At 32.4% G+C, this 113,651-nt stretch overlaps 3 protein-coding genes across 6 annotated transcripts; 2 read left to right on the top strand and 1 right to left on the bottom strand.

Annotated features, from left to right (window-relative positions):
* Positions 1-4,726: 4,726 nt before the first annotated feature.
* On the top strand, positions 4,727-23,829 carry LOC111061302 (phosphate carrier protein, mitochondrial). Of its 2 annotated transcripts, none has more exons than XM_022348996.2 (7): positions 4,727-5,378; positions 11,056-11,216; positions 14,205-14,279; positions 17,828-17,989; positions 20,225-20,403; positions 21,768-21,955; positions 23,287-23,829. In XM_022348996.2, the coding sequence occupies exons 1-7, from the start codon at positions 5,240-5,242 to the stop codon at positions 23,451-23,453; spliced, it is 1,071 nt and encodes a 356-aa protein (XP_022204688.1). In that variant the 5' UTR covers positions 4,727-5,239; the 3' UTR covers positions 23,454-23,829. The 2 variants fall into 2 exon arrangements, with proteins under 2 accessions (XP_022204688.1, XP_039298385.1); XM_039442451.1 differs by lacking the exon at positions 4,727-5,378 and adding an exon at positions 7,436-7,676.
* A 2,239-nt stretch (positions 23,830-26,068) lies between these two features.
* On the bottom strand, positions 26,069-85,136 carry LOC111061313 (leucine-zipper-like transcriptional regulator 1). Of its 3 annotated transcripts, XM_039442450.1 has the most exons (16): positions 84,901-85,136; positions 75,046-75,228; positions 72,629-72,800; positions 70,112-70,248; positions 69,070-69,196; positions 67,852-68,015; positions 65,259-65,571; positions 60,865-61,065; positions 60,075-60,216; positions 56,019-56,080; positions 54,234-54,525; positions 52,157-52,335; positions 49,553-49,702; positions 48,574-48,708; positions 28,913-28,994; positions 26,069-28,077 (listed from the first exon to the last, which is right to left on the bottom strand). In XM_039442450.1, coding segments are annotated over exons 2-16 (2,304 nt in total). In that variant the 5' UTR covers positions 75,192-75,228; positions 84,901-85,136; the 3' UTR covers positions 26,069-28,075. The 3 variants fall into 3 exon arrangements, with proteins under 3 accessions (XP_039298384.1, XP_039298383.1, XP_022204699.1); XM_039442449.1 differs by lacking the exon at positions 26,069-28,077 and having other exon boundaries at positions 28,878-28,994; XM_022349007.2 differs by lacking the exons at positions 26,069-28,077; positions 28,913-28,994 and adding an exon at positions 44,117-45,050.
* A 977-nt stretch (positions 85,137-86,113) lies between these two features.
* Positions 86,114-95,427, top strand: LOC111061334. Its single transcript, XM_022349028.2, has 3 exons — positions 86,114-88,254; positions 89,549-89,677; positions 93,940-95,427. The coding sequence occupies exons 1-3, from the start codon at positions 86,641-86,643 to the stop codon at positions 94,207-94,209; spliced, it is 2,013 nt and encodes a 670-aa protein (XP_022204720.2). The 5' UTR covers positions 86,114-86,640; the 3' UTR covers positions 94,210-95,427.
* The last annotated feature ends 18,224 nt before the right edge of the window (positions 95,428-113,651 follow it).

Raw genomic sequence — 113,651 nt, 5'->3', positions numbered from 1 at the left:
AATGTGCATTAATGTTGAAATATGTTGCGAGAAGATTTTTTCAAGGGTATTTGTTATTTCTTGATAATTATTAAGAGTAGCCCTAACCAAAAAGGTAACTACATTGATAATTTGAAATCATATTTGTTGATACTGCTTGTAGAATTATATTATATAAGAGCTAATTCCTAAAACTATCATTAAACAAGTTTGTTTTGCACTTTGAATTCCATGATAAACTATAATATATTTTGAGACTCTAAATATAAAGAAAATAAAAATCTCAGTACCCTTTTTTAAAATATTTTATCACAACATGTTTCGGTCATTCATGCCAAGTGATATCACTTGAAAATGGCATAAATGACCGAAACATGTTGTGATAAAATATTTTAAAAAAGGGTACTGAGATTTTTATTTTCTTTATATTTATATTACAAGTAGCCCTATACAGGAAAGAGATAAATTTTGAGACTCCTCTATTCATTACCCATTCTATTCAGATGTAGATTTGTGTTGCGCCTGAATGCATTGTAAAGTTGTACACTGTCATAGATTGATAATACCTAATCATATTCTTTTAACTATTTCAGTTGAAAGAATATTTTATACCTTAAGAAGTGTGCCTGTTTGAATGTAGCATAGAAAAAATTCAAAACCCCATTTTTCTATCATCATACTCAATTGCATCAAATACAATCAAAGTTTTAGTAATTTGACAAATTTTATTTTTTATTTCGACGTTTTTAAAAGATAGTCTCCACATTTAGAAACATTTTATGGATAAGATGAATGTTGTTATTGAATATAGGTTAATATTGCTATAAAAACTTGACTATTAAAGTTAGTGGATTAATGTTATTGAATCAGCAAAATTATGCATAGTTGTAGAGTTTTCTTTTTCATTTTGAAAAATAATAAATTATTATCTGATTTGATAATGTATATTTGGTAAATGTATTTTCTGATTTAATCAAATATATGTTCTCAGCAAAGTAATTTCCTTATATGAGTTGCTACCGCAACAAAGAGCATTACAAAATTGAACTATAGCCTACATATTAATATTGAAGTATATAGAACTATTTTCTTTGGAACCTGGCTCCCATGTGGAATGATTGCTATGTGCTGCCGGCATCATACTTTCAATTTACAGTAATAATTTGCGCAAACAAAATTATGTAACTGCAGAATCATTCCTCGATGGCTCGAGATTAACATCACATTATCAATTAATCTTTCATCAGTCACAAAAAATATACGTATAAGGGTATCGTTCTGTCAAATATATCAAAACTTGTCTAAAATAGAAGAAGATCTAGTCAAATGAATATTTTTCCTTCTTTCAATAATATATTCTATGCATTACAGTATATTTCATACATTGTGTATTTATTTCATTACTGGGTGACCTAGCTGTGTGGTATGAAGCGTCGCGAATTCAGTATGATATTGCGGCACCTGGTCGTGGGTTTGAATCCCGTCAAGAGTTTGGTTGATTACAATCACTTCCCATTCCATTACGCACGAACGAGCAGAAGCTATGAGGCCATCATGCAGCAAAATTGAATTGGATTCGTGCTATTTGATAGTATATAATGGAACTTTCTATAATCATTTTTTTATTCCAGGTGAGCCTAGATGTTTCCTAAATAGCCAGAAATACTTTTGTTATCGTATCGACTTCCAATATTATTTAATAATTTTAATTAATCTTTCAAGACATGACCATCTTGTCTTGTTCCTTGATCATTGCTTCAAAACCTTGACAAATTTTCATTCATCTCTTGACCATTGACTATCGAGTTGCTATAAAAATTTAACTTTGTAATAATGTTATTCTGGGATATTCCCTGGATTAATTGATAATAATTCCTGTTGCATATCGAAATTCTATAGAAATACAAATTATTTTATTGGCATAGGAAATAATATAGGAAATTGTTACAATTTATGGTTATGGTATATGTGAAAACGTCTTTAGCGGTTGAAAACTAACTTCACATTCTTATAAATCTTTAAATTGAATACATATTCAAACATTGAGACGGACAAGCGGGGAACTGGGCCGCCTATCTACGATCGCTGCTTTATGTCATATTTGAGTGTTTTTCCTTCCCAATTCCCAATTTTATGTTCTCTTTCTCCCCTTTCCTGTTGCCCAAATACTCAAATTTGGTATGGTGATGGCAGGATAGAGTTATTTGATGTGAGTGTTTTTGGTTTCTTGTGTTTGTCAGTCTCTGGTCCGGTTCCACAACAGTCGGTTAAATTTTAACCGTGATTAATTCCACGAGAACCAATCAGAGAAGCCATCTTTTCAAAAACGCCTTCTCTGATTGGTTCTCGTGAAATTAATCGGCTGTTAAATTAAAATTTAACCGGCTGTTGTGCAACCGGCTCTCTATGTTGAAAACAAGGTAAGATTCAAACTTAGTAGAAGAAATTACAGTCTACTATACACCAGAAAAAACAAATACAATATCTAGTTTGAAAAAATTACCAAAAGTATCAAAATTAGTTTTGCAATATACTTTGAATAATTATTGTATTTCAATTAATAGAATCAAAGCGATTTGCAGTGGCAAATTTTATCTTATCAATTTTTCACAAAAAAAAACGTTTTTAAATTTGTACTCCATATTGGATACATATATTAGTGGAAATTTATTAGAGTAATTGCGTTCGACCTGATAACCTCTTAATTTTAATCTTCCCAAGTATGAAATTGTGTTAATTAATATTAATTACAGACGACAGTGTTGCAATAGTTAATCACTAAATGATACTCCGTCCATTGTTAATGAGTGATATAATCGGCTATGCTCCTTATGCACTTATTATCAAGTAAGATAATGAAATTCTAATATCAATGTCCAAATAGCCTTTAATTGGAATGCTTGAAAGGAAAGATAACTCCAATCAAGTTCATTTTTCAGCTTTGGCAAGAATCTAGAATTTGCACAATAATAAGATGACTCACGTTATGACTCATCTTATTAACTAGATGGGAATCTAGATTAAGATGATCTTAATAATAAGATGGGAACTTTTACCAGGAACTCCTACCCAGGATGTTGGAAGTTCCAGTAAGGTTTCTATAGAAACTGCTATGTAGATAATTGCCCTCTTGGCGAAAAGTCACAATGTGTGCTACTGAATAATCCTTAAGTATATCATGTACAATAAAATTTTTATTCGGTCAGACCTTTTTTTCAGGGGCTGAAGGTACGATTTGTTAAATTTAAATTAAAAAGATTGGTGATCCGGTTAATGCTGGCGGTTCAAAGTGTCGCAACCGCAACTTAAATCCAGAAATAATCCCAAATATTCTCGAAATAAAATATTATTTCTCCAATAAAGTAGATTCATTAACTCACTATAATCAATTAACGTATTGAATTTGCATGATATTGCACCTTGATTTTCTTGTTAATTATGTAATTAATTTATCTGAAATATATAATCATGAAACAAATTCTAACAAAGTAAACACACTGAAGTTTTTTCAAATCAATCAGTACCCGATTCATACTGTAAAATTAGTTAACATCTTTCTGCTGTCGTTTTTATGTAGGTACCTAACCATATCAGTTCAAATTTTTATTGTATTAGTTTTTAGAAAATAAATAGTCATTTAAGCTGCTTTTATGAAAAAATAATAGTAGATTCGTGGTGTAGCCTAAAAGAATGACACCGATGTGAAAATAAGCTTATTGATTTTTTAATACTTGTATCCATATTTCATAAAGCGGATGCGAATTTCTTTTGCGTTTCTTTGATTGAAGGCGTTTATGTTTAAATTCAAACATTGTTTTTGTTTAAAAAGAAATAAAAATCTCAGTACCCTTTTTTAAATTATTTTATCACAACATGTTTCAACATTCATGCCATTTTCAAATGATATGAAGTAAATGATAAGATATCATATCACTTGAAAATGGCATGAATGTTGAAACATGTTGTGATAAAATAATTCAAAAAATGGTACCTAATGAGATTTTTATTTCTATTCATATTACAAAAGTAGCCCTAAACAGAAAAGACACAATTGTTTTTGTAATTTTATTAATTAATAATAATTGTTTCAGTATTTAAGCCACTGACAGACTCAGTTAATCACTGTACAATCGACCTCACTAATTGTGATGTGTCGAATACAGTCCGTGTTATTAAAACTACTGTGCTGTTCAGACTCGCAAATTGGGCTGTAATTTAACTGAATTTTTTTCAGTTTCCTCTCGATGCTTCATCGCGGATAAACTTTAATATCATACAAGCAAGTACCTGAAGGACGAGGTTCTACTGTATTAGAATTTAAACGACATATATTCAAAGTTAATATATTTATTCAAAATAGAGATGTTTATTATTTTATACGTACGCTATTGTTTTCATAAATACGCCTTCTATAGATAATCTCCAGCAAATTTATCATTATTCTTTCAGTTCCCAATAAAATAATTGTTCTATACTAAGCTCGATGTGTAATCTAATTGTTTCCAATAAAGATTAATGGAAGGCATAATTCATTCCACACAGGATCCATAATTCATTCCACACAGTAAAAAACGAGTACTGGGAAAGATACTTTATTATTGTTCATTATGTTTCTAATTTGTGTTTCATTACTGAAACACATAAATAATTCATTTTTTTCAATTCTCAATTATTCAGAGTTTGAAATCAATTTTTCAATGTTTCTAAAATCTCACTATATGGTTGAAATTAAAGTTGAACAGTTAACGCTCATGGCCGAAAATATGTGTTAATTTTCATTCATATGTTTTACATGTACCGTATCATTAAGATTTGTATTACTTTCTATATTGTATATCACTTTCTATTACTGCAACTATATTATGTTCGAGGTTTTATTGAGTGAAGAAGGAGTGTATAGGTTTTTTCTATCCTTATTACACTAAAGATGACATCATAGATTAAACAAATAGCCTAGTGACAGTTTATCCCTTCTAGTTAATAAATGTACGGGTAGTTATAGTAATTATATCTATATATAAAATGTACTGTTTATTAGTGATTTCGAAAGAGAAGTGAGAGAAAATTCAGTGGGAAGAAGGGATATTCTAGTTGTATAGCAGAGAAACTATTTTTGGCAATCCTGAATAAGTCATTTGTCGGTTAGAGATCATCCTCTTTCTCCTCAACCTGACTCAACACCACACCATTCACCTTTAAATAGTTCAACTTTTCAAATTTTCCGGCAAAACATCAATTAGTGTAGGATAATTTCATAAAAATGTTCAAATCTGTTGTAGAATGTTGCAAAAACAATCCGTTTGCCAGTCCTTTTCAAACGGCCAAGTGCGAAGGCCGCAAAGAGCCTATTTTTGGTAGAACCATTGGGGCAGCAGCTACTCCCACTATTGTACCTGGAGGTAAGTTGAATTTTATATTTCTTGTGAGAATTATCCATCAATAAGAAACTAAACCTACCAATAACAATAATATTTGAGATATTTCTCAATCTGCATTCTTCTAATACCTGCTCTTGATTGCAATTCGATCATCCATTCATCATATTTGTATTTTTTGTTAAAAACATAATTATTTGAAGAAGTTTATAAAAATGTCAGTTGAAAACCTAGCTTATAATTATAACATTATTTGTATTCGTGATATTGTCAGTAGCTGAATAATCCTCAATACTAATTATTCCCCTTTTCATTTCATTCAAGCTCCTTAGAATAATATCACACGTTCTTGTATCCTATATTCGTTGAACTGGTTGCAAGTCCTTACTGTTCCCGTTTTTGTGAAAGTCTTGAAAATAAAATTTCAATAAAAAAAACAGTTTTTATTTTGTAAACATTTGTGCTATCTCTTATAAATCACCTGTTCACGAGTTTAGTATTGATAGAATTCTTGTAGACTATTATATTTTTATATAATTTTATTTCACCGCACAGTAGAGGAATTATTGTCTGAATCGTTAGTCACTGCAAGTATAGGTATCAGAGAGAATAGTGTTATTCAGAATTAACCTTTCAAATTACATATTTTTCATTGATAAAAGGTTCATCAAGTCTTTCATCTTTTTGTCTCAAGATTTAATGAAATTTTCTATCAATAAATAATAAAATTCATCCACTTCTATTTTGAAGAATTTTTTGTCATGCGTTCATCTAACGTACTTCTACACACACAAAATAATATGTCATTGAACTATATGAATGTGAGTTTTGAGTTTGAAGAGCACTGAAGGAAGGTCATCCACTGTTGAACAATATCATCTTCTTCTTATGATTGATGAATTCACAATTCTTCTAAGTTTATTTGAAAGATTAGTTTTCTTATAAGATGTCTGCTTCGATCAGATGAAACACCATTAATACTCTTCCCGGAGTACTTGAATATTTTCTGCATTGTGGATTGACTTAAAGATATTGAATTTTCCGTTAAATAAATTAGTTCTCATTGTGGAATTTGAAGGCCACCGAAATTCGATCAATTAATATTTTAATCAAAAATCAATCATCAATCTTTACAATAATTCAAACTTTCTTCGATCATTTGTGTTTCTTTACACTACCTATGTACTCATTCCCTTTAACGTTGTCATATGTTCAGATCTACCAAAAAAATAAAATGAATGACCCTGCCACTTGCTTAAGTCTTTTGTAAAAGTTTGAAGCGTATGGTTTATCTTTCATGATCTAAGCATAGGAATTGAAGATAAACAATTAGTACCTACTGGTCTTTTCTAGGGAGCATAAAAGAGGTTGTATCTTCCTTTCAGCTATTCAACATATTTTTCTCGTTTATTTTGCTGAATATAGTTTGTATTAATGCAATTTTAAAACAATTTGAAATTTTGACGTGCACTTTTGAACAGTAGTGCGAAACTACTACTGAAACAAATGAAATATATTTATGCGATTTGCTATTCATAAAACTAATAATTTTTAATCTACTCTAATTAAAAAGGATTTCCAATAAAGTTTTGTCATATCAAGTTTGCTCAAAACGTATTTTTTTCATACAATTCGGTCAAAAAATTACTTTAGTTATTTCATTCATAAATTCATTAGCCTATATTGCATTATTATCCAATTCGCGTGCATTCATATCTATGTTTTCAATTCAATAATTTTGCAATAATAGTTGAAAAAGAAAAACTGTATATTCACAAAAGAATTGCTTCAGTTATTTCATTCATAAATTCATTGCATTGCATTATTATCCAATTCGCGTGCACTCATATCTACGGTTTCAAGTTGAAAATTTGCAATAATAGTCGAAAAAGCAAAACTGTATATCCACAAAGGTTAAGCTTTTTCAGCCTCAAAAAATAATCTTTTTCCAATTATTATCAATGTCTGCGTATGCAACAACTCTGCATATTGCTAGATTTTGAGTTTATTTTATGTGAAACACATGACAATCATGTAATGAAGGTTATTAAATTACTCCTCGGACACTTTGTGAGTACACATGATTGAAGATTATTTTTTATTAGAATTAATTTTCATTACTATTTCATTCATTCTAATTCCAAGATTTTTAATTCTCTAACATCTTCTAACATTTAAATTTTCAATCAGTATAGCACAGATCTTCAACTAGTGTCAATAACACGTGAAGTACAGTGTATTGCAAAACCTGAAACATATTCTAGACCAACTCAATTTTCATTACTTTCCTATTGCAGAATTAATTCCAATGTAAATTTGAAGGTATTGTGTTTGAAGATAATTTTGTTTAATGCATCAAATTGATTATTTTTATAGGTTAATTTTTCCTTGTTTTATTTCACATTTAATTCCCAATCCAATGTAATATCTGTTAATACAATTTGATAATGAACTTTATATTGAGAATTTGAAATTCAGAAACCTTTTTAGCCTACTCCCTAGAGTGCTACTTTGAATTTTAAGGTGATCCAGTCCCGAATGAATAGCTGATTGTTCTAGCAGTTCCTTTGTTTTGGGCCGAAAATATTCCATATTTGCAATTTTCAATAACAGGAGATATTATTATTAAGAACTTGTAAACATTTTAGAATTGTTCAACCAGTCAAATGATAATTTGAGATATTCTCAGCTTCCAAGTAAGACAGTGCGGAATGAATAATATAATTGCTTCAACTGATGTTTTGCTTCCACATTACTCAAATTGAAGGTGTGAAGTTTTTTCCGGGAATCATCTGGAATCAGTGGTCATTAAATATTATTTATTAGGAAGCATATTACATGCATTTCATCATTGAACTACTTGTATACGATCAAGTTATTACTAGATCAAGCTATTACTTATTTTGTCTGTGATTCGATACACCTGCTAACATGTAGATACTAAATATCGACTCAATAATCATTTATTCTTGTAATATTCCATGAATCAAAAAAACTCTCATGTATCATGAAATGAATTTTTGAGTTTTTTTTCAATCTCACATTGAATCAATCGATCCTATTTCGATTGCAGTAGTCTGGAGCTCCAAACAATATTCAGCTTTCAGATTCCCGAACTAGATCACTGTGCACATTCAGTAGAGACAGCTTGTGGATATTCTATTATTAGAGTCTCTCCACGCCTGTGAAACTCGAATAATTTTTCTGCCGTATGTTTTTTGCTCTTTGGAAAGTACTTGGATAGGCTATTAGCTCTTGAGCTCTTCATAAAACTCACAAATAATACTCTTAATTGATATTGATACATCCATTAAAACATTTGTAATAATTGGAATAAATAAATAAATGTTCATTTCCAAAAAAAAACTAAAACTACTACATCAATTACAGAGAATATTAGATAAATCACAATTACATTACGGTATAATGTGTCCCCTACATGCTTAGTGTTTTCTGTGGAAATTGACCTACTCCAATATTTAAACAAAATATTGTATTAATAATTCTTTTTTTTTTGCAATTCATATTTCATTTTGGATTATTGAATGATTTGAAATTAATTGTTCTGGAGGTTATAGCTCACCATCTTCTGTAGTTCAAACATACTAGAAGATTGATCGTGTTTTCGATCATCCCATGTGAATCTATTCTCTTATAATTTCCAAATATTAGCTAGATGAGAATCATTAACTTAGAATAAATAATAGCATTATTTGTTCTCAGTCACGGCTAACAATCAGTTCTAAATCTATCTATGCTATCAGTTTTAAATCTATGTTTGCTATTAATGTACTTTGATAATCCTACCCTATGATTTGCTGGTTATTTATCTACTGTGAGAGATGGTTTTCAAATTAATAACTAGCATTTACAATTATATTACCTCATTATAATTACTATATATGCCTAATACTATTTAATGATATAGACTACATTTTTGAAGCCTTAAAATGTTTCCAACTCCATTTCAAAACATTACCAAAATATACTTAGTTTGTAATTCAACCCCAAACTTCATCACATCACATCAATCAAAGATTTATAGGTATAGATAATTGAGGGTTTTTTCAACTCGTTCCACTATCAAAATTATTTGATGGATAGGGGGCAAATGAACAAATTTTTTCAACGCGACTTAAGAGAGAGAGCTAATTTTAGTACAGTCAAGGTTGTTAGTAACTTGTCAAGTGGAAGCTAGCCAAAAAACTAGCCAGGTTTGTATTCATTTAAGCTCACAGGTTCAAAAAGATTGTTTATTTCGATTACTTTCGAACCCAATGAATTACAATAATTATTTAATTGTGTAACTTTCAATGTCTGCACTTGACCTTGGGCTTGGTTATAATCTCATGTGATATGTTGAAAAAGTCAAGTTCGACCTTTTTGAAGATCAAGTTCTTCAGAATACAGAATACCATGTCTAATTATTATATATTGCTTGCTATAAAAACATTATATTAATTTTTCTCTTTATATTTAATTATTATATTACATTCCATGAGACTTTTTTAAAGCTTCATTATCAACTTCATAAATATACAAATATGTCTAGAAGTTTAAAAATGAAATATTGAAACTTGGGTGGATGATCATATTCCAAGATTTTGAGGACTAATAAATAGCCTATTGGCTATTATTAGACATATGATTCAAATTATAACTCTATTGTTTACTCATAGTCTATAGTTACCTATTATAGTGACGTTGATTTAGTAGATTTTGTTGGAAAATTACTCATACTCTACAGTTTCCTATTATAGTGACCTTAGGACGTGGATTTTGTTGGAAAATATGTTCTTTGAGCGATTTATGTAGCCTTTCATGTAAACTTCAGGTCGCTAACTTGGAAGATCAGGAGTAGAATAAATTTGGCTGAATTATTTTATCTAAATAATCCAATATATGAAATGAAGTGGCCAGATTAAAACACTCATTCACTCAGAATGCAATGATGATGATTATTCAGTTGCCATTACTAAAACCCTATATTGATACTAACTTTAAATAAATTATATGCAAAAATATTTATACACTTTTTCCTATGTTTTTCACACGACATGCAGTCAAATCGTGTGAAAAACATAGAAAAAGTGTGTCAATACATCGCAGCTCGGAATGGATCAAGAAACCATCACCTTTTAATATTTATTTATGAAAACAGAGAAGCAAATAGGTTTTCTCCCAATAATTTATTTCTGGCGAAATGCTATTATTTTTTTGACGCAATTCGATTAGAAAATGTGTCTACTGCTACAACTATTCTTATGAATAGAAACACTTGAGAAAAATCAAACTTTAATGATACACATATTCAAGATTTTTACGTATAATTTTGTTGATGTTTCATTCATACTTTGATGCTTTTTTTCTATATTTTGATATGATACACAATATTTCAGAAGGATGAAAGTAGAAAATGTTGAGGTTGACAACATCATTTGTGAATTAAGAGTATTCAAATGACTACTCGTACAAATATTTGTATGACTATATAATATGCTGACTGCCTTGTTTACATTTTTTGTATTGTTGACTGTAAAAAAATTTAATTAGAAAATATTCATCAAATTCATTAGAAAATATTCCAAGAATGAGTAAAATGTTGTCTTTTCTTGTGAGTAGGCCTACTATTATTGATTGTATAGAGATATACTCATTAATGAATACATTTTTAATAGGTTATTGAATCTTTATTTTGCAGACAGCTGTGCATTTGGATCTCAAAAATACTTTGCACTATGCGGTCTTGGAGGAATTCTGTCCTGTGGAATCACTCATACAATGGTGGTTCCATTGGATCTGGTGAAATGCAGAATTCAAGTCAACCCTGACAAATACAAATCTGTTGTGAATGGCTTCAAGGTACCATTAAAATAATTGAATTCTATTCAATAGTTATCTTATATAATTGCCATAAAGAGCTACTCTTGTACCAACTACAGTAACAATTTTATTATGCCTGAATTCATGTCTCAGTTTTAATGTAACAGAAAAGATATTAGTTGTGATTTTCACAGTATCGTAAGTGTAAATCGCTGGGAAATAAAAACAGGACACATTAAAAACAGCCAAATTCCAATTATTTGTTTTGATTTTTCAACATATATAGCCATTATTTAAAGGCTATTATGCTCTTACATCTAGAAGATAATTATTGAATTGTGATCTAATATCACAAATCGAATAGGAGAAAAGACCATAAATGCAAAGATAGATAGATATGTTGTGGTATGTTTTCTATTATGTTCTTAAAAGTAACCAAGCTTTAATTTGAACTTTCAATATCTTCCAAGTAGCCTCATCCAATCGTATGTTTAATTGATAAATTTAATAAAAATCAATGTTCCTGGATGTAGACATAAATAATAATATGACCATTGCTTCAAAAAAGTGAACTTCTCAAAGTCGTTTATACACCGTATAAGCTTATTGCTTCCTTTAATTGGCTATTATTTAGAAGATTTTTAATGAATCTATTTCTTTTGAATCGAAATTTCTATTTCTTCAAATCTAGCTGCACACAGGTATTCTCTGCAGGTAAATTGAATCTGCTTCAATAGATTGTTGTCATTGCATAATATATTACCATAATTATGTTCTAGGATTCAAAACTAGTTCTATAATTTAATTATGTAAAAGTTTGTATAAAAGGGATCATTGAATGCCTAGAAATAATCAACTTAATTTAATAGATTTTGTACATTGAATTGAAAAACAAACCAGCATTTCAACTCATCACGACTACTGTTTCAACTGACATTTCTTTTCCCTGTACATTACTAATTAGGTCATTAATACTTCTTTAAACTTGGTTTATTTATAAAAATGATTCAAGACTTAATTATTTGTGTAATGATGTCAAGTTCAAATAAACAACCTCATAAAACATTCATCTTTATCATTTTAAATAGCCTGAAAGGTCAAAGATAAAAAATAAATCTGCATTTCTTATCTTATTGGAATATGTTATTTTTATAAGCATACAATAATAAAGAATATCTAGAATGCACGCCAAACCGATATACTTAATAAACTTAATTTTCTCCTGTGTCACGTTTCTGGTTCACTGCTCTTGCATCACAATAATTGATGAAATTATTATTTTCACGTTCATTGTAATCATTTTTCCTATTTTTATAAGTGAATAGATTATATAAAAATGAAAAAATATTACTCTTTAATGTTTTCCGATTATCTCAATTCAATTGTCTTATAACGAAGTATGATTCATTGATTGTGCAACTAAATGACCTAAATGATAAACTGTGCTGTTTGTGATTGATTGATTAGCTGCCTTTATTAAAAATTTAGGAGGACGAAGTTAGGGTGCAGCCGGCGCTCTCTTACACTTGATCCTAAGAACGTATCACATTCTTCATAGCATAATTATGAATATTTCATGATGAGATATCATGAAAAGTTTTCTTAAATAGAAATGTCGATTAAATATATGAATATGCAGATCAAAGATAATTATCCAGATTATTATGAAGTTATATATAGGTTTATAAACAATTTAATATTATTCATCTAATGTATAAGAGTATTTATTTTTTTGAAATACTTATGAGAGCACAAGGATAATATCCCATAATAATTATTGCTCTCTTAACACATAATTCAACGCCATTCATCGAAAAATCAATCAAGGCATGGCAAATTGATAAGGTTTGAAGACTCTTAGGTCACCCGTTTTAATTAGAATTATCACATGAAGTATCAAGTCTGTGTTTTCCTAGATTAAGATCAGTTTTCCTCTCATTTGCGTGCAAGTAAAAATGTACAATGTAATAAAGTACAAAATGTACTATTATCTGAAAAATAAGCCAATATAAATGCAGTAAAATTTTAATTAAGTGAATTCAATAGCTGCGAACTGTGAAAATATTATCAATGTTATCTTGTAATCAATTCATTTCAACTATCAAAAATAACAATACCATAAATTCTCTTTTTGCTCAAAATCCGAACTCTAAACAAGACTAGAGAGATTAGAGTGTGTGGAATAAAACAGAGTAATAATTGCAGTTGGAGTAGCACTTATAAATTTAAAAAAAAAAAGTTATTTATTGAACATAATGATGCAGAATTTAATGTCGGCGTTACTCTTGTTGAAGATTGATAATTTTCAAAAGTCTTTTATTTATTGAAAAGAATATTATTAACACAGTTGTATTTGCTTAATTTATTGTGGTTAATGCCCAAATAAGCTTTTCACTTGTACATGGGTAATTGAATGAGATGTTGATGAGACAAACGTTCATGTCTACCGGCGGGATTCAAACCGCGACCAGGCAAAGCTAGGAGACTGAAGGGTAAAAAGCCTTACTCGACAGGGCTGACCTGGGCGATTTAATTTATTTCTATCACATATAATTTATTAATTTACTTCCTATATCACTAAATTTGATTATTTTAAAGAAAATGTTGCCCACTTAATTGGCATGTGCCCGGTTCTCGGCGAGTACAGGCAACGGTACTTTGGCAGGACGCTTCTCTCATGACCACCAATGAAAAATCTTCTGAATGGCGAGAATTATTGGCAGTGTGTTGATGCATTTTGCTCTGATGCATGGAGATATAGACACTATCTAATAGCTCAATTCAACCACTATAAGTAATATTTGTCCCTTGAACTCAATTGGCCTGTCTCTTGATGATCTAAAATTATCAAAGTACATACAGGTACATACCTGTATGGAACATTGTAAATAAAAATAAAAATTCTCAACTCACCCTGATAGTCATTGATCAAGGGTTGAATAATTTCATGGATTGAATTTATAATTTGTAATGTATGTTTCTTAATTAATAAATAAAAGCTATTCTATTCTAAAATTTAATTTCCAGGTCACTCTTGCTGAAGATGGAATGAAGGGCTTAGCAAAGGGATGGGCTCCTACATTTTTCGGCTACTCTCTGCAGGTATTATTAAATTAAATTATTCTTCTATTTCTGAATTATCGGATAAATCTCTTGATCTAGCCTACATTGAGACATGACTGTTAAATATGATAGTGATATTGATGACTGGGGATGGAACATTATAATACTATCACTTATAATGTACGTAACTCACCCTAGTGTGGTACTAATTTAATAATAAAGGACTACCGCGTCACATGGTTACTCTTTATGATTACCTTGTTTATAGGTTATTCAGTTTGTATTCAACTATATAATAAATGGACGTAAATTGAGCATACAATACTCATTATTTTAGAACATAACATTGGCGACGAGGATGGGATGAAATATTGAAACTAACGGCTTGTGATTCGATACTAGAATGAACTTTCGTCCATAGCAGTACGGAAAAAACTTTTGGGTCCCTAGTAAATACCTGTTGCTTCTTTGTCAATTTGGCTATATTTTTGTTCGCAATTAGTTAAAAGGTAAATTAGTTTAGGTTTTCAAAAAGGTGAAGAGTTATCTAAATATTTGAAAAACAATTGAAAAAGTTTCTATAGTACAAAAGAGTGCCTTTCAGATAAAAAATAACACGAGAAAATATTTACAAAATATTGAATCCTTCAAGGAAAAGGATGACATGGAAAATCTTTAAAGTACCATCTCAGACTCTTCCTGGTTTAAAACTCAGCAAACTCAAACTTACTATAAACTTTTTATCTATAAAATAGAATTATAGAACCATTTTTTTGAAATTAATAAAATAATAGATTAAAAATACAAATTATAAACACTAGTTTCAGTGATCCACACCATCTTCAGGTTTTAAAAAATAAATTTAAAATAAACGTTTTACTAATAGTTTTGCTATTTTAAATATCATCTTTAGGTAAATTATTTTAGCAGCTGCCCCTACTCTACATCTGATTTATTTGAGATTTTTCAGTTTCAAATTTTTTAGCATACTATATTTACTTATTATATGTAACACATTTACTCCACGTATAACATTATTCATAAATCAATATGACATAAATATGATCCATAGCATAATTATGAACAGACGCTATAAGCTGTACGTACATTTTGTACGATTTGCTCATAACTGATTTTGAAAGTATGGAATTGGAAGAAACTGAATCATGTTTATTCGAACACTTATGCTTACCTGATTCATACAATGGAATTTGGGTTCAAGTTGGATCTCCGTAGACAAAACATATTTTTCCTGTTTCTCACGTTATTTATAATAAATAATAATACATATTATTTCTCACAAATTACAATACAACTTCAAAGAAAACATTATACAATACTATACTGTAATGTTGAACAAAAGAGAACAATATACAATGAAGTTGAAACAAAAAATATCATGATATACCCGATGGAATCCTATGAGGATTTACCATCAAGAAATAATTGAAAACTATAAATATTTTAAAGGAGAAATGTAAAAGGTATGCACTAAAACTGAGCTGTTTTAAAACTTAACGTCATATAAATATTATATCTGAATTAGTACTGTTGAAATACGGATGTCAATGTAGGGAAAAAATATAATAAACTAGGGTAATACTTTTTCACTCTTGGAATATGGAGAACAGAAACTAGTAGTGCTTGGAAAAAAAATCATTGGTCGCATAGCATTAGTTCTTATTTTGATCATTACACTAGAGTCGCCAGCCCGGCCACCAATTCTGGTGTCTCACTGCATGGTGGTCTAATGTAATAAGAGCCAACATTTTCAAGAAGATGTGTGATTTCTAATACCAATACATCAAGATGTAAACACACCTATAAAAACTAATGGTTTTTCATTGGTTCTGTTTCTGAGAGCGTTTAGGATTCATTACCATCCGAAACTGCTGTCTCTCGTTTTTGTCCTAAGGTTTCAATAAAGTACGGTATTGTTATTTTCTCGATGATGTTATTTCATCGCTTGAACAACTATGGGTTATCAATTTAATGGTTCTTTGTCCAAAGCTATTTTCAATTAATTTCAATTAGAATAAAAAACAATAATTAGAAACATGTTGTGATAAAATAATTCAAAAGGGTACTGAGATTTGTATTTCTATTTATATTACAAGTAGCCCTAAAGAAAAAAGACAATTTCAATTAATTCACAGCGGTTCTTTGTTCCAGTCATCAACTTCTGTTTGTTTTTTGTAATTTTAATTCAATAATAATTATTATCCATTACACAGTGATTTAAAATTAATTTCCTTATTCCAAACAATTACATTTATTTTCAAAGATGGTACACTCAAACCAATTTCACATCAAATTACTCAAATAAGAATTAAGTATATGATGAGGTGAAGAGTATTATAAGTGTCATGTGCCCTTCTTTCGAGGCTCGGTCGACATCTACATAAAAGCAGGGTCCATACACCATTCTGGTTTATGAAAATGCACAAAATACGTTCACATAGACGAATTTCGTTCATGCTTCACTGTATTATCAGGGTACTCGGTTCTTCATATACGAATGTTATGTTGATTGACTTTCTTGCTTACATGAAATGTTATTAGCCTCATAAATGTGAACGTTTTTTTGTGCATTTTTACAAAGCATGGTGTATGGACCATACTTTTTGTAGATGATGTTCCAGATAAAAACAATATTAAAACTTTTAGTACCCTTTTATTAAAAACTTTAAAATATTATATATAATACTATAACGAATAGGTTCGACCATAGGTCATTTTCAAGTCGTTAAAATATTTTAAAGTTTTTAATAAAAGTGTAGGCTACTAATTTTTTTTATATTGTTTTTATTTTAATCAAGTAGCCCATACAAGCGAAGTGATTTTATGATGTTCCAGACTCAAAAGGAGGGCACATAGAATATTTATAATGCATCGTCTTAATGCTTCTGTGAGTAATTTGATGCGGAATTGAATTGGTTTGTGTGCACCGTTTCTTTTAATAAATATAATTGTTTGAAATTGGGATATTCGTTTTAAATCAACCTGTATAGTTCGAATTTACGAGGAAGTATCATAAACTCTGCAGTTGCTGTAGCTTATGAGTTTGACATACTACGAAGTTGTATACAATAAGATAAGCTAAGATATATTTATTGATAATTGTTACAAGGCTGTTGCCTATGGTAACATTTACAAAAATTGACAATAAAAAAATTTAATTAAACTTAAGAGATACATAATTATTTAACAGCTCTGCATCAGTATTAATCAATTACAAATATCAATGAAAATAATATACTATATATTAAGCCATCAACATTATACTAGATCAAATTATCAATACTGGAGGAAAGAAAAGTAATTGTTATTTGCATCCATGTGGAATGAACTTATCATGAAAGTATACCATGAAATATTAAACTTGATAATACAATACAGAGTATAATGGAGCTATTTATATCACATACTCGAGGAAAATATTACATTTTTCTTTCTCATTCTCATTATATATTTAGTAGTTGAATATATAATATATTTTCCAGAATAGATCAATTATATTTGTCAGTTTCATGTAACAATTTCAATTGCAATTCTTACTGTATGATTCTATTCCTGTCTTTCCGCAGGGTCTTTGCAAATTTGGCCTGTATGAAGTCTTCAAGGTATACTATTCCGATATGATTGGCGAAGAAAATTCCTATGTATACAGAACATGGCTATATCTTGCTGCCTCTGCTTCTGCTGAATTCTTCGCTGATATTGCTCTGAGTCCCATGGAGTCAGCCAAGGTATTACAGCGTCAGCATTTCAATAAATATATCAACTTTTAAAAATCAAGTCTATTCCACTCACTAAAATACAATTTGACAATGGAAGTCGAAGTTAAATATAAGTGATGGGACCACTGATACAAAATATAATTTGCTCGTCAGTATGATTTAAATTAGATTGTAATTACAGTATTGATAAGTAATGGTACATAATCTACTGAAGAGAAAAAATACATGCATCTCATCCACGAAGGCTTAAGCCTGTGTGTGGAGAGGAGTCTGTTCTTTATTTAGAAAATATATTTTTTAGTTTGAGAAGGATAAGAGTAATTCTTGAATGATAATGAACTTAATCATTATTGAAAATCACTTAGAGGATGATACACCTCGAGAGCATTGATGTAACCCAATGGAGAACCTGTCACTGGAAAAGTATAAGTTATAAACAATTTATTATTATACTTTAAGTGTTAACACATTATATAACCTTATTTAGCGAGCAAAAAAAAAATCAAATGTACAAAAAAAGAACAATAAAGGAGAAATAATTGGATAGATAAATACTGTAATATAATTAGGTAACTACAACTTTTTAATAACAATTTTGAATATATTAGTTTTGGCTCACTATATATTGAATGACTAAGGCAATATTGTAGTAATGGTATATTTCACACTAAGTGCAGATTGCGAGATCTCTAATTATTGGTAATCAGAATGACTGATCAGGATTAGACTGATCTATATTGAGATTCACATTATAAGATCAGTGGGAATGATAGGATAGCAGAATTCCCAGCAAGTTTCATATTTTCTTTTCACAGCCTTTTGTAGCAGATATGATTCAAGTCATCGCAGCTCATATAATATTTATTGTTGATTCTTGTTAATTATATTTCATTCGTCAAGAAAATCTATTTTTATGATGTAATAATACATTTAAATTGTTGAGATCAATTATTTTGATAGTTCATTCTATTTATAAATAATCTACAAACAATATTATTTGGCGACGGTGTAGAGGTAGAAAAGGAATGAATAAGAGCTATCTGCTTCGTCCTATATCATACAAGGATATCTAACCACTTTCAATCAGCTTCTTATTACGTAAATCTCGTCAATACAAGTTTATAAGAAAGGTGATCAGAATACTTCTCAGTTATTTATTCGAAGGCTTAAACCATCTGATCATGAACTGACATCACTGTAGCCAGTGAGCTTGAATTTTCTGTTTTCCCTCTCCCTTTCAGTTTTCACTTATTCTCCCTTGTCAACTTAATTTGTGGAAATCATTAATTACTGAATCACATCTATTTAGTTATTCACAGAGTAATTTTCTTATTCACTCATACTCATAATTAATAGATCAAATAAGAAATTTGCAACCATCATTAATGATTTAACAATCAGTTTTGAATATAATTATACATTACAGATCTAGGTGTCATGACATCATCAGCTATGTTATTGAACAAACACTATAACTATCACTCAACATTATAACATTAAATTGTAACAAGCTTCGTAGACGTTTCTATTTTTCGTAATTGTACTACTTGGATTTCCAATTATTGATATATAGGTATTCTATAAAAAGGAAAATTAGAGAACCCCTTCAATCTTTCAACACTTTTTATAGCTAAGAACCCAATTCTAATGAAAATTTACATTATCAGTAGGATAGGAATTACTGTTATACACATCAAACAACGATCAGCCATAACTTCCAACCAATGTTATTAAATAATGATAACATTCCAAGTCATTTTATGATGGTACTACCTTGAAATGGGCTCAACTATTATTATTCTCTATAATTACCATCATATTGGACCAAGTGTTCGAGTAAAAGACTTCGGCCTGGTTTTTAGGACACTTATTAAACCCATACACTTATAGATTCAATGGAGATTTAATGATCCATTGGATTTAATAATTGTCGTAGAAATCGGGCCTATGAAAAGAATAGAATGATTTTTTTGTTGATGTGGCAGAGTAATATGAGCACGAACTACAAATTACAACCATAATATAAAATTTTAATGAGGAAGGTTTGAAGGTTTAAGAAGAACAGGTTGCTATTGCTGGCTCAATAATGTAGACTCTTATAGTTTGTTGTTGTTGTTATTGGTGACAATTTATGAGTCATTTATACACTCGAATATTAAAAATATAATATGATCCATTTAGAAAAAACTGTTCAATTTCTGTTGTATGTGATTTCTTTACATTTTATTCTGAACTGAATCGCAGGTCAGAATTCAAACACAGCCAGGATTTGTAGGAACCCTGAGAGAGGCTTTGCCAGTAATTTACAAGGCTGAAGGAATGAATGGCTTCTATAAGAGTTTAGTGCCATTGTGGATGCGACAGATCCCATACACAATGATGAAGTTTGCCTGCTTTGAAAAGACAATTGAACTTCTGTACAGGTAATTAAATTTGAAATAAATGACATTACAGTTTACCTTACTGTATTAAAGTGAATATGACACGGTGGTAGATATTTTTCATTCATATTGGATTAAAATATTAACCTTGTGTTGAAATATCAATTCAATTTCGGCTTTACCACATTTTCAGATATCTCTGGGTAACTTGAGTTCACAAGATATTGATAATGGGAGGTCTAAAGTATAGCACCCAAAACTAGTTCCTTCATACATCTATTTAGTGTGTTATTTGTATCAAGTATCTTCATCCGAGACTGGTATGTTTATAGACAAATAAATAAATAAAAAAACTGAAACATCTTGTCAATGAAGATCTGGAATAGTGAAAGACATAAGTGGAACTGATTTAATAAGTAATTATTATTAAACGTAACTTATTTTTATTAGTAATTATTTATTAATCAGCATTTGAACAAATGCAATTTCTCATTCATTTCTATCTGATTTAATAAGATTTATTCCTGATGACATACATGATACATGAAAGGCAAGGGAGGAAGCAAGCTCAAATGAAGAATGCAGGCGAGCGAAGCGATTCTGCTGTTATCAATAAATAACAGGGGACGGAGCCCCCTGGCTGGACGGATAAGGCAAGCGAAGCAAGCCTGCCGGACTAGTTTATTATAAAATAAAACATAAATAGATTAATAAGTTATGTTTCTTATTAGATAAATGATGCACACATGAAAGGTGTATTTGATACTGACATCTGAATATTTCACCTGTTCCACCAATCCATCATAAAAAATGAAAACATTCAGGTTCAAATGAAAAATTATCTGTCAATTTATAAAATACACGAATGGATAAGATTTATTTTTTTAGACAGGTTTGGTATTGACACAACACTAGTTTACAAATAATTGAGAACATTGTCTTATCTTAATTTCTAATTTAAACTTTACCAGCTCCAAAATTTTGTTACATTTTTATGGTGTGATTGAAAATATATACTGTACTATTCTATTCTAACTAGGAAAAGACACAGTTTTGGCTTGATACTATTGTTTTTCTCCCAGTCATTGCAATGATTTGTGAGTTATTACATGGATAGAAGAAATATCAATTGCATTGTTATCAATAAATTGCACATTTATGTTTGTATTCAGAATTTTAGTAATGGATTAAAAACATAAAATGGTCTCGGTATTATTCTATTTTAATTATAAGTGGATGAACTCCGAATTTTAGTAATGGATTAAGAACATTTAATGTTCTGTATTATTCTATTATAAATGGATGAACTCTTGGTTTATGATGTGTTACTCCTCTCAATCATTGCAATTATTCGTGAACTATCATATTTCTCATTGGAATCATTAATGTATGAACTTATTGCACAGGTATGTAGTTCCAAAGCCAAGAGACCAATGCACGAAAGGTGAACAGTTGGTTGTGACATTTGCTGCCGGTTACATTGCTGGTGTATTCTGTGCCATTGTGTCTCATCCTGCCGACACTGTTGTTTCCAAATTGAACCAGGAGAAGGGAGCTTCAGCCGCTGATGTCGCTAGGAAACTTGGATTTATGGGTCAGTGCTTTCCACTACACTTACTACTTTTCTTGGCACCATGTTCAACAAATTAGATGCATTATTATTAATATTGAGGTCTTCTACCATAATGTATGAAACAAATACCACTTTCAAACCTATCTTATTATGGTAAAATGTATGAAACAAATAAGATAGGTTTTACAGTGATTGACAATATTAATTTATTACATTCACTCTTCGTTCTACTTTCAGTATGAGTGTATGATATCGTATTTTTTTCGAGCTCTAACTGACTCATGACTCATTCAAGTGACATACATAGTGCCGGTTGCACAACAGCTGGTTAAATTTTAACCGTGATTAATTCCACGAGAACCAATCAGAGAAGCTGTCTTTTCAAAAACGCCTTCTCTGATTGGTTCTGGTGAAATTAATCACACTTAAAATTTAACCGGCTGTTGTGCAACCAGGCCTTAGTGTTTTATTGATGCTTAAGGGTTTGACTTTCATTCGAGTTATTTGAAATTGTAATCACCTTTTTGAGCTCTGACCGATTTCCAACCCATTGAGTTGAGTCTGTGGGGATCAGATATGTATTATTATGAATCAATTGAATTAAGTAGTGAATCAAAATTTCCAGGAATTTTGAATCGAGAAAATTCCCAGTGAATTTAAGGGAGATATTCCCAAATTTTCGCGAGTTTTTTCTTTGAAAAATGATTATCTAAATAAAAAATAAGGTTTGTTTTATATAATTCCACACCTTATGCATAAATAGTTTATAGAATCGATTAAGTTATTTTTATATGCATAACTAAACTGTAACAAGTTCAAAGAATTTATCAATTTCAAGTCTATAGAATAATAATTTCATGATAGGTGTAAGGAGAAATATGAGCACTCATTCCCAATAATTTTATTGTATAGCTTAGAACAATCATTATGAAACTTTCATTTCTTATGAGTTATAACTCAACATGAAATAAAATTTTATATTAATTCAAATTATGATTCAATCATATTACACTGGTATTTTAAACTACCCTACACAGTACAATTTTGGTACACATTTCTAAATTTAATCAGACTTGAAATATCACTTTCATAATATTTTTTATGTCTGAGGAGAATCTCTGTACGACATGTTGCCTGCTTCAATTTTACCATCACATGATTTCTTGTTATAATTGAGAAAGCGGTTGCTGGCTGACAGCTTCGGAAATGCTGACAAAAAATCGACCAAATGTTCGGTACTTCTAATGTTCGGTATTTCTATAAACTGTGGAATTCCACCAATAATTTAATCACATCCACCTCTAATCGCAAGATGTGAATATTAATTATTGTCAATTTGCTGTGTTTGATAGGAATGTGGAAGGGACTTGTGCCCAGGATTGTGATGATTGGTACACTGACTGCCGCACAATGGTTCATCTACGACGCTGTCAAGGTTTGGCTTGCACTTCCCCGTCCCCCACCACCAGAAATGCCAGAATCGCTCAAGAAGAAACTGCAAGCTCAAGGGAAACTATAAGCATTCAACATTAGAAATAGTCTAGTCAATAACTTTAGAACTGTTCTCTGAATCCGAGGCGATTAAGTATTAATCCGATTTTCGCCGACATAAATCAAAAAATGTATAATTTTACCCGAGAATCTTCCCATTTGAGATGCAGTATAAATGAACTGCAAATAAATCTTTTCATGATTTTAACAACCAATATCATCCACTCCGACCCTCTTACAATCTAGTGATATATTGTAAGTTGTATTGGCTTTAAAATTATCACGATCGATATGCTAGTAATGTTCGCAAAAATATTGTACAATCGTTGAAAATTATACAATAAATTCTGTAAAAAGTATTGTAATTATTTATGATGTAATAAAAAATTTAATAATGTTCTAAATTCTGATTTTATAAAATATCTCCTGACGAATATCTTAGATGACAATAAACAAAAAATTTGAATTTTTAAATTATTATAAAACACAATTATCAGAGATGTTGTGATTTCCACACTCCTTGTTCAATTTTATTATTCAACAAGAACAACATCACCAAATGGGAAATTTGAATTTCCCGCTCTTTACAAGTTATTTTGGATAGCGATTTTAGTAAATTTCAACAATATAGCGATTACGCTATACCATTACCATTCAAATTGTGACAAGGCAGCAGAATGTTATTGTTAATAATGGACAAATATTCTATATGCTAGTGTCGGAAGTTTCTAAAAATACTGCAGCTATCTCTCCGACTCCCTATTCCAAAATCCTGTTCTGATATTCAAATAGCTTGTGACGCTATCTATACAAGACAGCTTGCTCTGTGCATATTGAAATTACTTAAATAGCGGGATAGCAGAATATAATTAAAACATTTCTATGTTTGTATCTGAGGGCGCTTAGATTGCATCAACCTCTTCAAGTGTTCTGCTACCCTATTCTAAAATTTATTGAACAGCTCTTATGAGATAGAGAGTGAGAGAGCTTGCTTGTTTTTGTGATGCTATTCAAAAAACTAATGTATGTTATTAAAACAACCAAAATGATACCAGGGTAGCAGAATACCAATTATACCAGGGTAGCAGAATACCAGTAGTTCTGTGAACGCGCAGCTATAAACCACAGCCTCCTCTTATACTGTCCATCAGAGTAAATCCTGTCTGTATGACGGTGTCAGCGAGATATCGGTGTGAAAACGGCTAATGGCTGTTGGGGCTGGTGTATAAAAAAATGCTAACATCAAAATCTCCCTCAAGACTTACTGGCAACAGGTCAGCCCGAGTTAAAAGTAGAGAAATGTCGAGAGAAAATACTATGTTATTTTAGTTATTAATTGTATGCGTGCAAAGTGCATAAAAATTGCATGCAGTGACGCATGAAATTAAAAGTCCACATGACAGCTGACTTATTACGAAGTTACATTGCGATAGCTGATTAATTTATGATGAATAATTCCAAAGTCTGGCTTTTTAAGGTAATATTGGCGTTCGAAGGTGACTCCTTTTCCTTTTGTATTATCCTTAAAATGCAAAATTTTAAAAAAACCTAATATATACGTCGACGCGAAATTCAAAAAGGAACATACCTGTCAAATTTCATGAAAATCTATTGCCGTGTTTCGCTGTAAATGCGGAACATAAATAATATAAGCATAAATATTAACAAATAAAGAGAAATGCAGAACCGTCGACTTCAATCTCACTTCGCTCGGTCAATAATAGAAGAGGTTTTTGTGATTCTATTCAGAAATAGCATCACGAAAAGGGCTTAAAATACTCGTGAAGAGTTGCCCTGAAAAAATAAATAAAAATAAAAAATAGAAAACTGAAAAATGCATGTTATTAAAACGACCAAAATGAATTATACCAGGGTAGCAGAATATAATAGAAGAGGTTGTCTATTCTGGTGTCTGAGGCCACTGAGGGTGTAGCCTATCTATATGTACGAGAGTGCATCTACACAAAGTAGAAGGAATTTCTTTCATTCTCTGTGGCATCTATCTGTACGCTATACTGAGAGCGCTATGTGGTAGGAAATACACATAATTGACGCATCTTTACTTATGAACTAATGAACTGACTCACTTGCAATTTTACTATAGCATCTGGATTTACCAAGGATGGCTGCAGGCCTATTTCCATTCTTATTAATCAATCGATTTTAATTTGATAATTAAAACAAATTTGTTCAATACTCACATTGAAGTTCAATTTGAGATTCAATGTTTACGCAACGGTAAAAGCTTAACCAAACAGAGCATTCTCCAAGTGATTCCGTTGCGTAGTTGCTGGTGATTCATGAATGAACGCGCGATTCATGAATGAAAGGTTGCGGATTCAAGACCAATTATACTCTTTTTTTTTAATTTTCAACTCTGATAAAGATTATCCACGTAGGCCTAATTTCAACAGAATAAAAATATTATTTTTCCATTTTTTATGTTTCCTGAAAATAAGGAGATTCCATTTTACAACGCAAAATTTTCCCCAGTGCAAAGCACGGGTTACCCACTATTAAGTTATGAAATTCCACATCAATCCAGCTCGAGTTTTGTCAAAATAATTAACAATTTGAATGAAATTCATTACTCAAAAAGTTGATGGAAGGTTCAACAATAAATAAATCATTAACAGTATTACATTTTTTTTTTCAATTTCAGAATCTAACATCAAGGAAATACGTTCTAGGTAAGCTGAAACAAATATAATTTCAAGGAAAATAGTTTATAGAAATACTAATACAGTAAATTATATTATAGCAAACAAAAAGTATCAGTTATATTATTTATTAAATAATACTTATATAAAAATGCGTATGATGGTTGAATAGAATACTTGCATCTTATACTATACTTACTTATACTAAGGCGTTCCTTGGAATTATTATTTTATTTTATTGTAATCCTGAGAATCGCTATTTGGAGTGAGAGCTCCGTGAAGCAAAAAACCAATACTGCAATATTTTTAATTAAAATTTGTGCTTTAAATGTAAATATATTGTAATGATACATAAATAAATCTGCTCTGAATTTTTTTCTAATTCTGAAACATTCAAGTAGACATCTGTATCTGAACACTCAGTCTGTACATTGAAGTGAATGGGCCTTATCTACAGTATCTTTTTATACTTGAATAAAACACTCTAATCAGTGTTCATATAAAAAAAAATCATCAAATCCAACAGTGTAAACTTGTGCACTTCAATTATATTCCTTTAATATCAGTGAATTTATGAAAGTAGTATACAATCAAAATGAGAAAACTGTACATTTCTATTTCAAATCTCTTTTGTACCATAATCCGCCAATAATCAGTCTTCATAGGAAGTATAGTACCAATTCTAAAACGGTAAATTCTCAAAACTTTTGACTGAACTAGATTTCACTAGACAGTGATGTAAACTAGATGCAAGTGTAAAACATTATGGATAATACTAGGAAAACTAATACCAAGGTGTAATCAACTTCTGTATTACACATATGAGAAATATTAAGATATTACTTGAAATGAAGACCTAATAATATACTACGACAATGATTTTTAATACAGCTTGTAATTTTTGGTTGAATCAGTCTTTCACGGAATAGGTACATTTAATTTATCAATCCACCGTGTTCTGATAACTCACAATTTCAGATCAATTAATAAATTTGGAGCTCTTTGGAATAAACTGGCCTTATATATAAACTTTTATTTCTAATGTAACTTTCAATATTTCCATCAATTCTTTCATTTATTTATACAATTACAGATCATACAGATCAATTACTAGGAGAGATCAGTATGCTTAGCCCAAAACTGCTCTTCTCCAAAAAATTATAAATATTTCCAAAAGATAGGTAATAAATTCACTTTTAATGAATTCAACCCTACGTTCGTCGTCATCAAAAATCATGTCATTGGTCAACACTGGACGGTGAATCATCTTCTTTCAATCAATATTTTTACTTTTCAACATGTACTTTTGCATGGAAAGTTATTTCTCAAGGAAATCCTACATAATTTATATGACATCAGTGGTATTTCGCTTTCAAACAAATTATCTCTACATTTTATTTAGAAATAGATTGTTTATAAGAGGATGGAGATAGTTGAATTTAATGTGGAAGAATATACTCCCAGCATGATTCCAAAAATGTTAAGGCGAGAAGTTAAAATAACAATCGAGCATATCTTAGCAACAGGTAACATTAATGAAAGCATAAAAACGTGATAAATCTCGAAAAATAAGTGTGTTACTAAAACGGTCATGTTACAGTACACTGTTACCTGATATTAGTGACGCAGCTTATTTGCTGAAAACGTGCTTTCCTCAACATAAACCGCGGCAAACCTTATAACTGACAGCTATATGAAGTTTTAGGACAATAGGGATGATTTTTAAATAACTAGAGCATAAAGGTACTAAGGGTGAACCGTCGACCAACGTAGGGTCAAGTCCAATTTTCTGTCCAAAAACGAAGAAACTTGAAATTTTGGATTTATAAGGATTTAACACTTAATAAGAATTTAATATTAAACTTGATAATTACTGTAAATTTGAAATTTATGATCAGTTCAAGTCTTCTCAGAGATAGTTTTCCTAAATAAGTTCTTCATGTCGTAGAATTATCATCGTGAATTTTCTTTCCAAGTCAAAATACTTCAGTCCTGCAACAAAAAAGTACATTTCTATATAAATAAAATTGCAAGAATTAAATCGTCTTATCAGATACTTTTTTATAAAATATACAGATTGCTCTGAAAAAAGGTTCCCATAAGTCAGGGCGTGATTCCTCACATCAAAAGATGAAAAAAGTTATAATTAACATAGGTCCGAAAATGCTTGGTTACCGCCGAGTTATACAGAGTGAAAGATTTTGTCTGAATTTCGGTTCCCTTGCTGAAAGTCCTATACTGGTATATGTTAGCTGTTAATTAAGACGAACAATTACAATTTAGCATACTTTATGTAAAATGAACTGAGAAATTGAATAAAACCGTTTCCAGATCTGTAGCTATAGTAATTTTCAAGATATGTGACGAAATACACAAAATACCAAGCATTTTCGGACCTATGTTAATTAGTACTTTTTTTCTTATTTTGATGAGAGGAATCACACCCTGACTTATGGGCACCTTTTTTCAAAACACCCTGTATATTGTGTCGTAAATTAATAATATTCCAGTAGTATATCACTGCATACTCTACGTTCTAAAAAACTGTCTTCAGAGAAATGAAAATTTATTTTTCCAGTAATCATCCTATTTGATGAATGGTTTGGCACTCTGTAATCGGAATGGTCAGAGTCCAATAACGAATAATAGAAAATGAACCTATAATCCAGAAAGAACTTTCTAACTGTAGTTTAGTCAGAGACAAGTGAAAGGCTGCACAAGAAAAGATCGAATTTGAAATAAAAAGATAAGGATTAAAAAGTATCATGAGAAGTAGACTGTATTTTTGTCTAAGAAAACTGTTAGTTCTATTTCAAGAATAGCTTACAATATTTCAGGTTTATCCTGTCTTCTCTGGAATTTTGAAGCATTTTTTCCTGCCGCTTCCGCTTTCGGTGTACACATAGACACTGCAACAAAAAATATAATAGTTTATCAACATTTAAAAATATAAAATTTTATTAATGTAGGACTGATCTGAGTCTAATATCTCTTGGAAAATAAATATTACGTCTGAATTTACAATAATATTGAAAATGTATCTTCAGATGATAATCAAATAAAAAAATTGAGTAAATTTTAATTATTTGAAATCCTCCAGCAATGGTGAAGTGGCAAATTTTCCAGTATGGGAATGTATATATTAATAATATAAATTCAAAATTCTAGTTGATACCTTTTTTTGACTTGATATATTGTGTGTAAATAGAACAGGTTTTTGAGAAAATTTTCAGATCAACTGACCAGAATCAAATAATTCGGAACTAAGTAGATAAAATGAATAATTAATTATTAATCAATAAATAATTCATGAATGCTATGATGAATAACTTGAAAAATATTATATCATGAGTGATTCACATATTTTATATCATGAGTCATCCATTATGATGGCCCAGTCTTTCAACTGAATGAAGTTTAAAATTCCGTCTGATTTCGAGATGAATATTAATCATATCCAACCGCCCTGGTTTGTGTCATTATATACTTTATAAATGACATGCATGATTCATGAATCAAGTACTACTTTATTATACTTGTACTTGTATTTTATTGTACTTTTTGTATAATACCGGGTGTTTAAAAAAAAGACTCAAATTTAAACAGTTATATTTATTTAAAAAACGTTGCTCACAAACCGATTTTACATCAAATTACTCACAAAAGTATCAAGTTTATGATATGTATTATAAGTGTTTTATATATGCCCTCCTTTTGAGGCTCGGACGACATCAAGATGGTAGCCAAATTCATCCCAGACTGTTCGCAAGATGTCTTCTCGGACTGAAGCTACCAGTTATCGTGGTTTTTAGCTCCTCAACATCAAGTACTAAGGGAGGAACAACGTTAAATATCTTGTTTATGTTCCTCCCTTAGCACTTGATAATGAGGATCTAGAAACCAGGATAACTGATGCAGTAGCTACAGACCGAGAAGACATCTTGCGAACAGTCTGGGATGAATTTGGCTACCGTCTAGATGTCGTCCGAGCCTCAAAAGGAGGGCACATAGAACACTTATATTACATCATCATGAACTCGATACTTCTGTGAATCTGATGTAAGATTGGTATGTGTGCACCATTTTTTTTTTAAATAAATATAACTGTTTGAAATTGGGTCATTCTATACTTGGGTCAGGGCTACTTGATTTTTCAATTACAGAACATTCAATTATTCATGAACTTTTGAAGTTTTCCACATACGGAATTAAGAATCTTTAATTTAAGCATAACATAAAGAATAATATATTATGCAATCTGTTGTTTTTTCCGTCGAAATAAATAAATTGAATTCAATAGAGATTGCAATTAATAATAAAAGAATGAATTATAGGAGTAAATATTATGGATGATTTGAGAATAGTGTTATTTGAGAAAATTGAGGCTACAAGAGGATTACAGTGTTGAATATTTGTTTGCATAGATGATACCTTGACAGATAAAATATGAAGGTGAAGATGACTGCAGCCAATGAGAATAGGGTACCAAGTTTCCAACGTTGGTCAGTTCCGGTATGATTGAGGTTGAGTGTTTGTTGAGGAGGAAAGTTGCAACGTGTGAGGAGCTGATCGTTAGCATCTTTGAATTCATCCAACATCAAGAAGCTGCTACTAGGGGGGTTGCGGCTTTGACATCTGCGGCGAAGCTTCCCGATCCAAAACACTATGTTCCAGAAGCATCTCAGTACGGTCTGCAAAACTCGGCTGAACATTGCAAAGCGCTTAGTTGGTCCTCTCTCAGACGCCTTTCTCTCAAAATCGTTACCAATGTTGATAGCGACAGTTCCGCGGGGCTCATTTTGAGTGAGGACATCTTCGGAATAATCTTCAATGAAGCATACAGTCGTATCATCATCATCTCTTGGGAGGCTACCAGATCTGATTATCTGAGCAAATTCGAAAGTATCACACACATGAAGCGTTTCCACTATTGTGACGGTGTCTTCATCCGTCTCAGATTTCTCTTCAATTTCATCGGAATTCTCTGCCTCTTCTGAATTCTCGGTTGCCATTCCCTCCTCAACTTTCATTGACTTGCCGTCAACATCTTTCTTCGCAATCGGAGTCTCATCATATTTTTGCAATCCCTCTCCTTCGTTATTCATCTCGTCGGTTTCATCCAAACAGTCACCGTCCATCTCTTTTTCTGATTTAATATCTGGTTCCATCATTCCTTGCTCCTGGGTTTCAGCGCCTTCCTCCCATTTCGCGAAAAGACGGAACATTTCCATCAATGAATCTTCTACACTACCGTTGTTCATCATTTTGAACACTGATGAACACACCAAAATAATTATGACAAAATCCAAAATGAAGAATATCCTATACCCAAAATTTGTGATAAAGATTCCTATTTATCACAAACTCGTAGCCTATTTTGACGAATGTCACTAAAATCTTGATATTTATCACAAAATGAAGTAATGTATTTTACCAGAATCACAAGTTATTGTCAAATCTTCAGTAATATTTTGTGAAAAAATATAACTGGAAACTCACTGTGAGCAGGAAAACAAGAGATCGGTGTAGTGGTAAATATTCCAATTGAATGAAAAGATTTTAAACGGTCACAACCAAAGAGAAATAATTATTGGAGTGTAAATATTCTTTTCATAGATTTAAAATTTAGATTTTAAGATTTAAGATTTAAGATTTTAAACTGTCACAACCAAAGAGAAATAATTAATGAAAAAATAATTATTGGAGTGTAAATATCCTTTTCATAAAATCACTTCACTAATATGGGCTATTAATAAAAACAATATAAAACTTGTAGTACTCTTTTATTAAAAAGGACCAAAGTAGGTCTAAAATAATCGTTAAAATATTTTAATTTTTTTTAAAATGTTTTAATCAAAAGGGTACTACAAGTTTTATATTGTTTTTATTAATATTCTTTTCAATAGTTGAAAGAAATTGAGTATAATATATATATATATATATATATATATAGGTTATTTATAGTACTTTGCTCCAATAAATAGGCCTCAGTTGTTAGGACAATTTAAAATCTTTACTTTCAAAATATTACTATAACTTGCCGAAATCACTAGGAACCTCACACTAAGTACCGCGCCAACACACAAACATTCAGCTGAAAGAGTAGACCAGCAAAGACACAATGAAATAATTATTGCTCAACTGTCACTCAATGAATTCTAAAAAAAGGCGAAAATGAACTTCTAGAGCACACAATGACTCACTACAAGTAAGAGGTGCCCTACGCACTATAATATCTTGAACTGATAGAATTTCAAAGAATGAACTAATACCACTGCACACAATGACTGAACACCGCCGACTGAGCCTTATATTATACTTTAAGGTCAACAAAAGTAAAAAAGAGATACACATCTAAAAAATTAAAGACACAGGTGAACTACCGTGTATATGAACTGATAGAGCTTCCAAAAATGAACTACAAGTGCACACAATGAACGAAGACCGCTGACTGAGCTTATTTATCAAGTATTTTATGGCAGTTTGAAAAGAAGTAAGCAATGGTGCCAAATATATAAATTGAAAATTTAAGCGGTGGTACCAATCTATCAAATAAAAAATTAAAATAGTGGTAGCCTATTAATTGATCAAATATTGAAAATTCGAATATTAAAATGTCAATTGGAATTTTCGTTTAATAATAATTAATCGTTAAGTTAACATTAATTTCATTTTTTTCTATTAATAACAGCATTAATTTTTAATGGGAAATCATGAGTCGAAGCTTATGATAATGTTACCATTGGACTCCAGTTATCGGTTGATGACTCACAAAGTCACAATCTTACACCGAATGTAGACAAAATTAATTACATTCTCACCCAACAATAGTGAAAACCTCTCAATAAATTGGAATTGAAAATGCATGATAACTCAATTAGTAACTCAATCAATTATTGATCTTGTAAAATAATTGAAAAGTTCAATCAATTGAATATTAAACCAAACCAAAACTTGCAATGGAATTCACACAATACTCCATCTCTGTCAAAATTAATGTACCTGACTCAAAAGGTTTACAAAATCAATAAAATTAGACATCCTGGTATTATTAGAAATATTTATTTCGCTTATAAACACTCTCTATTTGTTATAATACCGTTATTGAGGCATGAAGGGACAATGCGCAAGACACACTTCAACAAAATATTTTTATTCTACAAAAACACATTATCAAAGAAGCAATGGGAAGGCCATGAATGTATACGAGTATCATATACTATTATTTTAAAAAAAATCGACCTACCAACATTAAGGCGATGATACGTGACAAATGCAATTTTATACATTAATAACATTAATGTTATATATACATTACAAACATTAATATTTACAACCCATTTATTTCACCATATATATGTTAGTAAAGCTATTTTGTATTTTGTTTTCGGCAAAATAAATTCATTCATTCTTTCAAAAAAGTATATTATACATCATAATATAAACGTACAAATGTGTTTAATACTCCACTAACCTTAACACTTTCAAACACCAACTGCTTTTCTACTGCCACAAATTGATAAATGGATTTGAGTTCTGAATGTATTTCACTCCTGTTTGCAGACAAGATTTTTCTTAAGCAAACAGTATTGTATTCAATGATCTGTAATATCATTGGTATAATGGAATTTGTCATGTAAGTGATATCATTGAATAAAACTTGATTTGATTACAAGAAAATTACAAATAGTTTAATATATGAGGTGAAAAACAGGGTATACTCGAAGTTTGAAATTTCCGAGTAATTGCTAAAATTTCTACTTGTTTTTAACTCCTCGCTCCACATATTTTTATCATTTGTAATCCGTTTTCTTGTCATAGATATTTCTTAATTCTATTGTACTCGTATTTATAATATGATATGAACGCCCTTATAGAGTTCAAGATTAAGGTTTTTCTGGAAGGGCCTATGTCATTATTTTAAAGTATTTTATTGGTATGTAGTATAGTATTATTATATCATATATATTTTTTAATACGACAATAAATAATGGCAATACAGGTAGGCTAATGAATGCATGCCTTTTTCATAATACTGAATACTTTTCCTCAAACTACTGTTTTTAATCTCGGTAGACGGCAGAAAATGATTTAAGATGTGAGATATGATTTTGTACTCCACCTACTCTCTACTCCTGATTGGCCGACCGTTTGACAATAAATTATTCCAAACTCTGTCAAAGGTAGCAGAAATTTCTGGGTGGTAAATTTCAATATAGGAGGGATGTCGATTAATTTTTTTGAATTTATTAAGAGACATCACTACAGTTTTCCTTTGGAAAAAGAAGAAAAACTTGCACTTTAAAGTTAATACTCATGTAATACATATTCATATACAGTATTATCTTCTCAAAATGTATGTATTCAGTGCTATTTATTTTTTATTTATAAAATAACATCTCTAAAAATGTTATTATTTTCACATAGATCGAATTACAGTACAATTTATAAAACAGTATTATTATATTGTAATCATTTATAGATCGTAGACAATAATTCCAATATGAGACCAAGTTACCGTATTTTCAAAGATAGAACTGTGTTCAATTATATTGGGGTTTTTGCATTTGGCGAATGAATTAAAATTGGAATTTGAGAAAATCATGCTGTACGAAATTTTGACAACAAGCGAGATGTTGGAGTAATTTGTATTTTGCCTCCTACTACTTGTAGTAGTGCCTTATGTATCTACCATTATTGTAGTAGTAGTAGTATAACTATAGTGAGGTCCACGTTATAATGTCAGTGCTTGATTAGCAATGGTATTGCTATAATTGTCTATCATTCAAGGATCATTATTTAGTTGTTATACTTCTGAATGATTGCTAAGTTACTTATTTGACTTTATGTTATGTATCTCATATTTATATTTGTCTTGTTATTTTTGTTTATCTTGTTACTATTGTATTCTTTTGAAATTGGTGTATACTGTTGGAAATGTAATAAATAAATAATAAATAAATTATAAATAAATTCACAAAGCAGATAGCTCTACCTCTTTCTTGCTTTGCTCTGTTGCCAGATCGTCTTTTAACAATGAAGAATGAATAATTATAATTGACAAAATACTTCATCCTAATTATGAAATTATTGAAGAATATAATTTATTGCTTAATAAAATATAATTTATTATTTTAAACAGGAATGAATAGTTAATATTTTACATCAATAAACCTGTATCAGCTACCGTCAATAGAAGGCATTGACAAGACAGAGGTTCGGCAACGTTTTTCTCCCATCTTTCTCCACTGCCATTGTTAGATATTGAATAAATAATACTCTTCATATCAACCAACCATCTTTATTCTAACACATTCAAGACTAGACTGTTATTAACGTTCTGGTAACTAATGTATTGAAATCATATGATATAAATATCATCTGTAACATCTCCCTCTTTAAGACTTCATATTAGTCATATATTATCCTATATTCCCCTTTTTATTTTTCGTATATGAATCGTGTTTCTTCGCTGAACACCGCCATTATTGTTTCTAACCAGGAATGAACGTGGTTGTGGTAATTTCTCAATTATTCTTCCTTTTTCTTTACAGTCTCGGTAGCAGTCAAATAAATTGTTACTTCTTCTTTGAAGTTGGCAAAATTATTTGCAATATCCCCATGTATAACTAGCATACCTGGTTTGTTGAATACCATTTTCAATATTGAGTTATCACTTCTCACTTGAACACTTAATAATTCAATTATTCTTGTTTTATCTTATTTTCGACTGCGCCATGTTAGATATTGAATAAATAATACTCTTCATATCACCCAACCATCTTTATTTTAATATACATTCAAGACTAAACTGTTATTAACGTTCTGGTAACTAATGTATTGAAATCATATGATAATAATAAATATCATCTGTAACAGCCATTATAACGTGGACCTCACTATACTGTTATAGTAGTATCATTATTGTATTGGGTGTATCTGAATAAACTGCCTTTTTCCAGCATAACGTCTCGGCTACATTCTTTATACGAGATCAATTCAATAGGATGAGGGTTAAGCTCGCACTAGCCTACATTAAGCCGCCAGTGAGTCACCAGAGACCAACCATTGGTGGCCTGATGAAAAGCACGCTGGAGCACCTATTGAACACCAGGGTATTGGTGTTTACCGGGCTGTAGACACTACTCGAGTGAGACACCACCGACCAGCCGGGTCGCCGGTGCTGCGGTGACCTACTGGTTACTGAGATAGTGGCTTAAGTAGGCTTTGGTATCCTAATGGAGCCTATGGTGTGATCACATTGAATGCGTATAGTTCCAAGTCAGATCATGCATGAGCAGAGAAACAAAATCTGGAAAGTGCGATTGAAACACGTTGTGACGCAACCAGTAAGTGCATGGATTCAGTGTTCCTATTGCACTTTCTAGATTTTGTATCTCATCTGCGCGCTTGGTCATGCATAACGAAGCGTGCACTTTCACATGTACACATTCAATGTGACCACACCCTTACCCTTAGCTTGCAACTCAGAACATTTTTGTGTCATGCAGTTTAGTTATAGGTCACAGTTAGTTAGCTATATTACAGTCAGAAAATATCAATTTTCTTCCACTGGCTGCTGAGATCAAGGATGCCTGGAAGCAGGAGAAAGTTTCAACGGTCCCTGTCATTATCTCCACTGCTGGATTGATCAGACAAAAGGTTTTAGCAAATCTGTTGCCTTGGTGAGTGCGAAATATGGAATCCAGGAGGCAGTTGTACTCAGCACTGTATCAATGATTGGATCCTTTTTGAATATTACAGATTAAAGATAAACCAAAGTCTTGCCAATGGCCGACTTTGGTAGCAATAAAAAATACTCACTTTGTAAGTGATGAAATTAGTAAATAATAATTTTTCTCATATTGTATATGGTTTCTAGTATATAGTCTCTAGTATTCAGTATATTTAGTTTCTCATAACATTTTTTCCTTTACTAATATAAAATAGTTTTTTCCTTGTTTCTTTCTCTCAATTTTCGATTTCTTTGTAAAGTGATTATTGTATTTTTTTGATTGAGGAGCAATTTTTGGGATTTTCCCGTATTGTTGTAAATAAATAAATAATAATTGGATAAGGAGATGAAATGAAACATTAATTGCACGAATAATAAGCGTTTATTTAAAATTTAGAATGTTTTGTGTCCATTACCATACATCAGTATCTATAAACTAATATTTGCAAGTACACCATCAATGAATACCTACTTTTTAGAATATACGTTTCAAGAGTTATTACTATGATAATTATATTACTACAACAAAACTTGAAATTGGTATCTCATGAGACAATTAAGTTAGAAATTACAAGCCCTTGTTACACTAGGTCATCACTCTTGTCTGTTTATATGCCTCGATTTCAGTGAAGCACATTTTCGAACCGCCAGAGTATTTTTTGCTAACATTGGAGAATCATTACAGGAGACTTGGTGACAACCCCAGAGAAACTAGAGCATCTTAAATTATAATATAACTAAAACAATGAGAACTGATGAAGGAATGCATGAGTCAATGATAGTGATTGGGATTGTGAAGTATTATACACGTTTGGGTACATGATGATTGAATGGATAAGGGTAACAGGTAATCATTATAAGAAAAATACTCAGCATGATTGAAAGGTTTTGTGAAATCCTCAAGTACATTATAATAGTTTGCCAGAGAGGATTTGGCTATGCTTATAGTAATACATACACTTATAGTATTATTGACATTTAAGGGTATATCGATGAATAATAAAGTCCAGAAATATGTTCTTAAAGTAGGTCTATAATCCATTTATTTTTCTTCAATGATATTCACAGTAATAAACTGATAGGGATTGAAAGGTGAGCTCTGATAGGAATGTGTTTTTCTGAATACAGCAGCAGCATCAAGAGCAGCTCAATTTCCATACAGATATTATTAGCCTTTTCAATAAGGTTTTTTTTAATGTGAGCTTTTTTGCTAGGTGATGCCCACATGAGCTTTTGCTTGTGTATGGGTTATGAACGAGATGGATGATTAAACAACCATGCCCTTAGCGGGATTCGAACCCACTTCTAGCCTCAAGAAGTACTTGGGAGGATAAAGGATATATTGCCATAATCGAGACTCTAATGATGATAATGTTATGGACTAGATAACAAAATAACATAAATGCAAACATGATTAACAGAAGTATCAAAATGTAGGATCAATTCGCATCATAGAGAACACTTAAAACTACATCATTTTAGTAAGCGTATTTGGTGATATATAATATTTATATACAAAGATACTGAACATTCAAAAATGTTTACTAACTACTTTTCATAGCCTGACCTGGTTATGATGATTTTAAAACCTCCGAAATTCAACAATTGCAAAGTTTACAATCAAATTGATAAGAAAGTAACTTGGTTTCAACAGGGTCGGATTTGGGTTCTCTCCTTCAGTTATCATAACCTATTTTTGATTCTAATTAAATAGAGAGAAAAAACAGTTAATTTTCACAAATAGTAATAATATACTATTACAAAACGCATTTTATCCACTTAATTTTTAGTAATTGATCATATTAATAATTAGCCAAATTGGTGCTGGATAGCAATTTAAAATTATATTAATAAACAAAAATAGAATCTCATGTTTACGGATTTTATCAGCCCTGTGTACCTGTAAGTTCAACAATCCGACCCTGAATCTCAACAAATAATGTTTGAAATTAATGTCATAATAGTTAGAATCTCATTCAATATACAAGTTTTCAATAATTCAACAATATCATTAAAATACATTACTAAAGTTTGTAAATTTTCCTCCATGATAAAAAACTACATACTCACAAACTAATGAGAGTACATTTTTAGTACAAATAAACATTCTTGAAAAAACACAGTTTTATTTTGTATATCATCAATTCTCATTCAACAAATTTTATGAAATAAACATTCACTTCCGAACACGTCGACAGAACTAAAATCATATATAAAATATTCATAGAAAGCATCCAGTTGTATAAAAAGTTCGTCTTTTCAAAAACATTATTCATGCTCAATCTTGAAAATATGTACTCAATTGAATTATCCATCAATAAATAATACTGTAGTATGAATACTAATGATAATAATGAAGATATTTGAAATAATAATAAGAAAGCACAAATTATAAAATATATAAATTTGTTACCTTCAAAGTTTTAATAAACATAATTTAAATGTCGAGGAGTATCTCAAACTGTCAAAACTTTAAAGGACTTGCCAAACATGTCAGTGGTGATATTAATTGTGAATTCATGTCAAGTGACTATTTCTTCAATAAATTTTTAAAATACTATGAGCAAGCATGAATTGTGTAGAGCCAGCTATCATGTAAAAAATATACCATTTCTGTACTGAAACATTGTGGCTAAATTGTTCTTTTTTGTAATCCATACAACTAAGAGTACTGCAGTGATAACTCATATAACAACGATTCAAATTTGCTATACAGTACTGTAATTTGAACAGATATGTTCGTTCATTCAATCTGCTCGTCTCTTCTTGGAACCTTCTTCAAATTACTGTGTCCTAATGAAAATAATTATAATATGAATATGAAGAGCATCGCCTTCACTACAACTCAGAGATAAAATAATTATATTCATTTTTGGCACTTTGAGGTACTTCCTCAACAAAACATAGTCATTTGTTGAGAAAAAATTGAATGTAATATTAGACTAAAATTGAGAAGTTTGTGACCTACCCTTAAAGATGACAACTCTTGTTAACAAAATGTAGAGTATCTCTTTGGCCACATTTTAATAGTAACGCACTAAATTTTCAGCCATTTTGTACGTGTAACCAGGGGTTACAAAAAGTAATGAATGGTAAACCATCTGAGTAAATTGAAATTGACTGATTTGTAAAGTGTTGGGGAATTTGCCCGATGAATTCTTCAATTATCGATCCAGCTAGATGTTAGTGTGTAAAAATGAGAAGACTGTTCAAAATCTTACTGAACATCCAATTCATTAACATAAATAATACTAGTTCAAGATGGCTGGAATTTAAAAGAGTAATTATAGAAATATGACTAAAAAGATACTCCAAATGTGGTTAACAAGATCTCTCATCTTCATGTTTTGGTTGGAAACTTTTAATCTGCCCTCGTAGAGCAAAAAAATTAAATAATTAACTTCATTTTACGCAGTATGAAAAAACAATAAAAATAAATTCTTTTTATTTTATATATGTACTAAATTATTGAACAGAAAGCAGATTCTTCTTTGAAATAAGAAAAGAAAATCTATAAAAAGTTTAAAATTTATCAACAAATATGTTGGATACTTCAGCTGAGACAAAGTATTACACAGAAATTATAAATTCACTAGGAACTAATTTATTCACAGAGCCATGTTTTCATATTAGATAATAAGCGTACATATTTAAATCTAACCATGGGTATTTAAAACTACTGTATTTTAAAACATAAATCTCGAAATGCGTCAAGTTTTCACAATACCATGATTCAACTGAAATAGTACAAAATTCAGTTTTCAAATATAACAGTAAGAGCATAATCATTTTTCAAGCAAATTTTAAAATGTAAATAATTTATATGAATACAATAAATAAAAAAAAACTGAAATTGTAGAAGTTCGATTCAAACCAAAGGTTTATAATTATTATATATTTAATTATGGAAACTCGATAGAAATAACACGTTCAACATGTAATAACAAATGAGGAAAGAAAATTTTTGAATCAAACTTTTCCAATTTTTCAACTGAGTTCAAGATATTGAACTTTAAAACGTTTAAATTGATGAAATTGTAATAGATTGACAAAATAGATTGAATACAGTACAACGGCAGGTCCAAAAGTGAACAAGAATCTCGAGCTTGAAGTAATCTTGGCTTAAAACAATATGGACCAGAAGACTGATCCAACTAGCCTATAAGCGTAATTCTTTCTATTGCTCTGACAACTGGTCTTCCAATCCAAACTGCTACAGGCTCACGCACGTTTGGACGGGCCTTATCGTTGTTCAACAATTGAAAATTGATTATTGCATCAGTTTGTGATAAAATTTCCCCGGAAAGGTAAGACTTACAATCTAAATTTTCAAGCGTAAACGTGTACTTAGTCTCCTCAAACAGAACTTCAAATCTCAGATGAGTCGATTTATTAAGCGTTTCATTGTCATATACATAGTTAATTTATTACTATTATTTGTTGTTTTATTTGAGTATTAAAGATCTGGAATACCAGGTCAGTCTTACCATTACGAATACCTTTTGCTTAAAATACACAGCCAATTTTTCTTAATTGGTGTAACTCTGGAGCCAATTAAAACATTTACGATATCGATTAATAGTCACTACTTATAATTCTTAGTTTAACACAGGAGCACTACAGTCTAAATCTACGATCTAGGGTTATATTTCAAATAATGCACAATTCTAGAAGAAGTAACACATGAGCTAGAAAAGCAATATTATAGCGTAGAAGGAACTGTTGCATGAATATTGTTCCATATTATCCATTTGTGCTATTCGCAATTTGTTGTTTTTGCTAGCTTATTAGTGTTAAATCTAGAATTATCCATTATTATCATTTCAGCCAGGGTATATACAAAAGCTTGGAAGATTTTAAATGATAGCAATCATAAAAAAACAATGCAATAGATGAAGAGAATAATTGAAAGCATGAAATTATAACTCGAAAGTTATTTGTTATAGTTAAGATAATTAACTGGCGTTTAGCGTAAAACAAGTATCAATCTGAGAAATTATTTCTTGATCCTTCAAAAATGTGGTGTCCAAAACTGCAATTGATTGCAAGAAATCTGAAATTGCCATGGTTGGATAAAATGAAAATGGTATTGGTTGAGAAATTATGCTGTTATTTTACGAACAAGCATTAAAATAGAAAAATCAACCAATATGAAAACTTAGTACAATATAACTTGATAGAATATGAAAAGTGGAACAAGAATAGTTACGATCTATCTAATAGCAATATCATCTGATTTCGTAGAATGACAAAATTATTATAGCCGAATTGAAATAATATTATTATAAATATTTAAATTCGAATACCTTATATATGCATGATCATGAGCTTAGTTAAAATAGTGTAAACGACTATAACAAATTAGCATTTGGTATAATGAACATTAAAATTGATGCCAGGATTGTAAGAAAATTCAAAGATTAAAAAGGTTACAAAGTGACTTGCGGTTCCAAAAAGAATTCTGCCTCCGATGTCTGGCTTTTTGTATCGTGTGTAATAGCTTCTTCCTCTAAGCACTTCAACATTATCAATGTTGCTATTTTCTCAAGAAATCAGTATTTAACATAATATTATATTGCTAGCTACTTCATGTCAATATGTGTTATTTAAATAACTCAATTATCATTGTGATACATGCTTTCTAGTTATTGCAGAACAGTGGGAATTCAAAGATCATCTACCAAAGCTGAATTTCATTAAAAATCTCATACCTATGAAATTAATTTTTGAAGGACCAAGAAACACATAATAAAAAATCAATTATCTAAACAAGTTCATAGTAATACAGTAGAAAAATAAATTCTAATCCTCAAGCTAATGACTAATAAAATAATTAATACTACCTATACGTTAAGAATTAAATAATTATTGGCACTAATTATCACAATGCAGCTCAAAAGTTATAAAAAATATGAGGCACGTTTTCAAGAAGGATGTTTTTTTGAAAAATAAATGCATAATCACTTCAACATGATACAGCTCTTATAAAACTTGTGCAGTTTGATCCAATAGTGCTATTTGCATAATAATGAGTATAATTTGTTGGTATGTATAAACTTGGTGATGAATCCACATCATTTTATACTTACTCTAATACTAATTCATTGAGTGCCTACATCAAATAAGCAGATAATACATAACATAGTCTCCAATCAGTTCAAATTTGCAATACATCTCTGGGGCAGGTATCGTGGAATTTTGTAATCCCACAATAGCTGACACAATGCACGATATTCATGATATACGAGCACATCTTACAGTCAGTTGGTCCTGAAGTAAGGATCTTCAATTTTTTTTTAAGAAAAAGGCCCCAGGAGTGGGTTTATCATTAGAAAATAAACTAAATCATGTAAAATTGTCAATTAGTGGTTTTGAACTGGGAATTATTATAAATTCATAACTTAATCATTAGTCTATAAATAAATAAATAAATGGTTTACCAAGATGATTGAAAGTATGAATTGAGTAATATATAAAATAGGTAACTAAAATATAAAGAAAAATATTATCATTAGTTTAACGTGGATGATTACCACATACTTATAGTGTAAATTTTCATAAATGAATAATATGATGATAAAGCAAATAAAAAGTTATTTGAACTTAGTTGGTTAAACTGATTAGCATTACATGCTATTGAAACACAAAAACGGGGAAAAACGAAAATTATGAATAGATATAAAACAATTATCTAACGAAAATTCAAATTCATTTCCATCTCTTCCAATGATGAATGGATAAAGATCCAGCCAGAATTACTTTTCATCAATAGCTATTCTAGCTGATATTTTACTTAATTGAGAACGTTTAATTAGACAAAGCATAGTATCAACTGGAACAATATAATTCTGCTTACTTACTTACTCCTCAGCTCTACAGGTCTTTGCAACCCTTGGCCTCCCTCACATAGCCTCTCCATCTGTTACGATCCTCGGCCTGCCCCCTCCAGTTACGAACTCCAAGCGTTCTCAGATCTCGTTCCACATCATCCGTCCATCTATTTCTCGGTCGACCTTTTCTTCTTCTGTTATATATCCTGTCCTTCCATATACATTTCACTACTCTTTCATCTCCCATTCTCACCATATGTCCCATCCATCTTATTCTGCCAGCTTTAATAAACCGCACAATGTCTTCATTGTTTAAGAACTGCTCTATTTCCAAATTTTTTCTTCCTCTCCAAAGACCATTCTCAAAAACAGGACCCATGATTCTTCTCACTACCTTCCTTTCAAAAACTCTCAATCTTTGCACATCTCCAGCTGTAAGCACCCATGTTTCCGATCCGCAAATATAATTCTGACTCTCATCTAAATAACACAGTTATTCAATTTGATTAACTACAAAATCTTTGTATAATAATAAACTCTATATAATAAATAATATTGAACACAATAAAAGTCTACTTGTGACGCCTATTTAAGTAAGAGAGAGAAAAAAAAGAAAGTATGGATAAGTAATTTTTTAAATAAACGATAATTTTTAAAATAAAATAAATAATTCTTGGACATCTACATTGAAAGAGCAAAATGAATAATAGTTTAATATTAATAATATCATTGAATCACTAATGAGTTACATTGGTAAAGGGACTGGTCCCTAAGAATCATAAGTGTAATAATAAATAATACAGCACGATAAAAAATAGAATGACATACACAACACACATTACATTGAATTGGAATCTATGAAGGAACAGGATAAATGCTTAGCATTAGAGTTGAAAACACCATTGTTTTCAGAGTTGTACATTTTCAGTTTAGATGATAATCATTATAATGATAAATAATAAAGCACAAGAAAGAGTATAGATTGACCTACACATTACATGAAGAAATAATCTACGAAGGAACTGAATAAATACTTTGCAAAAGAGTTAAAAAGTCGTGTTTTTTAAACATACAACTCCCAAAATTCTCTACTTATCTAACTTTGGTGTTAGTGATGTATAAAAAAGTGTACCTTCTACTGAGAACGTGCCTCAACAAAATTTTTAAATATTTAAAAATGCAATTTTCTTCCTCGATAATACAGTAATAGTTACTAACTTCCACACAATTATCTAGCTAAATTTTATGATCTACAATATTGATTAAAAAGAATCACTACTGATACTGATGGCTGCCACATCATGACATATCTTTGCATCACTCATCTCTTCAGCTGTAGCCGTTACTATATCCAATAGTAGAGTTCTGCCAAGATGTCTGAACTTGGGTAACTGAACGATCTAGAACATTATAATTTCGTACCAGACACATTTTTTTGCACAAGAATAAACATTCCCTTCACATAATTCAAGATATCAATATTGAAGATCGTTCCAATAGTTTTATGGATTATTAGGCATTTTCAACGTGCATTTGTATGAAATTATGAATGAATGAATGGATTGAATACATGAATGGATGAGTAAATAAATAGCGGGATGGAGTGAATAATTTGATGTTAATAACATAAACATTGAATTTTACACTTTATTATGACATTGTTTATAAATTTACATAATGAGACGAACAAAAATAAAATAAATTATAATTAATAATAATAAATTTATGTAAAATAAATTCACATACTGAGATGAACAATAATAAAATTCTAACAAGAAACTCAAAGACAAGTTGAATTGAAAGATTTTGATAAATTTTAACTCACGGAAAAATGAGAAATACATCGAATGAGTTTAAGAGAATAGGCAATGATCTTGAACTTTCAATTACATTTTTAATTATATCGATGGAATTTCGAAATGTTTATTCCATTATTCCGTCTATTTAATTTATGAGTTGGATTGGGAAACGATCTTGGATCACAAAAAAACTACAGTACAACAAGTTAAAATTGATTGAGTGAAAAAAGTTATGAATATAGAAGCTCAACAATCTGGATAGATTCTATCATAGAGAAACAATAGCGTAAGTAGATATTCCATGGTATAGGGCGTTTATGTCGCAACTTTTACTGTTATCTCAAGCCGATTACTGTTGATTATTGTCGATTTTTACTGTTTTGTTGAGGTGAGAGTGTATGAACGGCACAATATGAGAGACTACCAGTGTCACACAGCTTCACGGGAAAGAATTACATGAACTATCGGCTTGAGATAACAGTGAAAGTTGCGACATAAACGCCCTATACCATGTAATATCTACTGATGCTATTGTTTCTTTATGATTCTATATTTTGGACCACGAAACGTCTACCATGGACTCTCTCCTACAAGTAACCTAACCAATCCTAGTGTGAGAGAGAATCAAATGTAGAGGTTAAGGTGTATGCACACAAAGAGCGGTCAACGGTCAGAGCGGTCTTAGAAAGATATATACAGGTTGGTAGGAATTATGGAAACAGCTTAATATTCCGGTTCGTTGTAATTGTGTCTTCCGCTGCGACATAGTCGGAATAGGCCGAATGGCTGGAGTGTTGGTGTTTGATTGATAAGGTATCTATTTATTCCCACAGCTCGAAGCTCGAAAATGCTTCGATCATGTACTCAGACCTATTCGACGAAAGGTCATTGTTTTTCGTTAGATATTTTGATCCATAATTAGCAACTCCTATTCGAGGATATAATATCGTAAGAAATTCGACCCAAAATAGTGTATATCAATATGTTCGTTCGTTTAGTGATTTTACTTGTGCTAGTAGATATAATTATTGAAAGTGAACGCCCTACACCTTGTAAATACTTTGTGTGAAATATATCCAGTTAGTATAGCAGGTGAGGACTAAGGACTCGGCAGAGGACCAGACACTATCGGAGTATAATATCATGATTTGTTTTTACCTATCTGTTCCATTCTTAGTTTTTATTCCAATTTATAACTGAAACCCTTGTTAGTGAGAAGTCGGTATGGTATGCATAGTTTGGATAGGGGTAAGTGATCTTCCTATTTATTTTCCTGAGTTCAAGTACTTGTTGGCTTAATTGGATTTATATATTTAAAAATAAAATATATTTGAATGATACAGTCAAACCTAAAAACTAGAGGAATTCATCCTTAGGACAAACGTAGAATTTTAAATCAAATTTCTTTTACAAGGATGATTTAACAGTGGGTTTCATTGGGATCCTTTTCGAATTGAAAAACTACTTTTCTGTAACTTCAAAATTTTTGTGCGCCATTTTGATTCCAACTTAATTTGTTAAATGGGTAGGTGGTCGTATGATACATGATTTCGATACAGAATTTAAGAGAAAATGAATGACGAAAGCCGTACATCGTATATCTCAAACAACTATTCACATTCAAACATACAGTACAAATAAATCATATAAAAATGAGATGAATGAGAACATTAAACAAATTTAATTTATTTTAGTGTAGGCACTTACAGTATCATGTATGTACTCTCATATTTAACACTTTGAACAGAGAAGTTTGATCTGTCAGATTTTGGGTGAATACTTATTTACTTAATTTCTATGTGATCGAAATTAGTATCATGTCATCTTTGAAACGATTTGAGAAATCGATGTGTTGATTTCGCCATTCATTTCCTCTTGGAACCCTGTATCGAAATAATGTATGTTTATGACCACCTTCCCATTTGAGAAAATAATGAAATTGGAATCAAAATAGCGGATCCAAGATGCAGACCAAACTCTGAAACGACAGAAAATACGGTTTTTTCATTGTGATAGGGTACCGAATAAAACCTACTGTAAAACTATCCCTGCAAAAAATAATTACGCTGTTTCCATATTTTTTACCAACCCTATATATATCCAGATACATTTATCTACTATCTCTATCCTTTGAAAACCGCTGGAAATTGGAACGCCTTATCGCTCTGTGTATGCACACAACCTTATGTGGTTCAGAGGATTGAAAACTATGAATTGGAAGGTTAGAACAACACTATGATAATTTCAGTTTCAGAGAACATAATAATCACAAATATAGACTAATAATTAAAAAAATCAGACTTCTCACAAGGGAAATAATACCCTTACTTCATTTTATTTTAGATACAACTAATCTCTGTTAAACTTGCCATGCCAATATCATTGACACTTGATAATAACAAGTTAAGCCGAAACTAGACGTGTCTAAAATGATAATAATAATAATAATAATAATAGACCATGATAAATCAATCAACATTTTTACATGCATCTGAAAATGTAATGGAATATAGACGTGTTAGTTTAATTGATAGATTGATCTTTATAGGTAGATTGTACCACCCTATTTGAGGCTAATATTATTTTTTCATACAAAAATATAAACTCATCAATGTTTGTTTCCATTACGAATTGCTTGTTAATAATCAATTTTGAACAACTAAATTACGACATAGCAGTCAGGTGTTTATAAATAAAAGCTATTAGCTTCTACTCACATTTGTGGAGCTCTTTCGGACACTGCTTCAGTGTTGATGAAGGGCCTAGTGTCCAAAAGCGCTCCACAAATGTGAGTAGAAACTAATAGCTTTTATTTATAAACACCTGACTGCTATGTCGTAATTTAGTTGTTCAAAAGTGAAAAATATAAATATTAGTCTAGTGATCTTTGGTATAGAAGTATTTTAATATTTAACAAGTATTTTCAATGATTTTTAAAAATCATGATAACTTTATAGCAGAACACAACACTAAACTGAAAATATGAGCAAAACATCAACTCATAAAATAATAATAGTTCATCATTTGAATAAAACAGTGTGCGATAAATTTGCAGAGAAAATCTGATGATTAAAATTATGGTAGATATGGCTGTGATAATTAGAGAACATAGAAGTAAACTTACTTTTGGTAGATGGTGAACTATGAGTTTCAATGAATATTTCTTCATGTCCAATGCTTGCATGCGATCAGCTGCCTCAAGGATCTGGAGGACATTCTCAACAGTCACGTTCATTTCCAAGTTCTGCTTGCAAAATGCCTGTCAACAATAATTTTTCAGAAATATTTTAAGAGAACGTACCAGAAATTCTTTCAGAAATGGAGAAATAGCTATGTCAAAATAACAAACACGATTTCTATGGAAGATATTAGATGGAGATTGATCAAAAGATTGAGGGAGTGGATAATAGTATCAAATGAATAAATAATTGGACAATAGCTCAAAGAGCAAAGCCACTTAAAGCGTTTTCAGACGAGTTGGCAGGGTAGGAAGCTCTCCGATTGACTGATCGTCAGCTGATTCCCGAACGTCAACCCAATCAGAGAGCTTCCTGCCTTGCCGAATCATCTGAAAAACGCTTCATGTGGCCTGGCCCTAAGGCAGCAGACAAAAGAATCAATCGCTACAATGAACCCAAGTGATCATTGACTTGAAAATGTGAAAAATAAATAGAATAGGCCAGCTTATCAGTTCAGAACTAGTAGTGGTCTGCTATGGCCAAAAATATAGCTTAATAATATTTAGTAGATATTCAGAATCATTGTAATTCCAACAAGAAGTGAGGATGGAAATTACTGAGATAGGCCTATTGAATTTATTCAAATGCTAATGAATTAATAATTATTATTAAACGATAAGTCTTCGGGGTGATTAGCAGCATTTAATTAGGATTTTCGTTTAATAACAATTAAACTTAATAACAAGGTTATCTCGAACAGTATTGTGTTCAATGATATATTTATGCTTTCTATATATTATTCTAAATATGCTGATCTCAAACTTGATTTCGTTTGAAATCATATTTTTATATCGAAAACATGGAAGAGGGAAACGTTATTGTTCTTTCCTCTGTGACAAAAATAATAAATTGAATCGCAATTACCTGGAGTCTGTTGTTGGTGAATCCATAGAAGTATGGAGCGCTGAACAAATACAGGGAGTCTTCTGGTGGCATCTTCACATCGGCATAATAGATGTATCTCAGAAGTGAGTCGAATGCTTGTCTTGATGGAATACTCTCTCCTATTTGAATCTGAAATTCAGAGCAGTAAATAGTGCGAATATTGAATTCAGATGATGAATTTGAAGTATGGCATATTTTTTACAAGACACTTTCAAGTACCGTACAGTTCAATATCTCTGCTTGGTGTTAACGGATATTTATATCAGCATTTCACAATCAAAATATTGCATCATACAGCTTTCAGTTTTTGTTGTAAGTATCCAAATAACTCAGAGTGATTAAGCTCCATTTAGACTATTCATTAAAATTAGAAAGAAAAAATTTAGCCTTGATGTGTTACTTATTTTATTTTGTTATGTTATGATAAATGGAACTTGAGTGGATCTTTCAATAAATCTTGTAATATAAGATCTTTAAGGCTAGGAATTATGACATAATAAGTAGATTGAATAAAAGCTAGCAATTGCTAGTTCTAAGTAATTTTCAAGTAAATGCTTGGATAAGATATTGATATACTATAATATCAATAGCTTGCTCTTGATATTATAAGATCTTTAAGGCTAGGAATTATGACATAATAAGTAGATTGAATAAAAGCTAGCAATTGCTAGTTCCAAGTAATTTTCAAGTAAATGCTTGGATGCGAGTCTGTTATATGATCTAATTTTTATAACTAGAACTAATTACTAGTTGCTAGTCACTAGATTCTAGTTTTTATCCAATCGACAATATTGACATATAATTATGACACCTTCTTAAAATGTATGAATTCAGGGCTACTTTCTATTTGTATTCTAATCTATTATTTTATTTATTTTAATTTCAAAGGGTATAATTCTATTCTATAAATTATGACATAATATCACATAGTAAACATTAGTCCAAGTCTAAGACGAGCCACTAATGATCTGTTACTAATGTTCTGTCGAACATGTCTGAACAGACATGTTGGGTCATCAGCAAAAGGCTTCATACGAAAAATAGCTGTTTAACAGCAGCTTCTAAGGGTGGCTTCTAACGGCAGTATAAGTGTGTTGAACATGTTTGTGAATGGATGTTGTGTCATCAGCGAGATGCTTCGGACAAAAAAACAGCTGTTTGACAGCTAAACGGCTGTATATGGTCGTTGACAGCTAACGGCTGTATAACAGCTGTTTGACGGCTAAAACAGCTGTTTGACAGCAGCTTCTAACATAAAACAAATAACCAATAACAATAAATAAACCACTGGAAAATGTTAAATTATAATGATACAAAACAATTTAACCTCAAATAGAGCAGCGAAGGAAGAATAAATAACAAAAATCGACGATACTCGTACAAAAACCCAACCTCAAAAAATTGTGTTAGAAGCCTTTCACTGTGATGAAGCAACAATGCATGACGACATGTGTGTGCACACATGTTCAACACACTTGTCCTGTCGTTAATGACCACCCTTAGATAACATAAATGAACCACTGGAAAGATACAAATTATAAAGATGCAAAAATAATTCAACTTCAAATGGAGCAGCGAAGGAAAAATTAATAAAAAATATAATACGCAAAAACCTAACCTCCATATTTTTTTCGAATCCTTTCACTAATGACACAACTTGTCTGAACATACATGTGATGATTTGTAGTATCGTTAGTGGCCGACTTAAAATTGAGTCGATTTTTTTCATAGAGCATAATCCATGATTTCTCAAACAGAATGTTTATTTCGAGCACAAAGAAGTGGATACTGAAGTATGTCGCATCAGAAATAACACATCGATTTAGGGCGTAATTTTGGAGAAATTCTCTCAAATTTCCAGCTTGATTTATAGATGATAGTCATTAAAGGGGTATTATAGGAAAAGTAGAGCACATTTAAAATGCTTGTGAAGCATGGGAGAGTAGCCGAAAAGCTGAGTTAGAATGTAACTGGAGCACAACAAAACAGTTCACTAGAAATTATCACATTTCCTACATTTTTCTGAAACATTCTGTTTGTTTATTTATAATAAATATATAAATTGATATATTTTTTGTGATAATGTTGAAGAATACCAAAGTGCGACTTTACAGAGAGTCAAGAAATAGGTAGCCTACACAATATGAGTTGACAGAGGGGATGAAGCTTCGCACTTTTGCTATGTTCACCTACTAACTAGTCCAAATTAAAGTTATTGTGTCACAGACACCCCCTTCAAATGTCATTGTCAAACGATCAATTGTTGCAGCAATGAAAATTTCACCCCCTACATTGAAGCTGCTATAACAATGAAAGGAAAACTTGGAATAGAGAAATAATACATCATTTTAAAGAGAATTCAATGCTCTACAAACCTAAGATAAGCATCAGTTTTTACGATGCATTGTTGGAGAGTTATAAGCTCTGAAAGAACAAAACATTGGATAAAAACCTGTTATTTTAACAATTACACTCCTTCAAGAGCGAATATCTCGGGAACTGTTGGGAATATCGAAAAATTCCACTGAACAAAAAGTATAGAGAATTTACAATAGTACACATTCTTGAAAAAAGAGTACTTACGTTGACGATGTTATCTTCAGGCATGAAAGAACGAAATAAAGCCTCAAAGTAGCTGCAGCGCGCTGCGAGTACTGACTTGTGAGAAGGAACGGGTTCGCCATCCAACATTAGAATGATATCGCAGAATTCAGACCCAGTATACTTCAAAAACGCCTCCATATCTTGCTCCAAACTAGAACCTGAATAATGTGAAAGAAGTTTGTGAAAACAGAAACTACTTCATTTAAAGATAACAATTACAAGAAAATTATGTCCTTAAAGCAGGATGAAACAGCTGTTACATGAAATATACTTGTAAAAACAGAAATTTCGCTCTCTGCTGCATGTAAAATTATCACTTCAAAGAAAACCATGTCTGAAGGCGGATTCCCACATATAGTGAGAAAATTATTGCAATCATGGGACTATTCCCAAGCTTTTGTAATTTTGTTAGTAAATTTCTAATGTATGAAACTGAATTTTGTTTTAGTAAATTTCTAATGTATGAAACTGAATTTTGTTTTCCATGTATTTGTGAATTTTTTATATAAATTTGGCAATAAACAAGTTTTAACATCTTTTTATTCATATTCAATCGGCCGGGCTGAGTGGAAAAAGTTCCATCAGAACTCATGTAAATTATAATTACACATAGGCACTAATGTAACACAGATAGATCTGTTGGATTTCCACATGGTAAGTGAATAATACATAGTAATGGGAGCATAACTACTTGGAATTGTCACGACCCCTTATTTATTTTTATAAAATGAGAAACTATTTTCGATTATTAATCTTCATTGAACCCTAATATCTGGTAATCTCTTTCAATTTTAATGTTGCAGCTCCCAAAACTAGCTTCCAATTTGTTCTCTAATAAATAATGAAATAAAAACACACATATATCGTCAAATTCTACAGTTTTATTTGGAGTTTTGGTGTTTTTATTTCATTATGGAGCGATTCTACAACATCGACAGTGATTCAGTCGAATTTCTAATAAATAAGTAAATGTGACAATTACAAGTACTTTTATTCAATTACTCAGTGATGAACAAAATAATTGTAGCCATATATATATATATAATATATATATATATATATATATATATATATATATATATATATATATATATATATATATATATAAAAGCAAAATGGCACTCACTAACTGACTGACTCACTCACTCGCAGAACTAGAAATCTACCGGACCAAAAACGTTCAAATTTGGTAGGTATGTTCAGTTGGCCCTTTAGAGGCGCACTAAGAAATCTTTTGGCGATATTTTAACTCTAAGGGTGGTTTTTAAGGGTTTAAAGTTCTTTTAGCATGTATATTCTTCTTATTCCAATATCTTAAAATTATAATTGAAATGTCCATACCATATGTTAATATAGAACTATAATCTAGAGAGAGTACCTCTTCGAAACAGTTGTTCTGGTAACTAAATTAAAAATTTTGTCAGGGTGGCATTAAGTTGAGTTGACTTTGTTAGGTTGGCACCAAGTTGAAGATTGAAATGCATTTATCCAGGACCTCCTAAATACCAATTTATCCAGTTAGCCAAAATTAGCGTTTTCTCAGCTTTTCTGCGTTTCCTCACCTTTTTCAATAATTGATGGAATATATTAAAAAAAATTCAGTACACAGGTTTAGCTGAGGTGGAAGAATTTTGTTCGCCAAAGATACGCCGATATAGTAACAGGTGTATTTCGAGATCAAATTGACATAATACGTTAAGAATAATTTTATTCCTTCAATGCATAACAATGCTATCGGAAACGTCAATTTTATAATAATACCGTACATAACTTCAGGATTCAATTTTACAATTCGGTTCAAATTTTACAATTCGGTTCAAATTTTACAATTTACGTTCAAATTCGGTACAGAGGTTCCGATGAGGTCTACATGCAGGCGAGCGAAGCGAGCCCGCTGATCTCATTTTTGGACGATCCAGTCGGGGGTCCAGGGGGCGGAGCCCCCTGGCTAGACGGATATGGCGAGCGAAGCGAGCCTGACGGCTAGTAACTAATATATTTGGGACAAAAGTAAATTTAGTAAATGAATGAATTGACACTTGGAAAAAATACTTAATACCTAGAGCGTCGAAACTGAATTCGAATGTAGGCTCTGGAAGTGGTTTCATTTGTGGAGCGCGCTGCCTTCTAATAACCTCAACCATCAGTCCGCGTTCAAGACTCTCGAAATCCTTGCTCATTATAATTTGACCGTAGTTATTTTCCTTGACGATATACTTCAAGCAGAACTCTTTGATGTAGCAGAGCTTCAATAGAGATGCATTGTGCAGTGCTTCCAATACATTGTGATGGGTGATGGTAGCCTCTAAGTATCTCACACATAGTTTTTCAAGTCTGGTCATGTGAAACTGTAAATTAGAATACACATATTTGAATTTCAAGCAACTCACAAAATTGACTGCACTTCTATAGTGAGGTCCACGTTATAATGACAGTATTTGATCAACTTTGGTTTTGCTATCCTTGTCTATCATTCGACAAAGCCGGTGGTACTATCCTTTTATAGGTCCACAACGATGCCAATTATGTTTTTTTACAATTTAGAAATATAATTAATTAATGCAGAGAATCAGCATCACTATTCTTCTATCTTTATCCACTGCCATTATAACGTGGACCTCGCTATAGTGCTACTCTTACCTACTAACCACAGATATACTTTTGAAATAATGTGTAATTCTAGCAAGTACAATAAATCTAGTTTTGATTTTTCAGTTCATTAACCCAGTGTTTCAATGCAATCATTATTTTGAATGCAAGTCAATTAACAAAAGCATTGAAATGTTAAAAATAACAATTTTTTGAATATAATTATCAACATCCATTTTCCAGTCTATGTTTGAATTCATATATGAAATAATATTTCATAGAATCCAAGGTTATTCATGACATCAAATTCAAATTAAAGCAGTCTATATAGTGTTATTACTTCAAAATTGCATGACCTATCAATACCTAAATTGGTCAAAAAACACATCAACGACCCAAAATATCAACATTAACATGTATTTTCAAATAGAATATCTGATGTTATAATACAGGATTATTGGACTCATTTTCAAGTAGTTTAGTGAATATGAATTTTCAAAAATGGGTCTGTGTAAAAAATGAGGAAATAGCCCTATATTTTCTTATATTATTTTTACACAGTATAATCATACAAGTCATATGACAATCGCAGTTATTTTCATGGCTGAATACTATTTGGAATGGGCCCATGAGACTGAGAAGTTTTCCAATATTTGTTTTGTTCCATTCAATAATACAAGTACATTGCAATAGAAACGTTCCACTAGAAACCCGAGAAAAATGTAATAGTGGATAGAATATTTTTGTGGCTGTTAAACTAAAGGTGATATTGAGGTGGATATTGAATGAAAACGAATTGATATTGTTTAAACAACAAATCTATCAAAGCAATTAGAAATAATAGAAATTGACAATGGTGTAACAACAGAAACTAGTAACTCAAATTGTTTTAATAAATGAGTGTAATCATTAGAAATCGTTTTCATTCATTGAAACAAAAGGCACGTTGAAATATGAAATCTATGGATAATGGTCCGTAATCAATGCGTCATACAGTATTCTCTTGAAGTAACGTACAAATTATTCAAATTGTAAAAAAACTAGAAAAATCAGACATAATTAACAAATGTTTGGAATTGAATGCTTCATATGAAACATTATTTTTGCAAGTTTTCAATAAGTTGGGGAGATAATTAGAAACATGAATATCGCATACAAATATACTCAATTTAAGAGACCATATTTAAAGTGGATTGAAGGTTGAAGAAACTTTGAAAGTTTTAGGCAGTTGTACAGCAATTCAAATACTTACTTGTACAGCCAGTCTGTACACATCCATCATCAATTGAACGATTCTGTTGCTGTGAGGTTCTTCTAATAAAAAAAAACGAATGTCTTTAGATCACTGTGACGTTACAGCACAAAAGTTATGAGCACGGACAAGAAAAATGCACTATTCCACTAGGGACTAAAATTAATTTCATTCATTCAATTTCACATTTCATTTCCATAGCTCTAATTAGAATAGAATAGAATATGTTTTTATTTCACAGAAAAACAAATAAAATACGGCACAACAATAGTAGATAGTGGACCCACTTATCCATAAAGCTTGGCACATAATAAACATGAGTTGGCATAATATTTATCCTCTGCAAAACAAAATTACTACAAACAAAAAAGAACGATAATATTCCTTTTGTCCGTTTGTAGGAGTTCAATAAATTATCATTATGATTAAATACATCCACACGCACACACACACACCCCCACACACATGCAAATGGGAATAACTTTAAGCTTTATCATTGAAGACAAGTCAGTAAAATCACAACTCTATAATTATAAAGTTCAAAAATCATCTAAACTATGGTTACTAGACATCGTTCACATTATTCAAGTACAGATGACACATTCAGATACATACTATTAAGATGCAGTGTAACAATAAGAACAATACATTTCTACAAAATAATACAGTACACTATCTTGATGAAAGATCAGTTAATTAAAAATTTCCACTTCTTCAAGTGACAGACTCAAAAGCCATTTCTTCAGTTTTATTTTAAATTGTGACAAAGAATTAATTTTCCTGATACCGATGGGGAGTAAATTGTAATATTTGAATCCTAAAAATACAAAGCTCTTTTTATACCTAGTACAATAAGGCCTAGGTGTTATTAAATGTTCCCTTGTCCTTTGACGTGTTATCACTCCTCCCAACAATGCATGCGTATCAGGCACAGTCATCATTCCCATTCGGTTCCCACTAATTTTGAAAAACAATGACAGCACCTTAAACACATACATGCTTCTCGAGGGTAAAACTCGCAAAAGTCTGAAATACGGGAATGAGTGAATCCTTCTCTTTACCCCACAAATTATACGTATTGCAGCCTTTTGAAGAATTATAAGAGGATTATAATGACAAGCATATGTCGACATCCAACAACATAAGCCATAGTCCAGTTTAGAGTGAAACAATGCATAATACAATTGCCGGTGAATGTATCCAGGTAAAAATTGTTTAAGTTTATAAAATGACCTAACTAAATGAAGTAATCTACTTTTATATTCATTATGTGATTTTTCCAGATTAATTTGTCATCCACAATCATTCCTAAATACTTTATAGAATTTGTTTGATCAATACAATTACAATTACATGACTCCATTTGACAATCAAACTCATGATATTTTACAGGGACTGGAAATACAAATACTGTTGATATCGAGAAATTTATAATGTTAGTTTTAGAAGCATTTAATACTATTTTGTTTCCATCAAACCAGATCCTCAAATTGTTCAAATCTGACTGCATCATTAAATGTAATTGATTAATACTATCAGCAGAATAGGTCAGCGCAGTATCGTCAGCAAATGATGCAACAGTACCATGGAATTTCAATGAGAATAAGTCATTTATATACACTAAAAATAAGAGAGGCCCCAGTACTGAGCCCTGGGGGACCCCACAATTATTATTTGTGACCAATTCACTACGGATACCATTTATACTAACACATCATTGTCTTCTATTCTCTAAATACGATTTAAACCAGTTTAAGGGGATTCCACGAACCCCAATCTAATTACACACAACCACAAGTTCTTAAAAACTAATTAGAACATACTAGTTGAATTAGTAACAGATTAAGATCTAGAATGACTGAATAATTTCAAATTTTAAATTGTTTTCAATAACTAAATTTCACAACTATTGGTTCTTCTTCATTATCATGCATGTACTGAGTGGTGCAAAAAGAATAGTCGGATTTGAACTGCATGGTTGTAGAAGAGAAAGTGGGAGAGTGACCTTCAACGGCCGTCAGAACATCGGCCATAGCATTCAGTTTGCCGTGAAATGACGCAGTGGACGGCTGAGCATCGTGTTTCCGCTGTGAAGCAGTATTTTAGAAACAACAACTCATCCATCACAGTGCAGCGGCAACATTTTAATGTAGCACGTTTTGGACCAATTCCTGATCGCGGGTCACTGCCTTTCGGGCTACAGGGTCCGCAATGAGTAGCAAATCAACTGGGCGTCCTCGCACAGCAGTTACTCCAGGAAACGTGGAGAATGTCAGAGCATCAGTGCTTCAAAGTCCCCGTCGATCCACCAGGCGGCGTGCTACGGCTTTAGACATTAGTCGCCGTTCGTTACAGCGTATTCTACAGCGTGAGTTGAGGTTCCACCCGTACAAAATTATGATTACTCAAAAACTTCACGAACGAGATTTTGAGGACCGCAAACGTTTCTGTGAACAAATGCTGGACGTTTTGTACTCGGGAACAATATCGTGCTAATGATGTCAGATGAGGCTCATTTTCATTTAGACGGCTATGTCAACAAACAAACTGCAAATATTGGGCGCCCGATAATCCCAGACAGTTACACCAGAAGCCTCTACACAGTGCCAAAGTGTCAGTTTGGTGAGGAATATCAAAATTAGGGATTATTGGGTCTTATTTCTTTGAAGAGAGAAAAAGTCACACAACTTTAAAAGAGAGAGTCACACAACTCACTCTTTTAAGAGTCACACAAACGTGACTGAATTCAGTGCGCTACGTCAACATGCTCCGTAATTTTTAGCGCCAACATTGCGCGAGTTAAATGTGTATGATTGTTGTGAAACGCATGTTCCGTAGCCTTGGTGACGTCCATTGGCCCGCCAGATCACCGGATCTGTCAATGTGTGATTTTTATCTATGGAGGATCTGAATCACTGATTCACTGACCTAAAAAGCACTATCTTGTAAAAATAATATGAATATATATTGCAAGGATCAGAAAAAAACTATAAACGAGACCCTGTAAAAATATTGTCATCGTGAAGGTGACGGAGAACTTTGAAGAAAGGCTCCTGATGTGTATAATTGAAGATGTACAACATCTTACGGAAGTAATTTTCCGTACATAAACTTGGGTTAGTAACACAGTACAGTACTTATTTTCTGAAATTGTAGAAGTCACAAGTGTAGTGTGACTTATAAGTCAAACATGTAAACTAGGTAATAATTATGTTGAAAATAAATAAAGTGATATTCATTCAAAATGTGACCATTCTTTTTGCGTCACTCTGTATAATATTATCAACCTTGATTTTTCTAAAATTGTTGACCCCATAGAAAGAGCTTCTTATTATATTATTTTACAGCCTCGAACAGTTCGCTTCAGATTAACTAACTTCAACTATAGAATAAATTTATATTTCATGTATTGTGAACTAATTTATCTTTCCTCCTGTAGTCTTGAAAGCACTATCTTGTAAAAATAATATAAATATCTATAGCAAAGGATCAGGAAAACTATAAACGAGTCCCTGTAAAATGCAAGAATGCACCATAATCAGAATGCATAATGGTAATCTATATTCGATCGGAAATGTTAACATAACCTCAATTGGTAGTAGTTATTTAAATTTAAAAGAAAAAGCTTTCATCGAGGACTGATGGCTCTCCTCAAATATAGTAATAAGTTGTGCAGTGCACAATATCATCTATACATTACATGCATCCAGATATCAAATATACGAAATCGAATTATAATATTTTCAATTGACGTATTATGTCATAGGAAAATTAGATTTTCCTATGACATTTGGATCATTTCTAGGTGACAATGAAAAAATTATAATCTAACATCAATTTGTTGGTTCGAATACAACAAAAAATAAATACTCACAGTTCGTTAAGATTAGCTCGAATCCATCAAGAGCGCTTGATACAAAGTTTCATCAAGAGCGCTTGATACAGTGAGATTCATTTCAAACCTTCATTATTGGTTGAATGGGAAGAAGCATTGAGATTATTTATAAGGAATCGTGACAGTTTGAAGTAAATCTCACTACAGCGAAAATGACTTACTCCTTTTAGTTGGGTCAATACGGTCCGTGTAGATGTAACTGAGAACCATTTCAAAAGCTTCTGGGACAGCATCTCTCAATCTCACTTCAAGAAGAGGTAAAGATCTCAACGGTAGATCATTCCGCACTTGTGGACTAAACACCTGGAAATGAGAAAATTCAGTTTGAATCTAGTATCAAATTTTCACTTACAGCCTTCTTACATATTTCGTGAATTCAGTGCGTTTCAAGGCACTGAGCTTCATTTTCAGCGTACAATTTAAATTGTTATTTGAGGTATGTAATGTTCCTAATATTTATTTATTTATTGATATACATAATTATACATATAAAGGATCACAGACAATACCATGAAGAGCCTTTTTTACACAATTAATAGATAATCATACTAATGCATTTTCACTACCGTATGTATTTTTGTAGATGTGAAATGAATTTGAATTTATAGTGAAACACACAAGCATTCAGCATTAGACACTGAGAGTTTACTTTGCAGTTCTACTATCATAGACACCAGAAAAACTGGATTTTTCAATTTTTTTAGAAGGTAACAATTTTTCATCAATTTATTGAAAGCAATAATTTTTCAAATATCGAACTTCAACGTTCTATTACCAAATTAAAAAATACAGTAGCATAAATTCTCTAAATATGATGAATTCTTCAAATATCATCTATTTATTTTCATCATTCATAAATTTTTTTAAAAGATACCGTATACATTTTTTAGAAGATATCAACTGATATTTTTTTTAAAGAATATAACATCTGATATTTTTCTTGAATACTACCTTATCATAATGAGCTTCTCGCTCTTCTTTAGCCTGGACTACGCGATTTTTCAGCCACTGCGATCTAGCACAGACCATTGCTAGGTGAGCAGGTATCCTCACTTCATTCACTCCCACCAGGAAGTCCACGTCACAGAACTGTCTCAACTCCAGCAGTTTGCCAAAATCTTCATGAAGCGTGCATTTCGGATAGCATGAAAACTGTAAGCATACAAGAAATGCTCGATTATTTCCGCATCATTCAAGTATGTGTCGTTTAGTATTTCAGACATTATTATTTATTTAATTATTCATTTATCAAGTCACAAATCATAATATACAATCATATAATCGGGACAGAACAATGTTGCCCTTGTTGCATATGTGTTTTCGGTATTGTTATATTGGGTAGAGTCATGGACACTGACAGAAGCTGCAACAAAAAGATTGGAGGCGTATGGGATGTGGCCGTGTATGAGGATTTTGAGGGTTTCATGGGATCGTGTAATTAATGCCGAAATTCTTAGAAGAATGGGTGAAGGAAGAGAGCTCCTAAATAGTATAAAAGCGAGAAAGTTGCAGTATTTGGGGCGTATTATGAGAAACCCACACCGTTGTGATCTCCTTCAGTTCATTATGCACGGGAGAGTAATGGGAGGAGAGGGGTCGGCAGAAGAATTTTATGGCTGAAAAATTTGAGAGCCTGGTTCTCCATGAACACCGCGGAATTGTTCCGTGCAGCTGTGGATAGGATGAAGCTAGCGGTGGAAGCAACGTCCGGAAGCAGACAGACACATGAAGAAGAATAATAATAATACTATGTATTGTGCAAAAAAACAAGATTAGCCAAATGAACATCACGCAGAGAATATCTCAACGTTGTAGAAAAATTGTTTAAGGTACTCGTTTAACCTATGCGTTTTATCCAACACAAATTCACAAATACTGTACCTATGTCCACTCAAATTGATAAAAATAATTACAGAATATAGAAATCAGATGCATTCAAAATTAGGCTATGCCTGTTTGGATGAATATACTTAATTTTTCAGAGTTTCGAAATTTAATTCATTAATAAACTATCAAGATGTAGATAAAATTGAATTAAAGGTATTCATTACCCAAAAATGTGAAATTTATACACAGTTGAGCTATGTAGAGCGTTCAGTATTCTAAACTCAAAAATCAACAATTTAGAAAATGGTTACATTCATTATAAAATGAGATGAAAATTTCTTCATTGGGCGGAGTCAGGACTAATACATTTTCACTCACTCTCAACCTTGAAGTTTTCAACACCTTTCTAAAATTAAAAATAACAAGTAAGCTTAAATTATTGAGGAAGCACCCAGACTTAGGATATTAATTAATTCATTCATTAATTTATTTTTTATTCACAATCACAAATCATAATTGAAATATGATTTGGAGAAGACAACAGGCATAGTTGTTCAATAAATGACTGTAGTCTAATCTATTTAGTAAAGCTGTACTGGATACAGGTAAAATTCACAAAACACGGAAAAAACGAAAGCATTCTACCTCAAACTAAGCTTGTATGGAGGAATTGTTCATTTCATAATAGAAAAAGTTGATTGAAACTAAATGATAGTTCTGATTTTGTTGCTCCTTTGTATTCTCTTATTCCAACTCCTTCAATACTGAACTCATGATTGTTATTTTGAAGATTAATCTAGTAAAAAAAGAATTTCGAAAAATTCAATTTAGGTTGAGTAAATATATTTATCGAATTGAGTGAATGAAAGTATGGGCATTTGTATATTTGTGCTGAATGAACGCATAGTTTTTCTGCATTTAAGAATGAATGTTTGAAAAATTATACTTTTTTAAGTTCTATGTGAAGCAAAAAACTCAAAGGCTCTCCTTAACAAGTAGTATTACAACACATACTTTCTTTATTACTATTCTACTGCAGGTAAAGGTTGCAATATTTTGATGGTTAAAAGGACTTGTAAAAGCCACTGACGAGAAACTAGTTTTATAGGTGACAGCCAGTGTTTGTCAGATTCAGTCAATAGGTGTGTGCTGTGGAAAACTTTAAGAGAGTATGGAATCCCAGTTAGAATAATTAGAATACTGGAGAAAATGTATGAGGGCTATGAATGCCAGGTACTGCATGAAGGGAAGATTACCCAGCCATTCCTAATAAAATCAGGTGTTCGTCAAGGTTGCGTGCTGTCACCAACATTGTTCCTGCTGGTATTGAATCGGGTCATGAGGAATGTACAGGCAGGGAGAAGGAGAGGGCTGCAGTGGGGTTTAAGACAGAGGCTGGAAGACCTGGACTTTGCTGATGATATTTGCCTATTAGCCCAGCGTTCCAGAGACATGGAAGAGAAACTGTTTAGGCTAGAAAAAGAAGCTGCAGAAGCAGGTGTCTGTATTAATAAGAAAAAGACAAAGGAAATGAGATCAAATGTAGCAACAGATAGGCAGTTTGAAGTGGGTGGTACTCGCATCCAGACTGTAGACTCCTTTGTGTATTTGGGGAGTGCAGTGACCAAGACTGGGGGCACTGATGAAGATGTTGGAAGCCGAATTAAAAAAGCGAATGGTGCCTTCATCCAATTGAACAAGGTATGGAAAAACAGAAATATATCTAGGGTAACAAAAATTCGGATTTTCAATATCAACGTGAAATCAGTGCTTTTATACGGATGTGAAATATGGAAGATCACTGGACGAATTGTAAGACAGCTGCAGACCTTCATAAATCGATGTTTACGCCGCATCATGTGCATCTACTGGCCAGAGTATTATTGGTTATTACACCAATGAGAATCTCTGGCAGTTAGCAAATCAATGTCCAATCCAAGAGGAACTGAAAAGGAGAAAATGGAGATGGATTGGGCACACATTGAGAAAAGAAGATAGTGCGATTGAGAAGGCTGCATTGAGCTGGGACCCCCAGGGATCATGCAGACAAGGATGCCCATGGATGACATGGAGAAGAACGGTCGAGGCAGAGTACAGGCAACAGGGAAAGACTTGGGCAGAGGTCAAGAGGCTCGCAGCCAAGTGGAGAACGTTTTCGGATGCCCTATGCTCCTCAAGGAGCCAAAGGAACTAAGTCAAGTAAGTCAAGTGTTTGTCAGACATGGGGTTCCTCAGGGGTCAGTGCTTGGCTCAGTCTTATTTCCTCATTCTGGTGAATGACCTCATCCTGGAGGAGCAGACAATTCTGTTTGCGGATGACACCACAATATGCACCAGTGGAGCTTCACCACGGGAGGCGGCCAAGGAGCTCTCGCAGTGCAGTGGTTCAAGAGAAGTTGGCTGAAGCTTGACGAAGGAAAGACCCAACATCTTGTTTGCACCCTAAGCAGGTCACCAAACCCTCATCCAGTCACGGTGAGACTGCTGAGCTTCTTCATGATTGATGGAAAGCTGTCCTGGGGAGACCACGTGAATGCATGCAGTCTATACCAGATTTTTGAGAGTTACCTTCCAGCTGAAGAAAATGAAGTGCCAGGTTTCAGCCGGATGTTTTCTAAGCGCTTACTAAGCCTTCTCCCACAGCATTATGAGGTACAGCTTGATACTTTAATAATAATAATTATTATTAATAATTTAATAATATTATAATGCGATGGATGTTAGGGCGGTGCTGACGCCCTATGCCATGGGATACCTTTTTATGCTATCTTCTCTCTAAGTTATCAGTCTGCAACGAAAACTTTATGCGTGTAATCTTGACGTAATAAATGGTTCAAATTCCCATTTCTTTCAGTAACTCAAGAATAGTACAAGGTATTCTTAGTTTTTCTCTCCCAATCTGTGCTTCATTGTAAAAAAGAACTGGTAAAATGGTAAACATGACGAACATAATTCTCAAACGACCAACTAAGAGGTACATTATTACTTGACGAACTGATGTAATGCCCCAGAAAGTGAAAAAAAATTGGAACTGGACAACCAGATACAGACAAGAACTACCGCTTGGAGCCTGAGTTACCCATGTACATTGAAGTCGCAAATAATATAAGAGCTCCTTTCAATCTTCCAAATAAAATCAACTCACCTAATAATAATATCGAGTTACCTGACTGACTCAGGTCTGGTGTGAATTTTCAGGTCGCACCTGATCAATTTCAGGGCCGTTGACATGAGTTTTTAGGCAGCCGGGACCGACGTGACCATCCCACATGGGAGTGACCAGAGAAAAATATCTTGCTTTTAATATAAAAAATATCAATCATATTATGAAGAGTAAATATTATGAATATTGATAAAATAGAATTATAGTGCCCTTTAAAACAATAATACAAATTGTAACGTAAAATTGTGATTTTATTAATTTTAAAGGGTACTATAATTTTATTTTATAAATACATGAAAGTAGCCCTAAATTCATACATTTAAAAAAATATGAATAATGAATATTATGAACCCACCTGAAACCGGTACATTTCACCACTGCGCACATTGTTGTCTACGGTGCCTCCGAATATGAACATTCCCTCGCCTACGACCGCGGCCGCGTGGAAGAGCCGCCCCGACGGGATGTTGGAGTCCTGAGCGATGCTCACCACCGACCAGGTCTGCGTGTCCAGATCGTAGCAATGCAAGTTGTTGGGCAGGGTGGAGTCTGCAGCACCGCCAAACACGTACAGGTGGCGGTCGAAGGTGACCATCGTGTGACCATAGCGGCGGGCCGGCGGCGGTGGAGCGCCGCGCAAAATGTGCTCTGTAGAGATGCGGTTCCAGCTGCCAAAAACATTACATGTGAATTGGAAAATACACATTAAAACCTTTTGAATAGCTATAAATGTATCAAGAGCGTAACATGCGAGAAAAATTGATGATCAGTGGCTAGCTGTCTCTACTCTCCCGTCTATAAGGGATGCTCAAGGACTTCAATAAAAGGGCTTGCTATGCATGACCTCCACCTTCTCCTGATCTAACACCATACAATTCCTATACTCGTGGCTTCATCAAGGATCGTGTGTACGTGTCTACGCTACTAACTGACCTCGCTGAATTGGATAGAGTTGGATCTAATATTATTACTGAAGACCAAATTTATGATTATATGAATGCATGGTCGCATTCATAATAATGTGTTTCATTCCGGTTTTGAACCAACAGCTGATATATCTCCGTTAAAAACGAGATAGTGCATTGGCAAAGTTTGGAAAGGACTCGGCTATGGACTTGATGTGTACCAAGTGACAAATGGTAGTCATATGAACGTTTATAAGGTTCTCGATAAAATTGAGCTGATTTTTAATTTTACTTTTATACCTGTAATTTTAATGTAACAATAATATTATAAAGGGTTAAAATACCGATATTCATTTATAAACAGTAAACACCCTATCTAACAGTTTAATGGAAGCCCAACAAAAACTAGGCCTACAAAAGGGACCTCGCTTATATTGATTTCAGTTGGCTTTGTATGTTCTATGAACTCAAAGCAAAGATATGTTTACAAGATAATACGATTGAATGAATGACTAAATAAATTAATAAAGGCAGATTGAATAGGGTGCACATCTTGCTCAGGATGATGAGAACATTTATACCGGAGGCCAATCTCCGCAGGTGTTATTTTGCCTTCTTCCAAAATGTGATGGCATATGGTAACACCTTGTGGGGTGGTGCCTTTGAGGTAAAAGATATACTGAAAAATGCCATCCGGATTGTAGGGTAGACTTTTTAGCACATTGTAGACCTCTCTTTGTGAATGCGAAGATACTTACTGTTTTCTATCTTTTCATTTACAGGTCAGCTATAAAGGCCTTGCACAGTGTCCATACTTTGCCTACCCAGGGGTGATGTGTATGGCTGTGGCAACAGAAACAGGATGAGTCTGAACCTGCTATATTGTAGATTGGGGAGGACCCAGAGCAGCCACATCTACCAACCAGCCAAAATTGTGGGCATGTTGCCAGTTTAAGCCAGGAGTCTGCCTGAGACAGTTTTGAAGAGGAGACTGAGGGCTTTCCTTCACGAGAACCCCTTTTATTCTCTGAGGGTTTTATGATTGTTATCAACAGACTGTGAGTAGATACTTATTGCCTAGAGGTGCGTACAGATATACGCGCCGCGAACATGAGCAATTCACTTTTATTCAGCTGATTATAACTGTATTTTTACAGAAACGGTAAGATACAGATATAAAAAGCTTGGCATCAGCTGATTAAAAGTGAATTGCACATGTTAGCGGCGCGTAAATCTGTACGCACCTTTAGTCTTACTGCTTAATATTGAAGGTTTATTTGCATGCTTAATATATGTTTCATTGCATGCTTTGTGTTTTGACTTGTAACTTTTGTTCTTTTACTCGACCTGCCTTATGGCAGTGTTTGTATTGTTTTTGACTTGTTCACTTGTGGACATGCCAATGTAGTATGACCACGCCATGAACAGAAAGACTTTATTATTATCATAGGCCTACATGAATGAAATGTTTCATAATTGATGCCAGAACAATATTGAAAAAGCTTTCTCAAGCCCGTTGCATAATGAGGCTTCCATGACAGGTTGAACACTATAACAAGAGTAAATTGATCAACAAATGTGACATTCGGATCTTGGAAGTCGGAAGTGACCGTCTTCTCTGCCAAATGCATTAAAAAAAAAGTTCACCTACTACTATTCTCATCCTTCCACTACATAAATAGGTTGTTGTTCAAACATGTCCAATGACATTCAACGTTCAAACAATGACAATCTTGTATGAGTAGTTATAATAAATGAAACATCCAAAATTAACAGTGTTCTTGGTAGTAATAATGCATGGAACGGTTGTGTTCTGCTTTAAATCAGCTGTAACATATATTACTAATTTTTAAGCTCCTGATAATACAACCATTGGAACGGTTATTTAATGCATGAAACGATTGTATTCAGATTTAAATCATCTGCAACATATATTAATAATTTTTAAGCTCTCTGATAATACTACCATTACTTTAGCTACCATTTCACTTCTAATCTTAGGAAACATGTTTCAGTATAAAGTATACCAATGATCATACATACCATCTGCTCTTGAAGTGGAATTGGAAGAGACTGTTGGTAATCTTTGCACCACTTTGACCGCTGAAAACAAACATTGATTCTCGCGCCACGGCAACAGGAAAATTGCAGCAGGTTGGGGGACACTCTCCAGATTGAATCACTTCTTCCCAGCAACAGCGTTCATGCTGTTCCAAAACAATAAATAAATTGAATTAATTAAGAATTTTATTAAGAAGGACAACAGGATAAATAATAGTACAATACAATTTGGAATATTGATATAAATGTATACATATTCATAAATAATATTCATTCATAAAAATATTAGTACTAGCAAGTATTTACTAGATGTATTTGAGCTTCAAATACAAATACAAATATGTATTGGAGATTCAAATATACAAAAGTATCATTGCTGAACATCTAAAAAAATTATAATTTTTGGCAAGTCATAGTAGGTATATTTTAGAGGATACGAAAGATTAAACTTTGCAGTTCATCGATTCTGAATCCTTCAACTAACCGAGATTTTGTGGTTTATATAAACCTTTCTTCTGAACATTTCCCTTTGATTCATCATAATCTTGAATAAATTTTTGTCTTATATTGTGATGGTCATCGTTGAATCTCCACTTATTATTTTTAGCCGTTATGAAGAATAAATAATATTTAATTAATACCGACTCATAATAAAATATTGTTGAATAATTTTCAGAATAGTGTAGCCTTTTGATGTTCATCATTTTTATTGCGGATGATGCCCACATGAGTTTTTTACTAACGCGTGGGTAATGGTAAGTGCGAGAGTGAATTATGAGATGGTCAAACGTCCATACCTATTCGATGGGATTCGAACCCGCGACCAGGTAGCACTAGCAGACTGAAGGGTGCAACGCCTTAGTCAACTCGGCTATGCTGGCCGGCTAAATTACCTTCCTTTGTATTGATTGAGACTGTTTACAATGAGAATGCTAGCTAAATTGCTAATGTTTGCTGTTGTAAATTAGAATTGGAACCGTTTTGGGCGTAAATTAGCCTGTGGTACTTTTCTGTAAGTTGTATAATTCTGAATGATTGGATAAATAAATGATGAAATGTGAATCATGAAATACTTTTTCAACATTAGTAGGCCACTTACGTAACTTACGACTGAATTCCCCAGAAGTTGCAGCAATGAAAACGGATCCAAGTTAAATTCGATAGAAAAATGAAAATTGGAAAGCTTAATGAGACACCCACCATACTCCCGCGTTGAAGAGATATGGTCCACATATCGTTGAGTCTAGCATTGCCATCATACCCCGCAAAGATCCACAACTTTCCATCATATACCGCGGCGCCATGAGCAGATCGAGGGACTGGTGTTCTAGAAAAAATTGAAAATGAAATATTAAAACCAGATAAAATCCCCATAAAAGAGGTTGATCTACACTTTGATTCAGATGACCACTTTGGAGAAAAGTGAGAAACTAGGGCCAGGTTTCTAAGACATTAAATCAAATGAAACATTAAACTTGGATTTAATATAATTTAATTCTTCATTGGATTTAATAAGTGTCCTAGAAACCGGATCTAAATCGAAGTGTGATGCCGTGAGCTAGACCAGCAATATCAAGTAGGTTTTCCATCGATAATGAGTCCACAATTATACAGAATGAATCCTACATTAGAGATTCGAAACAGATTACAGATTACTAAATAATTAAAAAATTACGATCTAAATTCAAAAAAATGTGTAAGCTAGAATAACATCATCAAGACCAGGGGCGTATTTCATAAAACTTACAGGACCTTTATTACAGGTAACTTCCCTGTATTATTGGTTAGCATTAAAATTGTGTTTCACAAAATTTTACAACTGTAAAATTTCATAGGGGTTTGACCTGTATTACAGGTACATTTCAATGTTTTTATTAATTATGGAACTAGTATTATTACTATCCAAGCTCTATTAAAGTTTAAATAAAATACATAGTACAATATTCTAGGATGTCGCATATGATTTGTTTTATTAGTAATACACTAAAGGAATTCAAAAACAAGCAGCCAATCTACCACCAAAACAGAGTTCTAAATATTATACAAAGTTCCTATCTACATGAGTTATCACAGTAAAACCGATTTTAGACAAGTTAAATGATTTTACAGTTGATCCTGAGAAGGTATATTATGATAAGCGTGATATTAAATTAATGCAAAAAGCAAAAAAGTTAGTTTACAATCAGACAAAATTTAAGTTGTCAAAAATATTTGAAAAACCTACAATGTCTACAAAAATTACCTTCCTTCAAATTTCCATTCAATCCATTGACCAGTTTGAAATTTATATTCGAACAGGTCATCTTTGTTTGTTAAATTTGAATTTGAATGAATATCGCCCGTGTAGCCTCCGAATACAAACATGGACGAGTCATGAACCTATAAAAAAGGTAACTGTGTCACAAAAATGTCTTATTCCAAAAACGTATTACAAAATGCAAAACTGACCAATTCGGAGGGAAAATGTAAAATTATGAATTTTCACAATGTATAAAAAAATATTCTGATGAGTATTTCAACAGTACTGAATTTCAATTCTTTTCTATCTGTGCCAACGGGTAACTGACATTATGAATGCTTTACAGTTCAATGCATAGTAAGAGTTAATAACTAATTTTCAAATACTTGGAAAATGTAACCAAATCCAAGCTTATGATAGCTTCAACATGGGATCAATAACATACAGTAATTGTAACTATAAAATTAAAACAGATAAGTTAGAAATGTTTACACTGTAGTGATATATGCTTGATCTAGCAAGTAATGTAATGTAATTAATAAAAATAATTGTTCTCCCATTTATACAGAATAATGCTTCCTTCAATTAAAATTTTTTGAATAAATAACTGTGAGTTACGAGGCCAGTTTGAAAAGTTTCTAATCTAACCCTGAAGATGACAACCTTCGTGAACAAGCTCTGGTTTGTCTTTTTGGTCATATTTCACTAGTTAATCACTGAAATTTTGGAAGCACAATATTCACTTTACAGTCGTTTGAGTAAATCGATATTGGGTGCTGCGTTCCCGAGGATTGTCATCTTCATGGTAAAGTCAAAAACTTCTTAAACAGCCCTTTTTATACCTAGGTTTGTTATAAGGTTGAAAAACATCTCAAGGATTACTTCTAATGAGAATTGAGAAGAAAACTACTTTTTCTTTAACCACATAGAAATGATTATTGTAGGCTGATAATAATTTGAAAAAATGTTGCACAGTAAAGAGTCGACAAACGAAAACTAAATAGTACTCAAAACACAAAATTTCTTTTGAAGAAGGAAACGCCGCAAACTTTTTGATGATGAAACGAGAATCATTGAAAATGTATTGTATTTGCTAGGGTTTCATCATCCATATAGATGTTATTCTCTTGTATGTAATTGTTGAACATTCAGTGAGTGAATGGTGGGTTGAAAAGAATCCGGAATGAATATAATCTTAATTGTGACATTCATAATTATTCAACTAGAGGTAGGTTAAATGTCAGAATTGATTCTCACCAACATGCAGGTACTCACAGGAATTGGAGAAATATGTCTATTAAGTCTATTAACCGCAGGGAATGGTTTAACTCAGTCGTCGCTATCGCTTACATAAGCGATTTCATGCGGCATTCATGAGTTTCATGAGACTCTTGTATTCATGCGGATGGTACTCCCGTTGGAAGGGTGAAGGATTTGAGCCAACTCCTCTGAATATGATTCATGAGTTGTAAAATCGCTTCCCGGTGGTTCGAAACCCACCTAAAACTTTTGGTCCATTCATTTCTCATTATCATCGCCTCATTGCCCAAGCACAAGCCTAGAGCTCATGTGGGGAAAGACTTACTTTTTAGAAAAATGCCTATACTCTGTTAGATATTTTTTTAATAGAAATTAATAAAAATAATATAAAAGCTTGTAGTACCCTTTATTATTAAAAACTTTAAAATATTTCAACGACTAGTTTCGACCATAACTTAGGTCATTTTCAAGTTGAAATGTAGAAAATAAATAAACAACTTGATACTATTATAATATGAACATATACTTATTTCCATACGATTAATTTATTTCTTATTCATTATTTTTAGTCGTTGAAATATTTAAAAGTTTTTAATAATAAAGGGTACTACAAGTTTTTATATTGTTTTTATTAATTTATACAAAAGTAGCCCATATAAGTAGAGTGTTTTTATTTATGTATTTATTATTTCATCACATTACATAATAATATTGGGAATATTCCCACTTGATAGGTGATTTGTCAAATAATTGACAAAATAATTTTTTGAATAGATTTATAATTATTCTTCTGTTTAACATCTTTGTTGTAACTTAAGCATTAGAAACACAATATTATGACTTACCTATGGTATATTTTTATTAAGTGGACCCCGTTTCAATAGTTACTATGTATTATTATTTGCCAATTTTAATGTACTAATTCATTTGACTGTTTTCATTTCCTTTTTATCTCGACGTTTGTTACAACACTTTGTGATTTATGACAATAAAGAATCATTGTTCTTCAATCAATGAAGAATCAATGCTCATAAATTATTATATAACATATTTATAGTGTTGAACTTCAACCACAGCTGTTAAGCTATTGAAGTTCTTTTCTCTTTTTTTTCCATCATGATACTGTTGTGAATAAAATTTCAGTTTCAGTTTGATTGATTGAAGAAGAACAATTTGATGATATTCTGTTACATGGAATGTTCTCGTGAAACCCCAGTGAGTGGAGGACTTCTCTTTAAAATGACATAGGAGACAACTTACGACTGCCGAGTGATGATATCTAGGCGCAGGTGGAGTGCCAGTGACAAAAGCACGCCCCCATGATTTCTCCTCGACGTCGAATCGCAAGAGATCATTGAGCATGGTTTTCCCATTATCACCCCCAAACACATAGATTGCATCCTTGAAGGATACAACCGTGTGTTTGCTGCGTCTGTAAACCAACAACAAAATGTACCATGTAAATCCATTTCAAGTATTACAAATCCTACAGCACATAAGTAACTCGAACCAGTACAAGTAGGCCAATAGGCCTAGTTGAAAGTTTTATTACAGCGGAACCTCGTTATAAAGTCATTTTAAGGGACCACACATTTAATGACGCTATATCAGAGAACACTGTAAAAGAGGTTTCAAAATCTTAATTTAAACCGAGGAAAAATTAAAAGAACCTAGTTTTTATATGGAAAACACACTTTTAATAAAGGTAATTTAGGAAATACATCTACTTTAACATATTAATAAAAACAATATAAAAACTTGTAGTATCCTTTATTATTAAAAACTAGTTTCGACCATAGGTCGTTTTCAAGTTAATTTTATGGTCAAAACATGTCGTTAAAATATTTCAAAGTTTCAATAATAAAGAGTACTACAAGTTTTTATATTGTTTTTATTAATTTGTACTAAAGTAGCACATTTATGTGAAGTGTTTTTATACTTTAACATATAGATGTATAACTGAATCTTAACCAAAAACTCAAGTCTGAAAATCAAATTAACTATAAATAAACAAAAAAGGGCTCTATGTCCAAGTAGGATGATAATGGTAATGATCATTCACAACTTATAAGCACGATCATAGTCCTACTGCACAAAATAGTCTAATTTTCTTCTGAGATAAATATACATTTTCTGTGTCGTGTTTAGAAGATGTTGAGCTGTTCTCGGTTCAATTATCTTGACGTTACATGAGAGGTTTTATAATTTACTGATTATATATCCGAAGTTTCCACAATCGAAATTACTTATAGTTTGGCGGGACCTATAAATAAGTGACGTTATATATTATGTTTTGACATTAAGGCCGAGGTTGGTACCAGTTTAGTGTAAAGGTAAGCATTCCTGACTGGCAATTGGGAGGTACCGGGTTCGATTCCCGGGCTGGCAAATAATTTTTGAATAGTAGCGCTCATCGAATTTCCATCTAGCTGTTTACCCTGTTGTCAATATTTGCAGTAGCAGAAGTCTTCAGGATGATTTACAGCATTTAATTGGGATTTTCGTTTAATAATAACTCAAATCAATCAAATCAAATTATTCTCACAATTTATAAATGATACAGTACAGTTACAATTATAGTTCAGTTACAATTACAGTACAGTTATTCATTATTTGGCATTTAAAGAGATGCAATTTCTAATTTATTTCCATCTGTATACTATGACCACAGAATAGATACAGAATGGAAACTTGTAATCAAACGCCTATCTAACCAATGCTTTTTACCTGACCCCAATACTAAACACGTCACGTGACCTTGGGAAGTTCCAATCCTGGTCTTCTGATTGGCTCGTGGCAGTGAACGGGATCAATTGATCCGGATCATTAAAGTGATCCGAACCTACCATCAATACTATTACAATGCGGCGCTTCCTAACAAGATGGCGGATTTTGGCGTCAGGGTTTAGCCAAGTTTCCGTACTGTATGTATACTGTGCTATGACAATTAAGTGAATTACTCAACCTACAATACTGAAAACTCATTTTTTATTGAACACTTACTTCATCCCAGGAATAGTACACAAAACGTGGAAACTGAAATACTTCAGTTGTGAATATATGTTTTGATTCATGCAAGCCAGTATTTGAAATTGAAAAAACAAAGTTTTATTTTTGTCACATCCACATTTATTATAGTGAGGTCCACGTTATATTGGTAGTGGAGAAAGATAGGAGAACAACGTTGCCGATCCTCTGTCTTGTCAATGCCTTTTATTACAAGGCAAGGTAGCTGATACAGGTTTATTGATGTAATATTAACTGTTTATTCTCGTTTAAAAATAATCAATTATATTTTATTAAGCGAGAAATTATATTTTCCAATAATTTCATAATGAATTTTCATAATTAAGATGAAATATTTTGTTGATTAATCATCAATTCTACATTGTACAAGTACGATCTGACAACAGAGCAAAGCGAGAAAGAGATACCACTCTCCGCTTTGTTGAATGATAGCAATATCATTGCTAATCAAACACTGTCATTATAACGTGAACCTCGTTATAGACATTTATACAGGATGGCAGTTTCGTGTTGGAACCAACACATGAGTCCTGTGTAAAAGTTTAATAAATGTGGATGTGACAAAAATAAAACTGTTTCTTCAATTATGGAAAAATTCCACAGTATCTCATTCAACAAATTTTATTAGTATTTGAAAGTTGGAATATTACCTGGCGCCCACGAATTCATCGCATTCTGGCATGCGAGTCCATCGATGGACGGTCTCAAACGGTCCAAACTCAAGGGTCAGACAATCAGCTGCATCTGGTGGCCAGTTGCAGTTCTGATCGTAGTCCCGTTTTGCAGGGTGGCCCATGTCTGTATGGGCCTCCTGTCGTTTTCAACGACAACGGCTGAAAAAAAAACACTGTTCACAAATGTCTATAGATGTTATATCTATCTAAAAATAGTAATAATGATACTTATAATAAATATTGCATGGATTGTTCTACAAGCATACGAAGGACCATGGTTTATCTAAGGAGCTGACCATTGCATTCTTGAAATCAGCTACACTCAAATCTGAGACTGAGGGATTTGCACTATGTAGGGACTTCAAGATGGTGTTGTAATCACATTGTCTTGCAAGGTGATGGATGTGAATGTGCCTGATATCAGATGTAGAGTGTGTCATCATTAGCTGAGACTCTGATGCACATCCTTCCAGCTTGTCCTGGGATACATTTACAGGCATAATGCTGCCCTTAATAAAAATATCAAAGTACAGGTTTTAGGTTAGTGTTTGACTCCCACCTGAACTCTCAACTCTCACAACTACCCTGAGAGTGTTATATTATCACTTGAGACACTCTTATGGGATAGACAGAATACCGTTGCTGCCTTATATCCCTGGGGAGATTGAGTCCGTTGTGAAGAATGGAAAGTGCAGGATATATTGGAACTATTCATTCAATACCACCAGGATTTCAACAGCTACCAAGTCTGTTGTTGCCCTCCTCGATAAAAGTGCAAAAGTGATAAATGTAGTTGAATTTTCAGCAACAGCTGAATGTAATATTACTGAGTTACTGAAGAGGAGGAAATACGGATCAAGTACCAGGAACTATTGGTGGAGCTACGCAGGCTGAACAGAGACTTCTCTGTACGACTGGTGGTTCTTATAATATTGGTGTTCTTGGAGGGGTGCGCTTACTTGATACTTCTGTGGTCTTCACCAGCAGCCAGGGCTGCGGGAATCGTCATTTCATCTTCCCTTTTGTAGGGGTCGTTTATTCCTTATGGTCTGTAGGTGTGCTCGTCTACAAACTCGTCCAGGCTGTAGTATGGTCTATTGCTTAGGTAGTTTTTTAGTTTCCTGATGAAGGCCTTCCTGTCTTGGATATTCTTCAGGCTAGATGGCAGCTGGTTGTAGAGGTGAGGCCCAGTGTACATAGGGGACCTACTGTACTTCTGGAGTCTGTGCTGAGGAAGGTCTATGTTCTGTCTGTTTCTTGTGTTGTAACTGTGTCGGTCCAATCTGAGCACCTGGGTTGATTTCTTCATTTGGATAATAGATTCCAGGATGAACAATGATATAACTGTGAGGATTTTGTATTTTATGAAGAGGGCTCTGCAGTGCTCAATTCTGTCAACTCTCAGTATGGTTCTTACAGCCCTCTTTTGTACCCGGAGTATCCTCACTAGGTTCGCTTGAGCTGAGGATTCCCAGGCAGTTACACCATATCACAGGTGCGAGGCAAAGAGTGAATGATAGGCCACAAGAGCTGTGCCTTCGTCGGATATATTACGTATTCTTCTGATTACGTAGACTGCTGACGACAGTTTTTTTACATAAGGCGCCTGTGTGAGCATGCCAGTTCAGATTCTTATCAATTAATATGCCTAGGAATTTTGTGTAGTTCAGAGAGTCAATACTATTTACTAATCTGCTCGTTCGGATTATTGGATGGAGTGAAATTTATGTGAACTGTTTTGTCTTTGTTGATTGTGAGTTTCAATCTATTGCAGATATTGGTGACTTCGTCCAGTGTGGTGCCTATTGTGATCTCAGTTGTGGTGCTTCTCTCAGTTGGTCGTGTCGTCAGCAAATAGAATGCAACTTTTTTCATTTCCGAGTTCTTCTGGTAGATCATTTATATATGCTAAAAAAAGCAGCGGCCCCAGGATTGATCCTTGTGGTACACCCTTTGTTACTGTCCGTAGTAATGATTTATATGTATATAATGTATTATATGTATAATTTTTAGATCATATAAGTTTTGATAAAAAAGATTATATGTATAATTTTTATTTATAATAATGTTGTTTTTTACAAAGTGATCAATTTCCACATACTGTTTTCTGTTTGATAAGTAGTTGTCTATCCATTGGAGAGCCTTCCCCTCTATCCTAAGTTTCTAAATAATAATAATAATAATCTTTATTTCCGTATAAAAAAAACAAAATAATTACAAAATTGCACTTGCAGAAATTTCACATAATATACAGAAATATTCTACCATGCAAGTGACTAAGTCACGTCCGCATGGAGGAGCATCAGAGAGACAGAAAAAAACAATATTTATTGAAAACGAAAACGAAAGAGAGAAAAATATATAACTAAATAAAACTAAGAACTATCTAAAATAGTGTATACAATACCTATTTTCTTTAAATGAAAAAATACAATAAGAATAATAAATTAATTAATTTGAGATGAATTGATAAAGACAGAAATACATAAATCAGCAAGAGTGGAAAATTCTATGCATAAAATAAAATAACAACAAGCTCAAGATAAGACATGATACGCAAATCTCAGACAAAAGTCAAAATTAGCAAGCACAATAAAGTAAGGGTTTGAAAAATATAGAATACCGAAACCACAACATACATAATACAACAACCATATATAAAATGGCTCGTAGAATAATAATAAAAATATAAATACATAATATATATATATATATATATATATATATATATATATATATATACATTTTTTTTTAAATTAAACAGTACTCAAATATCATTTAGAATAATCAATTCAATTACCATTGGATCCTTTGGGACTGTAATACGCAGTGTACAAGGAAATAAATGAACAGCCTTTGGAACTATATTACGGAGTTGTACATCATTTCCACCCCAACCCTATCGCAGTTTAGTAGCCATCTTTTTATGCTAGTTTTGATGTAATACTTATTATTTTGGGACCCAAAATTAATCTTGATGTGTATAGGTAAAAGATTGAAAAATTTTGGGGTGAGGAACATAAAAGATTTTTTGAAAAGGGTACAGTTAGGTCTCAATCCTCGGAGATGGCGATTCAGTACTCCTCGCGTCAAATGAGAGCCCTCCACCACCTCACAATAGCTTACTATTACACCATCATTCCCACTCAGCAGGTAGAAAATATTAAGTACCTTGTGGATATACATGTGTCTCAGAGGGAGTATCTCGAATTCTTGAAATAGTGGTAAAGTGCTATCCCTGTATCCTACACCAGCAATTATTCGGATAAAAGACTTCTGTAGCTTTATAATGGGATCCAAAATGGAATAATATGTACTTCCCCAACAACTCAATCCATAACTTATTCTTGAATGGGCAAATGCGTAATAAATCTCTTTCAGGGTACTTTTATTGCACATCTGCTTTAATTTAAATATTGTTCTAAGGTAGAACTGAAGAGATTTCTTGAGGGACTTAATGTGGGACTTCCAATTCAAGTTATGATCTAGAAGCACCCCTAGATATTTTACATTGGATTCCATTTTCACAACAGGGCAACTGCAAGAGTCACGCCTACAGTGAAATCCGTGGAGGAAGATAGGCATAGGAAAACTTCTACTGCCACTTAGACTGAACAAGATGTAATTAGTTTTTTGAACATTCATTGCCAACTTATTACAAGTGAACCAAAATGACAGTTTATTCAAGTCCTGTTGCATGTCATAAGCAAGTTGGTCCTGTTGGTCCGGACTGTATGATAAGGCAGTGTCATCTGCAAAAGTTGTTAATTGTCCCTTAAAGTCACCATTGAATAAGTCATTAATGTAGATCAAGAATAATATAGGTCCCAGGACCGACCCTTGAGGGACCCCATGACAGATATCACGCAAGTCACTAATTTGATTATTAATTTTTACTGCCTGACTTCTTCCCTGTAGGAAAGTTCCAAGCAGTTCCAAGGGTGCACCTCTAATACCTGCTCGCCACAGTTTATGTAGCAGAAGATCATGATTTACAGTATCAAATGCTTTACTGATATCGATAAACAATCCAGCAGCACAATTACCTTGTTTTTTATTTAATCCTAAGTATATATTTTGCAGGAAATGTTGAAGGGCAAGCTCGGTGTTGAGATTCTGCCTGAAACCAAACTGTTGATTGGAGAAGAAAAAGTTGTTATCTAAAAAGTTCATTAATCTTTTTTTAATAAGTTTCTCAAACACCTTTGATAGAGTAGGTAAGAGTGAGATGGGACGGTAGTTTGTTTTGGACATCCTATCCCCTTTTTTAAATATAGGGATTACGGTACCTGTTTTCAATATTTTTGGAAACTGCCCTTCAACTATCGCCAAATTAAATAAGTATGCTATAACAGTGGACAAGTGAGTGATATTCTCCTTTAAGATTCTTGATGTTAATCCATCATTACCAGAGCTGACGTTTAATTTGAGTTTTTTAACGGTTTGAATTATTTCACATTCATCAATCGGGCTGAGAAAGATGGTCGTATGACTTTGCTCGCTTTGAAATTCGTAATTGTACTGCTGGACTATATCATCTGATACTTGTGGAAGAGATTGGGAGAGTTTTTCAGGTAGATCAATAAAATACTCGTTGAACAAATTTGCAACGCTTTTACTATCACTGATGATTGTTCCATCCTCATTTAACTGTATATTTTGAATACTATTGCTCTCACCAGGTAATAATGATTTCAGAATTTCCCATTTCTTTTTAGAGTTCTTGGAGTGTAAAAGCAGATTGTCAGAGTAATATTTACATTTTGCGTTTTTACCCATTGCTTCACGTTATTTCTCATTGCTATGAATTTATTCTTTAAAGCGGTATTATTTGGCATTCGTTTATGTAACTTATATAATTTATCCTTTACAGCAATACTGTTTGACAATCCAGGTGTCATCCACGGTTTTATCATTTTGATTTTATTTTTTAGTTTACGTTTAATGTGGATCTATTTAAAATACTATTGAAGGTTTCATAAAATTTGTTAAATGCAGTATTTGTGTCATCTATTTCGAGTATATTGGTCCATGAATGGGATCTGATGTTATTAGAAAGTAGCTGATAATCTAGTTTATTTATTTCAGGACAATCACACAAAGTTCTTTTCATTTGTCCAACTGGCAAGAAGCCTATTACCGCTCTGTGATCTGTGATTGAGTTATCTATTACGGCAACTCTACTGATAGTGACCGGATAGAGCGATAAGAGAAATGATCGATGCAAGTCGATGATATCTCTGTTACCCTAGTATCGATATCAATCAACTGTTCGAGCCATTACTGTTTAAGCAGTCAAGATAATCATCCGCAATTATATCGTTTGAGCCTATATCAATATTAAAGTCTCCTAGACAAATTAATTCATTTATTGGAATATTCTCAAGAGCGAGTCTCAAATATTAACAAATAACTGACGATCACCAATATGCAATCTATAAACTCCCATAACCGAAAATTTGAGACTACCATAGATACAATTTAAAAGCAAACAATCACAATTTGGAATTGCGAAATCTCCCAACACTGCAACAACAGATTTATGCACATAAGCCACTATACCACTAGCTCTAGACAAAGCAGAAAATGCGGAAAAGCTTTCGTAGTTATCTATTTGGTATAAGAGAACATCCTTCTCATGCTGTAACCACGCCTCGCTAAGTATAATTATTAATGGTTTCACAGAAAGGCTGTTAAGATGCAATAGAAATAAGTCGAAATTTGAGTGCATGCTTCTTATATTTTGGTGATATATGCAGATGCCTTCTGATCCTGTAATAAATGTATTTATTTCTTTATTTATTTCTTTAATTTGATTTTCAGGGTTTTCCATTCAATGTTATCAAACGTTGGAGTTTCATCCACAGTTCGCAAGGCAGATTCTATTTCAGTGCTAGTCTCAGTTGTAGGTTGTGTAAACTGGGCATTTAGAATGTTGCTGACATGGTATGGGTCACTGATTGTTTTGTTATTCCTGGATAAGCAGATATTTTCATGTTTACCGAGTTTATTCCCCTTTCTTTCTTCATTTATTCATTTACTCCAGAGTACTTTAGATTAGTTGTCTGCCTGGTTCACAATGCTTTGGGTTTGCATCCTCTTCTTGTTTGCAACATCTAGGTCGTATTCTTTTTTCAATCTAGCATATACCTCCCTGTCTTCCTGTGAACCTGTAAGTAGATACTTATCTTGAGCGTTTAATACATTGTTCTTCAGTTTTATTGTATTATTATACCAGAATATGAGCTTCTTCGTTTTTGCAGTTTTTTTAGATTCTCTTGGCATTACTTCATCACTTTTCTGGCGAACTGTCCTCAAGAAGAAACTGTATTTATCATCCACATGAATTGACTCAAACATTGGCTGCCAGCTCACCACTTCAAGTTTCATTTTTAGTCTAATCAGGCTTTTCTTTGAGAAGTTTCGTGCAAATCTGTATATGATGGTTTCACGGTCAAGTTTGTAATTTATTTTACACAATACTGCATTGTGGTCGGAAATCTGATTTGGAAGAACCTTGACATTAATGCTTTTCTTCTCAACATTATGATAGCATCCATCTATACTAGTTGCTGATGCTTGTGTGATTCTTGTTGCAGGCAGGTCATAATTAGAGCAAACATTCTGTGTCAGCATGTTGTTCAGGTCCTTGTAAATTTGTTTGTCGGTCTTTAGGGTGTTCCTATTATTAGCAGTTTCAGTGATTCAAGTTTTATTTTTACAGCAATAGTTTCAAATGCTTTCTCCATTGGCTTGTATGGTTCAGATAGGGTTACTTCTTCAACGCTTGATACAATGTCATTTTTTCTGTAGAGTGCTACTCCCCCCACAAGTAAATTCTGCGACAGAACTCAGCAGCAAGGGAGTACCCAGTGATATTTGTACTCAAGAGCTCCTCATGTTTCAAGCCATGTTCTGTAAGAATTATTATATCAGGTGAGCATTGGTTCAATTCTATCTGTAGTTTTTCCATTTTATTCTGTAAGCCTCGCTGTATATTTGAGATGGTAGACTGTGATTGCATTCTTTGTTCTTCATCTTTCAAACAAATAAACAAATAAAACACAATAAAATGTTACAAATATAAAAAACCATTGGCTTTGTGGTTGGGTGTGTTGTAGAAGAGAAAAAAAGAGAGGAAGATACCTAGCCAACTATGGTTTCCCATGTAATAGGCAGGCAAAGAAGAGAAGAGAAGTAATGAGGAAAAAAGGGAAGGGAGAAATGGGGGGAAGGAAGAAAACAGAGGAATAGGTACTCAAAATAAAGGTAAGCGAGTCCACTGAAAAATGAAAAAAAAAAATAATGAAAAAACAATGCTGGAGCAGAAATCTCGAGTCATATATCTAAATGGAAGAAGAAATTACTGTAAGTCCAGGTTTTTATATCCAGTTTAATTTTTCCGCTGATCTTATTGTCCATGAGAAAGTGATTTGGAATGAGGTTTATTATTTTAGTACCTATGTAAATTAACTGTATCCTTATACATTCAATATTAGTGTTATAGGTTACATATTTGTTAGCAGTGGCCCTTAGATTATAATAATTAAGTGTAGAGTTTATTGTGAGAGGAAAATCGGATCTATATTTAACATGAAGGAGAACTTTCTTTGGTAGCGTTTTCTGACCTGCAATAAATCTGCTCACATCCTGTATCCTCCCACCTGGGATCACCGTTATGTTTGCCTTAATTCTATTAGATTTTTTTATCTGTGTCGATGCTGTCCCAATCAAGGAATCTCCCCACCAGTTCCATTTGTAACTCCAGTCCATATATCACAATCGCCCTGATGCAGCCTCATTCATCTGTGTTGTCTCTCTCCTATGCGTCGTTTTTTCAGGCATTTGTTTTCTCTTTTCATCTTCCAAGTTGTAGTCTGCCTCATTCACCATCATTTGCGCTCTCTCATGTGTACTCATTCTCTTGTAACATGAGTGATTTGGATCCCTGATGTGGTCCGGTGGGCTGTGATCCATGACTCGACCCGCCTGAGGCTCAACGACAGTCCCAGTCCCCCCGGGTGTAGCATTCAGCCTCGCTGAAAAGGTTAGCTGCATCCTGCTCAGCTTGCCTCCTGGTAGGGCACGAGTGTTGTGGATGGAGCCCCTGTGCAAATTCGGATATTATGCCTTCCAACTTATAGATCACGTCCGTTTTTCGTGCTAAAGCGTCTGATAGTCTTTCCTTGTCAGTCTTTAAAAGAGAAATTTCATTCTTCAGCTCCTTGATGTCGTCAAGTAATATCTTAATTATAATATCATACCGTTTAGTTTGAGAGTTATCATTTGATCTAGCAGTGACAATACCGCGCGCACTTGTATTACATTCAGTGTCAGTAGCATAGTTTTCTGAGACATTCAGCAGAGTAGATATATTGGTAGCTTCGTTATTTATATGAGTTTTACATTTTTCACACAGCCATAACTGATCTGTGTTTGTCTCTACCTTCATCAATTCATAAAGTTGGTCAAAGATGTTTACACATTTAGTATACCATATGGCTTCATTGCAGCAGCAGGCAACCGCCTTGTCATCATCATGAACTAAATGGTTACATATATATTGTTTGTTGGGTCTGGCTTCATTGGTGTTTCCAGTGCTATTTCTGGCCGCAGGTACTGTGTTTGAGATTTCTTGTGTTGTGTTTACTACTTTTTTACCCATATCAGCAATTTAGGTCACACGAAAAAAGTTCCAGCCTATTCCTAAAAGTTATTGCTAATCTATTAATGAATTTTTGAAACTGGTGTCGATTCAAATCTTTTTCCGGTTAAGTCGTAATTTAGGCAATGAATTGTATCACAGTGGCTTATATATCAGTCATAAAAATTGTTAAAGAATATTATCACAGATAGAGTCAAGTGGATGTGGATCTGATACTAGATTAGAATTAAATAATTTATATATCAAGTATTTGTTCCTAAAAGGATACCCGGTATCACAATGTTTGGTTTATTATATCCCTAGTCTCTATTAAATTAGAGCTAGGTTGTAGCAAATAGTAAGTTCCGACTGATTAGGAACAAATTATAAATGAGTTGATTTAGAATACTTTTAATGGGAATGAATAATGTTGTATGTCGCGTTATAATTTATGCAGTTTGCATGAACAGTTATGTCAGGTTCACATCACAGTTTGTCCAGATAGGCAATATTATAGCCTAGCAAGTCACCAATAACTTGTCTTAGAAAATGTGAAAAAGAAATTTACAATGAGAAATTTTAGTAATATTACCAGAATTTACGTAGAATATTAATGTTTAAAACTTTATACTTTGAATCAATCTCACCGTGTCAATTCCAAATTTGTGGTTAATGACTTGGCTCATTGCTGCTTTCAAATTTTAAATCAATTCCTGCTTGTTAAAAGAGTGTCATTTCACTAGTATATGAGCACCGTACTGTGATTCTTTGATTCATTATTGAATATAATCTACAAGGAGTAAGGGTATGAAGATTATCAAATTCCAAATTCAAATAATGATCAATTATTTAATCTTATTTATTTACCTAATCTAATTTAATAATTTATCATCAAAATTAGTAAATTCCAAATTTAGAGTATCAAATTCCAATATTTGAATACAACAGTTTCCTGTTTCTTGATACATTGAATTTTCAATTTTAGAAAATGAACAGACGACGGCATCTGCAGACGACACCCTAGTGTGTAAGCTACACTTGTCAACCTAACGTATAATTAGGCTAATGAATATCAAAACTGAGTTTTGTACAGGAGATAACATTACATCACAGCATACAGTTCACAGTAGATATAGAACTATTTTAACTCAACTTCAATACCGTAATATGATTTTGAAAATGATTACCTGGATTGTAATGAATATAGGTAGAGCCAAGCCGTTTTAGGCCACGAAATAAACATCCTGCGATGGTTTTTTGGGTATCAAAATTGTACGATATGCAGCTCACAGCTATTTGTTACGAGGAAAATACGTTTTAATATTTTAGTTTATTTACTTTGTAATACATTATTGATTGTTCAACACCTACGTACTAAATATTGTTTTATTTGCTAGGTAGTCTGCTACTGTCTGATATCAGACAGCTGATTTATCTGGGATTCGAGTGCCGAGCTGGTTGGTAATAGTTTTGAATGGTTCTGTTCAAGAACGGCTAAATAATGCAAAACATACTGAGTCTAGGTTTATGTTTAGGATTGGGAAATGCTCAAGAGTTGAATTCCCGTTTTTGAATGGCAATATGCTAGTAGCATTCAGAATTATTCTATACTTTTAGAATTTTGAATCCAGAATTTCGTCATTGTAGTTGACAAAGCGCCCACTGGAGCGCTCAAGGAAAACACCGTATTGAACATGCGCAAATAACGGTTTTTTCCCGTTCCATTCAGTCAGTTCTTTGTGATTACCAAGCACTGTGACTGGAGCTGGTAATCTGGCATCAAACACTTAAGCCCGGTTGCACAAAAGCCGGTTGAATTTTAACCGTGATTGATTTCACGAGAACCAATAAGAGAATGCCTTTTCGATAAGACGGCTTCTCTGATTGGTTCTCGTGGAATTGATCACGATTGAAATTGAACCAGCTTTTGTGAAACCGGCACAGTATTTTTCTTTTGTGTGTCTATGTACTACCGTACTAAAACAAGGAATGTCATTCTATTGTTATATTAAGGGAAATATACATAGGGGGGCCGGAATTTTGAAAACACAATTAAGAACTCGATATTGTAAATGAATTGAATAACTTGCTGGGAATCTAGCTTTATTTACAAACTAAGAGAAAATGTCCCTCGAAGAAATCATTTTCCGTCTACTCTTATTTCGAGCAATTGTTTCCTCTTCAATAGTATTTCGTTCAAACAGTCTGCTTTCAAAAGCAGTTTTGGTAATGGATGAAATTATCCCATAACGTGATCAATTAAAGTATTCTATCCAAATTTTCATTTTATTCGAATAAATAATAATTTTTTATTTTCTTATATTTCAAGTTTGTATGATATTTTTTCATGTTTTTGCAATCGGATAATGAGCGATTCAATACAAATGAACAACTAATATTAGACCAGATGATTGATGATGTTTCAGTTCTAAATTCTATTATTGTTTAGCCTACAAAGAATCAAATATGTCTCAATTTTCGAATTTTATTATGTGATGTGATTTTCTGCTTGAAAATGCCTTCGAGAAGTGTTGTCAGTAATTCATTCAATCTTTTTAATGACGATTTTGCATCTAAATGTCGCGAATTTCAATCAGTGCTCACTAAATTCAACTCTATAAAAAGAGATCAGAAGTCGCTCATCAAAGAGGAAGTCTCTCATCGAAGTCTTTCATCAGAAGTCTGGAAGAGGAAAAAATTGAAAATCCAAAGAAGAAATCAATATTTTATGGGTCGTATCAATAATCATAGACCTATATCATGTGAATTTTATCATCAGTTGTCAGACTCTTATAATATGTTGTGTGTTTCTGACTATGATACTAAGTTATGTCTGATGTAATTCAAAGTTTATAAGTGCAACGAAGACATTGACTGCGTTTGTGACAAGTACTAAAACGTGTCTGGAATCTGTGAAATAAATCAACATGTATCTTCATGCTTCTGGTTTCAAAACTGACTCCCGCAAGAATATGGAACATTCGGGTGTAGCTTCATTCCTTTCCCGACATTTGTCAAGGTATGGTAATCAGCATTCTCAATTTCATACGCAGTCATTAGGTAACTCATCACCAAGTTTCAATATGAAGGGATTTGTTCCTTGTTTTCCTCATCATTCTAACTTAGTATGTAACACTGTGAAAACATCTAAGCAGTTAACTACATCCAATGACAGAAGGATGGCTACGTACTCTGAAATTTCTGCGATTAACATTTTACCAATATCATATCTGGTAGGAGGATTTGTGGGAAGTAAGAGTCTCACAGCAATGAAGGGAAGCAGTATACAGATCTGGGATATTGTTCTGGACAAAATTTATGATATGATGAATGACCAGTTAGTTTGTTCTGAAGACCTTGGTCACCAATTGGACAGATTTGAAAATTCCTCTTCTAGTCCAATCACAGAAAATCTACCTCCTAAAAGAACTTACGCCTCAGTTATGAAAATGAATCCTAGCATAAAACCTAGCGATGAATATGCAGAATTGGTAATGAAGTATGATAATTCTAGAAAGTCCAGACGTAGAGGAAAAAGTTCCTCAAGCTCCTATAGGGGTGACAAGAAAATGAACAATCCAGTCAAAAGTTGTTTCAATTCCAGTCGATGGTCCAATACCCGGAAAAAGCATGGTAAAAAGGGTGCAGAAAAATTCAATAGAAGAGAAAAAATGGAAGCAGCCAAAGATGGAATGGATTTTATTAACCAAGAGTTTGGTAGAGACACTCAGTTTAATAAGAGTACTAGTCTCAAACGACCCTGCATCACAGATAAAATAATGGAGAATCTACAAATGAAGGGAGTTGCAGCTTCAACAACAGAATCAACAACTGCTACACCTTGTAGGATTCGATCAACTCCATCTGTATCACTCTACAATCTCAATGCAAATCAAGCTAAATCAAATTTCGACAAGGAAAAAGACTGTGATCGACAACAACTAATGGCTTGTAAAATGAAACTGGACAGTGAAGATATTAGTGCTTCAAAACCCAGAGTGAATTCTGAATCATCCATAGAAAGTGAAGATAGCTTCATAGTATTTGAACCTTCTGATGCTGATAACATTTCATGTTTTAGTATTGAAAGTGATTCTTTGAGTGGAAGTGATGATGACGACGATGCTTCAGATTCAGAGTCAGATATCTGCAGTACATACATTTTCTATGGAAATACCAAATTCAATGATGTTGCAGCTAATCATTCTGCCAGCGTACCTTTATTCGAAAAAGCGATGATTTGCTTGATATGTAAAAAGAATCATAACGAACATTTAGATTTCCCTCATAGTTGTGAAAATATAATTGAATCTCCTAGAAACAATATCACATTGAACTACGTACCTGATGGAAGAGTGTCAAGTGCCTTTGCTGACAGTAAAGACAGGTCTAAAGCCTCATGCAAATTGTTTATCAACTCAAAACCAAACTCTGATGAAGAGAATGTTCCGATTTATTGTGATATTGATGAAGAATCTCTCTTGCCAACTTTTGTTGATCCCGTTTCTGATATTGCTGCAGCCTGTGATCATGATTACCAGGTTAGTTCCTCCAAATCATATCAAATAGTCCAAGTTTACTCTTTATTTTACAGGATGTCTCACGAAAGTTGTAACAGCCGAAGACGATTCATGAAATTTGCAAAAAAAATGTGCAGTAAAATTTTCTCATATCGACCTTAGTTTTCGAGATGTATCGATTTCTCAATATTTTTGAAAAAACATCAATAGCCTGACTAGAAAACTATCTATCAAAATCTAATTCTAAGGGTATGGTGGGAAAGAGGACGAAATTTTTTAATAACATTCATATAGGCCTAATTTGATTAATTTGACGTTTTTGAAATTTTTATGTGCATTCAAACTGTTTGAAATTTGGCTTTGAACTTGACGAATATACTTTTTCAACTTTGAGCGCTCATAAAAGTTCAAAACCGTCAAAGTAACTTAACATTATGAATGGTATTGCAAATTTCGTCCTCTTCCCAAACATATCCTTAGAATTAGATTTTGGCTGATGGTTTGCTATAGGTCGATATAAAAAAATTTTACTGAACATTTTTTGTTGCAAATTTCATGTAGAATCACCTATGATCGTCGGCTGTTACACCTTTCGTGGTAGACTCTGTATAGTGAGATTCACGTTTTAAAGCCAGCATCTGATTATTATTGGTTTGCTATCCTTGCCTGCCACTAGACAAAGCTGATAGCTCTATCCTTTTCCAACTCAGACCGTTGCCAAATTATTTGTAGACAATGTAGAAATATGAACTACACTCTCTCATCTCCAATACTCTACTGTTCAAGTAGACGTTTTCCATCTTGTAAATGTAATATTCCTGACTCATGTAGACATACCACTGTAAGTAGTCCGCTACTGTAAGTTTCCGAATCCTCAATGGTTGAAATGTTATAGGAAATGCTTTTTTTCCAAATTTGTGAATGTGGTCACAAATATTTATTTTTACACCTAGAGCAGGTATAAGAGCAGACTTTTTCTCACTTATGAACGCAGTTGACTGTTTTCCTAAGGAGGAAAAGCAAGCTGACTTGTCTCGAGTCGTAAACAGCTTTCCTTCGCTTAACAATAATAGTTTAAACAAAAAACTGAAAAATCTTGAATAACCCAGCTGCTTATGCTTGATACTTATGCTGCTAAAAAATTTAATATTTGTTTACTTCAAAATATTATCAAAATCATATTTATTATCAAAAATGAATATTCATCTTGATAATAGTGTCTAAAATAAAAATAAGGCCTCTAGTAATCCTCTGTCATCAATCAATAATTCATTTGCTGTGTAATTATGTCTGATTTATTTATTCTTATTTTCAGTTACCAACCTATGAAGAACATTTTTGCTCGGATAACAATCACTTCAATCTTCTCAATAAGAAGTGGTGTCAAATTTTCTGTGATGATAATATTAACCAGGATAGTGAAAGTTCAAAATCTCGAAAAAAGGTATGCAAAGTACTTCACAAAGAACTTTATAGGCTAAAGAATATTTCGACCTTTCAAAACAGACCCTACACCAAACTTTGATGAATATGTCGACCTTCCATGGAAGAAGAAATGTACATATTCGAAGTTTGGTGTAGGGTCTGTTTTTCCATTCAGCTACTGTAATTAATTGTGATTCAATGTATGAATAAATAAGTAAATATCAATGTGTTCACTTTTCGATTTATGAATACTGCATTTACTTTTAGGATAACTTAGCCTATTAATAGGGCTACTTGGATGTTTAATTATCATACAAAAATTACTAGTACCTTATTTATATGGTACTTATCTTTATATACCTAAACAGAACTATAGTGAGGTCCACGTTATAATGACAGTATTTGATCAACTTTGGTTTTGCTATCCTTGTCTATCATTCGACAAAGCCGGTGGTACTATCCTTTTCTAGGTCCACAACGATGCCAATTATGTTTTTGACAATGTAGAAATATAATTAATTAATGCAGAGAATCGGCATCGCTATTCTTCTATCTTTATCCACTGCCATTATAACGTGGACCTCACTATAGTTACGAACACTCATGCCATTTTCAAGTGTCAAAATGAACTATTATTATTCTTCAGTAAACAAATATTTTACTTTAATTCATTTTAACACTTGAAAATGGCATGAGTGCTCGAAACTAGTTTTGTTTATATAAAAAATGATATAATGTAGGTACAAGTAATTGTTATAATTATTACTTTTAGGAATTTATCAGCTGCTAACTATAATATATATTGGTTATCATCAATTATTTTTGCTCCCAAAATGTTCATCTGGAATTTATCTACAAATAAAGAAAGTTGCGCATTTTACAAATGAATATAGGTTTACGACACAATGAACTTGAATATGGAAATCATGAAATGAGATGTACAGTTATAAAGTCGCAAAATTTTAGTATGATTTAAAGTAAAAAAGATAGATCGGTTTACGTGTTGGAAATTGGATTGTGGGAAGTAATTGTGGTAGGCTAGGCTAATGTAAATAATAAAAATATGTATCCACATTATTTACTAGCTCAGATATACCTAATGGTTAATATTGGTACAGATACTATATCGATTTTGATGAATATATCGACCTTCCATGAAAGCTAAAATAACTGAATCTTTCATTCTGTAGATTCTTGCATTATTTCACGCAATATTTTCCCATAAAGGTGAACATTTATCAATTTAATCGTGTTTCTTTATTAAGGAAGTGATTACTTCATCTCCGTTTATTGCCAGTTTACACACAATATACCTTCCTACTGTTAGTACAATGTGGCACAGAGAAACGATAATATTACAATCCGCAGCACTGTAGAGTCAGTAGTTGTTAGAAATTTTGCACAATTCATGTAAACGAATTGTCAATTAGTAATCAAGGATCATTGGACGGGTGTGGAATGTGCAATAGCGGTGAAAACATTATTAAAATTGGCGATATATAACTGCCGCATAGAGTTTTTTTTTTATTTAGGATTATGCTTACATGAGCGTTTTAGCTTGTATGTGGTCAATGGAAAGTGCGCGGTGATTTGATGAAATGATCAAACGTCCATACCTACCGATGGGACTCGAACCCAGGACCAGGTTGTGCTAGCAGACTGAAGGGTGCAACACCTTCGTCGTCTCGGCTAACCTGGCCGCAGGTTACCACCTTGACAGCTTTACCACATTGACGTCATCAACTTATCTCTGTACAGATATCTCAAAGGCAAGGTACCTTACACGTCCTATCAAGAATATAGAAAGATACACTCTTCCGTAATGGAAAACATGTTCTCTTCCGTAATGGAAAACATGTTCTCTTCCTAAGGAAAACATTTAAAACGGAATCACTGCTATTCCTTGATATTTGCTACATCTATCATTCCAGAGTTTTCATAGCAGGATGTGTACTCTGTATAAGATTTCTGCTGTCTTCTTGAAAAGTGAAGAGGCACTTATGGACATTTTGATTCAGGAGTATAAATAGCTTGATGAATACATGCTATTCGATTAGTAATCTACTAGATTTAAGAATCTAATCGTGGAAATCACGTTATTTAACATATTTTCCCTTTCCCCTACCTTGTACTTGTCTAACACGTTTGTTAATTTTTAATTAAAAATTAATTTAACAATAAAAATTGTTAATTTTTATTTTCTTCATCAAAGAATTACTAAAATTGGATACGAGCTGTTGTATATGCTGATCGAGGGAAAAATTTCCATACAGTTTTAGTCTTTGTCTTATAAAATAATACTTTCTGTTCATTTATTTGAAAATGTCATGATACTCGCCGTGAGCATCTACTGTCTCTGATATTCATTGGCATTTGTTGAGGAAAAAGTTTATATGTGTTTGTAAAGTATTATGAGCATAAAGTGGAATGTTATTTATAGTGGTTATTTTGATGTTTTCAGTGGTTTTGGAATGTTCTTAGCAATTAATTATAAAATAAAGTAAGCCCAGTTTGCTATGCGTTATTCAGACATTTAATTGAAGTGATTTTAGGAGTTCAAGTCTCATGACATTCTCCTTTACGAAACAATATATTCACTTATAGTAGCGAAAATCAGATATCTATACAATAATTATCATATTCTCGTCCGCCAATATGTAAATAATAAATAAGTTTTATGTTTATTCGCCAATTGCCTAAAGCTCCATAAATTGTTCTCATTCTATCCAATAAATGTCTTGAATTTAGAAATGCATTACGGTGCTCCTATTTTGTTCGAGATTTTCTCTAGAGCACTACCCACTGTTGCCTAAAGATAAAGCATACCATATTTGTATTTGTTAGGAAACACATAATAAAAAAGAAGAAGTCAAGTTTTTCTGATATCATTATATTTCTTCCTTGAACCCATCCTGTGGCATTCAAAGGAATTAAAAAACAAAACATTATAAAATTTATTTCAATATTTTCCAATATTTGTCACAGATACCTTTTGTACTACAAAATGTGAGCTTTGAATAGACTCAAACAAATTATTATTATTATTTAAATAGCAAATTAGATCGATCTCTCCAATTTATTACTGTAGTGTAGGCTTCCTTCAGCATAAGCTTTAAACAAACCAGTTTCTGGCCAAAAATTAATTCCTTATCCCTTATCCGCCTTTAAGAGGCTCAATTCACTTATCATTATTTATTATTATTAGATTCAAATTAATTTTAGCACTTTACCACTCGAAACTACTCAGCATCAAGACAAGTCGAGAAGAGAAAGAGAAGCGTCCTTTTTCCTAACCTCCCACTTCTATCTTTTGGCGCGAACGGCTGCCCACTTGATAACTATTTTATCTCCAACTTTTTATTTTATTACTATTATTTATAGTCAAAAAATATCAACAGAGAAAATATATTCAATTGAAAAGTATTTATAAACAAAAGGAGTTACAAAGAAGATATATAAACCAAATGCTGTATTTTGTATGCTGTTCTCTCGGTATGATTTATTATAGCTATTTATATTTATTTAGAGAGTAATATTTAGTAATATTACAGCATAGAAGAAGCACTAACTATCGGCCTAATATTTGATGGTATTTTTGCAATAACAGTTGTCAAACATGTTTATTGCAAAACTTCCTCGTGATAAATAGGCCTACTGAAAAATTTTACCAATTTGTTTCGCGGAAATTCCAAGTTGATTTCTGATGTCTTTAACTTTCTCTACCTACGGGCCACAGCTTCATTTTATAAATAATTTGTTATTATTAATAATAACATTTGTTAATGTTATAAATAATTTGTTGATATTTTTAAATATAATTACTACTCTGCCAAAGCTCTGATTATATTTGTACGTTACATGTATGTCTCCCACACGACACTCTTATGCCTTTGAATAAATGAAATTAACGTTTTGGTACAGAGTTACTGGAAAGTTTTTTTAATATTCTTTCCGAAGAAAGGACACTGATATGTCCAAAGCTCCGCCAATTTATGTAGATGCATAGCAATATTATCTATAGATTGTTATTCCAAAGTGCTTTTTTTCATATCATATACAGTTCAATAATTATTTTCCTAGCTTATATTATGTAAATTTATCTAAAACTTTGCTTTATTGTAATCTATTGTATATAAGTGTATAAGCCAGTATATATTGTAATCTATATAAATTAAGGACTCGATCAATCAATGTCCGTGGGTTATAGCTAAAGAAATTATATCACTTTATCACTTCTCGAAGTCTGAATTATGTTGAAGTGTTTTTTTTCTATTTTCGCAGGTCACCTTTGCTCCTGAAAATAGATTAGTCAGTGTAAGAACTATGCGAACATGGGATTACGCGTTGCGTTCAGCGCGTGTCGGTCCCTGGGAAGTGCTAGCTCGAGATTCGATGCGTTTCTGCCATAGAATTTCCCGAACTGAAGAAATTCTCAAGCCAATCTTTAGTGAAGATCATCGAACAAAGATTTGGCTCGAACGTTTTGAAACTCAGTCAGCTGATAACAGCCAACAAATTCCTGATAAGACATTGTTGAATTGTTTGAATTGAAATGTTGATTTTAAAGCGTAAGTGTTTATTATAAATTTAAGGTTACAGTATTTTTTACTTTCATGTTCCTTTATTTAAATTCTTGCCCACTTTGAGGTGAAATTATTTTTTCTATAATATACTGCACAAAAAATTTTAAATACTTACTATTTCATCAATTGTTCCAATTTTTAAAAATAATCTGAGGGTCAATAAATAGATCAACTAGAATAATTACATTCCGCGGGGCTTTCATTAATATAATATTAATGCTAGAATGTCTATATATCCTGCTCTCTTATTGAAGTATTTTAAAGATTCATCTAGATATTGATTCATTAGTTGAGATAAACTACAATTTCACATTGTATTTGGTTATAACCTATTTCATCTCCACATAAAGAATATGTAGTCATTCAATAATAATAATAATTGTCTATATTTTAGTCTTATTGCATGCTCACTTATTTTACTCTCTTGTATGTACATTTATTATAGACTGCCACATGAAGTTAGTCATTTGAAGTTTAATTTATTTACAAATTATAATATATTTATGGAGGATGTAAGTTATTAATTACACAGATATATTTTAGTTTAATTTGCAATTTCAGTGTATTTTTTATTATTCCAATCCAAGACCGAAAATCATTATTTTCATGAGTTTGAAGTAAAGATGAATGAAATCATGAGAAAGTCAGTATATTTTTTTGTTTCGCTGCAGTTTCACCTCTTTCATCGTCTGAAATGTCATCAGTAGGGATATCGAGCTTTTTTATAAAAATCATGTCTTAAAATACAAGAAAATCAATCGAAAATATTATCAATTCATATTACTGGCCTCGAATAGTGGGCTTAATTTCCTTAGTTATCAATTCATGAAAATGTGCTGTTCTTGTTTTATTAAAAATGTTTTTGAAGTGGCTTTAAAAACGTTTTGAAGAAGAGAAAATTTTCAGCTTCGAATCAAACAATGAGCAATAAAATCAACTTATATCATTAACAGTAAAATGTGCTGCTCTTGTATTATAAGAGAGACGATTATGAAGTGGCTCTAAATATTACTGATAACTTGTTGAAAACATGACTGATTGGAAAATTTTCAACTTGGCCTCAGTCTTGAATAATGCTGTATATACTTAAATAGTGTGAATGTATTGTTTTCTATAGAGTCTTGCTTTATGTCACTGTAAATATAGTGTAAATCATTCTCTTAAAATATAAAATATTGGATGAGAACTGAATATCTATGAAGTATTTTGATCTAATTAATATTTTATGACGTTTTTCGTCGTAGATCGTTTCAACATATTAACGTTGAGTGCAACGATTTTGGAAACTAGTGATATTTTTAAAATTATTTTGATTTTGATACTATCAATTTACTAAAACGGTACAAATTTATGTTGGATTATTTTTACTTTTTGAGATATAAGCGTTCAAAGTTGAAATCTTGGTAGATATCCATTTCCGAATTTGTTACAAATGAATTTTTGAAATGTTGAGGATACATTGTTCATCTCATGACTTATTTGATTTCTCAAAATATCATGTCTAGGGAAATTAATTTCAGTTTTAAAAAATAATTCTAACTCAAAATTAATTGGGTTAACAATTTGTATAAATTTCACTAGGATTGATTTTCTGAGAAATCAAATATGTCATGAGAATGAATCCTCAACATTTCATGATGTTATTTACTACCGAAAATTTGTTCCATTTTGGTAACTTGATAGTATCCATATTGAAATTGATTTATTTCTTCTTCTTTTACAAAATACAATATTAAATGTGAAGAAGGTTCCTCATATGGGCAAATGCCTATGAGTGAGGAGCGAGTTCCAAATACACTTGAGTATTCTATACTTATAAGATTAAAGACAAATCATAGAATAGTAAAAATTTCAGCTTTCAGAATTATTGACAAAGAACAAGCGACAAAATACTTATAATAAAATACATATTCTAAAATAAGTAGTACTGAAAACATTGCAATCTTGAAGAAACATCTACAGCTTTTTAAAATCCTCCACTTCTTTGACTCATGGAGTGTTGAGTTACTGAAGAAGAACCTTCAAAAATTTGTGAACCACAATCTATTCAAAGGATATTGATATCAACTTGAAATATCAGTATAAGCTATGAAGTGAAATTAGTACTACAAGAACGACTCATTATACTTTTAGTTGAATAATCACTGCAAGTCGATATAAATTACTTAATAAAGAACTTAATTATTAAAATTTACACTATGCACAGAGATGTGGAATTTCTCCATAGTAAGGTGATATTTTTATTTCACCTTAATACTGCATTTAATTATTCTTCGATAATTACTTGAATCCACAATTACCGAACATTTTCCACCTAGATGAAGATAATACATTTTTCAAATCAATTTCATTACCGTTCCTACAGTATTGCAATGCGATATTGATTACAATTTTCAATTCAGATCATATAAAAATGTGAATAATTTCTGTACCACAATATCAACTTCTCAACTACACACAAAAAATTCCTTATTGCTCAGAGCATTCTATTATTCGACATTTTACAGTTTGCTGCTCAATAATGTTGAGTTATTGAGATGAAACACTGAATTCAAGATTGAATGCTTGGTTCAGAATTTAAATTATGACACGGTGCCGGTTGCACAAAAGCCGGTTAAATTTTAACCGTGATTAATTCCACGAGAACAATCAGAGAAGCCGTCTTATCAAAAAGGCCTTCTCTGATTGGTTCTTGTGAAATTAAATTTTAACCGTGATTAATTCCACGAGAACCAATCAGAGAAGCCGTCTTATCAGAAAGACCTTCTCTGATTGGTTCTTGTGAAATTAATCACGGTTCAAATTTAACCGGCTTTTGTGCAACCGAGCCTAGGTATCAAGAGCCAGAATGGAATGAATATTACAATAAGTAGTCGCCACATTAACTTCTTTAGATTTTGATGAGGAATTAGTTTAATCCTAAATATTCGAAAATATTTTTATGGAATAAATGTACCGTACGTTATTTAAAAACAAAATTTTCATAATCAGCTAGTAATGAATTGCTAGTAAAATGAATTATTTGAGCGCTAACAACATATTCTGGTAGTTCGATTTCGAGATTAGAAATCTCGTTTTAATGTTGTGTGTAATCGTGAACGACCAATTATAAAATGGCTGAATAATTAATTATTCGTTGCTACTATTTACCATACAAAAACATACAGTTTCAATAGTTATTCATTAGGGTTGAGAACTAGAGTAGAGGTAGGGCAAGTCCTAACTCCGCCTAATAAAGAATTTTTCATTTCATTTTTTTTTTCATAAGAGTGAGATGGAAGGATAGTAGGTCTACTCATAGTTTTACGAGTATTGATTTTTGAATTTTCATAAACAATGTTTTATGTCTAATATTGAGTTTTATATACTTAGTTGAAAAAAAGCCAAATAGTTGAAAAAATAATCTAGTGAATGATTAAATTGATTTTAATTGGATGTAATTATTTAATTAAATACAACTTACCATTTGTTTTACACTTGAACCACATATGCATGGTACAGTATAATATTATGATAATTCAACGATAATATTTCAATTTTGAATTAATTTTAGAATAACGTAAACATTAAATACATTCACGTACAGTTTATTCATATAATGGTCTGGTATTAATCAAATTTTATGTTATCTTGTTAGTATAGGTATAGCTACATAGTTACTCAGTTAAATCCTGGAAACGAGAAGAAATAACTTCTTATCACCTCATTTTATACTCATTTCTTCACAAATGACATAACTCCAGAGAAAATCCATTGAATACTCAGAATCTTTTATCATCTGAGTTGAATAAGTCTGCATTTGAGCCTTTTGCTTAGAAATCGAGACTTTTTATTGCCTACATGAGCTTTTTGCTTGTGAGTGGGTAATGAAAGTGCACGGGTGATTTGATGAGATGATAAAACGTCCATGCCTACCGACTGGATTCGAACCCATGACCAGATAGCGCTAGCAGACTGAAGGGTGCAACACCAGTCGTCTTGGCTATCCTGGCCGACAACTATACTTGCCAAAATATAGTATAATATGAGTAGTGATTTAAAGAAATATGGGTTAAATTTTTCAAGATATCAGTCGTCCCATATATCGGAAGCAACATATCGATGGCAGAAAAATATCGGTGCCGAAAAATCGATATGTAAGTATCAAAATATTGATGTATCGGACCTTTGATGAATCGGTAAAGCGCATTTGTACACAAGGCTATTATATTTGTACTTGACAGTCTCAAAAAGGATTGTCATTATCGTGGAAATAGAAAACGGCAATAATATCGATATATCGTTACAAATAATCGATATTCACCCGACATATCGAAAGGCCAAAAATTGATTATATTTTACCGATATATCGCAAGCAAAATATCGATAATTGGTTACCATTCCGACCCCTAACTACTGTTATGTTGTGATCATGTAGATTACCACCACCAAGGCATGGACTGTAAAGCAGATGATTTATTATATGAATGTGTACTTTATTATTATTATTATATTTTTCATCCACTGACCTCCTATAGAAGGGGTATTTGACTTGTCAATGTCGTAAGTCAATAAAATACAGAACATAAATAATAAATGATAAGTCAAATATTTTCTTTTCTCTCCAAACCTTATCTCGACGCTCGTGGTTAGACAAATAGTACTGTACTGTATATCTGTTGAAGAAGGTCCCTGGGTCCAATACCTGAAAGAAATTGGGAAATATATTATTTTCAAGCAATTACAAAACTATTGAATGAGATATGATTCATATACAATCAAATTTTTACCATATGGAGAATCACAAATAATTTACTATAGGATTACTAAAAAATTCATCCTAAATGATAAGATTTGATAACATGTTATAATTTGTAGAGGATTTTGAATATTAAAAAAAAAATTCCATAGAAAAATCCTTTAGAAATTTATTTGTGTGTTTGAAGCAATTTTGGTAATAGGCTACTTTCTCCACATATTCACTGATGTAGTAATATTGCCGAATAATAGCATAGATTTAATGGGTAAGTTTTATGAAACTAGGTTTCTTTTCTTCAATCTAATAAACTTTACATCTACAAATTTAAAAATCAACTTATAAAATATTGAATGATATAAAAATAACCAATTAGCAATTGCTAGGTTTTATTCAATCGACCTAATAATAGAAATAATAAATTATTAACAGAACCTAATATTTTCAGTAGCAAGAACTTCATATATTTGAAGCTTGGATAAATTCATTTTAGAAAGGGAATTGAAGTTTTAAAAACTATTCATATCAAAATTGATATTAATATCGAAATTTGGATTTCGTTTAATAATTATTTATTCATATTTCTTTAATCTAATAAACTTTACCTCTACAAATTTAAAAATTAACTTATAAAATTATTGAATGATATTAACGATTTGAGAATACATTTTTTTTGTATTCAGTGAAGTGCGCTGGTCAAAAAATCATGAGAATTAGCAATTTTATACCACAAGATAATTCACAATAGCATGGATATCGTCAATAAATTAAGAATTCTAATTAAGGATGTTGAAAATATTTGACAGTGATATTTATATTATATTATATTAAAATATTCTGATTAATATTAGCCTACAATCAAACAACTCATTGTCAAATATTTTCTAACATCATTAATCATAGTTCTTTCAAATCGATTCTTCTATATTTATTCAATAGATTGAGTTTACAAGATTAGAATTATTTAAAAAAAAGTGAATGAGCAGTTTTGAACGTATACATTTGGTTTAAGCTTTTATGATTTATTTTTATCGAGTTGTTGAAGATTTGATAAATGAATGAATGTATTATTCTATTTATACATATCATGTAATAGTAACTCATAAATTCCTGAGGAGATTCATATTAATCCAGCAGATAATAACACTGTCTTTTTATAGCAGAGGACCTTCTTACACAACTCAAGACCATCTAATTTTCTGCAAATCACAATATTTAACAAAATATTAATGTCATTTTTCTGGTACTCACAATATTATACATTTAAATTTTAGAACTTACATGACTTGATGTCAATTGATGTTTAGTCAATTAACTTATAATATTTTCACAAAAGAAGAGAAATTATAGATAACTTGAGGTAAAAATTAGTTAATTAAATTAGTGTGGAATTATAAAAAAGAGAATTAGCAATAAGGCAATAATTGAGAAATCAATTATTTAAAGTCATGAAAGTAGAAAAATTGCCGGATTTAACACAAGCAATCAACCGGATCGAAATAGTCACTCAAACTATATCAATTCAATAGGTATTGCAATCAGAGAGTATAGAATGTAACTATAGAGTATAGAGATAAATTTACATTATATCCTCACTGATTGCAATAAGGTATTTTTGAATCCCGCGCTCCATCCAACACAATGCACTGATCACACTGTTCACACCACAACACTTCTGAAACCTCGTCTTAGTACAGTAGTTTAACCAATAGATAGCGTTACCAGTTCAAAAACTGAAGTCTGATCCCAAGCAGAAGTCTATGCAAGACAAAAGTCTATTGTCAGATATTGGCTGTTGAATCTTGGGCAAGAGTCCTAAGTGTTTATCCTTGGGCAGATCCAATGATCTCTTCGATAAAGGTATCGGACGATTTGTAATACTAGGCCTACTGTTTGTTACTCATCCAGTACCTTATTGTGCCACAGATAGTAGAACAATATTGTTGATAATTGTGAGGTTGGCTTCATGGTCGCTCCAGTAGGTACCTATTATATAATTTATATATTTATATCCAGCATATCTTATCCCGTGGTGAAAAGCGCCTGCCACTATTGCAGGTTGGACAATGGACACTGATCACTTGAGGAGCCGACTCTATTAAAAATAATAATTTATCAGCAGGTAACCCGTGCTCCGCAAGGGGCTAATTAAAAACTTGACCCACTGTGATCTTGAATAATTAAAAATAGGCCTATATTATCCATCCTCGGGAAAATAAGAACCTAAATGCAAAATTTCAAGTTAATCGGTCCAGTAGTTCAGACATGATGATGTGAATTTCCTATCCAGTACCTGTATAAACCAATTATTTAATTCTTTCCTTTATTATAATTATTAAGATAGATGATACCTCAAGCCACAAGAGCATCACCCTCAGCAAAAGAGTTATCAATTTTTCTTATAAGAAAAGTATTACACTTTCAAGTGTAATAATTCATCTTCTCACCTGATTAACCCAGATACAATTTTTTAGTGTATATTATTTTAGAAATGTATTTTTTTGTGATTATTATAAGGGTTTACATAACCTCGTTTAGACAACTCTATTATCACACAATTAGGGAAACAGTTTTGGGATTATCATGTTGATTCTCGCAATCATTTTTTATTTGGTGTTGTGATTGTTTGAATGGAATTAATTAAATTATATGCAATTTGCGAAGGAAATCTTCAATGATGGATAAAATTCACTTTTTTCCTAGATGATATTCTTAAGGTGCGTACAGATATACACGCCGCGAACATGAGCAATTCACTTTTAATCAGCTGACTATATCTGTATTTTTAATGAAACGGTAAAATACAGATATAAAATGCTTGGCATCAGCTGATTAAAAGTGAATTGCCCATTTTCGCGGCGCGTAAATCTGTACGCACCTTAATAAGCTTAATCTTGGGTGTGAGTGATGAGATGAGATTATTATTATATTAGACTTCTGTATTCATGTAGGCTAATTATTCTAAAAAATTTACAAAGTATAAAAAATGATTAATCACTATGAAGATTTAATTCAACTTCATACTAGGCTAAGGGCTAAGTTACAATATATGCTGGCTTATACACTAATCGAAAATAAATGACAATACATCTAATTATTCTAAAAATTTTACAAAGTATGAAAAATGATTAATCAGTATGAAGATTGAATTCAGCTCTAAATTCGAGAATATAATATTTTATTGTATTGTTTCTATCCAAATTCACAAATTAGTCCTGGTTTAGCATGTTCGAATTCTTGTCTGATGTTATTGTTATTTGTTTAATAAATTAGACTTTTATGTACTTTATAAAATATTAACTTATTACTCTAATATTGTTAAGCTGTATTATTTTTTCTCATAATTTGTAAATATTGTGAATTGGATTGAATAAAATTTGAATTTGAAATTTGAATTTGAATGTAATTACGTAAATAGGCGGTGTTTCAACAAATAATTGTCGACTCTCGGAAAGAGATATAGAATGATATCCTTCCCATTAACACAAGACCACCGATTAGACGATTACAAAATCAAACAATCATGTGCTTTGTGGGATTCAACCTACGTCACTTGCGACTGCAATTTATCATAGAGATTGATGGAACTGTCTGATTGAGCTATAGTGAAGTTCGCAATATTATTTGAATTGATTTTCCAATGTATAATATCAGATAACAGATATATTGTATATTCACTTGAATTGGGGTGATTGTCTATTTTGGAAATGGAGGATTGTTGAATAACAAAGAAGAATTAAGAACGATTAAATTCATTAACTAGAAAAAGTATCTTTAAGATGTCCATCATATCATAACTTGGCCGTGAAAAAGGTTAACCATCTTATTAATCATTTAATGTTTTAATTGAATTTTAATTGTACTAGTGAACTTACAGATACATCTTTGTTTTCAACTTCCATTACTACTTGCGTGGAGAAGTTGACAAATAAATTAACATTTCTGCTACCGTAGAGAAGTGTTACCTTCTCACCAGTGGTTGACATAGATTCAAATAAAATAATTATTAATATCACATAATAGTGTGTATATCACATAAGTGGTATCCATTACAATTAATTATATAATTTTACCTTGAATTGGAGTTGAGTAATTGTTAATTTTTTTCGACGTTTAAGAAAGTCAGTAAAATCTGAAATCACTGCTGAATTTTCCTGTATTTAGGGGATGCGGTCCATTTCACCCCTGCTTATAATATTAACTGGAATAATAGATAAGTGATACAAATATACTGGAATTATCTAAAGCTAAACTGGAAACCTTTCAACAAATAGTTCTGTACTGATATTAGAGTATAAGAATGTGATTTAAAGCTTGGTTTATTTCAAATGAAATATCTGGAATATTGATAGTCAACCGCTGTGTAATAATGATGCAATCTCAAGCAGTAATCTACATCAGGGTTTGAAAATAAGTTAATAATTCAATTTGCACTGATCCAAAGCTGTGAGTGTGCTGCATATCAATACAGTATAACTCAACTACCCTGGTACCCTGATTGTATTTTATGGATAGCGTTTTTTCAGAAGCAATCTATAAATTTCTCTCGAGAAATTTTGCTTGAAAACTAACAAAATATGAATAACTACGAACATTTTCACGTGAGATTGTGTTCTACATTCAAAGTATGAATGTCTCGTGATGAACAATAATTATTTTTTATAATAAATTTGATTTTGTTCCACTCTAAAAAGATCTAAGATCCTATTATATAATAATTTGAACAAAACAAACTGATAAAAAAATTAATCTCTCAATGGAGGTTTAAAGCTTATGTAACCACGGATGTTCAAGCTATATCAAAAAATAAAAATTCGGATCCTTAATCCAATTGGATTTCCAAAGGGATCCATAGAAACCCTTAAAAACAATATAAATACTGACTTTTTTTTCTTATTTGGCAAAAATATAGTAAAATACTGCAGCCAATAATTGAAACAAGAAAGCTAGTTTCAGATCATCAATTTGGGCTTAAAAGTAAGAATTCAACTATCCAGCAGGTCCACAGGGTGACTGACATCATCGAGAAAGTTCTTGAGGAGAAAAAGTTCCGTGCAGCAGTCTTTCTTGTTGTAGCTGAGGCGTTTGATAAAGTATGGCATGAGGGCTGAACAGAAAACTCCAGAAAATTCTACCGATCCAGTATTCAACAATATTGAGATCCCACCTACGAAACAGGTACTTCAGGGTGAAACAAGAAGATAGCTACTCAAAGTTAACGAAAATTGAAGCAGGAGTGCCTCAAGGAAGTGTTTTGGGGTCCATTCTCTACCTTCTTTACACAAATGATATTCCTGTACCAGAAGAAAACATCATCGCCACGTTTGCAGACGACACAGCAGTCCTAGCTCCAGGAGACAGCAATGAAGAAGCAACAAGAAAAATTCAAGTAAGTCTCACAAAAATTCAAAAATGGACCATAGACTGGAGAATTGAATTGAATAAAAAGAAGTCTGTGCATGTGACCTTCACAAATGGACCGCATGATTACATACCAGTCAGATATCTTATGCAAACGAGGCAAAATATCTTTGTATTACTCTGGATGCCAAACTTCGGTGGAAAAACCATGTCAAGGAAAAGAGGGATGAGCTCAACTACAAGTACAGTAGGATGTATTTGCTGATAGAAAGGAATTCAAGCTTATCAATCTACAATAAAATCCTACTCTACAAACAAATACTGAGGCCTGTCTGGTTGTATGGTGCGCAACTGTGGGGCTGTACAGCAGAGAGCAATATTGGAATCATCCAACGATTCCAAAACAAGTTTCTGCAAAATTCTGTCAATGCTCCATACTTCATCAGGTACGCCGACCTTCATAGAGACCTTCAGGTGGAGACAGTCAAGGAGATGATTGAAGAGGCTCTACATGACCACCAAAATGTTGAGGCAATCCAGCTTTTGGACAACTCAACATTGACGAGGAGATTGAAAAGGAAGAAGCCAACAGATCTGGTGTAAACCTTCAGGAGTGCTTAGTGGAAGTGGAAAAAAATTAATCTATATAAATTTAGTGCAGTGATTGATGATTGAACTAATTTAAAACAAGGAGAAGCTATTACAAGATTCTTTTTGTAAAATGACTTTGAGTATTAATTTAGGATAGAAAAAAACTGATCGTTAGTCCTAATACTAGTAACAGTTATTTATTTAATCATTCAGAATTTCACAACTTACAGAAAATATAGGCTATTCAATAAAAAAATCTCTTCTTCTATGTGAAGAATCTTTCATGCTAAGGGTGAAGCACACTATAGCTCCAGACTTACGTGGGTCATGGGAAGGATAATGATGAGAGATGAGTGGACCTACAGACTCGGATGGGTTCGGATACACTATAGTGCCGTCCACGTTATAATGGCAGTAGATAAAGATAAAAGAATAGCGATGCCGATTTTCTGCATTAATTAATTATATTTCTACACTGTCAAAAACATACTTGGCATCGTTGTGGGGTGGACCTGGAAAAGGATAGTACCACCGGCTTTGTCGAATGATAGACAAGGATAGCAAAACCAAAGTTGATCAAATACTGTCATTATAACGTAGACCTTACTATAGGAAGTAATGTAAACTCATAAATAAAATCTAGTATAGTTAGCTCCTCAGGTGATCACCCATCCATTGGGCGTAGCATGTCTCTTTACTTAGTCTATGTGAGCGATGAATTACCAGCGCGACCACGGAGCCAACCCCTATAACTTAATATGGTGAAAATGATTTAGATCATAGTCAAAATAGTTTTTAAGAAGTTCTTCAACCAGATTTAAATTGTAGAAGATTGAATGATTTCTAGTAGATGAAATTAACTTGCGATTGACCTTCCAAACATAAGAAACCAATCAATTTCCAGGTTGTTTTCTTATCTTTTGGTATACATTTTTTCTGAGTTTCCAGCTAAAAATTGGAATGATTCAAACAAGTTTGCATTCAAGCACACTTAAAGGAATTTTGACTTGGTTCCAACTCTCGAATTTTGAGATAACTTCATGCTTAGTCTGAGCACTGGAAAGTCTATTATTTAGTCTGTACGGAAATAATCAATTTGGGTTTCAAGATTATAGAAAGAATTGATCAGAAGTTCACATTTAGTTGATCCAGTTTTTTGAACAGAAAACATGTAGTTACACGACCTCCTTCTGCACAGAATACTCTTAAAAATATTTATCTTTATGGATTTCCACTACTTCTCCCGACAACTTTTTGTTGAAGCTAATAAAATCGCAACCAGTTCAATAAAATTTAAAGGGTACAGTATTTTCTCCAAGTTGTAAGTTCAACGATTGAACTATTTTCGTTACCCAAAAAGTTTCTACTTTCTTCAATTTGAATATTCAAACGAAGTTCTTTACATTCTTGCTCCACATGAGTATACTATGTACCATATACTACAATAAGGTAAGGTAGTATTGATGGTGACCGCGTGACAACACATGAACGGGTGACCACGTTTAATATCACTTTGGAAATTAACTCTGACTATTTGTAAGTATGTTACGAAATTACATCTATTCGGGTCATCTTCTACTGAAATTATAAATTAAGCCATCTATGAATTGATTTAACATACTTGAAGCATCACCAATCACCGTGAAAGTTGTTTGGAGATAAATTCAAACCCAAACCAATCAAGACAGAAAATGATTACTTTAACTTTATTACATTATACAGCTTGAGCTACTTATCCGCGTTAATTGGTATTATTTTCTGCTGAGATCATATTAAACACCTCCCACAGTGGAGAATTGGAAATTGTACAGATACCAGGTTACGAAAATTACAAATTACAGATGTAAATTATTATAGTACAGTAAAATAGTAAAATATTCATTAAAATACAGTAAATATACAGAAAAATATTCTAAAAGTTATTTTATTTTAATATTTCTTTCGTTGAGAGCTTTCAACCTATTCATTATTTATTGTATTGTTTTTTCTTAGTTGTATTTCTATATGTATTTCTTAGTTGTACTTGATAAATTATTAGTAGGTTATGTTAGGTATTCGATGATTGATTTTTCACTATAACACAGTTTCTCGGTCTGCAGCAACTCCTCCATGCGTACAGGGAAGCTTCCCTTGCATGTGAATATTTATTGTCAAAGGGATGTATATTATCATAAAATGTATATAATAATCATAAGTTTATCAATTTTTATTATATTAGCTTAGAGTCTAGATTATTAATTATTAACTATCCTTCTTTTTTATACATTGTTTTTTGACAATAAAACGTTTTTATTATTTATTATTATATGTAATTTTCCATTCAAGTTTTTCGATTTTCAGGTGTCATTCTCTTATTAGCTTTATTTATCTATTTAATGATTGAGACAACAGTTAGAAACCCATTTCGCCTCCTTCACACAATACAATAATTTCCAACTGATACAATTTTCGATAAAAATAAGATAAAAAATGTGAAAAATAGAAGTAATATACAGCTAATTATGAAGTAATTGGAATGAAAAAAGATGAAAAATAGAAGAAATATAAACTTACTAGCCGTCAGGCTCGCTTCGCTCTAGCCAGGGGGCGGAGCCCCGTGGACCCCCGACTGGATCGTCCAAAATTTAGATCAGCGGGCTCGCTTCGCTCGCCTGCATTTTTGATTTGAGCATGCTTCATTCCATCAGAAAGTCAAAGTACTTCCTCGCTCGATTCAATCACCGAATTATTTCAATTATTTAGTGCATTATTTATTCAGATAAAGCTGAGAAAGCGCAAAAAAACGCTGGAAAAACGCAGATTTTGGGCGTATCTTTGGCGTTATTTCAAATTCCTTCTAACACAACATTATTACACCCTAGCTTAGCTTCTGTACTAAATTTGAACAATTCATGTTCATTTGCTCTCGATAAATCTGAGAAAAAGAAAAAAAAACCGCTGGAAAAACGCTTATTTTGGGCGTATCTTTGACGTTATTGCAAATTCCTTCTAACACAACATTATTACACCCTGGCTGAGATCCTGTACCAAATTTGAACATTTTCTGAAAATATAAAATAAAATGCTGTAAACGCAATAAATGCATAATCAATTTCCAGCTGTAAAATTATTGGTTGATTGGTTTTTGATTGTTCTCGATAAAGCTGAGAAAACGCTAAAAAACGCTGGAAAAACGCAGATTTTGGGCGTATCTTTAGAAATTTTTCCAAATCCGTTCTTAGTGCGCCTCTAAAGGGCCAACTGAACATACCTACCAAATTTGAACGTTTTTAGTCCGGTAGATTTTTAGTTCTGTGAGTGAGTGAGTCAGTCAGTCAGTCAGTCAGTGAGTGCCCTTTTGCTTTTATATAATATTATAGAATATAGATATATAAGAAAATAAAAATACAGTAACTGAATTCAATATGAAAGATGCGCAATCCAATACACGAACCAATGAACAATAATACTTTATAGTAAAGTTTAATTATCACTAGACAAAAGAGGAATGTCTGTGTAATGTACTACCACATAAATATGAGGATAATCAACTCCAAGCCCTAATCACTCACCAAATGATGGACCACATACTACTCGACTAAATCATATGAAATCCTTGGGAATCAGGAAGGGGAGAACCAGAAGATATCCAAGTGCTCGGAAAAACTATTGAAAATTCTTTGAGCTCTACTTAGAGGAAAGTTATATTGGCTTACCGTTCTGGAGCGAGAAATACATGAAATGAAAATCCAGAACATCGAGCAATGGTTTTAATCTATAGTTTATTTTAGAAAGCAGGTTGAAAGAATCAATTCCATTATTCAACAAATTGTACAGAAAACAAGTAATTTGACACCACGTCTTACTTTCAGTGATCTAATATTGAACATACTTCTGAGGGAATGATTAGTTAATCAAAGGGGCAGATAACTCTGTGCTTTTTATAATATCAAAAATTAGTTTTGCAAACAATCTAGAAGGTGAATCTGTAAATAATGATAAGGATTCCACACTTCGCTTGCATACTCTAACATTCACAATTGATTTGTATAAGAGTAGCCTAGCACAGTCACCACATCGCTGAAGTGTGAGCATGTCCTCAAGATGAAACCCTCAAATTGATTTTCTCTAACCCTAAAAAAATGCTACCATCTCATGAAAATGAAGCTGACTTTTTTATTAGAATGATTGAATCTCAACTCTTTAAATCAAACATTAATTTTGAGAGATAGGCCTGTTCTTAATGAATAAGAGCTGTTTGACTTAGTGGTTTCCGCTAAGTTATCGCTTAGCTAAGTAAAGAATCATGCGCCTGCTACTCCCGTTGGAAGATTGACCGCTTCAGCCAACTCCTCTGAATATGATTCATGAGTTGTAAAATCACTTCCTGGTGGTTCGGAACCCACCTAAAGCTGTAGGTCCATTCATCTCTCATTACCATCCGCCTCATTAACCACGCACAAGCCTAGCGCTTATGTGGGCATCACCATCAGCAAAAAACTTCATTGTACAGCTCTCAAAATGCTGCAGTGCGTCGATTATACTTGTAAATTTGTGATATTATCAATTGGATCAACAAGGAACGATATATTTGTCCTTGATTTTTTCTTATTGTTTTCAACTCTTCTGAAGATTTGACGCCTAGTGACAGCGATATGATATAGTAATATCCAAGAAGTAATATAGAGCTATTTTATAATTTCTTTTGAAATCATAGTCAATCTATTTGAACTCCTTTAATAAAAACATTATTATATTCATCAATCTAATTCGAATATTTTTTCAAGTAAAATATCCTTGTCACATTTAAATTTTTTATTCAGAATCCAAGCAACCCTTATCACGACATAATCACCCCAAGAGCTTGATACTTTGCTGAAGCTACACTAAAGGGCAATATTTGATTCAATCATAATTATAGTATATGGTTATTAATTCATCCAACTTTTTTCAAATCAACAACATGGAAAACAAAAGACATTTCAACTACAAAGCTCTTTTCCCTGATTATTTTTGATGGAAATTTCTAAATGAATGCTTAGTAATCATTCTCCAACGATTTTTCTAAAAATTGAAATTAGCAAACATTGAAATGAGTAGAAAAATGAATCTTTATATGCGATTATTTGCCCCACGTGATCCATAAATGGGGTATTATTATGCGAAAATTATAAGTTCAATATTGGAAACAAGAAATCAAATGAGTTCTAAATTTTGAGTTTCAAAAGCTGATATAAGATTTCGAAAACAGTAATCACATACTAAAAAATATGATGGAAATAGATATTATTGATGAATATAATAAAATAATAGGATTGAAATATAAAGGTGCGTACAGATATACACGCCGCGAACATTAGCAATTCACTTTTAATCAGCTGACTATATCTGTATTTTTACAGAAACGGTATAAGATATAGATATAAAAAGCTTGGCATCAGCTGATTAAAAGTGAATTGCTCATGTTCGCGGTGCGTAAATCTGTACGCACCTTAAGGCGTTGAAGCAATAGAGTTCTGCAATGAAAACTAACAAAAAAAAAAATTGTCCAGGACAAAAGAAGTTATATTATCAATTTAATATTGTAAAAAAAAGTTTAATGAACTCTCAAAATAGCCTATTGTTTCCACGACACCAAAAATAAAATTTCTAATATAGTAATATAGAGTGTAAAAATCGTTGAGCCTCACAGTGAAGATATAAATTTGACGTTCAGCAACAATAATTACGTGGCTACACAATGGCAGTGGTAATTTAGTTCAGTGCTTGACGAGAAACATAATTACGATTACGGTCCAAACCAAATAGGTTCCAGAGTGTTAGTTATGCTAGGGTACAAGAAATTAAGTGTAGTTGTCGTAGTGTTGTCTATACATAATCAAAGCAGATTGATGGTGGTCAGAGATCGGAAATCAGGTGAGAAAGGCAAGATGATCGGTCTCCCAGCTAATGCTGAGGCGATTACCAGGGCTCAAACAAAGGAAGAGAGCGTGCTATACCAGCAGCAGGGGGTTGTTTTGACTTGACTCTTCTTCCTTCGCGACACCTTCACCCTCCTGCTCGCCCACGCCTTTTCTCTCGTCGGCCTTTGTTGTAGAGTGGCTTTTTCAACTTGCAAGTCGTCTCGTGGACGTCGTCATGCCCTTCACCGATCCCAAATCGACACAAAAACTACAAAACACAATCGCATCCCTCTCAAGCCAACCACCAAACCACCTAACAAGGCTGACTAAATTGCACTCACAACATTGTATCCTGCCGCTTTGTGAGTTACGGTCGTGCGAAACCACATCCACCAACAACACAAAGCATCACAAACAAACATTCATCCCAGCCATTCGTCACACGTCTCTCCTCCAAAACTTGTCACTAAACCGATCTTTATCTCTATGAAACCCAGCGAGGCTTCTCCTCACTTGTCTTTCAAATAATCATTATACCTGCATTTTTCGTGTCACTCGCTTTTAACAAAAGTCAGCCGATTATTAAGGCACCATTACATCTGTGATGGACAAAGTAAAATAATTTGACTCGGAAATGACAGCTGAACTAGCCTTCTCCCAAAAATGAAACTAAATTACTGGTGCGAAAATTAAATTCTTTCTAGTTGGGAACATGATTTTCATGGCTGTCATCTACGCTTTGTTTGGCTTGGATCTTTGGGAAGGGGAGGGGCTGCGGATATAGAATAAGAACCCCAAGAAGACGGGACGAGCACTGGAATAACACTGATAGCGAGGAAGAGAGACAGAGAGTGAGAGAGCGGGTGAGTCAGAGAGAGAGAGAGAGTGTGATGGAGTGAGATACTATTTTCCCCGAGCATCTTTGCTTCTCAACAATACGCGTTCACTAGCGTTGACAGAACAATCAATTACTTAATTCTTTTTTCTGAATCTTATTGAAGTTATGAGCTATTTTAGTTGATTGAGGAAATGAATTGATTTATTTATCATAACTCTATCATCTCATCCCAATCATCAGTCATACATTCTTAGCAAAAAACAAATGAGAAATCCATTCAAAATGCAGTATTCTCACCTGGTTTGAAAAAACAGATAGAATATCTTTGAGAAACTTAAGTTTTATATCCATTGCTTATTTTTCGAAGCCAAACCACATTATTGCAGACAAATTCTTTCAAGTCTGGAACTTAGATAAGCTAGTTCTTTTTCAAGTTTTCAATACCTTTTCATTTAACATATTTCTATCATTCCTCACTCATGCATAAGTTAGAAGTTATAATTATATATGAGGACATGGACATTATCAGAAAAAAATGTCTTCCTACAACTAAAATAGTTACTTTCTGAGAAATGTTCATTAGCTGATGTTGCCCATCCCAATCTATAGAGGCTTTAAATTGATAGAATTTCTCCTACTGACCAATAATTACACGGCGAGTTTAAATGTTTGAAATGTAATTTCCCACACACTTCAGTTCATTTCATGGCTGAGGACCTCTGGGCAGTTTGTAATTAACATTTTGTAAATTATCTATGTAATATTTGCAATTAGCTATTGCAATTACCAACTTGTGAGAGGTCTTTAGCCATGCACTATAGTCTAGAGCTTGTGATCATCACACTCAGGGGAAGAATATATGCATTTTATCAAATCTATTCATCAATCCAATAAACCTTAAAATCTATGAAAATAAATAATATAATAAATTGAAATTGGACGAGCCTGACAAACGCCCTTTTAACTGAGAAATATATACAAAATAATTTATATGCGCTAAAATTCATTTTTCAAACGGTCTTTGGCGTTCTCAAGCATTAAAAGGCTGAACTAGATTTATGCACAGGCGAGTGGAGCAAGTGTATTATAGGTTTACTGTTCTCTCGATCATTCTATTGATACTTTTGCATAATACCTTCTTCTGCGTAGAACAGAAAAAAATGCATTGATTGAAGTTAGAGAAATTGACAGCACAGACGATAGGTAGGTAGGAAGTAGAAGCGGGATAGATGATGAAATGAGGGATAGAATAGATGGATAGGAAACGGGGAAGAGAATAATATATAATTTACTAGAAGCACAAGATAAGAAGATAAGAGGTATAGGCAATATACATTTGTAACGTTGCATTTTTGGAATCAATCATAATATGAGACGATCAACATTAGATTTAATGGTGATGATTGACAATTTATTGTCCGGGAGACCACATGTAGAATATCCTCGGAGGAAGCTGAATTCAGCGATTTTTGTAATAAGAAAACACAATATCTCTATTGATTTTTCATAATTTAAAAAAAAAATGTTTATCATGAATTATTCCATTCTCTGATTTCTTATGGAGTAGCATTCTGGGGATAGTCAGAATGATGAAGTTTTGTAAAAAAGAATCTCAATGAAAACCATAATGTGGAACAAAACATAAATCTCTTATAAAACTCAATAAAGGAACTGATCACACATAAAACTCACCCATTTTCCCACTGCTTGTTTATTGTGACCATATGGTAACACTAGGATTAATTGGATTAATACTGATCACAATCCATCCTATTGATAAACGTTTTTGCTGATGTATCCAGTAGAATATATTGGGAATCACTTAAGCCTCCTTGGAACTGAACAAATGATTTTAGGATTCTTTTAGTTTTTATGAATAGCCATATTCACCATCATAATCACCAACTACTATTATTCATATTTCAATCTATGTTCCCATTCAACCATTTTCCTGGCTTTTGATTTTCTGTCAGGTCATTGATCACTTATTCATCCATATGTAC

The sequence above is a fragment of the Nilaparvata lugens genome, chromosome X (assembly GCF_014356525.2).
Source record: "Nilaparvata lugens isolate BPH chromosome X, ASM1435652v1, whole genome shotgun sequence".
NCBI classification, from domain to species: Eukaryota; Metazoa; Arthropoda; class Insecta; order Hemiptera; family Delphacidae; genus Nilaparvata; species Nilaparvata lugens.
Note: the sequence above shows the minus strand (reverse complement) of the source record. Positions and strands in the feature narration are given on the sequence as shown.

Coding starts and splice junctions, on each gene's coding strand:
- LOC111061302 (XM_022348996.2), top strand. CDS start 5,240: ATGTTCAAATCTGTTGTAGAATGTTGCAAAAACAATCCGTTTGCCAGT. Junction 5,379..11,055: donor TCCCACTATTGTACCTGGAG/GTAAGTTGAATT, acceptor TTTATTTTGCAG/ACAGCTGTGCATTTGGATCT. Junction 21,956..23,286: donor TAGGAAACTTGGATTTATGG/GTCAGTGCTTTC, acceptor TGTGTTTGATAG/GAATGTGGAAGGGACTTGTG.
- LOC111061313 (XM_022349007.2), bottom strand. CDS start 75,191: ATGGGCCACCCTGCAAAACGGGACTACGATCAGAACTGCAACTGGCCA. Junction 68,016..69,069: donor CTCTTCAACGCGGGAGTATG/GTGGGTGTCTCA, acceptor GTTTTGGAACAG/CATGAACGCTGTTGCTGGGA. Junction 54,526..56,018: donor TGTACAGACTGGCTGTACAA/GTAAGTATTTGA, acceptor TCTAATTTACAG/TTTCACATGACCAGACTTGA.
- LOC111061334 (XM_022349028.2), top strand. CDS start 86,641: ATGTATCTTCATGCTTCTGGTTTCAAAACTGACTCCCGCAAGAATATG. Junction 88,255..89,548: donor CCTGTGATCATGATTACCAG/GTTAGTTCCTCC, acceptor TCTTATTTTCAG/TTACCAACCTATGAAGAACA. Junction 89,678..93,939: donor GTTCAAAATCTCGAAAAAAG/GTATGCAAAGTA, acceptor CTATTTTCGCAG/GTCACCTTTGCTCCTGAAAA.